Raw genomic sequence first — 110,015 nt, 5'->3', positions numbered from 1 at the left:
GAAAAAAATAATGCAACCATTTTTGGGATTTTCTTAATCACAGTTAGTTACTTTAACACAATTATTCCATGTTAGCAGGGCAGAACATAAAACGACTGTGTTAAAGTAAATAAATATCATTAAGTAAATACCAAAAGTGGTTGCATTATTTTTTTGTGTGTGTGCATGGAAGAAATTCAAATGATCACATCTCTTACATATATTGAACTTTTATTGATGAGAATTTCCATATCCATAAACTCATTTAAAAGTTGAAAAATTCGTTTCTTAATTTAAAATGAAATCCTTTTTTTTTTTTGCAGATTAGAAAAGATCACTTTTACCTATGCAGGACTATAGACACCTGGTTTTAATGCAAACTCTGAGTCCGTTTTTAAAGACATTGGATACTGTTTATTATTGATGTGTGCTTTGTGTTTTAGCACTGGTTGCAGCTATAGAGTGTTCCTTATATACAACTGCACTTTCTCCCTCCCTCTACAAATCTATTCTTGGACTTCTACCTAAATATTTATGTCCACATAGGCGTAGAAACTTAAACCAATATGGGCTGCATCATCCTGAAGTCTGTAGAGTCACAACTGGGATCAGACAAAAAGGCTTTTCAATTTTCCATCCCATCAACCTGGAATGACAGGAGCTACGGAAGAGGATTAGGGCCACTGAAAAATAAAAAAAGTTAACTGATTTTTAAATTGTATTTCAGTTTAGTATGGGAAAAAAGTCAGCATTCTGACTTTAATCTCAGAATTCTGACTTTAATCTCAGAATTCTGACTTTAATCTCAGAATTCTGACTGAATTCCGACTTTTTTATTGTCAGAATTCTGAGATTAAAGTCAGAATTCTGAGATTAAAGTCAGAATTCTGAGATTAAAGTCAGAATTCTGACTTTTTTCTCAGAATTCTGACTTTTTTTATTCTCAGAATTCGTACGAATTTCCAGGTCATTTCAGGTTTCATTTAGCCGGAAATGAAACCTGAAATGAAAGCTGCATGATTTGAGGTAAAATTGGCAACATTCTGGATGAAACTTTAGCTCAAGCATTCATGAAGACACTACTTTAAAATGTTTTGCTCAATCAGATGATTTGATTCCATGTTTCCTTTCAGAGACTGATTTTTATCAGCTAATCTCATTTAAATCCAGTTAAACCCTTTTATTTTGATGGGTTTGTCTGTAATGACACCTAGTTCACCTAGTTCCTATTAATATGCACACATGTAAGCGGCTTCTAGAACCATGTGGACAATGTGGACCAAATAGGGAAATAATGTAATCACTGAAACCTTAATCAACTTTAATATGGATCATTACAGATGCTGTGTGAGTTTAGAAGCTGCATCTCATTTATTATGTTTGTAATTTTCCATCTTATGTATCTGATGTTTATATTTTGGTTCTGGGGTCTTTCTGCATGGAGTTTGCATGTTCTCCCTGAGCATGTGTGGGTTCTCTCCAGGTACTCCAGCTTCCTCCCACAGTCCAAAAACATGATTGCTGGGTTAATTGGCTTTTCTAAATTCTCCTTATGTGTGAGTGAATGGTGTTTGTCTCTGTGTTGCCCTGCGATGGACTGGCAACCTGTCCGGGGTGGACCCCGCCTCTCACCCGTAGACAGCTGCAGATAGACCCCAGAAGGGATAAAGTGTCATGAAAAATGAATGTATCTTATTTTAACTGTGACAAAACATTCTGTGAAATGTGTTTTTTCTTTGCATAATGAGTAAATATTTATCTAGTAGCCATGGCCCAAGCCCCATGGGGCCCTGAGTGAAATTGGACCCTTATGTCAATCCCACAAACAATGCAATGATCAAATCATTTGCAGAGCTACTATAGCCTCATTGCTGTTCACAGACTTATTTGCATCCGAAAAACAATAAAATAATTAGTATTTATTGTAAAACTATGTGGTATATACTTTTTTTTTTGTTTTAAGCTTCAAAATCAACCTGCAAAACTAGCCTGTAGGCCAATAAAAACAAATAAAACATCTTCGTTTTAAAGATCTTAAATTCGCCTTTTGCAGCTGCTTTTTGCTGGAGGTTTCTTCTTATTCAAAGGGAGTTTTTCCTCTCCACTGTCGCTACAAGCATGCTTAGAGTGAGGGATTGCCTTTGAGTCAATGAGTCGATGCAATCAACTGGTTTTCCTTAGAGGGAAAACTTTTAATCAATGTGATTAGATGATCTGGTTGAACTGTAAAGTGCCTTGAGATGATATGTGTTGTGAATTAGCACTATAGAAATAAACTAATCATGTAAAAATTATTTATCCTTTTATTTCTTGTTACTCTAGTTTATTTTTTATATCCTTTACTCCTGCAGTAACATGGAACCAGTAAAACAGGATTTGCTCCTTATTGATTGGATGCTCCTAATGTTGTCTTTCATCATCTTTAAGGAATGCAGACATACAAAACATAAAATGTTTATATTTGTTTTGATCGGTGAAGAAGATAAAATGTTAGCTTGTATTGCATAAAGAGCTGAGCTGAGAGCAGAATGAAGCGTTTCTGTCGGTACCTCCTACACATCTGAGCTGGGTTTCACACTCCTCTTCATCGGCCAGCAGGTACGATCGCCGTCATGTTCTCTGTCTCAGTTATTCTGGGTCTCTAATCTAAAATAATCTAAAATGTCACAAGAGGAAGTTTGTGCCTCAGGAGAAATCTCTGTTCCAGAGTTCAGACTCAAAGGTTCAGAGGAGGGAACCATCTGGCTGGATTGTCCTACAGCCGTTAGCTCTGAATCCATTAGAAGCTTCTGTCAGTGAGTCAGTCTAGACTGGCTTCACTTTCCACCCTGTGATCAAGATGCTGTATTTTACTCTCTGACTGAATGTAGGTTAAACGCTGAAGGTGTGTCCTCAACTGATAAGCTGCGGAGAGACGTCTGGTTTAATGTTTTCCTCGTAGAGGTACGGTAGCATGTTGGATCAGTTCCTGGTTATCAGAACAAAAGCTGAGAGATAAATCCAAAGGAATAGAAAAAAAGGTTCTCAGTAAATAACAAGATTATCCAAAAAGGTTTCATTCATTACCTTATTCATTTTATGCATTAACCATTTCTGAAACTACATCAATCTAGCAAAGATTTATAATCTCTGCTTTTGTTTATTTTGATTATAGTTTCTTACACAGGGTTCCTACAGCATAAGGAGAGTTAAATTCTAGACTTTTTAATGCCACTTAAAATAAAAATTTAAGACCAAATTCACAAGAAACACAAGAAAAACCTGCTTGCAACAACTTAACCCAAAGGTTTATTTTAACATAAACCACTGCACTAATGTTTCAAATATTGAAAAGCTTCCCATACAGGAAGAAAGCTACAAACACACAAATGACAGATATATTTTAACAATTATTTAACTGAATTCACAAACTTTGTTTTAGCAGGGAACAAAACAAATCAGTTTTAAAGCCCCAACATAACCAGTGCTAAGTCTTTTTTGCAGCTATTTTTCTTTGTATGGTTTTCTTAGTATGTTTGATTTGGTGATAAGTGGAGGCGTTGCAGAGACAAGGGTGGAACTAAACTGAGAAATACCGGCTGTTTCTCTGTAACTCCATTTTGACGCTTTGTGTTTCGCGCTTCGTATGTGACGCCACTGTCTTAATTCCCATCGTTCGGAGCTTGAATGACTTGGAGAAAATGAAGAATGCCATGGAGAAAACTCTTGGCTGGATAGCTAACTTTGGTAACATTTACACTTGCTCATATTTTCCAGACAAAATGTTAATGGTGCAGCTCCCAAATGTCCCGGCCGCAACAACGCTTTTATTGGTTCCGCTGTCGGGACGGAACCAATAATGGCGAGCCGTTATTTAAAAAAACAAAATGTCAATTTTTTCGTTTTATTTAGATTGCAAAAATAAATCGTAATAAAAATAATCCTATTTATGATGTTTTAAAAATTAAGACCTACGAAGGATTGATTTAAGACGTTTTAATACCAATTAAGGCCTTAGTTTTATTTTGAAGAATTCAATGCCTTTTATGACTTTTTAAGGACCCGCGGGAACCCTGTTACAGCTAATAGAACAAATCAATAAAATGATTTTAATGCAGAAATGTTCTGGTCGATGCATTCATGTGGAAGAGTTTGGGCTCTGTTGGGTTTTTTTCAAGCATTTTAATCGAGGATTTAGGGGAAGAAAAAAAGGTAAACGAGGAACAGGCAGAACAGGTTTGTAGGTCAATCAGGAGTTTGGTGGAAGACTGTTGTCTGGTAACTCCTGAGCTCAGGAGAATCAGAACCGGACTGATGTTTGGTCCAAAGTGCTCTTGTCAGGTTATAGTAACGTTTTTATTTGGAAATCAAGGTCCCAGAGTCTAGAAGAAGAGTATAGAAGCTAAGTTCCTTAGTGGTGGCCCACATTGCCTTCAGTAACAGCACCTAAATGGCATGGAGAGAGATTCTATGGACTGTTGTCTGAAGAAGACGAAAACTGCAATACAGACAAGCTTAAGGCACCCTGGACTTCCCAAACATCTAAGCAGAACCACAGGCTGATCTCCTCCATGTTGCATTCATGCAGGAACGTATGCATTAAGTTAATGCATTAACTTAAACCACTAGTGACTACAGAAACTGAACAGCAGACGGACATCCAGCTCAACAGGAGCACATATCTGGCTTAGATTCTCTCATGACTGATATATTAGGAAAATAATTCACTCTGTGAATCTGTGGCTATGGTTTGTCCTTAATGCTTGTGAGGATTCTCAGTCGTCATGGTCATACCAAAAATTTTTTTTTAAACTATCCGCTGGACTTTGTTTCCAAGTTTGAAAACATTTCGCTTCGCATCCAGGAAGCTTTTTCAATTCAAAATGTCAGAAAAAGTTTTGGGTTCGAGGCTTTATACAGCAGCCCAACAAAGCCTTGCTTCAATTTGCATGTTTTATAAGCCAAAACAAGGCTTAGTTGGGCTTAATGTGGACAAAATCATGGACATCTGCTGATTAACTAACTGTTCATGATTGCTGTATCCAATCAAATTAAAGTAAATGTGAATAGAAGGACACAGTGTGGAAAAGGTGCAGCCCTTCACTGTGAGTCTCTCTACTGAGGCTGACTGAGCATTCAAGGAGAGAAAAGCAGACAGAAAAGGAACAAGTATTGATCTGTACATACTTTCTATGTTAGAAAAAGTAATGGTAAACTTGCTCCACATGTGGTTGTCTAGGAAACAAACTGTTAAGCAGAAAAGCTCTTGTTTCCATTTAAAAAAGGAACAAGGAGACTACAAACAGTTGGTTATAGTAGAAGCTGAGCCTATAGCTATGTCCCGGAGAGATACAAGACTAATCAGGATGATGTAAAGTGGTCCCTATGTCCTCCAGCAGCCTAACCCTATAACAGCATAACTATAGACATAAGTATAGTCAGGATAACCTGAGCCACTCTAACTTAAAGGAATAGTACACCCAAAACATGATTACCGGTAGCCTTCATTTTCTACTCACCCCCATGCTGAACAACACTCTGGAGTACTTTTTTGATATCTCAAATGCATCTGGAGATCTGGGAGGCTTCTTGCTGTCTGCTGACATTCAAATAATGGAGGTCTATGGCGCCCGAGGCAGAAAGGTCCATAAAAGTCCACAAAAAACGTGTCAATATTCCTCCATACTGCTTGTCCAATGTATTCCAAGTGTCCTGAGTGGGTAGCGTCCAGAATTTACTCGAAACTAAGTCATTTAGAATGTTTTTAGAGCATAAACAGTAGTGTATAGGATTTCCTGAAAGCGCGTTCACGACGCTACGGAAACCGCGGCAGACCAAACCAGACGAAAGTGCGCATTCAGCTCGGCAAAGAACTCATGCTCTTCCTCAACACTGAAGTCCTCAGACATTTTTCTTTCGTTGTTTCTTTCTTTGCACAGGTAAACAGCACATTTCTTCTTCTACGCTTGCATTATTGGCAGAGCAGACGCTGAATGCGCACTTTCATCTGGTTTGGTCTGCCGGCTTCCGTAGCGTCGTGAACTCGCAGGCGCGCGCCTTCAGGAAATCCTATACACTACTGTTTATGCTCTAAAAACATTCTAAATGACTTCGTTTCGAGTAAATTATGGACGCTACCCACTCAGGACACTTGGAATACATTGGACGAGCAGTATGGAGGAATATTGACACGTTTTTTTGTGGACTTTTATGGACCTTTCTGCCTCGGGCGCCATAGACCTCCATTATTTGAATGTCAGCAGACAGCAAGAAGCCTCCCAGATCTCCAGATGCATTTGAGATATCAAAAAAGTACTCCAGAGTGTTGTTCAGCATGGGGGTGAGTAGAAAATGAAGGCTAATCATGTTTTGGGTGTACTATTCCTTTAAAGCTTTATCAAAAAGGAAAGTTTCCAGCCTAATGGACTAGAAGTGGTTGGTTCCACGAGAGAGGAGAAGATAACTAAAAGATCTGCCTCCCATTCTACTTTTAGAAATTCTAGGATCCATATTAAACCTGCAGAATGTGATTGAGTGAACATAAGGAACAATCAGGTCTCTGATTAGAAATGAATAGGACTTTAAAGACTATTTTGATTTGTATTCCTTAAAATTTTTTCATTATTATGTAGATAGAGCCCAAGATAAACCGCAACGCAAACATTTTATCTTCATAATTTTGTTTTTGTTTTTCCCACACATTATCCCATATTGCATACTTAATCCTATGAAGCGGGGGATTGAGATAAGGTCAGAAGCAACAGAAATGGAGAACCTGTGGATCCTATTGAGAACCTTCATGGTTCTTCTCCTCTGCAGCACCTGAGCGACTTTAGTCGGACTCTGCAGCACCTGATCATTGGATTTTCTCTCAGTTTTTCCACCAGCCTGAGGCTTCGATCGAGGACAAAGAATGCCCATCCTCCACAGCAGCCCCTCACTGTGTCGATCACTCCGCCTGCGCGCGCCCTCATTGGCTGCGTGGAAGTGTTCACGTGAAGTCTGCGTGGGTCTTTGACCGCGAGACAGAAAAGTGCAGCGGCTCTTAGTTCCCCTGTGACAGGAGAGGGGCGGCGGACAGTCTCAGGTGTGTCGGTGAGGACGGAACCACGACCCGGCAGATGTTTCTCAGAACCTGCTCCAGGTAAAATGCCGCACCGGGGCCCTGCGGCCTTGTGCAAACTCTGCGGATTATTGGGCTCCGTGGAGCGGGTTGTTTGTGTGCAAAGCTCTGGTCAATTAAAGACGGTAGAAATAAAAGCAGTGCAGATTTTCAACATCAATTCCGCGCAAAATTAGAGAAAAAAAAAAAGGCCAGAAAACGAAAATTGCTGAGCTGCGGAGTTAATCTTAATTTGAAAACCTAATCAGACGAAACCAATTATCCAATCATTGTCGTTCTTTATTTTATTTATTTTTTATTAAGTTTGATTAAGTTTAATATTAAAACCAGCAATTGCTTCCATATGTTTTACGCAGAATTACATGTATTCTTTTCTCTTTTTAAACACAATCGGTGTCGGCGCGTTTCGACTTAAATCCGGATTCATTTGGAGTCAGTGAAAGGAACCAAAGCTCTTCTAGGCTGCAAAAGTCATTCAGACTGATTGGAATTTGGTTTGGGTTTTTAATTTTATTTTTTAAGACACATTTGGTATTAAAAGCATGAATGTTAACTGGTGTTTGAGCGCAAACATGGAAGAAAAAGCCAAATGTGTTGGAAAGCGCAGCTATGGCGGAGGCCTGTGCGCAGCGGGGGGAGGTGGGCGTGCGCAAACCGAGCAGCTTTGTTTGGGCCTCACAGAGAGCAGAAGAGCTTCTTCTGGACCCAGGAGGCTGGAATGGTCCCGGTACCATGTGATCCAACGAGTCTGGAGAGCGTTCGGCGTCTGTAATCCGGATTATTCTCCGTTTCATGGAGGTTCAGCGGGGCTGTTCTGCAGGGAAACCAGATCTGGGTCACGGTGAGGAAGTCACCGTTTGCTCCACTGACCTGAAACTTTCAAATGCGTTTTTTAATCCAGTTTGCAACTCAATCGGTTTTAATCCCAAAATTTCCGTTTATTCTTTATAGATTCGACGTTTAAGACGCGTTACCTGCAAAAAAGGCCGAATTTGTTGTTCGGAAAAATTTGAATAATGACAAATTTGGGGGTTTTAGTTTTATTCTGGCTCCGACTTTTACGGTGGCTGAGAAGTGCAAAACACATTTACAATTCAAAAACACATTAACAAATTAAAAACAAAATAACATTTGAAGAAACAAAATTATATTTTATGAAACAAATGTATTTTTGAAAAAAAAAGTTTAAATTTTTAAAAACACATTTGCAATTCAAAAACACATTAACAAATAAAAAACAAAATAACATTTGAAGAAACAAAATTATATTTTATGAAACAATTTATTTTTGGAAAAAAAAGTTTAAATTTTTAAAAACATATTTACATTTAAGGAAAAATTCACATTTTAAATAAGTTAGATTTTAGGTGAGAGAAAGTTTCATTTTAGAGAAAAAAAATACATTATAGGGAAACAAATTTACATCTAAAAAAAAATCGACCGTTCGGAAACACTTGTACAAGTGCAAAGACAAAACTGCAAGTGGCAAAACACAGTTACATAGCCAAAAACAAATTAACAAAAGACGGCTACACGGAAAGGGAATGTCCCAGTGGCCGGATGTGACGTCACGATTACCCTGACTTGTAGTACAAACAGCTCAATCTGTAGTCCTCCTGCTTCACGTGAAAAGTCAGCGGCGATTTTAGATGGAAAGAATTGCACTGAAGCTGTTTTTCTTAAGTTTACGCTAACCGAACAATGTTTTCAGCCAATTTACACCATTTTGTTCTTCGTGCGGACGGTCTCTGGAACTTTTACGGGACACGGTACAAGGTGGCAGGACCAAGCAGGAGGGCCGAGCTCAATTCGTGGCAGTGGCTGCGGCAGAGCCTGCCATCGGAGAGGCCGATGGTGGCCGCTGCCGGCAGAGCTTGCCATCGGAGAGGCCGATGGTGGCCGCTGCCGGCAGAGCCTGCCATCGGAGAGGCCGATGGTGGCCGCTGCCGGCAGAGCCTGCCATCGGAGAGGCCGATGGTGGCCGCTGCCGGCAGAGCCTGCCATCGGAGAGGCCGATGGTGGCCGCTGCCGGCAGAGCCTGCCATCGGAGAGGCCGATGGTGGCCGCTGCCGGCAGAGCCTGCCATCGGAGAGGCCGATGGTGGCCGCTGCCGGCAGAGCCTGCCATCGGAGAGGCCGATGGTGGCCGCTGCCGGCAGAGCCTGCCATCGGAGAGGCCGATGGTGGCTGCTGCCGGCCGAGGCCACTTATTCGCAGATAAAGTACTCCGTTCCATCAAGTAAATGTGACATTATAAGTTTTAATGCAGTTTATTAAGCAATAACATCACAATAAAAAGAAACCCATAAAGAATACATTTTAATACAGGTTATTAAGCGATAACATCACAATATATAGCCTATATATATATATATATATATCTATATAAAACAATCTAGTTAGAAGTACTATAAATAAGGCATTTGCCGAAAAACGGGAGGAAAAATACCCAAAAAATAATTAAATACCAAAGAAAAGTAATTAAAAAACTACATGACAAAATAATAGTGGCTCCGGCCAGTAATACGCCCGGCCCTGCTGCTTGGTCCTGCCACCTTGTACCGTGTCCCGTAAAAGTTCCAGAGACCGTCCGCACGAAGAACAAAATGGTGTAAATTGGCTGAAAACATTGTTCGGTTAGCGTAAACTTAAGAAAAACAGCTTCAGTGCAATTCTTTCCATCTAAAATCGCCGCTGACTTTTCACGTGAAGCAGGAGGACTACAGCTTGAGCTGTTTGTACTACAAGTCAGGGTAATCGTGACGTCACATCCGGCCACTGGGACATTCCCTTTCCGTGTAGCCGTCTTTTGTTAATTTGCTTTTGGCTATGTAAATGTGTTTTGCCACTTGCAGTTTTGTCTTTGCACTTGTACAAGTGTTTCCGAACGGTCAATTTTTTTTTAGATGTAAATTTGTTTCCCTATGATGTATTTTTTTTCTCTAAAATGAAACTTTCTCTCACCTAAAATCTAACTGATTTAAAATGTGAATTTGTTTCCTTAAATGTAAATGTGTTTTTGAAAATTTAAACTTTTTTTTTTCAAAAATTGTTTCATAAAATATAATTTTGTTTCTTCAAATGTTATTTTGTTTTTTATTTGTTAATGTGTTTTTGAATTGTAAATGTGTTTTTAAAAATTAAAACTTTTTTTTTCAAAAATACATTTGTTTCATAAAATATAATTTTGTTTCTTCAAATGTTATTTTGTTTATTTGTTAATGTAAATTTGTTTGCTAAAATGTACATTTGTTTTTAAAAATTTAAACTTTTTTTTCAAAAATACATTTGTTTCACAAAATATAATTTTGTTTCTTCAAATGTTATTTTGTTTTTTATTTGTTAATGTGTTTTTGAATTGTAAATGTGTTTTGCACTTCTCAGCCACCGTAGACTTTGTTTGGAAAATAAATAATAATCCCAGTTTGGGAGGAAACTATTAAAGAGGCGATCAAAAGGCTTGAATATAAACCAAAACAATTTCACACGTGGTTATAAATCCTGTTTGATCATTCAGATTAATCTTTTTAAGTATTTGTTTTGGGACCAAATGTGTTTTTAGTTTTAGTTTAAAACATAATTTTAAACTTTTTCCCTCTGGTCACAACTTGAAAACCTCCACAAACTTTTTGAAAATAAATAAAGAGAGAAAACTAATTGAATTGGATCTTAAAACTCTGTGGAGTCTTAATTGGATTCTGGGTCTAATCTTTTATTTTTTTATCATTTTCTGGTGAAAGGCCTGAATCGGGGGGACTAGTTGTGACATCTTACAAAAAATATATGTATTTTAATATTAATGAATATTTTATATACATTATTGTGCTAGTTTGTTTTTATTAAAAATAGTATTACAGTGTTAGTTTTGGCTGCAGAACAATTAAAGATCGACTGATTATATTTTGGCAGCTTTTTTTCCCCTACTGAAGTTACAATTACTTCTCAATACTCGAGTACTGAGTATTTGTTGGCTCTAGGGCGGAAACAATGAATTGGATAAATCAATTATTGAAATAATTGTTGAAAGTTAACAACTGATTTTGAAATTAAGTGACAATTATTTTAATAATCGATTGATGATGATTAATTGTTTCTGCCATGCCGAGCACTTTTGAAGGATTTGCACTATCAACTTGTAAATACATTTGGTTATTGTGGCAACCATGTGACCGTCTTCTTTTAGAGCCTTGTTCCAAATTATTGCTTAAATATTCTTTAAATAGAGAAGAGAAATGGTTAATAGCAAGATGATTACTGTAAACAACTTTTTTTCTGCCTCCAAGCATTTCATGTAATGTTTCTAAATACATACCTCATTTGCTGAAAGCATAAATTAGAGATTTAAAAGATAATTTGGAAAAAAGAACTGTTTATATAAACATGTCTGGTATACTGCAAATATTGAAATTCAAGTACTTTAGATTTTTCTTGGGGAACATTTTTTATTTGATTTGAGTAGATGAGACAATGTTCTAAAGGAATAAGATGATTTTTATCTTAAATAAGAAAAAAAACACAAGTCATTATCTGATATTAATATCCATCTGATTTTGTTTTTATGTATTTTAAGAGTAAAAATACGAATATCATTTGCAGATAATCATAATTACCTTCTGAAATTAAGGGTGAATACACCTGAGAATTATTTCACTATTTTTTTTTCTTTATTCGATCTTGCAGTATGCATCAATATATAAATATGGCCGCATATTTTAAAGTCATAATCTAATATTTTATATTGAAATTATCTTTAAATTCGTTTTTACTCATTTTTAGGAGAGGGAAAAAATAAGTGGAGCTCATTTAGACCCTTAGGAACTTTTTTTTCTTTTTACTTCCTATGATGTGCATGAGAGCTTAATTTGTGCTAATGTAGCATTAGCAATCACACAGGGTTCATTCACCATCCTTTCCGGCTCTCTTATACAAGAGATAACAAGTTGCAACACTTACAGACTGGAGGAGGGTCCCTTAATGTTAGAATCGCCCCTTTTGGTTGAACAGAGACGGCAGTGGAGATAGCAAGGCCGGTGTTATGTCAGATGAGTATACCCAGTCAGACCAGCGTACCCATAGTCAATAACAGTTCATCCCTTTAGTTTTGTATGAAAAATAGACTTTAAACTACCTCTACAGGCGTGTATCCCTTTAGTCATGTACCAAAAAAACAAATTTAGTTACTTACTTTTTTGTGTATCTTGAAATGTATGGTGATCTGACCTTAAATTGTTTTTTTTATTTGTACTAAAGAGATGCACGTCCGTCGAGGTTGATTAAAGTCTATTTTTTTATACAAAACTAATGGATAAACGTAAATCTGACGTCTCGTGCATGCGTATTGGCTGTAGGTATGCTGGTCTGAGAGAACATCTGCTAATGATGGCATCCTTTGATGAAAGACGTTGATCTAGGAGGAGGACCAAAATCACGCTTTAGTGGAATTTCTGGTTTGAACTCAGAGCCAACGTGAAAATGCCAGGGCGCCATCACACTAGCCTCGTGAGACCATCCTGATCTCGCGAGCTTTCAAGGTTTCACTCGCAGATCAGTCTGGAGACTCTCCGTTAAAGAAAATTTGGAGCCGTTCACCAAACGAACGTCCAATCAGCGTTGGCTTTGAGGCGGGTTGGGGTGTGACGCAACGAGAAGCGCGACAGTTCAGTCTAAAGAACATGGCCTCAGCCGATGAAACTAGCGTTAGCGTGGCTATCGAGCAAGTTTTATCAGAATTACAGAGTATTTCTTCACTGAAAGAAGAGCAAAACACTGCTCTGGAGGCTTTTCTCAGAGGAAAAGATGTTTTTGCTCTTCTCCCGACTGGTTTCGACAAGAGTTTGATCTATCAATCGGCTCCTCTTCGTCGTCGCTCTGTTAGTACGTCATATGCTTCATTGATCTGATTGGTTTATTTGGCCCGTCTATCACCAACATAGGCCAATCAGCTAACCAGTATTTTCGCCCCTTCCCAAAATTACTTCAACGGAAGGTTTCCAGATGGATATGCGGAGCAAATCCATCTGGCGGAGTCAGGTTAAACAATATTGCCTTTAAACAGAAGATAAAGGTGAATTCATCATTACCTTTAGGAGCTTAACAACTTGTTTTCATCGTGGAGGAGTTGCTGCAATTAAAAAGTTTAGGCCACTAACTGAAGCTCAACACCAAAACGCAAATTCTAACATGAAAAAGTCTGATTTCTTAATGAGTACTTTAATAAAAACATAAATATATACTAACTCTAGAAATGAAGCAGAACGTTTTTCCTTCAACTGATGTCAGAAATCTATTTTTAGTCAAAACTAATTGTGTATAAATGATCTACAGCAGTGAGTGGCACCACTATCTGAGATTGATTGTTTCTAGTTGGTAAGTACAGGATGAATAATACTTTGTTTAGTTAGTATCGACCAGACGGCATTGATTAACTTTGTGGACTTTTGAGATTTCAAAGTCTGCAAACTCAAATGTCCCATATTAAGTTTTTCCCACATGAAGTCAATTTGAGTGACCCAAAATAAACAGTCCTGGCCTCCCTGACTGTCCTTGAACTTTTCCCAGAGTCATTAGAACCTTCAGGTTCTGAACTCGCAGTCATCTTGGCCTAATGAGGGTGGAAAGGTCCCACAGGAAACATGTGGTTGGTTTAATCAGCGGACCTGGTAATGGTGGTGACCTTGTCGAGGGAGCAAGGTCAGGACTGTGCTACGTGGGTGTCCACCTCTATTTGTGTCCTGATTGTGTATTCGAAGGATCCAGTGCTAGGTAGTGTCCTTGACCCAGTCCTTGGATCCATGCATGCAGGTGGGGTGAGTCTGGACCTACCTCTGGTTGGTGGAGTGGATTTGGGCTTAGGGTCGAAATTCTGATTCCGAATCCTTCAAGTGGGAGGGATTTAGACTCTCGTTGACTTGCGGTCAGAATATGCATGGATGTAATTGGGAACATAACCCAAGTTCTAAATAACGGTGATTCCGGAGAGTTCTTGCATCGGTACCATTTTGTTCCCCGATGGTGAGCCGAGTAACTAAATGCAGAGACTTTTGGAAGATGGATTTCTTCAGATTAAGTGAAGCTTCCTCTAGGGCTAGAAGATTTAGTAAAGACTTGCACTTCTTTGTTATATGTCAATGCAAATTAATACTGATCTAAACAAAGGCCTCAGAACGCCCACCTTTGGTGCTTCTACAGAGTCTGGATTATTTTTTAGAGTTTTATAGAACGATCTACAATAACAGCTTAGAAATATTTGGGTTGAAAAACAAAAAATTTGAATTTGTGACAAATGCTTTAATGATCAACTTCAATGTATACTTGGATATCATAGTTCCCATATCACCTTTGTTGTATATTTCTTTCTAATGGATTTTTTTTCTTTTTTTTTCTATTTTACCCATTTCCAAACTGTATTCATTTTGGTTAAGACTGGGTATGAATCTAATGTAAAGTTTTATTAAAACATTTCTTAAAATTATGCTAGACTAAGGTAAAATGAGGCCAAATAACTTGTATTTTCTCATCAGAAAGTAAGGAATGGACAAATTTTGGTTTAAATATTTAATAATAATCTGATCCCTATAAGATCCTATAGGTCTATGGCTACTGCAGCTCCACCTCTCTGCAGTTTTTATTTTTTATTCTGCAGTGCTCCACTAATCCTGCACTTCACTGAGGCTATGGGTTTGTTAGTGGTTTAGGGGTTTTATGTAAATTTGTAATGAACACATTCTGATACAAACCTCTGGTGCTAATTGGCCTCTATTTATGGATGAAATGTTGATTTCTTAAAAGATTTGATCATCTATTACCACATGTTGTTGTTCCAAACAAGAAAGATGAGTTTTTTTTTGTGTGCAATTTCTGCTGTTAAAGATCAGGCCACGTTACAGATCGGTTCTGCTGAGACTGCATTAACGGATCAGCTGTTTTTGGACTGTACAGGTCTTTACTGTGAGGTCTTGTCGGGTCTGAAGTTCATTGGGAATGTTTACTGAAAGTTTGTCCACCTCATGTTTGGTTGGGGGCGTTCCCCTCCAGCGGCGTTTGGGCCCCTCTCTGTTTGTGTTGCAGTGGGTGGTGCGGGTCCACAGCAGGGCTTTATTCTGAGGGCAGATTTCTGTTAACCTTAATGCAGAGACTGCATTGTCTGCTGTTTGCAGAGAGGTGTCCAAACAATGCAGCTTGTTTTCTCTGACATCGTCCCTTCTTAGCTCAGTTTTCTGTTGAATCTTAGTTGGGGGGTTTTTCAGAATGTTGAACTCAAAATGGTAGAAGAAACTCTTGAGCAAAAACAGTTTTTACTGTACTTTATTGTAGGGTTGGGCAATAAACCATATTTTTACTGTTGCCGTCATTCACTACGATAACTGGTGACAAATTTCTGTTAAATAAGTAAACTTAATTCTGCCATTTTTCCTGTGTGCGCTCGTGGCTGGTATTTCCTTTCCCTTTAAGACACCGTAGCATGTGTGTAATCATATGACTCCACCGATCCAGTCGGAGGCGTAAACAGAATGGCGGATAAACCCAGTTAAAAAGCATCAAACACTGCTGTGAACAAAATAACATCAGTTAATCCTGTGGAGCCCAGAGAGAGCAGAGAAGAGGCAGAGAGCGCGTTGTCAGGGTCGAGCGCACGGCAGACCGGTTCTGAGTGAGGATGTGCGAGTTTAAACGATGCACATTGTTCTCACTGCCACTCAGCACCCAAATTACGCCATAGATGTTGAGCGAAAAAACACGAAATGCAAAGTTTGTCTGAGGCCCCGTCATCACGAAGTCAAACCCTGGCCTAAACGCACAAATTTTTCACCAAACCAGCCTCTCATCCATACGAAGCCGGCGTTTCGGGGGTCTGTAAACGATATTTTTTTTTTTTTATTAAGCCTTAAGAGTGGGAAGATTTTGAAACGCCGTTTTCGCATTTCCATCTTTAAGCTCTAACCGCATTTTTTTTTTTTACACGCATGCGTCATAGCGTCGCCTCTAAACACGCATGCGCGACACAGTATCACAACAACAATGGCGCCGTACTGTGTTGAATGGTTGCTGCTAATGCTACTCACCCTGCTGTCGGGCTTACAACAGAATCTTCTTCTTCTGGAATATCTCCAGGAAGAACAGAGCAATATCAACGACATAGTTCAGCACCTGAATTTGACTGAACCACGAAAATGGACCCGCAGGGCCATTTTCCGGTTTGGTTGTTGTATAAATATTACTGCGCATGCCCAACATTTCGTTGCCTGTTTTCGCCTATTTTTGCTTTGGCACCACAGCGCCACTTACAGGCCTGGCATACATTTTGCAGCGTTTTCATGCATTCGTGTGGACGATCACATTTATTTTACGTCTCCGTCTTTAAGACAAACGTTCTGGAAAATATTAGCGTTTCTTGTTCGTTTTGACTTCATGTGGACGGGGCCTGAAAACTTTCAGGACTACCCAAAGTAACACATCCAACCTCCACCACCTAAAGCAAAACCATGCTGTGGAGTTCAAAGATGTGCAAAAGGCTCAATTTCCTTTGTGCAAAAATGTTTGCAAGAGAGGAAACACTCCTGAATGTGTGCAAGACTTTAATATGTAATTGAAAGTAATATATAATTTATTCAATACATTATTTTTTTTTAAATGATCAGTTTCATTTCCTGCACATGCCTTTATTTCTGAGAGGAGTCGGTGCCATTGTTTATTTATCGTTATCGAGTTAAAACTGCCCAATTTATCGGGATATTGATTTGGGGTAATATTGTGCAGCCCTACTTAATTGTTGACCGTATAAGGTACAGCAATAAGGGTACCTGATGGAATCTGTTTTGGCTCTGGGAAGAGCAAGTTTATGTAGCTTATTTCAGTAGCAAGACAACTTTTGGGCATAACGGCAACTTAAATGGTTGGAGAGAACAAAATGAATAAGCTGGAGTAAGATTAGTATTTTAAAAAATGAGAAATATTTAGATTTAAATCTATTGAGAGTTTCAGTGTTTTGTCTGTCTAGGAGTTTACTCCAGGTTAGTGGATCATAAGAACTAAAAGCTGCTTTTTCCATGTTCAGTTCTGGGTCTCATAGTTGACTTGATCTGTAAGACCAGAGTAGCTGTGGTGGTTGATCCAACGGCAAGACGTCTGTAATGCAACTTGGTCTAAGCTTTTCAGTGATTTATAGACTAACATGATTTTTTCAAAGTCTTTTCTCTGAGATAAAGGGAGCCAGTGTAACCATTTTACAACTTAGTGTCAGTGAGGAGGAAGGCAGCAGCATTAGGAAGACCTAATCCATTGCATAAATCACTACTTCTAATGTTCAATGCATGAATTAGCTTTTAAAGGTCCTGCTGAGACATTATTGTGGAGATGTCCTTTGACTTTGTTACAGTGCATATGTTCTTTTGCAGGTTCAGGTCTAAATCAATCACTATACCTAGATTTCTAGCTGTATTAACTGAAACTGTGTCCTAACTTTACGGCCAACTTTCGCCCCAAAAGCTATTACTTCAGTTCTGTTTTGATTAAGCAGAATAAAAATGTTGAAACGCCCATGCCTTGGATTTCTAAACTCTGTGTCGTCTGCATATATTTGGGACATAAATTAAGATCTGAGTTAGAGGACGCATGTAGATATTGAATAAGAGATGGATCTAAGATAGATCACAACACATGTGATTTCTGTGCCCTTTTATGTAAAGTAACTTAATGAGGCATAAAAGTCTGTGTCGTTCATTTAAAACTAGTCCAGGGCTTTACCAGAAAGACTGACCCAGTTTTAAGCGCTCTAATAAATGGAAGGATCAACAGTGTTGATATCTGCGCTAAGGTTCAATAATACCAGCACTGGGGTTCTTCCACAATCTGCATTTATTCAAGTTTTATTAAAGGCCCTGACAAGTGTGCTGTCTGCACAGTGATGGTTTAGGATCCCTGATTGAAAGACCTGGAAGCGGCTGGTTATTATTTGAAAGCAAAATTTGTTTGGAAAATTGTTGTTAGAGCATGATTTACTAATCAATTAATCGTCAACTTGAGTTCGGAGAGTTAGAAACGTGCCTTTAGTTGAAAAAGCAACCCACTCAAAACACTCACTATACCAAAATGGTAAAAAAATATCCAAACATTTTGTATTTAAAATAAAAAGCCTTTTTTGTCCATTAATATGCTCTATCTAGAGAGCACTTGGTTTAAATTATATGTACAATCTTCTTTAAGAAACATTTGCCATCCGATTATGACGTGGAAAAAAAGAATCAACAGATTATTTATTAAAGAAATAGCCATTAGTTACAACCTTATTTTATAACACACCAAAGTGGTGACAATTGAACATTTTAATCAAAAAGCCTTATCTGAATTATTAAACCAATACTATAAGCACATCAAAATGCATATATTGTTTCAAATCCAAATATCTAGGCTATTCAAGCAATTGATTGGTTTAAAATTGTTTATGATATTTTATTAATTTCTTTAAAAACTTCTATAGATGTCTTAACAGTAGATGACCATTAATTCAATTGCACAATTCCTTGCACTAAAGCAAACAATATTTAGCCTCGTGAGACCATCCTGATCTCGCGAGCTTTCAAGGTTTCACTCGCAGATCAGTCTAGAGACTCTCCTTTAAAGAAAATTTGGAGCCGTTCACCAAACGAACGTCCAATCAGCGTTGGCTTTGAGGCGGGTTGAGGTGTGACGCAACGAGAAGCGCGACAGTTCAGTCTAAAGAACATGGCGGCTTCAGCCGATGAAACTAGCGTTAGCGTGGCTATCGAGCAAGTTTTATCGGAATTACAGAGTATTTCTTCACTGAAAGAAGAGCAAAACACTGCTCTGGAGGCTTTTCTCAGAGGAAAAGATGTTTTTGCTCTTCTCCCGACTGGTTTCAGCAAGAGTAGCCTGGCTTGTGGTTGTGTTTTCATCGTCGCTCTGTTAGTACGTCATATGCTTCGTTGATCTGATTGGTTTATTTGGCCCGTCTATCACCAACATAGGCCAATCAGCTAACCAGTATTTTTGCCCCTTCCCAAAATTACTTCAACGGAAGGTTTCCAGATGGATATACGGAGCAAATCCAATCGGGCGGAGTCAGGTTAAACAATATTGCCTTTAAACAGAAGATAAAGGTGAATTCATCATTACCTTTAGGAGCTTAACAACTTGTTTTCATTGTGGAGGAGTTGCTGCAATTAAAAAGTTTAGGCCACTGCGGCTACTGTGATTCGTTAAGCCAGTTATTCAAGATTCTTATTTTATGCCCGCAGATTCACGTCTGCTGCAGCTTATCTGTCCATACTAATGTAAGGTACTTGGTTCCAGCAGTATTTAATAGAAATTATCATGTTGAATTCATGACTCTTATGTTTCCACAGGTTTATTATAGTGGGTTTTCTGTAGATGATATACCAAATGTGTTATTTATGGGCTTGTGTGTTTAAGCTTATATATCCAATCTCTCGATGCATGCATTGCCTATCTCATGAAGCTAATGATGAAGTAGGTTCTGAGTGGTTGATCTTTACACACTGCAGTTCTAAAGAATTGCAACCTTCTGATTACTGAGTCCTAACGGTCTGGCTTCTCTTTTTCAGTGCTCTGTGCATGTTTCCTCCTGAGCCCGACATGCCGATGGACATCACCATACCCCTCTACCTGTCAAAGGAGGAGTTCGTCTTCACCACCACCTCTGCAGTGCAGAAGTCTGTCCGCAGCTCCTGCCTGAGGTTCCAGCACTCAAACTGCGTCAACAAAACTGAGCCTGAAGATGGCGCTGTCACCACTAAAGAGAAGAAGAAAAAGAAACGCGTCACGTTCGCCGACCACAAAGGTCTGTCCCTCACCAAGGTGAAGGTCTTCTCCAAGTTCACGGACCCCATTGAAATCCCTGTGAACATCCAGGAGATGTTGAGCTCCAAGCTCACCCTGTCATCCACTGAGGAGGACAAACTGGTGCTGGACTTCACTCAGCCCTCCTCAGACTACCTTCTGTTCCGCCAGAACCTGGAACAGAACCTGGTGAGTCTGGAGCACTGCGTGCTGAAAGAGAAGGCCTTTGCTGGAACCGTCAAAGTAAAAAACCTCTCGTTCGAAAAGTCTGTGCTTCTCCGGGTGACCTTTGACTCGTGGAAAAGCCACACCGATGTCGGCTGCGAATACGTGAAGGACACGTACCCCACCTCATACAGCGACACCTTCTCCTTCGAGGTGTCTCTGCCTGCGGAGATGCGGCCGAACGAGCGGGTCGAATTTGCCGTGTGTTACAAAGTGAACGGGAAAGAGCACTGGGACAGCAACCAGGGTAAGAACTACCACATCGTCTGGTCCTACATGAAGAAAAACCGCCACTCTGAATCGTCGCACTTTGGGATGCACTTCGACCGCTACGGCAGCCCAACCTGTTCACACGGGCTCTTCCCCGATTGGCCGAGTTACGCCGGCTACGAGAACATCGGCCCGTACTACTGAACATCTGTCACCGTTTTTAAATTGCACGTTGTCAGTGATGACTTGCCTGTTTTAAAATTGTTTCTGTGATGTTGGGTTGCATGTGAAGTCGGTTTCGTAGTTGATGTTGGATCAAACTACAGACCCGAGGCAGACCGTGACCCGGGCCGGGTGTTCTTTACCTCATCATTCCAGATCAGATTTTAAACTTTGCCTCGTCACAAGAACTGTAACCAACCGACCAAACCTCCACAAATAACGATTTCAAGTTCTCAGGTTTTAGCTTTCAATGTGATCCGAACAAACTGAAGCTGCTAACAGGAAATCCAGTTTTTTTTTTTCTTTTTTAACTACACCTGTTGAAATCTATTTTCACCAAGTCACAGATCACCTGTGGTGTCCTGCTGCCTCGTTTCCCAGAAGGGACTGTTTTCTTTTTTTTTGTTTTTTTAAGCAAGGCGACTTTTATTCTCAGAATTTTTTAGGTTTAGGAAGATTTTTTGTTGGGCAGCAGAAAGGGAGCAGTAGAAGCTGAACAACATTCCTCATCAGTTGTTTCACTGCAGGAAGTCTGTGAAACAATCTAAAAAAATATCCAAGTTTCTGGTCTAACAAACCCAGATCAGAATGAATTCACTTTTTTTAACCTGGGATAGTTTATGAACACAGAATGAAACCATCACAGGTCATTACCAGCAATCGATGCACCACAGATTTCCTCGAGCTTTAATAGTTTTGTTGCAGAGCAGATTGTTCAAGTGTTTTTTTTGTTTTGTTTTTTTTGGCTTCTGAGGTTACTTTGACTGTTTGAAAAAGGTTGCTGGGGGACGGCCTGTAAAGTTTAGTAATGTGACATTTAAAGTTCTGTGATTGAACCTGTTGGCAGCCGAAATGAACGGAAAGTCCTACCTTACGCCGATGGTCGGTTTCCTTAATGGTAACCCTGAGAAGCTGCTTTATTTCACCTTAATCTGTGCAGTTATTGTGAAAGCAATCAGAAAATAAGAAGCTGAACACTTTTCCTTGAAAGTTGACTGCGAGGAGTTTGAAGTCAAGACTATCAGCTGCTCGTCTGCTCGATCGTTTAGTTTTATAGAAGTTCTCAGAACAACAGTTTCACAGCTACGCATGAATTTGCACATCAGGATGAGGATTGTGTTGACCTATGGTTTTAAAAGGGGAATGAGGGAAGTTGAGGCTGTAATCTTTTCAACCTGAGTGACTGCAGAAGTTTGACACAAACTAATCTTCCTCAACTTTCAGAGAATCTGTCTGCGCACAATACCACAAAAACAAATAAGCTATATGTCATTTAGTTGTTCGATGAGTGATTTATGTGTGGGGTTTTTTTTGGGGTGTTGGCACTGAGTTTGTTTTTAAAATGTCTGCGTGTGTGTGCCAGAGCTCGGCCTCGAGGCCCGGGCTCTCAGACTGAATGATTCGGTAGTGAAAGGTGGTTTTTAGTTTTAAAAAGTTAATAAAGTTCTGCCATGTTTTACTCAAAGATGAAATTCTGTCTGTGACAACAATCTGCTGTCATCAAAATGATTTAAGGAACAATAAAAAGTATATTTTTATCCTGATTTGTTGGTTGGGTCTTCTTTCAGAGAAAAGCTGTTTATTTACATTATTAAGATGATATTTATGGATTTAGTGGCAGAGAATTGGACACCAGAAAACTAGATTATAGCTCATGAATCTAGTTTAACATTGGAACTCCAGTCAGGCTCATGCCCCCCCGATCTCTGACAGTTATTCCCATAATAATGGGATGCATGTTGCAAAATATCCAAACTCTGAATAACATGAAAAGGTGTTGGAAGTTTTTACATCCTAATAATAATGAATTTTATTTGTAACGCACTTTACATTTGACTTAAAATCTCAGTGCTACATTTAAAAAAAAAAGAAAAGAAAAAAGAAGGGAAAATAAAAACAATGTTAAAAAAACCACAACATTAAAAACAGAGAAAAAGACAACCGTTAAAATCAGTACATTCAAAGGCATATGTAGCCTATAAAAAAAAAAAAATCTAAAATACTGAGTAAATATAAGATAAAAAGACAGAAGATAATGACAAACTGCAGAATTTAACTTTCTGACCCACAGCAGGGCTGTAGGCGGAGTAGATGACCTCCATCGAGGAGGAAACGTTTCATTAACCCAGAGCTCTGGTCTGTAGAAAGAATGCCGTTTGACTGGGTGAAATGATCTGGTTGCTCCTGCAAAGAAATGCATGACGTCCCATTAGAATCATTTTGACATGTTGAAATGATTAATTCTGACCAACTGAGGACTGCAGGATGTGGCTGTGGTTGTCGAGCAATCACACCCAAAAAAAAAAAAAAAAAATTGGAGGACAGGTGTTTTTCATCACTGCTGAAATAATTTTCCTTTTATTTCCATGTGAACAACACAGCAAATCTGACAGCATCTCTGCACCTATTCCACTAAAAAACACTTATTTTTTAATCCGGTTGATGAAAATATCCCCAACTGATGACAATCATGTAGAATTACTGCAGAATGTTAAACAGATCTTCTAGTAATTGGTGCGATGAGGCTGTTTAAATGTTCAGGGTTTTGTAGAGAAATTTGGACACTTGAATGTTCTTATTTCCACGTTTCCCTGTTTGTCTGGCCTGTGAGTGATTCACAGATGTCTGTGTTCCTCAACTTTAGAAGAGTAGAAGCAGAGCATCGGATTCCTTTGTGAATGGGATTCTTCTTATGATCTGAAACTAAAACGTATTATTTTGAAGAGGTCTGAAATGTAATTCCACTAATGGCAGCTAGATGGTGCTCTGCGACTCCAGAAGACTCATTGGAAAAGTGTTAAACAATGGCTCTGTTCGAAAACCTAGGACGTGTCCTCCAAGGACGCGGTCTACCTAGACTGGATCTTTCGAAGTCCTTGAAAATGAGGAGACCGGAAGAGTTTAGGCTGTGAATTCGACCAGGTCTACCCTTCGGCGGGTTTTACCGCCGTATGCTCTGTTGCTTAGCAACCGTGAACGTTGACACACAAAGCAGGAAAAGAATGATTACAGAAGTTTTCAAAACTGTTTATTTCTTTTTTATTGTGAAGTGAACAAAGACTACACTCACAAGAATCCAGAGTGGAATAAAGGTTCCAACAGCCGGGAGCAGGAACAAATCAAATCAAATGTAGGCTAATGATAGAAACCTTAGTCAGTTAAATAACCTGCTGCTGTCATTCTGCACATCTCTGATGTTGCTGCTATTTTCGAATATCCATTACTGTAAAAATGTCCATAGCTGCATATTGGTTATTTATTCCCCAGTTTTATATTGTTAAAACACTTTACAGTATTTTATTGTTTATATTTTAACTCTTCCCTATTATGTTATTCTTATACATTTTTCTAAGATCCACATTTGTGTGACCATTTTTAATAATCTTTCTGCTGCTGTAAATTTGCCCATTGTGGGACAATAAAGGGATTTTCTATTCTATAAAAGGGGTAGAAAGATATAAGTAAATCTAAACAATGTATTTATAAAAAAAATATATCTGCAAAATCTCTAAAATTCAACAACAAAAAATACGTAGTTAAGCATATTGTGCAAAACAGCAATAAAAAGATAAAAATCCTATCAGATTTATAGTCCCCACCCTGCAGATATATTAGAATCTGTCCTTTAATTCCAGCCAAACCCATTTATACAGTACCAGATAAAAACCTTTAGATAAATCAAACATTACCGCCACATATCTGACTCAATAACCATTAAAACAACTATTTTTCATTAATCTCAGACAGAACTATTCACATACTTGTATTATATTAAACTGAACTTCCAATTTTCACCACTGTTCGGCGCCAAGTAACCTTTACTGGGCAAAAAGAAGGACGCATTTTAAGGCCGCATAACGAGGACTCTTGGAATCTGACCAGACCTCGGCGCCGCGCTATGACTTAATCGGCCTTCGAATCCGGTCTTCTAAGGATGCGTCCTAGGTTTTCGAACAGAGCCAATGGCTCTGAATCCTTCCAAGTCCTTGAAAATAAGGAGACCGGAAGTGTTTTGGCTGTGAATTCAAACAGGTCTGTCCTTCGGCGGGTAGGCTATGTTGCTTAGCAACCGAGATAGTTGACACTCAAAGTGGGAAAAGAATGAATACAGAAGTTTTCAAAACTGTTTATTTTTTATTGAGTGGAATAAAGGGTCCAACCACCGGGAGCATGAACAAATAAAATCAAATGTAATGATAGAAACTTTAGTCAGTTAAATAACCTGCTGCTGTCATTCTGCACATCTCTGATGTTGCTATTTTCAAATATCCATTACTGTTAAAATGTCCATAGCTGCATATTGATTATTTATTCTCCAGGTTTACAGCTTTATATTGTTAAAACACTTTACAGTATTTTATTGTTTATATGTTATTCTTATACATTTTTCTAAGGTCCACATTTGTGTGATCGTTTTCAATCTTTCTGCTGCTGTAAATTTGCCCATTGTGGAACAATAAAGGGATTTTTTATTCTATTCTATAAAAGGGGTAGAAAGATTTAAGTAAATCTAAACAATGTATGTATAAAAATATATCTGCAAAATCTCTAATATTCAACAAAAAAAATTTCTTGGTTAAGCATATTGTGCAAAATAGCAATGAAAAATAAAAATCCTATCAGGTTTATAGTCCCCACACTGCAGATATATTAGAATCTGTCCTTAAATTACAGCCAAACTCATTTAATCAGTAACAGATAAAAACCTTTAGATAAAACAAACATTACCGCCACATATCTGACTCAATAACCATTAAAACAACTATTTTCATTAATTTTCGATGGAACTATTCACTGACTGGATTATATTAAGCTGAACTTCCAATTTTCACCAATGTTTGGCACCAAGTCTTGCAATGAATCCTGGGAAAACCAAGGATACTGAGGATACATCGGACCCGTCCTTCGAATCGGGCAAAAAGAAGGACGCATTTTAAGGCCGCATAATGAGGAGTCTTGGAATCCAACCAGACCTCGGCGCTGCACTATGACGTAATCGTCTTTGGAATCTGGCCTTCTAAGGACACAGCCCATGAATTCGAACAGGGCCATGTTTTTATATCATGATTTTTGAAAAAGTTCTTTTTAATTAGTTTTTCCCCTTTATATATATTTTTTAATCTAGTTATGTTCACTACCCTAGCAACTTCTGTCTCTAATGACTGACTGATCTTTGTGCTCTTTCTCTTTCAGCTCATAAAAATTGTTTTAAAGAAAAAATATCTTATTTTATTGCATCTAAACCACAAAACTGACAGAAATATTATCAAAGTCTCATAGATCAGTTGCATTTAATTCAGAAAATATTAGGAACTGAAATGTTAAAGATTTTTTGTTTGTTTTTTGTTTTTATGAGAAACACTTTCAGATATCAGAATTGCAGGTTTAACTTTCTGTTTTCAAACAGATTTGTTCCTGATCTGAAGGAGTCTATAGTCTCAGTCTATCTTTTTCCTTCAATGAGAAAGTTTTCAGTAAGTGTAAACTAAAACACAAAGAAGAAGCAGGTATGACAAAATGTTATGTTTTATATAAATATATAGACAAGTTTTTAGTAAAGATTTTGCCAAAACCAGTTTTACTTTGAGGATAAATCACCTTTCTTGCAGATTAACATCTGGCTTTAGATAAAATACAGATGATCCCTTATCTAAAATAAAGGATGGTCTGTATTTTACACCTCAGGCAGAATTGACAGATTTACTGACATTTACTGTGACATGTTATTGTAGCATCCCTTTAGTTTCTGCTTCTGTTCCTGTGATGGACATATATGAGTTCAGCATCACATCTTCCCACATTAACTGGAATCTCATGCAGCACTGCCACCTGGTGTCTATAGGAAGGGATGCTTCACAAAGGTAAAAAAATAAAATAAAAATTGGATAAGATATATTTAATGTATTTGATACTTAAAATGTTGAACAACTACAATTTTTGTTTAGATCTCTTAAATACACAAACGATGGTTAAAAATAATATATTAATGCTAGCATGGTACAGAACGCTAATGTCATGGTCATATCTGTGAGTCAAAGTGATAATAGCTGTCCATTTTAACAGAGCAGGTATGAAATATGGGGCAATAGAGCAGGCTTTTGAAAATATTTAGAAAACTACATTACAAACTAAAACTGAGACAAAATCTTACTAAACTATAATTTAAAATTTCCCAGTCAAAAATCTACCCAAAGTACTGAAATAATCACTTAAAATACTTAAGTATTCGAAAGTACAAATTAAATTTTTAATATCCGTAACTTTCATATATATATATATATATATATATATATATATATATATATACATATATATATATATATATATATATATATATATATATATATATATATACATATATATATATATATATATATGTATATGTATATATATACATATACATATATATATATATATATATATATACATATACATATATATATATATATATATACATATACATATATATATATATATATATATATATATATACATATACATATATATATATATATATATATATATATATATATATATGTATATATATATATATATATATATATATATATATATATATATATATATATATATATATATATATATATACAACTTTAAATATCTTTTTAAATTTTTTGTTGCATTATTGTTCCTTATTTCTCTCAGATACCCCTTGAAACTAGTTCATTTTTGAGAGCAGGTAAAAAGGCAGTTATTTAACAAATCAATAGTTATGTATGTAGTATTTTACTGATATAATTATATCATTGCCCATTAATTCCAAATCATTAATTTTGAGGAATAAGCTGAACTGGAAAATGACCAAAAAAAATAAATAACACTGGCTGGACCTGGCTGGCGTCAGCTTCGGAGCTCCGCTGGTTGCCACGGTCCTCTCAAGTTCGTCACATTTTCTTTTAAATTACGCATTAAATCTGTGAATGGGCCATATGGTGATGCTTAAAAGTATAATATTCTCGCCTCAAATTATCTTAAAACGTACTTTTATTGAACAACAGCAACAGAAAAGAGAACATTTAACTTAGTACTCTGAGCTCTGTGAGTTAAGAAGATGGACAGCCAAGCCAACCAATGAGCAGAAGTTGACTCTCTAGGACACACCCCCTCCTCATTTGCATAATGAGGCAGAAATGCATAGAGAAATGTAAAAAGGGCAGAGAGAAGTAAACAGCGGCGAAGAAATAACTAAGGTAAAAAAATACAATGGAAGAATAAAACAGACAAAAATATTATAACATGCACATAAATAAACACTTAAAAATATAAGTAATTAAAAAATAAAGTTGAAGATTATAAAGGACAGAAAAATAAATAAGGTAAATATTACAAAGGCAAATAAATAAAGAAGCTAATTAAGAGTTATATACATTTATGTCTCACTTTTTTGTTGGCAATTAATTGTATGCTTATACATTTATTGAGCATTTATTTATTTCTGTATTTATTTTTAAATATGGCAGAGTTGGTCCTTCATAGTTTAAAGTAACTGATCATAATCAAAAATGTCTGATTTTTAATTAGTGACCCCTGGTCTAGTTCTTACCTGATGTAACAGAATTTGTGGTCACCTGATTTCATATAAAGTCTGACATTTCTTATCACTGCTGAATGAAAGTGAAATAAAAGAAGAGGGCAGACTTCTTTGCCAGAAAAAAAGGGATGGGTCCAGTTTATGCCTGATAAAAAAAAAAAAAGATAAAAGAACATGTGTGAATAGTCACATGATTTCATGGAAACTCTTCACTCGCACAGCGCTCGTTTAAAGCCTATTGTGGCCATTTTCTTGCTGCACATTTAAAGGTCATGTGCAAACTCACAAATTGCTAAAATTTCTACAGTCATTCTGGCCACAAAGGAGGCATCAGAACAATGACAGCAGAGGATGGAGAGAGAACGTGTGCGCATGTGAACATATTTGGAATAAAGGAGTAGAATTAGCATTAATAAGGAAAAAGTCGTGTTTGTGGGACGGATGTTTTAAATATTTAACCAAATCAAGAAAGACAATCACTGAATTTAACTATGGTTGCATGCTTATATACTACAAAAACTTTATATTAACAGTCAACAGAAAACAACCATTGTGGAGCCTGTGTAGGCTGTAGAGATATTCTGCCCCATACCCATTAACACAGTAAAGCTCTACTACTGTATACTGCCCTGCGATGGACTGGCGACCTGTCCAGAGTGGGTCCCGCCTCTCACCCGTAGACAGCACCCCTTACGACCCCACTCGGGATAAGCATGACTGAAAATGGATGGATGGATGGAAGTTCTACCATACAATATGCTTACATTTTTATATCCCTTATATGTTATTTTTATCAGATCATGGGGATCTAGCATAAAACTCTGGCTAATCAATTGTACAGCGTAATAGAAGATAGGGGCCATTCAGAATTAGCTTCTACTCTTGATAAATTCACAGCCTGACCCAAGTATATACATATACCAGGCTGCAGTATGCATTATCTACTTGAATAATGGAAACCATTAGGTTGCAGGTTTTCTTTTACAATCTGTTTAAGAACCTTTCTCCACTTGTTACCCTGCTAATTACCCACAAGCTGGTTTTGAGAACAGCAGCCATTTAGTTAACCTGACTCCGCCAGATGGATTTGCTCCGCATATCCATCTGGAAACCTTCCGTTGAAGTAATTTTGGGAAGGGGCAAAAATACTGGTTAGTTGATTGGCCTATGTTGGTGATAGACGGGCCAAATAAACCAATCAGATCAACAAAGCATATGACGTACTAACAGAGCGACCACGAAAACACAACCACAAGCCAGGCTACTCTTGCCGAAACCAGTCCGGAGAACAGCAAAAACATCTTTTCCTCTGAGAAAAGCCTCCAGAGCAGTGTTTTGCTCTTCTTTCAGTGAAGAAATACTCTGTAATTCCGATAAAACTTGCTGGATAGCCACGCTAACGCTAGTTTCATCGGCTGAAGCCGCCATGTTCTTTAGACTGAACTGTCGCGCTTCTCGTTGCGTCACACCACAACCCGCCTCAAAGCCAACGCTGATTGGACGTTCGTTTGGTGAACGGCTCCAAATTTTCTTTAACAGAGAGTCTCCAGACTGATCTGCGAGTGAAACCTTGAAAGCTCGCAAGATCAGGATGGTCTCACAAGGCTACCATTTAGTTCCTGTTTCTAAAAATATCATTTAGCTTTTTTTCTGGAATCTGTTGCCCAGTCTTATCCATTAAAACATTTGATTTGTTTATAGAAAACATTTTCAAAGATAGTGTTAAATAGGGAAATCTCATCCATCAATAAGACTTTTTGCACTGCAATTAGGAAATCAGTTAGTAAGAGACCAAATGTGAGTTATTTGAAGATATTTTAACTTCAAAATATCAATCTTAACAAAAAGTCTAGCTGCAGACTGGCTATATAAATTGAAATCTTATACTTTCCATTGCTGAATGTCAAAATAATAATTATTTTCTGTGGTTCAGGCACTTACAGAAAGCAAAGATTTCAACAGACTACAAAGACATCATATCAGCAAGTGAACGTCTTCAGCCAGGTCCTCCTGCTGTCTACCAGCTTAAATCAGAGGCACAACTTATTGGAACTCTCAAAAGAATGACAATTGGAAAAAGAAATCCCCGGAAAGTAAATAAAACAATCTTACTTGTTGGTGAAACAGGAACAGGAAAATCTACTTTGATCAATACTCTGGTAAATTGTGCCATGGGGGTGAAGTTTGAGGATGATGTATGGTTTCAGATTGTGGAAGAAGAAGACAGAAGTGAGGCAGAAAGTCAGACATCAGATGTGATCGTGTACCAGATCTTTGGTTACGAAGGTAAAACTTTGCCTTTCTCTCTGACCATCATTGATACTCCAGGATATGGAGACACCATAGGGCTGGAAAATGACGTCATTGTCCGTCAAAGATTGTTTGATTAATTTCGGTTGAAAGATGGAGTAGAAGAAATCAACATGGTTGGTCTGGTAGTGAAGGCGAGTGTGAATCGAGTCAGTTCTCGTTTGAGATACATCTTTGATTCAGTGATGTCTCTGTTTGGAAAAGACCTGGAAAAGAGCATTGTAGCTCTGATGACTTTCTCAGATGCGAGGTCACCTAGAGATGCTCTACAGGCTCTTGAGGCAGCAGATATTAAATGTGCCAAAAATGAGAAAGGGCAACCTCTTCACTTCCTGTTCAATAACTGTCAGGCGGAGACAAGAGATGAAGAAGAAGATTCCATAGAATATGCATGGCGGCAAACAGCAAAAGGATTGGAAAAGTTTGTCAACTTCCTGGTAAAAACTGGAACCAAAAAGCTGAAAACAAGCAAAGAGGTTCTCAATTTCCAAATTTGCCTAACAGCCTCCATCCACAACCTGCAAGAGCGAATCAAATCTGCTGAAGAGATGAAGGAAGCGATTATTTAAAAAAAAAGAGGATGCTGGAAAGGAACGAAAAAGACCTGAATAATGCTAAACATTTACCATAGATGTAACAGCATAACAAGGTGCTGGAATCCTACAGTGCACCGCGGTCGTGAGGATATGATGGTGTCACTTGTTGCAAAGTCTGCACGGAAAACTGCCATTATCCAGGATGCACTGTGGCTTGGAGTGCAAGCTTGTGTAAGATCATGAGAAATGTCCACTGCACAGTTTGAAAAGGAAGATGCCATGTGGACAATCACATGAAGACAGACAGAGGTATGTGGATAAGACCAGAATAGTGAACAAGGCTTTAGATCAGAGGTCACCGATTAGCAGACCGCGGTCCGGATCCAGACTCACCTGCTGGCTGATTTAAAACATTTATAAATTACCTCATGTTGTCATGGCAGTATCTAATTTCACTTGCCCCACTTCTCTTGTTTGTACGGTAAGGCCCTCCGGCTCCAGGCTGCACGTGATCAGAATTAGCCAATGAGCTGTCAGTCTGGGTTGCTGCTGCTGCTACTTTTAGACACAGCAGGCAAAGGTCTGTTCAGCGGTTTTATAAAATAGGTGAATCAGGAAATTGTCTATTTACAAAAATGAATGATTGTTGTTCTCTACAACAAAAAACTAAGGAAGAGGATTAGAGCCACTGAAAAAAAAAAAAGTTAACTGATTTTTAAATTTTATTTCTGATTAACATGAATTCTGACTTTGATCTCAGAATTCTGACTAAATTCTGATAATAAAAAAAGTCAGAATTCTGAGAAAAAAGTCAGAATTCTGTTTTTTTTCTCAGAATTCTGACTTTTTTCCCATACTAAACTGAAATAAAATTTAAAAATCAGTTAACTTTTTTTTTATTTTTTTTCCACTGGCCCTTATCCTCTTCCGTAAAAAACACTTTAGATTTTAAAATGTTCTTTTTTTATACATTTTTTTATTTAAAAAGTGAATGTATGACATGGATGCATAAACACCTGATTTTATTTCAGTTTTAAATTCTGTTTAAAGTGACAGATTATAATTTAAAATGTCTCTGGACCTTTACTGGTTGTTGATTATCTTTATTCGGATCCTGCTGATTTTTAATTGGTTACTCCTGGTGTGGGTCCAGTTAATACCTGGTGTAGAAAATTGCATAACTTGTGTAGTCACAATGAAAGTGAAATAAAAAGATGAGATAAAGTGCCTTGCTACAAAAAAGGGAGGGGTCCAGTTCATTGCTTATAGAAAAAAATAAAAGAACGTGGGTGAATAGTCACGTGATTTCGTGGAAACTCTGAGATTTCTGATCACTGTGTGGTGACAGTTGATTGAAAGATGAGGGGCAGACTGCTGGGCTGTAAAAAAGGTTGGTTCAGTTGATAACAATCTGTGGCATTCCTTGCCAGATGTTTCTTCTTTCTTATCTCTGTATGAAAGTGAAAGGAAAGTTGAACATCAGACTGTTGGGGTATAAAAACATCGGAACCCAGCAGCAGAACCCAGACACTGCTTCCTGCTGCCAGACCAGTAAGTAAACCATCACTTCTACTTTTCCTGCTTAATTACATTGTTGTTGATTTGATGCTTCTTCTTTTAAGGGGGAGTTTGATAGCACTTAGTTTTGTTTGTTTTTTTCATTGCAGATTTTCCCATATTTACTGGTTGATGCGTTGTATTATTTAACGATAAAAATGTATTTTCTTGTCATTTCTCATGATCATTGTAATTGCTTTCATGAAGTTATTTTAGTTTTATGAAAATCTATGGAGTGTGCTTATTTTTGAGGGTAATTCATATGAACCTACCTTCAGGGCCCCACCTGATACTGGTATCAGCATCGGTGCAGCACTAGTATTTAATACTAGCTATACCTGACAAAAGAGCGGCTCACCTGTAAAACTAACAAACAGCATTAATGATAATTGTTAGAGAGCCAGCTTTGGTGATAAAGGGTTTCAGCGTATAATTTTTCCCTTTTTGAAGTAAAAATAAAAAACACCATATATTTTAAACTACATCTATGATTGTAATAAAAACACTATTAATAGTAACTGATGTTCTTCCGGACATGACTCTGTAACTTTTCATTGTTTCAACAGCTTTTTTCCTTTATTCTGCAGAGTACATCTGTATCATCTGAAACAACCACCTGTTGCTATGGCCACGTGAGTCTATATTTCTTGACATTAATTATTTTCCCCCTTTGCTTTGAAAGTATTTTTGACTTTTGAGTAGCTTTCAACCTTTAAATCTGGTACTTTTGATCTAAGAGTCCATATTGGACCTTCAGCTGCATGTGAGCTTTTCTAGAAACATAAACACCCAGGTTTCTGTCATGGGCGTAGGTTTGCATAGCGACCATAGGGACATGTCCCTACCAAACTTTTAGACCGACCTACCTGTCCCTACCAACAATTAGATGTGAATACCATGTTTATAATTTACAATACAGCGTTGTTGCAGCAGTAGAGGAGTTCAGGAATGGGGAATATTGACAGACGAAAACATGTTTTATCTCAAATGGAAAATGTCAGTTCCTCTTCTAGTTCCAGTGCTCATGAAAATACAATACATTTATTTGGCGTCCCTTGAATCTATTATTCTGCTTTGTTTTAATGATACAAAGAGAACATTAAAAGTTAAGAGAGGGTTTTACCTCTGTTTACCTCTGCACAATTCTATATCTTCAAAAAAAGTATAAATCCACATATAGCAGAAATATTTAGACTATATTCTGTTAAATAGTCACAGATTTACCCACTGTCTTAGGTAATTTCAAATGCAAACCTTTTCAAAGTGGAAGAAAGTCCTATTTCCTCATTCATCAGAGCCAGTAAAGCGCCAGTCATTGATAAACAGCACCTAGTGTGTGAAGTGCTTATAAAATGTGTATAAATGTAGTAAGAAATACTGCTTTTCTCTTTAAACGAAATACACCCTGATTTTTACGTCAAGCATAAAAAAACGAGCATGCATATTTTTGCATTGGACCAATGACCAACAGTGTCCCTACCAAAGTTGAAATCAAACCTACGCCCTTGGTTTCTGTGTAGCTGCAACTTATCACTGCACAAGTTCCACAGTTTTTGCAGAAGTTTGTCCCCACCTGTTAGAAATGCTATGCCCTGATATTGGAGTAAGGGAGAAGAAAACATCCGCTGTAACTACATAGGCATTTTGTTTAGAAGCAAAACAAAACTGAACCTTTACCACAGGTGTCAAAACTACACACAATTATTACTTCAGTAGAAGTATTTTTTATTTATTTTTTTTTAATAGGGACAATGCACATTAATGAACATCAGTATAAAAACAAATGTAAATATGCCGGATTATAGCTACAAAGCTAGTTTTCATCCGTAGACCCTAGGCAGGCAGAATAGATACTGCAGTTTAAAAAAACTCTGGTAAAAGTTGAAGTATCAACTTGACCTCTTTACTCAAGTAAAAGTGAAAAAGTATGTTCTCCAAAAACTACTTAAAGTATAAAATAACCTTTAAAAAAAAACAGCCAGATGCCACTATATCAATTGAAAGCTCAATTTTTTGACCATTTCGAAAAGTTCTTTGTGATAGGGCTAAGGATGAGGGAGGTCATATTTATTTTTGATTCTGTTCATGGTGGAGAATCCTGCTTCACAGCAGCAGGTTGAGCCAAAAATCCTCTAAATGTTCAGGCTCCGCTCCGGTCCGGCCAGGTCAAGATCCGCTATGGCAATCGCACCAAACAGGAAAAAGAACGGCAAGAAGATCCGGTTTGTCAAATTAAAATAGAGTAACAAGAGATTGGTAACTACAATTCAGAGAATAATTCTTATATATTTCAAAAAACTAACAACGTTTATTTAAAAGAATGAATGAAAACTATTGGTACTTCAACAGACCAGGAAGCAGATTTCTCATCTGCATGTTGTGCTCCTACGAATTTAATGATAATATTGCGCATGCTCTTGTCGAGTTTCGAGGAAAAGTCGGAGCTCAGCAATACCGGTGGAACAGTGGAGGCTGTAGGCTTTGCTTGGCGCAGTCAGTCTGGAGCACAGCGGGGCGGAGCGGAGGATGTGGGATTTCGCGGTAACAGGAGAAGCGGCGCAAGTGACGTTTAGACACTGTTATCCGACAACATGTGGTAATTTATAAATGTTTTGAATCAGGTCTGGTCTGGATTAGCCAGCAGGTGAGTCCGGATCCGGACCGCAGTCCTCTAATTCATGACCTCTGCATTAAACCGAAGCCGAGAGTAACGAGTAACGTTTGTTTAAAAAATGTAAGGAATAGAAAGTACAGATACTTGTGTGTAAATGTAATAAATACAAGTCAGAAGTAGGAAGAAAAATAAGTAATGGAGTATAGTATAGATACTTAAAAAGTGTACTTAAGTACAGTAACGAAATATTTGTATTTTGTTACTTGACACCTCTGACCTTTATACCTGCACAGCCCTTTTTTTAAATGATCGTGGCCACAGTTTTTGAATCTATATTCATTTGTTCTATCTGTAAGGACATTTGTAAATCAGGTGCAAACGTGCAACCAAATATTTCTGCAGCCGCTGTGGCCACAAAGGAGGCAGTGGTGCAATGACAAAGGAGAGTCTGTGTGTGTAACAACATATTACCACCGGCAAAAAGTAGCAGATTTAGCATTAGTTAACAAAATTTAAGCCAAAATGAAAAACACCATGAATTAACTGAACTATTGTAAAACTGAATATTAACAGTTAACAGAAAACAATCATCATGGAGCCTGTGAAGGCTTTGGAGGCAACACCCTCACATACCAACAAACGCAGTCAATTTCTACTTAAAATATCAAATGCTAACATTTCATGTGTCCATTATTTTTCTAAAACCCTTTCACTAATGAATGGGCTATATGCCCAACTCCACTACTTCCTGAACTTCAGACAGCTCCTTTGCTTCCTGTTTTTCATTAATGGACAGACCGATTATTCCAGGTGTGTCTGGCCATCGTTGTCATGGTTACTGAAGTAATGAAGCCGGGCATGTACTCCAATGTACCACAGATGGGATGTTGGGCCCCTTTAGAATTAGAATCTACTCTTGATAACATCCCAACCTGACCAAACTAGAACCAAATGGGTTTCTGTACCTGGCAGCCCTTTGCTTTTCAATTCAATTTTAATTTAGTTAATTCATATAGCGCCAATTCCCAACACATATAACCTGAGGGCAGTTTAAAAGGACAATACATTCAGTCTGGTTAAAAGTTTCTTTCAAGGAAAACCAGTTGATTGCATCCAGTCATTGATTTGTGAGACATGCTCCTCCTGGGTGAGCTTGCAGTGTTGATTTTTGCTTGCATTTTGCCGTTGACTTGTCAGCAATCCTTCACACCGAGCATGCATGTGGTAACATTGGGGAGGAAAACTCCCTTTTAACAAAGAGAAACCTCCAGCAGAACTAGGCTCAGTGTGAGCGGCCATCTGCCGAGGCCGACTGAGGTTTAAGATATAAAAAGTAACTCTTAACCAGCTCCACACATGGATCTGTACAGGAAAGACACAGCCAAGCAGACGAGCTCCAAGCCAATTCTCTTGTCAGAGTACAGAAGAGAGCACATACAGTTAGTTACAGTAAGAGGAACATGCCAAGCTCCAACATCTATAAACAGAGAAATCGATGGCAGCAGCACAGCTGATATTTCAATCTAGGATGGAGTCACAGCCGAGCAGGAATAGAACCAGATTAAGCAGAAAAAAAAGAAAGCTATGAATGGAACTTAACAAATACTGTAGATTGGGAGAACAGATATATAATGAAGCAGAATAAGTTAAAGTGGTCTCTATGTCATGTAGCAGCCTAAACACAGAGCAGCACAAATGCAGAAAATAGCTCAGGATAACTAAACATTTTGGATGAGGTAGAGCCACAGTAGAGCCCAGGTAGAGCAAATGTCTGTCTGGACTGACATTCTGCCCTGCTGTCAATGCTCTACCCCATCCTACCTCTCTACCTACTCAGGGATCAGGCAAAAATCACCCGATTTTTAACTATAAGCTTTATCAAAAAGGAAAGTTTTAAGCCTAGCCTTAAAGGTGGTAGTTGTTCCACAAAATAATTGCCGGATAGCTAAAGATCTGCCTCCCATTCTACTCTTACAAATTCTAGGAACCACTAGTAAGCCTGCTGATTGAGTGCTCTGTTAGGAACACAAGTAACAATCAGATCTCCGATATAAGATGGAGCTTGATAACTTAGAGCTTCATATTACACCTTTCCCACTGACCGAAACCACAGTGAAAGTGAAATAAAAAGATAAAAAAGGCCTGGGTCTAGTTCAAAGCTGATAGAAAAGATAAAAGAACATGGGCAAAAAACAGCTTGGCTCCAATGAGCATACAGTGGTAACATTAGACCATTGAACGCAACATGCGGACGTCAAAACACTACACTACGTGCATCTGATCTAACAAGTCTAAACAAATCTGCTTACCTTCGATAAACATGCTGCCGCAGTGGAGGGAGGCATTCGAAGATTGCTAGCAGGTCGATTGTTAGCAGGTCGACCCATGGGAGTAGAGGGGCAGGATAACATCTTATTCATAAGATTTCCTGTTAACAAGAGACCCACAATTCAGACACTTTGAATATAATTCACCTTTAAAATATCTATAAATACCTTTTTCGTAACAAAGCTTTAAGTAGGATATTTTGATATTTAATTATTATCCATTGCTGAGTCTAAAACTTATAATTATTTTTGTCATTCAGGAACTCAAAGATCTCAACAGACTACGAGGACATCATATCAGCAAGTGAACTTCTACAGTCAGGTCCTCCTGCTGTCTACCAGCTTAAATCAGAGAAAGAACTTATTGGAACTCTCAAGAGAATGACAGTTGGGAAGAGAAATCCAACTAAAGTAAATAAAACAATCTTACTTGTTGGTGAAACAGGAACAGGAAAATCTACTTTGATCAATACTCTGGTAAATCATGCCATAGGGGTGAAGTTTAGGGATGATGTATGGTTTCAGATTGTGGAAGAAGAAGACAGAAGTCAGGCAGAAAGTCAGACATCAGATGTGATCGTGTACCAGATCTTTGGTTTTGAGGGTAAAACTTTGCCTTTCTCTCTGACCATCATTGATACTCCAGGATATGGAGACACCAGAGGGCTGGAAAAGGACGCCATTGTCCGTCAAAGATTGTTGGATTTGTTTAGCTCTGAAGGTGGAGTTGAAGAAATCAACATGGTTGGTCTGGTAGTGAAGGCGAGTGTGAATCGAGTCAGTTCTCGTTTGAGATACATCTTTGATTCAGTGATGTCTCTGTTTGCAAAAGACCTGGAAAACAGCATTGTAGCTCTGATGACTTTCTCAGATGGGAGGTTACCAAGAGATGCTCTACAGGCTCTTGAGGCAGCAGATATTAAAATGGCCAAAAATGAGAAAGGGCAACCTCTTCACTTCCTGTTCAATAACTGTCAGGCAGAGACAAGAGATGAAGAAGAAGAAGATTCCATAGAATATGCATGGCGGCAAACAGCAAAAGGATTGGAAAAGTTTGTCAACTTCCTGGAAAAAACTGGACCCAAAAAGCTGAAAACAACCAAAGAGGTTCTTAATTCCCAAATTCGCCTAACAGCCTCCATCCACAACCTGCAAGAGCGAATCAAATCTGCTGAAAAGATGAAGGATGAGATAGAAAAAACAAAGATAATGCTGGAAAGGTTCGAAAAAGATCTGATTGATGACAAAAACTTTACAATAGAGGTGATAGAGAATTACAAGAGCCTTGAGTCCTACAATCCAGAAAGTTCATGGTCATGGCTTATTTTGGGCTATGATGGAGTCACTCGTTGCGAAATCTGTGAGGAAAACTGCCATTATCCAGGATGCACTATGGCTTGGGTTGCAAGCCACTGTGTGGTCATGAGTAATGGTCGCTGCAATGTTTGTACACAAAGCTGTTCTGCAGAGAAACACGTTAAAGACACACAGAGGTATGTCAACAAGACCAGAACAGTGAAGAAAACTTTAGATGATGTCAAGAAAAAATATACAGCATCAGTGAGGGATACATCAAGCGTGCTTAGAGCCCTGGATCAGAAGATGGAGGAGGTGGAAAAAGAAATAACACAATGGCTAGATGAAGCCTTCAGGCATGTCCTGAAGATAAAAGAGAATGCGCTGAGCGTGAGAACAGTTTCCACTGAGGCTTACTTAGGTGTTCTCATCAGAAGGATGAAGCAGGAAGGGGATGTTTCGAAAATCAAAATACTGGAAGAGATGGCCGGTCAGGTCGATGAAGGAACCAGCAATTTGCTGAGGAGGATCTTTAATGAAGCATAAACCAAGATTTCCTGCATGAATTAATTATAGTACCTTATATCTCCTAGACAACCAGGGGAGGTAACATCACTTAAATAGACTTTCACTTGATTAATTTTCCCTGGACATTACAGCTTACAGGAAAGCAGCCAATGTTTTATTCATTCAAAGCAGAAGTTCTTCTGGGAAGCTATTAGGCTGAATCCAACACTGCACAGTTCTACCACACCTCCTACTGGTTGTATTCATCGTAGTTCTGCTCATCTTGCAATTGAATACCAAAAGAATATAAGCAGGGATCCTCCTTGCCAAGGACAATGGTGTAATTAATCGTCCATCCCGCTGGGGAAGGTCTGGATAGGTCCCAGGTCCCTGCTAGCAGATATTCAATTAAGTCCCCAAATCGGACTCCGCCCCGTCCTACAATATCAGTCATGACAATCGTCTAATTATACATTGTTCCCTTTAAGAGAGTGTTATTTTTATGCAGGTCCATTTAAGTGATGTGATCTCATGCATTAGTTACTATTAATTTATTTATTCACTAAAATAAAAAGGTAGCCTGATAAAACTGCAGTGGATGGACCTGAAAGATAGTTTATTTCGGCCCATACTGATTCTAAGAGCAAAAACAAGAGTATCCTAAATATTAATTTAAAACCATGGAATAGTGGTCAGTGGTAAAGATGACCGCTGTGGTTGGAAAATTTAGATTTCTCTTATTTCATATATTGATTTATGCTATTTACTCACCATGAAAGTTTTCACTCAGTTTCACCTGCAAGGCAACACAATGCCTGAGTGAGGGGTGTTTGTAGACAAGGCATACTTCTTCCCATAATAAACCAGATTCTTTCTCAAGGTTTCTTAACATGTTACTGTTTAACCAAAGTGTCTGTAATTTGTTTTGACTCTGACAGCTTTACATTATTGTAATTAAGGTTGAACGAATGCTACCCAGGCAGAACAGGGCTGATTACCATGCATATGAACTTTCCTTTCTTTGCAAAGATAAAATAAAGTGCAAACTGAGTGAAATCCATCGATCTCCATTTATTTGACTGGGCTGTATAGTTTAATACTTTTTTCCTACTACATCGCACAGACCGGTGTGTCAGGTGCCTTCCAGCAGGACCGAACGATCATTAAACTGGGGTCTGGATAAGAACACCATTTTTACTACAACACCTTCTCTCAAAAACTCATCAGCTGACTTCAAGGTAGCTTTAAATGTGGATAAAGTATGTCTTTCTAACAGGTCTCAGTCTAGATAAATTATGAGATCTTTTTTCCCCCTTTAAATAGAAAATACTTCCCAAAACAAGGCATGAGTTCAGTTTCCAACTTTAGATCAAAAGACAACAAAAAAGTCCACTTGGTCACTCAAACTCATTTCGTGTCTCGTATAATAATTTCAGGCTGATTTAAACTTAAATAACAGGTGAAGAAGAGATAACGGTACATTTTATGTACTGTTACAATCATTCAGGACTTTGTCATGATTTGGTTGTAGTTTGAGGACCCAAATGCAGAGGCAGGGAGGCAGAGGTGAGTTTCTTGTAGATTTTATGAAAGGTTAACAGACAACTGAGGCAGAAATCCAAAAGCAAACATGACAAAAGTAAAACAAACCAGAATCCATGGAGACATCAGGGGAAAACAGTAAGAGTTGGAGGAAGTTAGACAAGGAACCAGCACTGAGGAACTGCACAAGGAGAGTATTTATGGCTAACTGAACAAAGACAGGACTAATGAGCTGATTGGGAGCAGGTGTGAAGAGAGCAGTCTAATGAGCCAGGGAAAAAGGAGACCAATACATGAGGGCAACAGATAAAAACCTGAGAACTGAAATATAACCAGAAAACACAACAAAATAAGAATTAAACCAATAAAACTAGAAAACATGGAGCAAAGTTAAACTGAATACTCAAAAGAAAACATAACAGAACCAAGACTGTGACAGACTTGTGCTGCTTTTGTTTCCTGTTGTTCATTATATGTGAGGTTTCTTAACATAAATCAACTTCCTGTCCAGATAACTATCTCCTCCTGCCATTCTACATCCTTTTGGGATAGCAGCAAGATGAGGGTCTGTCCTGCCTGGAGAACTAGCGAGGCTCCAAATGAAAATCATAATTCTAAACACTCTTCTATTGGTTGCCACCATGGACATAAAGCAGAATGAACTTCCATATACACATATGAAAAGTATTACACCTACTATACTGAAAACCTTGCAGAAATACCAGTCTCACATAAACTAGTGAATACATTTACCTCCTATATAACCAACTCAAAAGCTCTTATGCAAAGAAATGAGAACTGTTTTTATAAGCTCTAACATAAGCTCTAATACACGCCACTCAAATATTTGTTGAGGTCTTGTGTAAAATTCTGTGTCACACTGCATCTAGATGGACAGTTTGTACAGCATGTTTGATGTATTTGTCTTCAAAAATAACGACAGATCATCACGTCAAGATAGTTACTTTAATTTAAATCTATAGCTCATGGTAAAAATAACTCATAAATAAATAAAAAATAGACCTAAACCTTGTCTTATAGGCTTTTTTTTAAATGCAGTTTGGTGTTTGCTTTGTAAACTATTGCCAATAAAACTGTTTTCCAGCTTTATATGTCTTGTTTACTTGTTCACTAACAGCCTGAGAAATATGAGTGAGTCATAAAACACTTTTCCAACACAGTGTTCACCTTCAGACATTTCCTCCTAATTGACTTTGAAAACATCTTATCTAACAGGATCTGACCAAAACGTCTGCATTGATTCGGTATAATGAACATTCTGTTGATTTGTTCTGTTCTGTCACAGCACAAAGACTAAGATAATATCACTTCATAGATAAACCAATTAACAAACTAGATCCCCCGTCTGCTATTAATGCAAAAAGCAATTTATATTCAGCACTATTATGACATACACATTATTAAAAATGAAAAGAAAAAGTTTCTCTGTGAAAAAAATCAATGGCTTTGAAGGTCTTTCTAACAAATGTGACCGCTAGAGGGCAGTAGATACAAGCATTCTCTCTGGTTATCCAGAAGAAAATCACTGTCCCAACAGTGAGAAGGAAAGACTGAATTCCTGATAAAAATTTGCCTCTGAGTCATTTTTTGTATGTTGAAAAATATATATTGTAAACCTTATAGATGCAACAGCATTAACTAAAAAAAAAAAAAAAAGATAAATTAAATAGTAATTGAACAATAAAATCATAACTAAAGGCTGTTGCTGTCCTCTTTCTGAGGGAACAAACACATTTTAGGAGAGCTGGTCCAGCAAGTTAGACAGGATCTATGTTTACCATTTAGTTTGGATTCTCATGTTCAGGTTTAGAGTCAAGAAAAATAAAACGTATATACCCATGTACTATAACAACAGTATATAAACAAACTATTTAAAATAGTAGTCAGTCATCAAACAATGCAGAACAAATAACTGCAAAAAAAATTGATTAAAGAATAATAATTACTTAAACAAACATGTGTTTATGTACTTGTTTAAGTGACAATTTAGGAACCAATTTTACAGTCACTGAATCCCTAAGCACCAATAAGCATAAAAGGCTTTTTGGACCTGAAGCTTATTCCTAAATTGGCCCCATTTAAGGAGCCAAGGTTTGGGTTTAGAGTTATGATGCAAACTAAGTTTAAGTAAAATTTTGGATTAGAAAAAAATACAGGAGCTGAAATGGATGAGTTAAAAACAGAAGTACAAACTTGAGTGTGTGTCTTGGTGTGCTCTAGCATAGTTGTGCACATTTTTTACAACATGTAAAGACAAACCGCTCATTCCGTGCAGAACAAGGTTTAGAGACAAGAAAACTGCTCCTTTAGGGAAAGGAAGTAGATCTAAGACTAGGGTGGGAAGGGAGCGGTAAATAGATCAGGTCCTTCTTCATCATTACCAAGATGGTACTTTAAATATAGTTTAATCAGATTCACTAACAGGCAAATAAAGAGGCAAAGCTGCATAAAAACATTAAATATATTCAAATTTTCAGCCAAACCACCACAAATTGCTGTTTTTTTAGATAAACACCACAGTTCAGTATATTTCTCTTTAAACTTATAATTTTCACACTAAAGAATTTCCCTTAAATCAGTGGTTATATAAGAATTGCCATTGCAATTAGTTTTTCCCTCAGTGAAAGCAAAGCATGTTTGTTTCCGTGAAACCATGTGACGTGTAACTCCTCCTCTAATGGCATTATAAGCTGTTAACCCAGCCCAACTTTAGTTTTCCTGAATAATGCTCAACCCAGGTAAGAAAACCATAGATGTTTAGCTTTTCTGAGATATCAGGTGTAACAAAGGTTTTCCTGAAAGATTTAACATGTAAACGGTTCAAGATTTAAAAGTTTATTTCTAATATTTGCTTTCTTGTCAAAGATAACTTTATTATAAATTAATATTAACCCTGATTTCCGCCTCTCTTTCTCTAAAAGTTCTCAAACAGAACTTTTTTTTTTTTTTCTATATGTTAGATTACATGTTTTATGTTAAACCGTGAATATTTTATTTAAAATATAAATGTTGGTTTCTTCAGCACCTCGGATGAGAAATTGGAGTTCCTGGTGCTACTTGCAGCTCACAAACAAACTTGGCTTATTTATATTTGACACGATGGAATGAGACGTATGAACAATAAAAAGTAAGAATTTAGTTTAAAGATAAATCAACTCAGTTAAACAAAAAAGTAAAATGAAATAGGATGTTTAAAGATGTTTTAAGCTTCAGTACAGAGAAAAATGTATGTCTGTAAATACTCTTTTCAACATTGCTCTAAGATTAAACAGAGTTTCTCAAGAATTTAAACCCCCTAAATGTTTCTTTTCACTTGTCCTGCAGGTGGAAGTTTTAGCCCTGTGCCTTGTGGTGTGCAATGATAATCTAAACATATCTTTTTCATATTTTGACTGAAATGACACTGTAATCACAAAGGAAATCGGGTTGTTTTCACCAGGCAATGTACTTTCAGTTTATTTTTTAATGAGGAATAATGTTATTTTTTACATATTTTCCAAACTTACACAAAACAAACATTCAGTAGATGCAAATTTGGTTATGAGCTTTAAATATGCAGTCCTGATTTTAATAATTGGAAACCTATTGTCAAGTAAGACACATATGGTTAGCTACTCATAGTCTTAGCTTAAAGCTATATTTAGTCACCTACAGGATGAGCCTTCAAACATTTGATTTGCTACAATTTTTATTTCAAAATCTACAAAGGTTTTAAAAGTAATACTCAGACCCATCCCTCCACAGGCTCCAGTCTCATGACTATACTCAACTATAAATACTATACTAAACATATTGTGTGCAAAAAACAAGTGAAATGTTATATGAGCAGTGATATACCATCCCCGCTGGTCATTCCTTCTGCATGTCAGAAAGAGTGTACAGCTACTGAGCTGAAAGCCCAAGAAGGGTCCTTAGAGGAAAGCCAAGAAGAACCAGCAGACACTGACTGCAGAAAAGCATTAAATACAAATTTCCTCCGATGTTTTGCACTTTAAACAGACCACCCGAATTCTTGGGATCATTCTTGATATACTCTGCAGACTGATGGGATCACATGTGCAGCAAAAAAACAACACACCTTAAGCTATCTGAAATGACTAGTGGGTGTAGCTTCTTTTATCACCTGCATTTAAAAAAGAATGTGACTTTACAAGTTTTTTTCTCCTATATTCAATGGATGTCCTTCAATACATGTCTCCTCCACCCAGTCTGAAGCTGCTTGATTGTCCTACTGATGAAAACCTTACTTACACGCATCGCATTTTCTGCCCATGTCGAGGTGCTACACGTAGAAAAGAGTAACATTTTCTAGCTTTAATTAAAGTTTAAGAAGTTATGTAGTTAATCTTTATTTTCAAAAACACATTTGCACTTTCAAGTGTTGCCCAGAGCTATTCTTTCATTTGACTTCATCAATAAACAGATTGTTCTTATCACACGGTTCCCTGCAGGCAGTGAGGGAGAAGGAACATGCTGTGAAACTCAGATCTGTCTAAGATGTGTGTCTGTCTAAGATGATTTAAAAACTACTCCATTTGTGTATATTTTAACAATCCACGTGCAATGGAAGTAGTTTTTTCTTGTTTAATGACACTTTGACTAACATTTTAAGATGTGTTAGTTTTAAATAATGAATGTCAATTAGGGGTAATCATTTCTTGAATGAATAAACCCCATAATACCTCAACTCCATCTGATTGTTTGACTTTAAGGATAATATGTAGGATAATATATATAATATATATATATATATATATATATATATATATATATATATATATATATATATATATATATATATATATATATATATATATATATATATATATATATATATATATATATATATATAATATAATATATATATATATATATATATATATATATATATATATATATATATATATATATATATATATATATATATATATATATAGCATCATCTCTCATATATATGCAATATATATGAGAGATGATGCTTCTCCTGACAGAAAGAATATTTCAGTACAAAGATTGATTTTAAAAAGGAATTATAGGGGACCAGTCAAGGGCCCATCAAACTGGGGAAATTCTGAATGGCTACTACTGTATATATTACATTCAGTTTTCTTGAATTTACAGGTGCCATCATCTGAAAGACTTTCATTGATTTCCAATTACAGTCTACACAATGGACACAGAGTAAGTAGAATTGACAAATACAACTATATTATTTGAGACATTACAGAAATATTCCGTAAAAATTCAAAAAATATCCACTGGACTTGGTTTCCAAGATTTGAAGATGTTTCGCCACCCCTCCAGGAAGCTTTCTCAATTCAGATGTCTGGATCCGAATTGAGAAAGCTTCCTGGAGAGGTGGGGAAACGTCTTCAAATCTTGGAAACCAAGTCCAGTGGATATTTTTTGAATTTTTACGGAATGACTATGACCTGGATGACTAAGAACCTTCATCGGCATTAAAGAAATATCTGAATATCTGTATAGTTTAAATATTTTTTTTTGTTTGTTTTTACGGCACTAGTGGCTCGTTTTTATGGACAGTAGGCTGACAGGAAAGGGGTTATGAAAGAGGGGGAGACACATGTGGGAAAGGATCACAGGCCAGATTCAAACCCGGGTCCCCCGCGTTGAGGACCAAGGCCTCCATACATGGGTTGTGTGCGCTAACCACACCCCATAGCTTTAACTTTACATCAAAAAACCATAAGTATTTTTTTATCATGATTTTAGACAAGATAACTCCTCCAATTACGCTGGCATTCACAGGCAAACCAAAAGACATAGTCTCTCTTTCATCATGTCCGTCAAGTGTTATCCGAAACAGATGTCCGAGCCACTTTGTCTTACTCCTCTTGATGTGGAGGAGAAGCGGCTGTACTCAGGGACCCTGCCAAATAACGAAGTTCCTCTCACTATCTATAGAATCACAATCAGAAATACTTTAATAATACCAGAGGGAAATTACTTAATATATAGGGGAGCGCCCAGCCACCCTCTTGAGAAAACTTGTTTCAGCTGCTCGTATCCGTGATCTCTTTCTTTTCGATTTGATCCTGGTATTATGACAATAGGAGAGGGTGGGAATGTAGAATGACCCGTATAACAAGATGCTTCCTTTGGCTCAGCTCTCTCTTCACCACAACAGACTGGTGCCGCATCCATATTATAGAGGCAACAGCACTGATCTGTCTCTCCTGCTCCATTCTACCCTCACTTATGAACAGGACCACAAGAGAACTTCTCCACTTGAGACAGGAACTTCCCTTTGACCCATAGGGGGCAAGCCACCCTTTTCTGGTTGAGAATATGCACACAGACTTGGAGGACCTGATCATCATTCCAGCCATTTTGCACTCGTCTATGAACCACCCCAGTGCATGCTCTAGGTCTTGGCAACAGGGAGACACCAAAACCACATCATCCACAAAAATCTGGGGCAAAATCTGCTGGTTCTGCTCATAAAGATTATACTCAGAACTAGTGACAGGGAGCAGCACTGGCAAAGTCTAATTTGCACTGGGGACATGTCTAACTTAATGCCGGCAATTCTGACCAAGCCTGCTACTTTGCTTGCAAAGCAAACAAATAGTACTTAAAGAGCCCTCCCACTCCATTCTCATGGTTCGCGCTGCACAGTGCATAATGCCTTCCCCAGTTTCACAAAACACACGTGGGCTGGTTTGGAAAACTCCCATGAAATCTCAAGCCACCTGCAGAGGCTGTAGACTGTTCCAGAGGCCGGAACAAAAATCACACTACTCCTCTTGAAGACGAGCTTTTCAGCCAAACTCTCCTCTCTAGCACCCTAAAATAGGCCCTCCTGGGGATACTAAGAAGTGTGATCTCACTGAAGTTGGAACCACAAGATGGCTAAGCTTGGGGGAGACAAGCAGACTCACCCTGGGTCTCTGCTTCTGCCAGTGGGGCTTCCAGAGTGGGAGGTAATCCAGTCTCTCTAAAGGAGCTGGGTTCCAGAGGACAAGCTATGTGTGCAGATGAGCCTGACTATTTCTAACCAGTAACACTTTACCTTCCACACAAGCTAGGGCTCTTTCCCCCACAAGAGGCGAGATTTCACATCTCCAGAACCAGCGTAAGTGTCTGTATATCAGGTTGCCAAGGTCCCTGTCTTTGACAGCTGTCCAATCCTCCCTATTGGGTACCCCTGCAAGTGGCAGTATATTTAGTTTTATAAATAGGGAATTAGCTCAAAACAGGTTTAAATTGGAGGGCAACCAGACTCTCGCTCACTTTTTTGGATACATTCTGACCCCTATCCAGTAGTCTTTGTCAATTCTGTTGTTAAATAGGAAGTTGTCTATAAGTATTTGTTTTCTCTAGGGGGGGTTGTGGCAATGTCTAAACTAACATTTATTATCTTCCACAGTGTACTGGTCCAGCCAGGATGTCCAGCCATCTACCAAAAGAAAACAAAAAAAGGGAACCTAGGGACTGTGACCAAAGTCACTTTTGGTAAAAAGAAACTGAACAAACCAAATAAAACCATCTTGCTTGTTGGGGAGACTGGAGCAGGAAAATCTACTCTGGTCAATGCGCTGTTCAATTATGCCATGGGAGTTAAGTGGGAGGATAAGGTTTGGTATAAGATTGTGGAGGAAGGGAATGAAACGTCAACATCAGATGTGGTGGTGTACGAGATCTTTGATTCCGAATACAAAACTCTGCCCTACTCTCTGACCATCATCGATACTCCTGGTTACAGAGATACAGACGGACTTAAATATGATGCTATCATCAATCAAAGATTGTTTGACTTGTTTCGGTCAGAAGAAGGGATCCATGAAGTTCATGCTGTTGGTGTGGTGATGAAAGCAAATGAAAACGAAAAGCGCGGCCAGCTGACAAATGTCTCAGATTCAGTTATGTGTCTGTTTGGTAAAGGCTTAGAAAAAAAAACTGTAGGTCTTATCACACACTCTGATGGGACGAAACCTGATGGGACGAAAGGGAGAGGCCCTCTTTACTTAACATTTAATAACCGTCAAACTGAGGCACGCACAAAGGAAACTAGCTCAGATCTAGAAGAAGCATGGAGATTGGCAGAGAGGGGAATGAGCCAATTCTCAAATTTTCTTCAAAAGATCTCAGCAGAGCAGCTGCAGGTAAATGTTACATTTGACTCATTCATCAGATCGACAGCCTCCATCCACAGCATGCAAGAGAGAATCAAACTAACTGAATTGAAACAGAAAGAAATCAAACAGATTCAAGAGGCTCTGAAGAAACACGAAGAAGAGATGAGTGAAAACTTCTCTATAGAGGTAGAGGAAGTCTACAAAGATAAAGAACCCATTGATGGTAAGAAGTCATTCTTTAAAGCAGCTGTCTGCTGCACCGTCTGTGAGGAAAACTGCCACTTCCCTGGATGCACGATGGCCCCAAACCCTGAAAAGTGTGAGGTCATGAAATCAAACTCTTGCACTGTTTGTAGCAAGAAATGTCCCGTTTCAAAACATGTCAGAGTAGACTGGAAATATGTCACCAAGACTAGGAAAGTGCAGATAACCAAAGAGGAATGTAAAAAGAAGTACTCAAGGAGCATTTCGGATACAAAACAACAGGAAAATCTTAAAGAGTCTCTTGAAAAAACAATGGAGATATTAAACATAGAGAAGGGTCGTTTGATAGAAAAGTCTTACAAAATTGCCATTAAACTGGATCCAACCCTCCTGAAAGTCAACTCAGTTTCCACGTACATCAATTTGGACTACCTGATTAAGACGATAAAGGAAAACGGAGACACAAAGAAGGTGCATGAACTTGAATGGATAGATGGACAGATGGATGAAGGAGCCAAATCAGTCATTGATTGCAAGTAGGTCCACTCAAGTATTTATGGTTTTATATTAAAAGTACTACATTAAATGAACAGACTTTGTTTATAACAAATTTCTTGAGGACTGATATAAAAGATACTTTGACTCAGATTACCCTCACTTTTTAGCTTTTTAATGGTGTTTTTTTTTAAAGAAGAAAGCCATGCTGCTATGTTTTCTGATACCTTGCTATTGAAATGGAATATATACCCTTATTGATCTATTTAATTGGTACGGTAATAGAAGTAATCGTGCTTAATTTAAAGAAAATTATTTATACCCCATCAGTCCTTTACCTGCCATCAGAATTAAACAGGTTTTTAAATCCCCCTACCTTGTTGACATGAGAACTATCCCAGAGTTTGGCAGCATTCAGAGCTTATAATTAAGATTGTTAAGACTGATGTTCCGTAAAAATTCAAAAACTATCCACTGGACTTGGTTTCCAAGATTTGAAGACGTTTCGCCACCTCTCCAGGAAGCTTTCAATTGAGAAATCTTGGAAACCATGTCCAGTAGATATTTTTTGAATTTTTACGGAATGACTATGACCTGGATGACTGAGAACCTTCATCAGCATGTTAAGACTGATGGTGTATTCCTGAAGCATTTTCTAATTAACCTTTAAAGGCATTTACCTAAAGTGCAATCTCTTTGCTCTTTGTACAGGTTTGACAACACTTCCTTACAACATATTGTCTCAAACAGTGTTGCCCACAGCTCAGGGCCTCCTGCAGTCTACCAACTTAAAACAAGAAAAGAAAATATCGGGACTATGACCAGAGTGACATTTGGTAGAAGAAAACAGAACAAGCCAAATAAAACCATCTTACTTGTTGGTGAAACAGGAGCAGGAAAATCTACTCTGATCAACGCTATGGTCAACCACGTAATGGGAGTGAAGTTTGAGGATGAAATCTGCTTTCAGATCGTAGAAGACGAGAAGAGAAGTCAGGTAGAGAGTCAGACATCAGATGTGATAGTGTACGAGATCTTTGGTTTTGAAGGTAAAACTCTGCCGTACTCTCTCACCATCATTGATACTCCTGGATATGGAGACACCAGAGGCTATGAGCATGATATCATAGTCATTGAAAGATTGTTTGAGTTGTTCAGATCAGACGATGGCATTCATGAGCTTGATGCAGTGGGTTTGGTGCTGAAGTCAAGTGTTAACCGTCTCAGTGACCGACTGAAGTATATCTTTGATTCAGTGATGTCTCTGTTTGGAAAAGACATAGAGAAGAACATTGTAGCGCTTGTTACTCATTCCACTGGAAAAAAACCGAAAGATGTGCTTAAGGCTCTTGAAGCTGCAGATATTAAGTGTGCAAAAGATGAAAAGAAACAGCCAGTTTACTTCCTGTTTAACAACTGCCAAAATGAGGAGAGAACAGAGGAGCCAGAATACCTTGAAAATGCCGATAGAGTAGCAACGAGAGGGCTGAGTGGCTTTACTGCCTTTCTGGGTAAAACTGAGCCTCAGAAACTAGAAACTACCCTGGATGTTCTCAATGAACGTATCAGACTGTCTGCCTGCATCCAAAACCTGCAGGAAAGGATCACACTGTCTGAGCTGAAACAAAGAGAGATTAAACAGATCCAAGAATCTCTGAAGAGCTATGAAGAAAACAAAGACAAGAATAAGAAGTTCACTGTAGAATTTGATGAAGCCTACAAAGACAAGGAGAACATTCAAGGAGATATGTGGTTGATGACTTTAATTAAAGGAGCAGTCTGCTGTACTATCTGTGAGGAAAACTGTCACGTTTCTGGATGCACAAGTTCTAAAAACCCTATAGACTGTGAGGTGATGAAAGATGGCATATGCACTGTGTGTTCTTCAAAATGTCCTGCCTCTGCTCATATTAAAGGACAGTGGAGATATGTGACAAAAACTAGGAAAGTCCAGAAGGATATAGACAACATAAAGACAAAAATTAAAACAGAAAGGCGTTTGAACTTTTTAGAAAATCTGGAGGCTGAAGTAAAAGATCTTTCAGCACAGAAATCTAAATTGCTTGATGAGTCCTACGAACATGTTGTCCATCTGGAGCAGATTGCTCTCAAAGTGAATTGTTTTTCCACATTTGTTCACTTAGACTTTCTGATTGACAAGATGAAAGACGATGGAGATCCAAAAAAGCTCCAGAAACTAGGGGAGATAAAGAAAAGGGAGGATGAAGGAGCCATGTCCAAAGTGCAGTATGTGTTTGGCAAATTGGCATTAGCTGGAAAGAAAATGAAAGAAGCAGCAAATACTAAGTTCGGTATCTGACTCTGACTTAAGTTGTGTATTCTAAGTCAACCACAACACGAACACAGTTATACAAAAGCCTATCTAGCATCATTCATTTTCTGAGCAGTCAACAACAGTACTCGGTAATAACTGAAATCACTGCACTGTCTGTATAATTCACCCTGTATGGGTTTTCAAATAGTAGTTGTTCATGTTCTTTAACCTTAAAATGTGGGTATTTTGTTGGTAAACATAAACGCTTGTATTACTGGCCTTATAAGTAGTTTTCCCCCCATTATGTAATCTAATAACTGAGTGTTGCCTAACCTTAAGTTATAACTCTGGGATGAAACAGAGCATTGGGGGCACTTTCTTCTGAAATAAGGATCTCTCTATGCCTAACAGTAATCCCATTAAAATATATGTTGAATGTAAAATGAAAAAACATGAAGTGTATTTGTTTTGTTTTTTTAATCTAAGTTGCATATTGTTTGATTGAATACATAAACCTATTCCCTACCATTTAACCGGAGCACAAATATTTGACTTGTCATATGTTAAAATTACATTGTATTGCATCCTCTTTCTGGTAGAGTTTTCTGTATGAAGTAATAAAGTTCTTCTCTTGAATTTAGTGAGCTTCTTTTTCTAGATCAAACACTGTTACTACAGACAGAACATAACTGTAAGGTGATAAGTATATTTTTGAAAGAAACATTAAAAAACAAATTGCTCTCAATCAAATATATTTCAAAAAATCCAAACCAAATTGAGATAACAGCTTCATCTAAAAGAAAAACATATTGTCCAACAGGCAATGTGACTAAGATAATAAAATATACTGTAATTAAATTGTTATTTATAGACAAGTTTGATTATACACCACATTTTACTAGCAAGATCATTCAAAGGGCTGTACATTGAAAAGAAAATAGCAAAAAACTAATGTAAATTGCATTGATACAAAGCTAATCAAATATTTAATGGTCATTTAAACAATCTATTAAAAGATAATAAGGTAATTGAGGGATATTTTAATAAAATCATTGATAATAAAATTAAAGAAAGTTGGTCTACAGGCTTGAACTAATATTGTTTAAATATTATTGCTAAAGGACACTGTACATGTATAAACGGTGCTTTAACAGTGTTCTGGGACACTGTTCCAGATAAGTACGTCATAAAAGCCAAAAGTTGCTTCACTAGAATTAGTTTTGCTTTTAGTTATGCAAAGTAGACTAGTTCCAGATGACCTGAGAGGTCTGTAAGGTTGACAACAAGTCCAGTTTATCTTTAATCTAAGCCATTCATTGATATCTAGACTAATAGCAGTATTTTAAAATCTATTCTCTTACATACATGAACCCAGTGCTTTAAAACTGGGGTGATAGTTTAACAATGACACAGGCAGAGGCATTTCTATGGAGAGCCGTTTCATGAAAATTTTATAAATATTGGTAAATTGTCAATAAATATTCTATTAAATAAATAAATATCCCTATGAAATAAAACAAAACAAATACGTTAACATAATTTTTATTTTATTATATTTCAACATTTTTTATCTATTCCAAGATTTGTTAACTGCATAAGTTATTTATCTTTTATTTATTTATTTATTTCATAATGGAGTATTATTTTGTGACACTTTTATTTTGAAAAGCTCTACGGAGAGCTGTTTCATAAAAATTTAATAAATATTGACAAAATGTCAATAAATATTCTATTAAATAAATAAATATCACTATGATACAAAAATAGACTAAATATGTTAAAATAATTTTTATTTTATAATATTTCAACATTTTTATTTATTCCAAGATTTGTGAACTGCATAAGTTATTTATCTTTTCTTTCTTTCTTTCTTTATTTATTTCATAATGGAGTATCATTTTGTGACACTTTTATTTTGAAAAGCTACTTTACCTATTCAGTGACTTTTATTTTTTCACTCCGTTTTTTTCATGTTAAGCTCCTTATTATTTTATGTTCTTATATTTAAATGAGGTGTCAGGGTTTTATCTGTTGGGTGGCGCTGGCAGCTTCTCATGAGTGAAACAGAAGCTAGTTTGCAAAATATCGAACACGACAAGAAGAAAAGCATTGATGCTGATTTTTTGGCAGCATTTTGCAGAATGCTCCTGATCTTTCTAGATATCTTCAGCTGATTTAAATGTCTGAAAACAGAAGCCTTGGAGATTTATTGAGAGAATAATATCACTGTCAGAGAAGTCATTAAATATTTTTTAAATACGTAGTGAAATATTTTTTGTGATTTAAGGACAGAAATAAGTAGTTTTAATACCATAATTACATCATTTATAGCGACCTGGAAGAATATCTGCCTGCACATGTGTAAAGGAGTTGATAGAGATCGTGCTTCCCGAACAGATCGGGTAGCAACAGGACCAAACAGAGCTCAGCAAGAGGAATTACTCTGATTTGATTGGTCATCATGAATGGAGTACTTGAGTTTCTGCAAAGCAGATGCACTTCCCCTGACAGTTAAAACTCTGCCTCCTTATGTAAATGCAAGAACATGAAATAAAACGAGCTTAAAATGAAAAACTAAGTTAAAAAAAGACACTGAATACGTAAAAAAGTTTTACAAAATAACACTCCATTATGAAATATACAATATGATAAATCAATAATGAAATAAATGTATTCAGTAATTAATACATGAAAATAATGAAATAAAATAGGATAAAACACATCTAACATATTTTTGTTTCATGGGGATTGTTATATATTTATCAAAATATTTATTGACAAGTTATCAATATCAGTATTTATTTATTTATTCAATTCTTAAGGAAACGTCTCTCTGTAAATCCTGGATCAACTGCAGCTGTCTGAATAATTTTTTTAGGGCTGACCTGTGATGACACCTGTGCAATAATTAATTCTGCTGAAGCTATGTATTTAGTTTTCAAAATCCTCATTTAATCCTGGAGACAAAAGAAGACTATCCAGGTATCTTCTCCTTGGTCTATCAACACTCTTTTTTTTTTTTTTTTCATGAATTGATTGTTTTAAGAACCTCGATTTTAAAGCATTTTTATCTAAAAGCTCTCAAATACTGTGCTCAAACAGCTCGGAAAGATGAGAAGTTGGTAGGGTTAACGAGTGTAGCACTGACGTGGGACCACTGGAGAGCCCTCAATAATGATAACTACCTCGGCATTACTGTACACCTCATTGATGCCATGTGGGAACTTCACTCCTTCACTTTAGGTAAGCTATGTTAAGCAATTTTACATTTAATTTTGCTACTACACCACAAATGATCACCACAATATTATGTTTGTTACTTGACAATTGCTTGGGTGAATGTGGGTAAAGTGTCACAATTCCATAGAAAAGTTCCGCTCGTTTGAACTTCAGTGATCACCACTTCGCTCTCTCCATGAGGTGCTGCTGTTTGACACCTCAGCTCTATCTAGGAGCACGACGTGAGAGTAGAGTAGTCACTGTGTGGGATTCACTGCTGGCTGCCTCCCCGCGTGTTTGCATAGGAATTCTATGTGAATCCACCCACTCATCACTGACGCCTCATCAGATCTGAACACACTGAAACCAAACCAGATTCTTAACACAAGTATACACCCAGTTACTGTTCTATTTAAATTATGTCAATAATTATGAACACGTACCAAACACAGACTCTGTTTGGGAGTGGTGGCCTAGTGCTTAGGGCATTGCGCTGGGATCCCAGTGGTTCTGAGTTCAAGCCCCACTCCCAAAGACTGCCAATATGGGTGCCTGAGCTAGACCCCTAACCCCACACTGCTTCCCCGAGGCGGCACAATGGCAGCCCACTGCTCCCCAAGGGAACGTGTTAATTGCACAGAGTGAGTTTTGTTGCTTTGTACTTGTGACAATGTAATGACAATAAAGTTGAATTCTATTCTATTCTATATTTAAACGCTAGCTCTTCCATAGAGCATTTCAGTGCAAGTCGTCATAACATGCATGGGACCCTTCAGGTTTATACATTCGGAAATAATTTTTTAACACACTGAATAGAACAGATTATCGTAACTAAAATTAGCCATATGCTTTTGTACATGCAGCAACATGTAGGGCAAATAAACATAATTATGGTAAACACAAATTTGTGATAAAACATTGAAATAAATAAGACATTTTTTTTTCTTTAAGACTAAAAGTTACCACTGTATTTAAATACGTCTAGAGTTTCTGTGTTTGCATAACAAAGATTATGTTTTTTCGTGCTTGTTTTTCAATTTTTTTCAAACTTCAATGATGCTTTAGATACTGGGTTGGTATGTGCATGATTTCTGTCAAGACGTGCAGTCTATTCCTCGTATATATCTCAGATTTCCAGGCTCTCTCTGTGTAGTGATTTCAATCCAAACCACAAAAAACTTTAATTTTAGTAAAGACCTAACCTGTGCACTGCATCAGTTCATGGAGCATTTAACTGGATTGTTTTTGGATTTTTTTTTTCTATTTTTGCTTGTTTGTTTGTTTGTTTCACTAAGTGGTTTTGTTAAAAACTATTTATTTGAACTTATTTCATAGAAGTCGAAGCTGTATTTCATGGAAATCCAATTGACTTTAAAAATGTTGTTCAGCTTGAAATGAATCCATATTTATACATTAACAGTCTAAAAGAGAAACCAAAACCTCATTTCAGCGCACGTATACACCCAGTTATTGTTCAACTTAAATCAAGTATGAACACATACCAACATAGAGCCAAACCCATATTCTATTCAAAAAGCCATTGTTCCCAGGGACATTTAAAGAAGTACCTTTTTTTTTTAAACACCCTCCTTTTTTCTGCAGGCACTATACCCTTGATTGACAGTGGGTGTTTCCTTTTATATGAAATTGTGTTATAATAGGAAAAAACCTTACAATCAATCAAAAATCTTCAATATTAGTTATAAGGTTTGTGCAGATGTCAAACTTTAACAGATAGACACCAAAGGAAAAAATAAAAGAAAACAATTATAAAGAGGATAAAATCCTCTTTGCACCTTCTAAAATAAAAGTACAAAACCACCTTTATGAAGTGCACATTAACTGGATATGAATGAGCTTAGTTAGGAGGGACTGACCTGAAAGAATTCAGGTAGTGAAAGTGGGTTTACCTCCAGAGAAAACACACTCTGCTCTTTTTTTCCTCAAAAGGGGACTAAAAATACAGCGAGGAAAAAAAAATTGGAGTGAGAGTGGAGCAAAACATTTTAGCATACACTCAGGATCTCAGCTAATTTCTACATCATGCCATTTGACCCCTGCAGGCTCTTCCTCTTTATCTCTAGTGCCTTTGTGTGATTTTGGTAACTACACCATTGTGAAAAGTCGTGAAGAATTTAGCCTAAATTTAATGGATATTATTCTGCAGTTCTAGCTCATAAAAATATTTTAATTGAAGGCAGTTGCCGATGTTTCAATGTGAAAAGCTAATAGTGAAGGGGTGGTGGGTGCGCTAATCCTGTCTGATGCCTCTTAAAATGGGAGCTCTGAAGAACTTCTAAACTTTGCAAAAAGAAAAAAAAAGGAATTCTTAAAAAACAACAAAATCAACTTCATTAAAAAAAATTAAAAAAAATTAAATAAGTTAAAGCAATGCATTAAAAATATAAAAATACATACAACATGCATAACTTGCAATAGTATTTAGATACATTAAGGTAACCTGCCCCACGCTGCCTCCTAGGGAATTAAACTTAATGAGATTCTTTCTGGTGGATTATTCTATTTTCTCCCTAATATAATTGTAAATGAATTCACTACAGTCAACATTACAATTAATAAAACAGAGAATGTAATGTATTTATTCTGCTGCTTAATTATCAGAAGATAATTAAGCATTAAATAGCAACAAAACACCTACAGTATAGTTTTATTTTACATGGTTTTGGTCCCTGTCCCTCTGCAATCTGTTGTTTTTTTAATTAGGTGAAATGTTGTGAGGCATGTTGTAGCTTTCCTCTTAAAGATTTCACTGCATGATACAATTTCAGGTTTAGCTTGAAACCACGTGATCAGTGTTTTCCTCCTCCCCTTAGAGTCGCTATAAAACCTTGAAAAGGTGAGTCCTGTCAGATCGTTCTGCCTTCTCCGCCTCACTAAGCCTCGCTGAGTCTTACAAGGAAGCAGCACGGTAATTGTTTGTTTTGATAAAATACAGACTAATTAGATAACATTGGTGTTGGGAAATTTTGTTTTCCTTTTTGATTATTCATTTGTTATTACATTTTTGGCTATAATTTGTTTTAATCAAAGAGCAACTTCTGTATTTAATAACAAACACATCTTTGTTCACATTTATTCAACTTTTACATAAAGTACAGAATCTGTTGGATGAAAATTATAAAGAAATTAATATGTGAAATGTACCATATAAGATCAGCAGTAACACTTGTTTGATTTTGTTTCATTAGACACTCAGACGTGTTTTGACATCTTTCCTGTGAAGATCTTTGAACCACCTCCTCACAATGAAAAGAGCGTGAGTAAAACTGTTAACTTTTCACACCAATAGCAATGTAATCTGCAATCACCTCTTTTAATGACTCAGAAAAAACATTTAATAATAAAGCATTGACTTTATTCATTATGTGAGATGAAAGCTCTCATGCAGTGTACAGTATCTACCCTGGTCTTGTTTTAGACATTGTTCTCTTAATCATTTCAGGGTGCTGCACCTTTGTATACTGCAGCCTTTAGATAAGCTCCAGGTTATGACGTATAGCTCCCCCTCCTGCCTCCTTGGGTGCATGTCTTTTTTTTTTCTTTTTACATATCTATTCAACTGCACAATGTCACCAAAAGGAAACAAACAAACAAACACACGTCTCCTTTAAATGACCTGGATGTCAAAATGCTGACTTTAGTATAATCTAAGCACTAATACTTTTTTATACAAAAATCCAGTTTTGTTTTATGACTGTTTTCGTACAGATGAGTGGAATTCTAATTTCTGTGTAGAAAAACTTAATGGATATTAGTGGTGGAACAAGGTCAAGTTGTTTCTCCCAGTGTTTTCAGTCAGGTGAAGGCATACAACTCCTCAAGTCAAACTAAAGTCCTAAACTTTTATTTTTGAGTCTTAGAAACGTTATCTGTCCAAATATGTAATTTAATCTTGATATTGTTTAATGATTTTAAATGGTAGAACCGACCAGCAAGAAGACTCAAACATTTAACAAGTCTGTTATTAGTGTTACTTAGTGTTACAAAACAGACAGTATTTCTATGTTAACCAGCTATAACAGCAAAACTGCATATTACAATAATGCATTGTAATCTAATGTAATATTTTTACACATATAAATTAATTTAGCTATAATGTTCATTTTATAAGACATGATTATCGAGCTGCTACTGTTTCTCCCAACTTGGTACTACCGAAGGCCCTGTCACACCTTGACGATTTAGCCAGCGTGTTCCTGACGTAAGGCAAATATACTGACATACGTTGGATAAGTTATGGGTACGTTTTGCGTAAGTTATGAGCACGCTAAAGAATGCTGAAACACACTGGCACACATGGACATACGGCAAGTAAGACGAGAATTTTGAGCATGCGCAAAATTTCCCTGCATATGCCAGCGTATGTTCATACGCGGGCCATATGTTACAGGTAAGTTAGCTGATCGTTGACATAAGTGAAGTGTAAGTAACTCAGTAGTAATTGTGTCCAGCTTATCCAAAACCTATGAGTAACTTGTGCATAACTTAGAAAAAAGAACTTATTTCCAATGCATATCAGCGTATTTAGAATAGAAAAAACTTTATTATCTACCATACATAAAGATGGCAGAAATTTGCCTATGGCTTGCTCACACACAACAATATAAAAGTACATTAAAGTACAATTATAAAAGAGTTCATTGCAGACACAGCAGCAGTAGCAGATTCACTTAATCAAGGGAAAGGGATTTGACGTGTTCCAGATGATCAGTGAAGGTGTTTCTAACTTCCAGCTACTGTTTAATGGCGTATTGGCAGCGTTTTGGTATGAAGGGGGTTCACAGGAGGAAAACATCAGTTCTCCTCTAGTTTTCATCCCCATCATAGGGTGAGCCAGAAGGTGAGTGAGATGGATCCTCTCTGCGTTCACACCCACGGATACGATCAACAAACTTGCTAGCAGACGTGACGCTGAATCTGCTGCAACAGCAAGCCTTCTTTCTTTCTTTCTTTTTTTTTATTTTTATTTATTCTAGGTTAGTTAATACCTATCTAGGTTAATAAAGCGATCAAAAACATATTTTTATGCAGGCCAGGTTCCTCTGGGCGCATCGCTGCCCCCCTCAGGATACTGTGGTTTCTATCTCTGGCAGTCTATGGGCGAGGGGCGGGGTACACCCTGAACAAATTGCCAGTCTGTCGCACCACAGCACAGAGACACTCAAAGTCACACAACCATGCACACACAATTTATAGAAGACCTAACAGTCATGCTTTTGCAGTGTTGTATAAAGTACTGAAATCTCGGAGTCAAGTAAAAGTATAACTACCTCTCCAAAATGTGACTTTTGTAAAAGTCCAAGTCACTGACTGAAATGTTACTTGAGTAAAAGTCTTAAAGTATCTAAAATGGCTTGTACTTAAGTATAAGAATTACTATAAAAATAGATGTACTGAAGTAATGTAGTGAAAAGTACAAGTAAAAAGTTAGTGCAGTTTGAATTATATTTGTTTACATTTTGGTAAACTTTGAAGGTCAAATTCACTTAAAATAATATAAACAACCAAGTGTAGGATCAATTTTGACCAACTTTTATTACTGCTACTGTTATTGACAACATTAGAAAAAAAAGAAAAAAACGGAAGCTTATCTGGCATCTGAAGAGGGAGTCCAGTTTGAAGCCCCTTTTGTAAACGCAGCCAACATGAAGAAAAAAAAAGCTGTAAATTACTGTACTTCACAAGCAAAAGGGGCACACATAACAGGTCATTTTACAAAAGAAAAAGAAATGGGAGGGAACTGCAGCTTATTTGGCATCTGAAGAGGAAGACAGTTTTTTGTAAAACTACCTTAAAACGTAAAAAAAAAAAAAAGCAGTGCTGAAATTAAGTGTACATCACACCAGAGGAAAAAAAAATGCGCTTTAGGCCAATTAACTAAATCTTAAACATTTTGTAAACACAAGCCCCTCATCCCCTCCACACTTTTGCCCTTGACTTTTTTCTTCTCTTCCAAATCTTAACCCACCCTTGTGGTCATCCTCGCGCATAACCCCATTATTACTTGAAACTGTAAAATCTTCTGTTCATCTTTAAAAGCCTGCTACAGTCAACATTTAGCTTAAGCTAAATAAACCACGTGTGGAACTGAAAACAATGCCAAACAAAGTTCATTTATACAGATAATGTTATGCTCAAGATTTCACAATAGTACCTCGTGACCAATCTATATCCTATTGGTGTTGATGAACAAGCCCAGGCAAGACCTGACTTTGCAGGCAGTAGTTGAGGTCAAAACACTTGCGTTTCTCTCGCTCTCTTGCTCGTTTTTATTTTATTTTTTTACATAGTAATTAAACCAAACATTGAAAATGTATCGGAGTAAAGGTATGCAATTAAGTTCACAAATGTAGTAAAATAAAAGTGAAAGTTCTCAAAAAAATGTATACTCTTAGAAAGTATAAAGTACTCCAAAATATACTTAAGTACAGTAGTGAAGTATTTTTACTTCGTTACTACACAACACTGTGCTTTTGAACTGCTGGAGGAAGCTGGAGTACCTGGAGAGAACCCACTCATGCACAGGGAGAGTATGCAAATTCCAACAGAAAGGAATTGGACCCCAAACCTTCTGGCTGCAAGGGAACAGCGCCACCCAATGCGACACCATGCATGCGAGGTTAAAGCTATGGTTGGTTATGTTGGAGAGCCAGAAAGATTTGAAAGCAGCACTTCCCCCTTAGTTCAGAGCTTCGCCCTCCCGCGCAAACTTTAACGCACACCTCACAGCAGAACTCAGCAGGACATTTTGGAGTTCAACCTAACCTCTGTAAGTAAATTATAATATAATTTAAAGCTTTAAAAGTAGCATGTTATTTTTAGCAATACTAATCTCACAAGTTTATTGAGGAGATAATGAAGAATCTTGTGTTGCTCTGAACACTGCTCAACCGGAACTGGAAAGTGAGGGGGAGACACTGCGGTTAGTTCAGGCTCAGTGGGAAATTTGATTCTTGAACTTGAAGAGAAGAATAAGGTTGCTGACTCACGTTTCCAGAAAAGTGGTTTACTCTTTGACTCCAGTCTGTGTGCGGTAGTTCCAGTGCGTGTCTCATTCGGGGGAGGGCAGAACAGGGTTTTGTTTGTAGGTGAACGGAGAAACTGACTGCCACTTGGATTTCCTGCGGTACATGAACGGGTCATAGTGGAGATGAATCCCTTGCTCAGTGTGAAGCTCAAATGATCCCTTGGAGGAAAGTAGATCCAAACCTCCAGTTTGAATCCCCTGCTCAGTTTGAAGCTCAGATGATCCTTCCAGGGAGAGAAGGTCCGAAAACATCCAGTTTGCAGGATGACTTCCTGCCGAGAGGCAAAGACAAAATAAATCGGTTAGGACTCAGGTTGACAAAACTCAGTTTGACTCAGTGAAAACTCAGCTTAGCTAGAGTACCCAAAACTGGCAAAGACTCTGGCGTTGAAATAGTGGCAGTCAGCAGCTTAAGAGCACTCCATTAACGAGGTAACTCCGCAGGTGTGTGAGGAGGCGGACCAGAACCAGGCGCCTCCTGGTGGAGGAAGGGAGACAAACACAAAAACACATACCACAAAGACAGGAATCCTAACAGAGGGGGGGGGGTTGGGAACATTTCAATGCAATGGCCAAACCTGATGAGGAGGGACAGAAATGTATGCATCTAATGTTTTTTTGTTGTTTTTGCCGTTCGGACCAAATAGTAGGGATTGGGCAGGGTTTTTACTGGCTTGCAGCTCTCACGGATGTCTGAATTTTTTGTTCCTCTTCCTGAACACACAAGGTATTGACTACTCTCAGGATGGAAGGACCATTTCACTCAATATAAGAAAAAGTGTTGCTGAACAGGATTACCAACCCTATTTTAAGGCTCTCTGACCACTGTCTGGATTATCTTGTATCCATTATCTTGCATCTGACAAGAATTTCCCAATTTCTCCCTTAACACGTTAACTGTCTGCACCACCTATAACAATTATTGCTAATGCTCCATTTTTATTACCCAATATCAGCTCTAAGACAATATAGACACATTTCATTTTAAAAAAATCATCATCGACCCAGCTTCTGAGACATTTAGCAGCGTAAATTTTAACCATGCTAACTCCCTGTCTCTGTCTGCTGCCTCACAGGTTTAACACTCAGAAAACTTTGTTTTATTATTTTAATAAGATCAGGAGTAATGATAGGGCAACTTCTACCAACAGGTATCATGACAAGCCACAATAAATTATACCATTACATTGAAAAAAAAAAGGTATTGATGCAAATAGCAAATACTGATTTAAATTAGATTTCCTTTGAGCAAGGAGTTTGTCCTTTGTTATAATAAGACACAACAGAAGCATCTTTTAAAAGAGAAATTTTGTTTTTTCTTTTTGTACAGTCTGTTTAAACATCGTGATATTTCTTAGTTGTGAATACCTGGATGCTTATATTTGCCTATGTGCTTTGGTGCCAATAAATTTCTCCAAAGTGGGGCAATTAAAATATTTGTGTACTATTCTAACTTATTCAAAAACAATATTACATGACTCATACTCTTCTTATAATTGTCATGATTATTTTGGTATTTTATCTTTGACTAGAAATGTATCATTGCCATTACCCTAACCTTATAACACAATCACTCAATCAAAAGTTTAATTTTTAAGTTTTAATCATGTTTCAGTATATATTCATATTTTTTTCAGTAATACAATTTAGTTCTTAGCACTGGGGAAAAATACATTTAAACTAGTAAAATCTAATTGTTTTTTCTACAGGGTTGCCCAGTCTAAATTCAAGGACATCATCTCCAAAAGTCTCCTCATCCAATCAGGGCCCCCAGCTGTCTACCAACTACAGCCAAAACAAGAGGACTTTGGACCTCTGACTAGAATGACCCTAGGAAAGAGAAACTTGAACAAGGCAAATAGAACCGTGTTGTTGGTTGGTGAAACAGGGGCAGGAAAGTCTACCATTATTAACTCTCTGGTCAACCACGCCATTGGAGTCAAATTTAGCGATGAAATATGGTTTCACATCGTAAAAGACGAACCGAGAGGGCAGACTGAGAGTCAAACATCAGATGTGATTGTCTACGAGATCTTTGGGTTTGAGGATCACACTCTTCCTTTCTCTCTTACCATCATTGACACGCCTGGATTTGGAGACACCAGAGGGATAGAAAAAGATATTATTGTCAGTCAAAGATTGTTTGACTTGTTTCGATCTGATGACGGGATCAACGAGATTCACGCTGTTGGTCTGGTGGTTAAGTCCACGGACAATCGAGTGAATGATCGCCTGTCATACGTCTTCAATTCAGTCATGTCTCTGTTTGGGAAGAACCTTGAGAAAAGCATTGTGGCTCTCATTACTCATTCTGATGGAAGAACACCCAAGAATGTTCTTCAAGCGCTGGAAGCTACACATATAAAATGTGCCAAAAATGAAAAGAATCAACCAATTTACTTCCTTTTTGATAACTCCCAAGCTGAAGACCGATCAGAAGACGAGGAATTCCTTAAAGTTTCTGATGAAATTTCACAGAAAGGAATGAAAGCCTTTACAGGCTTCTTGGAGAAGAAAAGAGCCCAAAAACTGTTGATGACCACGGATGTCCTGAACGAACGCATCAGCCTGAAAGCCTGCATCCAAAACCTGCAGGAGAGAATCCTGTTAACTGAGCAGAAGGAAAAGGAACTCGTTCAAACCCACGATGCTCTGGTAAAACAAGTAGAAGACATGAAGAAATCTGACGTGGTCACTGTTGAGGTTGATGTTGTCTGCAAAGAAAAAGTGCCAATTAAAAGTAAAGGTTTTTTGAAGTACAGTTTGTTTGAGAAAGCAATGGTTTGCACTGTCTGTCAGGAGAACTGCCACTATCCCGGCTGTACATTCAGTCTAAGCCCTCAACATTGTGAGGTCTTCAAAAAAGGCCACTGCACTGTCTGCACTGGAAAATGTCCTGCGTCGGGTCATGTGAAAGAAAACTGGAGATATGTAATAAAGATAAAAAAGGAAAAGAAGACCATAGAGGTTAAGAAAAGGCTGAAGGCAGGCGAGGTTGACCCTGAAACCAGGTTCAATATCGTAAAAAGTCTCGCTAACGACATACAGAAACTCAAAGCAGAGAGGATCCAGCTTGTCTTAGAATCTTACCAACATGTCATCAGACTAGAGGAGATCGCTCTTAAAGCGAATTGTGTAGCCACTTATATTCACTTGGATTTTTTGATTGACAAGTTGAAGGAAATAAGGGACACAAAGAAGGTTGAGAAGCTGGAGGAGATGAGAAGCCAGATGGATGAAGGAACTAAATTAGCGCTGCAGTATATGTGGAGCAAAACATCAGGAAATGAGTAAAAACAAAGAAAAATCACAACCCCACCATGGCAGGGCAAACAATAAAGCTTCAACAGCCTCCTGTCCTATGGAGAGCTCCTTATAAATTAAACTATCTTTATAATGTGATCACATATTCACTTTTAAATATTACCTCTTTACTCGTAATTTTCCTCAAATGTTACATTTTACTGTCGGGATATATTTTTCTTCAGCTGTTGTCTTTATTCGTATATTTTCTAATGATCAAACATTAATTAACCCACTGCAATAAAAGTGGCTTCTACTGCAGAAGAACGGAACATTTTGCCTTTACTTTAACTAGAAAATGGTGGCTTTGTTTATCTCATTATTTGAAACTTTTAAGCATTTTGATTTATTGAAAAATATAGTTGTGAGGTTCTATTGTTTTCCTAAGTATGCTGAATTTAGAATGTAAGACTATGGTTTATTTCTTATATCAATGATTAAACTCTTTCCTCAACATAATTCCTATATTTTTCCAAACTATTCTGTATTAATCGTCAGTTTTCTGTACATAATGGTAGCTCAATAAAATTGGTTTGCTTGAAATATGTCTTCACTGTCTTTGCTTTTGTCTGAACTAAGTGCTGCTTCACAGACAGAATTTCCATCTTATCTCACTTCTAACAGTAAATATCATTCTCTGCAAACATATGATCGGATAATTTAATTTTAACGTCAAGTACTTGCATTTAATATCTCTAAACATCAATCAGAACCACAATAATGAGAAAGAATTTGTGTTATTTCCTTTATCTTGTTAAATGTTATCATGTTAACACTAAATAATGATAAATATTTCTCCTAATTTCTGACTGCTTAACTTTACAAATGGCACCCCATACTTCCGCCTCTATAATAAATAAAACAAGCAGGACAATAAAGTGAACTTCAAAGCATGGAACCCTGATCAGGAGGAGATGGTCTTTATTTCTCTTTGTTCCAGTAAAACTCCAATCAAGGTTAGCCGATCCCGATGTCCGCCTTCATCTTCTACTCCCCTGATTCCCTCTCCTGCTCCTTTACCTCAATGTAACCTAGCAGTTGGTTGTTCCTCTCTACCGTCCTCAGCGGTGAGGTATGTAAGCAAAAATTTGAACCTTAAACCTAATAATATCTATTTAAACAAATCCCAGGTCCAATACTGGCATTATTACTAATCACAATGTTTAATATGACCTTGATGATTTTGTGACGTTTTTGAAGGCAATCCAAGAGCGCTAATAAATTTGGCCTCAGAATCAGAGCCTGCTTGAATTCAGCTTCAATGTAGAGTTTAATTTAGAGCGGTTATAACTGCAATTGTTCTTATCTGTGAAGATTCTCCATCATCCAGGTCATGGTAAAGCATGAAAGGTTCAATTTAGGCAACTGTACGGGAAATTTTCTAGAACGGAGGTCTTTAACAGGGGGTCCGCTACCCCTAGGGGCTTCCACGGAGGTACTGCATGGGGGGTCGCGAACATTTTGGTTGATTTAACCTTTTTTTATATTCCCCCCTGCAATTTTTTCCACTAATTGAAATGTCTTTAAATCCACATTAACATGAATTCAACCCACTAAACAGATAAATGGAGGCAGAAGATGTCTTTCAGTCATCAATGCACACATTCAGCGACACACAGGAGCTCTTTTAAGCAGGGCAGCGTTTCATTCATAACACCTGTCCCATCAACCAGGAATCAGAAATACTTTAATAATCCCAGGGAGAAATTACTTTCATTACATGACTCATCTGTAATAGAGTGATTATAGGACCAGTTTGATAGAACACAGTTTCATATAATATATATAATTAGGGGGTCCCCGCTCCATCTCGAAATCAGTTTGGGGATCCTTGGCCTGAAAAATGTTAAAGACCCCTGCTCTAGAAGACGTGGTATTGTACTCAAACTGAGATATATACACTATATTGCCAAAAGTATTTGCTCACCCATCCAAATTATTGGAATCAGGTGTTCCAATCACTTCCATGGCCACAGGTGTATAAATTCAAGCACCTAGGCATGCAGACTGTTTTTACAAACATTTGTGAAAGAATGGGTCGCTCTCAGGAGCTCAGTGAATTCCAGCGTGGAACTGTGATAGGATGCCACCTGTGCAACAAATCCAGTCGTGAAATTTCCTCGCTCCTAAATATTCCACAGTCAACTGTCAGCTGTATTATAAGAAAATGGAAGTGTTTGGGAACGACAGCAACTCAGCCACGAAGTGGTAGGCCACGTAAACTGACGGAGCGGGGTCAGCGGATGCTGACGCGCATAGTGCGAAGAGGTCGCCAACTTTCTGCAGAGTCAATCACTACAGACCTCCAAACTTCATGTGGCCTTCAGATTAGCTCAAGAACAGTGCGCAGAGAGCTTCACGGAATGGGTTTCCATGGTCGAGCAGCTGCATCCAAGCCATACATCACCAAGTGCAATGCAAAGCGTCGGATGCGGTGGTGTAAAGCACGCCGCCACTGGACTCTAGAGCAGTGGAGACGCGTTCTCTGGAGTGACGAATCGCGCTTCTCCATCTGGCAATCTGATGGACGGGTCTGGGTTTGGCGGTTGCCAGGAGAACGGTACTTGTCTGACTGCATTGTGCCAAGTGTAAAGTTTGGTGGAGGGGGGATTATGGTGTGGGGTTGTTTTTCAGGAGCTGGGCTTGGCCCCTTAGTTCCAGTGAAAGGAACTCTGAATGCTTCAGCATACCAAGACATTTTGGACAATTCCATGCTCCCAACTTTGTGGGAACAGTTTGGAGCTGACCCCTTCCTCTTCCAACATGACTGTGCACCAGTGCACAAAGCAAGGTCCATAAAGACATGGATGACAGAGTCTGGTGTGGATGAACTTGACTGGCCTGCACAGAGTCCTGACCTCAACCCGATAGAACACCTTTGGGATGAATTAGAGCGGAGACTGAGAGCCAGGCCTTCTCGTCCAACATCAGTGTGCGACCTCACAAATGCGCTTCTGGAAGAATGGTCAAAAATTCCCATAAACACACTCCTAAACCTTGTGGACAGCCTTCCCAGAAGAGTTGAAGCTGTTCTAGCTGCAAAGGGTGGACCGACGTCATATTGAACCCTATGGATTAGGAACGGGATGTCACTTAAGCTCATATGTGAGTCAAGGCAGGTGAGCAAATACTTTTGGCAATATAGTGTAGATAATAATATTTAATAATAGAAAATTTCACGCTTGCAATTGCACTATAAAATTATCCTGAGTTGAATCGAGTCAAATGTGCCACATCGTAACTTCCTCAAGGGTTGAGAAATAAAGACCTTTTAGCAATGCAGTCTTTGTTCTCCCTAATGCCACAGGGTAAGAGGATGGAGGATCTGTAGGTGCGTTATTATCAGCTTTTTCTAATGCTAGGAATGCTTTGCTGAGAAACGCTTGATGGAAACAGAAAGATTCTGGAAAAAAAACAAACAAACTGAATTGACAAAGTTATGCTAGTTTGAGTTTTTTTTTGGCTTTGGCAAAAAAGGGTTAATGTGCAAAATGGCAGATGGAAACACTTTTTTGAATCAGCTCTGATGTAGCAAACCTCATATGACTGATCACCTGTTTCTACTTTGGCGTCTTCCTGGATGTGAAACTTCCTCCACCAATGTTCAAAGAAAAACCAGCATGGATAATAGTCCACAATGTCCAATGTGATACGTGACTCTTGAGATAAGGGATGGAATTAGTTTCTTTTTTTTTAAATTAGGTAATTATTTCTTATTAAATATGAAAAATTATGTTTTGGAAATGTAGACATGTTAAGGTACAGGTTCCCGGCTACATTACATTTTACTGGACTTGAGTTACAACTTATATAAATATCTTAAATAAATTAATATAGCTTTTTGATTAAACATATTACTGATATTTTTACTCTCTGTTTTTTATTTCTTCTAATTTTCTAAATTACTTAGAAAATGTCATACCACCCTTTGGAAATGCTGGAAATCTATTTCATTACTTCATTCCAATGGATAAAGTTCTCTGGACTCTCGTACTGTTTTAGCCTGAAATACCATTCTGTAATCAGTACAGTTTGTCATGTGATAAACTTAAACTTCCTTCAAGAAATTAACCATATTGTCTAATTAAAATGCCAGAAAAAAAAAAAAAATCAAATTTAAACCATAAAACTATTCAACAAGTTGCTGAAAATTGAAAATAAAAGATTCATAAAGAAAATATTGAATCAAGTGATGCAAAACTAAAGAGATTACTGTCTCTCAATGCTTTTTTAACTTTACATATTTGACTTTACTGTACAGTAGCAATTTTAGTTCATTTATTTCAGCACCTTTTATGTGTATCTGAGTGCTTTTTATTCATTTAACACTTATTCCAATATTTCTATACTTTAAGTCAACATTGTAAGTCTGTTCTTCTTTTAGGGAATCTGCACTGGACCAGTTGATCTCTGAAAGTACACTGATCCAGGAAGGAGATCCATCTGTTTATCAACTGAGAGGAAAAAAAGAAAAATCTTCTACAATGACCAGAGTTACTGTTGGTCAAAGAGATTCACATAAGAGAAATAAAACTATCTTACTGGTTGGGGAAACAGGAGCAGGAAAATCCACTTTCATCAACGCATTGGTGAACTTCACCATTGGCGTGAAGTTTCAGGATAAAGTCTGTTTCCAGATTGCAGAGGAGGCGGGCCAGGAGACCTCTGAAGTGACTGTGTATGAAGTTTTAGGTTTTGAAGGTAGAGTGATCCCCTTCTCTCTGACCATCATCGATACTCCAGGATTTGGAGGCATCAGAGGGATAGAATATGATGACAGCATCAGTAGGAGTTTATTGTATTTGTTTCGGTCAGGAGGCATAGAAGAACTACATGGAGTGGGTCTGGTGATGAAGGCGAGTGATAATCGATTGAGTGACAGACTGATGTACATCTTGAATTCAGTCATGTCTTTGTTTGGGAAAAACATAGAAGACAACATCATAACTCTGATCACCCACTCAAAGGGAAGAACACCAAAGAATGTTCTTCAAACTCTTGAAGTTTCCACCATTAAATGTGCCAAAGATGAGAATCAGAAGCCTGTCTACTTCCTGTTTAATAACTGCCAGAGCGAAGACCGTACAGAAGAAGAAGAATACCTGGAAGCAGCCTATAAGGTAATGGAGAAAGGACTGAAAGAGTTCACTGCTTTTCTGGAAAAATCTCAGCCTCAAAAACTGAAGACAACTGTTGATGTTATCAATGAACGCATTAAACTGACAGCCTGCATCCAAAACCTGCAGCAACGATTCATTGAAGCTGAAGAAAAGCAGAACCAGATCAGACAAATCCAACATAACCTGATGAAACATAAAGAAGAGATGGAAAAGAATGAACATTTTTCTTTTGAAGTAGAAGAGTCCTACAAAGTCAAAGAACCCATCAAAACCAATGCTTCTTTTGGAAAACCTTTGTGTTGTAAACGCTGTGAGGAAAACTGTCACTATCCTGGATGCACTATGGCCCCTGCCTTATGTGAAGTCATCAAAGAAGGTCACTGCATCGTCTGCACTGGGAAGTGTCCCACATCTGATCATGTGAAAGAGAACTGGAGATATGTGACCAAGACAAGAAAAGTTCAGACTACTGCGAATGAAATGAAGCGCAATTATGAAAAGAATAAAACCGAAAAAGAGAACAACTCTAGTTATTTAGAAAGTCTGGAGACTAAAATGAAAAATCTTACAGCAGAGAAATCTCAGCTGCTGGAAGAGTCCTACAAACACATCACTAGGCTGGAAAAGATTGCCCTCAAAGTTGATTCAGCAGCTACCCTGGTCCACCTGGACTTCCTGATTGAGAAGATGAGAGAAATTGGAATGAAAGATAAAGCAGAGAAGCTGGAGAGAATTAAAACGAATGTTGATGAAGGAAGCCAAGCAGCCGTGAAATACCAGCATAATTCTTTGGACCGACGGAAAATCCAACAACAACATCATTATTTTGATCCATCAGCTGAAACCTGGGTTTAAAATCAAATTTCTAATAAAAACATGTAAACTCCTTAAACATAATAGATCACTATGTTGCCAAGAGTATTGGGCAACGTCACCAAATCAATAAATTCATATTTTCCGGTCACTTCTATGGCGGTGTGTGTATATTACCTCTGGTGTGGGAAAAAAAAATAGTCCTGACCTCAACCTGATAGAACCTTTGGGATGATTAAGACACTGTGGGACAGGTTTTCCACTAACAAACTCAATGGGGGGGGGGGGGGGGGGGGGGTCCATCAACGAATTTGACTCATATGGTGTCTTTAAAGTTTATGTACATGTCAAGTAGACAGAATAAAACAAAAAGTTGACAAATATTCAACATAAAAGCATAGAAATACACTATTAACAATCTAAATATTGTGTTTTAACTAATTTAATAACTGAATGATCAATAACAAATAACAAATAATGTTTATAAGGGTTCAGGATGGACGTTTTGTCTTGCATTTGATGTAATTAATGATAACTAGTCTGTACTTATATAGCAATTTATAAAGTGCTTCACACAAAAATCAATCAATCACACGCTGATGGTGGCAAGTTGCATCATAGCTTCGCTGGAGGAGGCTGCCATACATCTGCACCACTGGGCTCTCTGACCAGCAGCCAGGCGAGGCGGGAAACAAACGATGGAGAGAGACTGAGCAGGGGCTCAAACCGACAGCTGGTTAGAAGAATAACACATCCTGTGATAGGTTGAATTGAAGCACAGACAGGTAGAGGGTAATCAAGAATAGTATTTTATGTTACAAATAGACAATTTATCTGTTATAATTGGTTTCTCAAAATTTGTGCAAGAAACATTAGAAATACATGGAAACGTAACACTATGTTCAAAACATGATTGATGCATTTACAGAACATTTGTTCTTTCGAAAAATTGCTCAATAAAAACATTCATCAGTAAAAAGGTTTTCATCTCATTTTGTCTACAGCACATACTCATAACCCATATGGTACAGAAGAGGATTAGGGCCACTGGAAAAAAAAAAAAAAGTTAACTGATTTTTTTTATTTTATTTCAGTATAGTATGGGAAAAAAGTCAGAATTCTGACTTTTTTCTCACAATTCTGACTTTATTCTCAGAATTCTGACTGAATTCTGACAATAAAAAAAAGTCAGAATTATGAGAAAAAAGTCAGAATTCTGAGAAAAAAGTCAGAATTCTGACTTTAATCTCAGAATTCTGAGAAAAAAGTCAGAATTCTGAGATTCAAGTCAGAATTCGGAGAAAAAAGTCAGAATTCTGAGAATAAAGTCAGAATTATGAGAAAAATGTCAGAATTCTGAGATTAAAGTCAGAATTTGAGAAAAAAGTCAGAATTCTGACTTTAATCTCAGAATTATGAGAAAAAAGTCAGAATTCTGAGATTAAAGTCAGAATTATGAGAAAAAAGTCAGAATTCTGACTTTAATCTCAGAATTATGAGAAAAAAGTCAGAATTCTGAGATTAAAGTCAGAATTTGAGAAAAAAGTCAGAATTCTGACTTTAATCTCAGAATTATGAGAAAAAAGTCAGAATTCTGACTTTAATCTCAGAATTCTGACTTTTTTCCCATGTTAAACTGAAATGAAATTTAAAAATCAGTTTACTTTTTTTTTTTCAGTGGCCCTAATCCTCTTCCGTAATATGGAGAGGATACTTGCTATAGATTTCTTATATATTTTATATTTTACTGTCTAACCTGACAGGTTAAGCTTAACATTTGTGTTTCTTCATAGATGATAAACATTTGATGATCTGTTATTCTCAACAGCTTCTATTTTTTTCAGCTGCAATGAACTAACTGCTATCAACAGACATTTCTAGAAACACTCAGAACTTAAAGTATATTCTATATTCAAAGACTAATATGCTGAGGTTCATAGATAAATATATTGACAAACTGTATCTTAATGACAAAGGGATTCATATTCAACATTATCCTACAATTTCTATTTAAAAAAATATATCTCTTTTGACTTTTGCTACTGGAAAACAGTAGATTAATGTGGCTGTCAAGGAGAACATCACTGTCCGAGATTGAGAGTAAACAGCAGATTTGCTTACAATCTTTAAAAAGAGATTTGTCTTGTTTATCAGACATTGTAAACCGAAAGCATGAAGTGATGTAAATTCAAGAAAGCCGTCTGAATAACAGTGTAAAAGCTGGAGTTTAAATCAACCATCTCATGACATGAACCAAAAAAAATAAAATAAAAGAAAACCACACCTAATAAAAAAAAAAAAAAAACAGTTTATATTAGTCTTTAAACAATCCAAGAACCCAAAAGCACCTGAGATGTTTGGTTTTTAGGATCTGACTCCAGCTGGGATCAAATGGATGACTGATTTTCAACTACCCACATGATTAAATAATGAAATCATAACTGAAGGCACTGCTTTGTTCTACTTTACAGGGTACAAACAAGCATAAGGAAAACTGGCCCAACAAGTTAGTCCGAAACTTTGCCATGTATATAGTTTGCATTCATCAGAAGTCATCATTCAGGTTTAGAGTCAAGAAAACCATAAAGATCTGTGGGTTTAGAATATATGAAAGATAAATTTGGAAAATTGATCACCCACGCAAAGGGAAGAACACCAAACAATGTCCTTCAAAATCTTAAATGTGTGAGAATCAGAAGCCTGTCTACTTCCTGTTTAATAACTGCCAGAGCAAAGACCGTGAAGAAGAAGAAGAAATCAGCCTATAAGGTAATGGAGAAAGGAATGAAAAGAGTTCACTGCTTTTCTGGAAAAATCTCCGCCTCAAAAACTGAAGACAACTGTTGATTTTATCCAAGAACGGAACGGGAAATAGCTCTATCATATATATTTTTACTCTCAAATATTTTTATTTTTTTTTGCAAAGTGAAAACATAAACATTTTCTCTTGAAAATAGATTTCTCTCTCAAAACTAAGTATTTGCTCTCGATTCGGGCTTTTTGTCTTAATGTGAACAATGCGTCATGAGCGGTTCTGTGTTCCTATTGGCCAGTCTCTACAGATTGGAAAGCTGAGCGGTGATATTAGGTTCATTCATGTTGAACAGCACCTGAGGTTTAGCATTTGTGTGTTGAACATTTCAAGGAGGATTACTTTCACAATTGGTGCCACCAAAGCAGTTAACTCCTCCTCCAGTGCATATAAGCTTTAACTCAACCTGTCTTTGCTCTTCATGAATCCTCCTCATCACAGGTAAGAACAACATAGATATTTAAGTTGGAAGATTAAAATACTGAATTATTATAATTTTTCCTGAGATATTTATTTTAAAAGTCAAATGCCAGGATAATCATTTACAAAAGGCTTATAATTATTTCTTTTGGAAATACAATTTTAATTCATTGTTCAATGGCAAAACTGTCTTCTGTTTGGAGCCTTTAGTTTCAAATATTTCTAATAGTATTTATTGTCTAAACAAATCCCATTTTTATTTGAATACATTTTTTTTTTCTGTTTTTACTGTACATTTGTAAAAGTTCAGTATTTCTCTCACTGGAAAAAAAATTATATCTAGATAAGTCAATTTTTCTTAAAATAAGTGCATTTGTTCTTGGATTGAGGAGGTAAAAGAGACATTTTGCCAATGGAACAAGACAGTTTACACTTAAAATAAGAAATATAAATTGCATTGTCTTATTTCAAGTGCATATTATCTATTTATCTTATTTTAAGAGTAAAAATACTCATTCCATTGGCAAACATCTAGTTTACCTACTCAAATTAAGAGTAAAAAGACTTTATTAAGGAATTTTTACTTATTTCTAGATAGTTTTTCCAGAAAAGATAGAGTTGAGAAATTATACTTTTATTAACGTATTTGATTTAAACTTTTTATTTTTCCTTTATAAAAGCCCAGTGTGGTAAACACCCAGGGGGAGAAGTATGCACAATGTCATGAGGTGAAAAATAGATTCTTGATAATCCTGATAATTCATGTCAGAAAGTAATAATTGGCTGACCTAAGAGCCAAAAGGGGGTCCTGAGAGTAAACAACATGTTTCACTAAATGATGAGACACTCTGTGGTTTACTTTTTTAAAATAAATATGTTTGAGGACACTCCGCCCCCTATGAAAATACATAATTTTTTTGATCACAAGTTAACTGTAAAAATGCTGTTTCATATTTTCCTAAATTCCCAGGTTCCTAATCATCTGAGAGACCTTCACTGGTTTCCGTTTCAGACTTCATGATGAACACAGAGTGAGTACAACTATGAAATTATAATCTCTGAAACAGAATAGGAAAGTCAAAGCATTTGTTCATACACATTTATATTGACATATTTGCATTTTATTTCTCAGCTATTGCTTAAAATGAGAAAATAAATCACATCTGCTGTCATTGTTAAAATATTAATGAAATATTTGACAAGGATTTCTAATTCATTGCCAATAACCATTACCTGCCAACCTGTGGGCATTAGGGGCCACTAGGTTTTAGACTCTTAGGAGTTGGAACCTCATATTGCTCACAGTAGAACTGAACGTATCTGTTCCATATATCTGACAACAGCTTAACAGAAGCAGGTATGAACATAGTCCTCCTATAATGCATTTTGTAGGAGAAATGACATAACAATGCCCCCCAGTCAAATTATACCTTGCGAACTGTGCACAATGAGACAGAAAACAAAGGTGGAGACAATGATAAATCATCTTTGGTCCAGATTTCAGAACAGTTGTTTGAGAATAAAAGCATACATGAGTGGAATTTGATATCTATTTTTAAGCGCGTCTGTCAGAGGGCACAAACTTTGTTTTTTTTTTGCTCCCTCACCCATGATGGGGCAGTTTCAGATGGGCTGTGCCACACATACGAGGGAATAAACAACACTTGTGTTAAATATGCGTTGTTTGATGCTTCGTCTGTATTGACTTGTTTGCTTTGCGTAGGTGCGCAGCGCCACAGTGATTTCTTTTATTTAGACTGAATAAGCTGAAGCATGCGATTTTGGCACAGTGCCAAAAGTGGCCAAATTATGCGAAAATGATCATTTTGATCATTTTCAGGGATAATGTAATGAAAATTCTTCAGTGAACAATACAGGAATGAAGATTTAATAAAGTAATCTAAAGATTTCTCTTAAGACTCTACTGGTTTATCTGCTGCCTTGTTAACCCTCATTATTACGGCTACTATCACACATATGATGGATCTATTTGTTCTGCTTTATTTATGCATTTTTATTCGTTCTTTGGGAAATTATCCTCAAGATGTTTTCCTTTTTTACCTTGTTCTGCTGCTGTTAGAATTCAGCTTATCGAGTCTTTATTCAAAACAGTGGAAGATCTGATAAGAATCAGTGTCTTTAGGTCAGACTTGATTTTTCTACTAGAGGAACTGGGGCAGCTGGTTTAGCCAACGCCAAAGATCTAGATGATCAAACTGAGGATCAGAGACTTTAGTGGACGATAGTTCATGAGACATTGAGCCTTGAGATGTCAGTCTGAAGCCCTTGTAATTTACTGTACATTTAGACCTTTTTTGATCTGGAACTATTAAAGCTACTGTGGGTAATAACCCCAGGCATTTACTGTTATAACATTATATCATACATATACAAAAAGAGCTTTGTTTTGTTTATAACACTTTTGTTTTTGTGAGGGATTGGGGGTGCATCATCCTGGCTGGGAGAGTTAGCTAAAGCGCTAAGGTTTGATGTGGGGGATGGACCCCACATTTAAAGGTATAGTGGACGATTCTCGTGAATTTTTTAAAAGACCCATCCTCTCCACTTTGAAAAAGATGCACATGCACAACTTTGTACCCTCTCCTGAGAGGGAATGCCTACTTAATGCATAAGCCCGTTCTCCTCATGCACACTCTGTTTAAAAGTTACTGTTCTTGTCATGATTTTATCGAGAGCTCGGACCCATCCATCCATCAACCCATCCATCTTCCTCCACTTATCTGGGGTCGGGTCGCGGGGGCAGCAGCCTAAAAAGGGAGGCCCAGACTTCCCTCTCCCCAGCCACTTCTTCTAGCCCCTCAGGAGGAACCCCAAGGCGTTCCCAGGCCAGCCAAGAAACATAGTCTCTCCAGCGTGTCCTGGGTCTTCCCCGGGGCCTCCTCCCGGTGGGACGTGCCTGGAACACCTCACCAGGGAGGCGTCCAGGAGGCATCCTAACCAGATGCCCGAGCCACCTCAACTGGCTCCTCTTGACGTGGAGGAGCAGCGGCTCTACTCCGAGTCCCTCCCGGATGACCGAGCTTCTCACCCTATCTCTAAGGGAGAGCCCAGCCACCCTACGGAGGAAACCCATTTCGGCCGCTTGTATCCGCGATCTCGTTCTTTCGGTCATGACCCAGAGTTCATGACCATAGATGAGGGTAGGAACGTAGATCGACCGGTAAATCGAGAGCTTCGCTTTTGACTCAGCTCTCTCTTCACCACGACGGACTGGTACAGCGCCCGCTTAACGGCAGACGCTGCGCCAATCCGCCTGTCGATCTCCCGCTTCCCTCTTCCCTCATTCGTGAACAAGATCCCGAGATACTTAAACTCCTCCACTTGGGGCAGGACACCCCCCCTGACCCGGAGAAGACCATGGCCCCGGATTTGGAGGCACTGATCCCCATCCCGGCCGCTTCACACTCGGCTGCGAACCGATCCAGCGAGAGTTGCAGATCACGACCTGTTGAAGCCAGTAGGACCACATCATGTGCAAAAAGCAGAGATGCAATCCTAAGGCCACCAAAACGGATCCCCTCAACACCTTGGCTGCGCCTAGAAATTCTGTCCATGAAGGTAATGAACAGAATCGGTGACAAAGGGCAGCCTTGGCGGAGTCCAACTCTCACCGGAAACGAGCCCGACTTACTGCCGGCAATGCGGACCAGACTCTGACACCGGTCATACAGGGACCTGACAGCCCGTATCAAAGGGCCCGGCACCCCGTACTCCCGGAGAACCTCCCACAGGGCTCCCCGAGGGACACGGTTGAACGCCTTCTCCAAGTCCACAAAGCACATGTAGACTGGTTGGGCGAACTCCCATGCACCCTCCAGGACCCTGCTGAGGGTGTAGAGCTGGTCCAGCGTTCCACGACCAGGGAGCTCGGACCCACATGCAGAGAAACCAATTCAGAGAGACCAGGGGAAAAGGTTTAACAGGTTTATTGAAGAGATAATGCAGAATGAAGTGTTGCTCTGAGCTCTGCTCAACCGGAACGGAAAAGTGAGGGGAAGACACAGCGGTTAGTTCAGGTTTCAAGTTCACAAATTTGATTTGTGAACTTGAAGAGGAGAATTTGGTCACGTTTCCAGAGAAGTTGTTGACTCTTTGACACCAGTCTGTGTGCTGTTGTTCCAGTGTTTGTCTGATTCGGTGGAGGGCCGAACAGGGTTTACCCAGAATGCGGTTGTATGTAGGTGAACGGAGAAGCTGACTGCCACTCAGATTTCTTGCGGTACTTGAACAGGTCATAGTGGAGATGAATCCCTTGCTCAGTGTGAGGCTCAAACGATCTCTTGGGGAAAAGTAGATTCAAACCTCCAGTTTAAATCCTTAGCATAGTTTGAAGCTCAGATGGTCCTTCCAGGGAGAGAAGGTCTGAAACATCCAGTTTGCAGGATGACTTCACAAAACTGGCAAACACTCTGGCGTCGAGGTAGTGGCAGTCAGCAGCTTTAGAGCGCTCCGTTAACAAGGTAACCATCTACAGGTGTGTGAGGAGGCCGACCAGAACCAGGCGCCTCCTGGTGGAGGAAGGGAGACAAACACAGAAACACACAGACAGGAATCCTGACAGTTCTAATAGCTCATACAAGCTTACTGTGCCCGAACGTCCACCCTAACCCCTAAATCCCTCAATCGCTATATACTGTAGAAGGGACTATGTAGTGGAATTCATAGCATAATAATAATAATAATACATTTTATTTAAAAAGGCGCCTTTCTGGACACTCAAGGTCACCGTACAAAACATAAAAAGTGTCAGAAAAAATAAAAATTATAATTATAAAAACATTTAAAAACATTTAAAAATACAGAGGCTGTGACAGTGAAATTGATATTTTTAAAGAGAATAAGCAATCTTGAACAGATGGGTTTTGAGTTGTATTTTAAAATGGAGAATTGAGTCCGTATTTCGAAGTTGGGGTGGTAGAGAGTTCCAGAGGCGGGGGGCAGAGCAACTGAATGCTCTGCTCCCCATGGTGGTGAGACGGGCGGAGGGGACAGACAGGTGCAAAGCAGATGAGGATCTAAGAGCACGGGAGGGGGTGGGAACATGCAGGAGGTCTGACAGATATGGGGGGGCAAGATGGTGAAGTGCCTTGAAAGTCATCATGATAATTTTATATTGAATGCGGAACTGTATGGGGAGCCAGTGGAGCTGTCGGAGGACCGGAGTGATGTGGTGGATAGAGGGAGTTCTTGTTATGATGCGAGCAGCTGAGTTCTGGACCAGTTGTAGTTTGTGGAGTGATTTCTGAGGAAGTCCAAAGAGGAGGGAGTTGCAGTAATCTAGTCGGGAGGTGACAAGGCTGTGCACAAGTATGGCAGTAGTGTGTGGGGTAAGGGAGGGACGGAGGCGGTTGATGTTTCTTAAGTGGAAGTAGGCAGACCGGGTAATGTTATTTATATGGGATTGGAAAGATAGTGTGCTATCGAGGATGACACCCAGACTCTTAACCTGGGGGGAGGGGGAGATGGAGGAGCTATCAATAGTGACTTGGAAACTGTCGGTTTTGGAAAGAGTTGATTTGGTACCAATGAGGAGAACCTCGGTTTTACTACTGTTTAATTGAAGGAAGTTGTTGGTGAACCAGGCCTTTAATTCACAGATGCAATTTCTGAGGGAGGTGGGCGGAAGAGAGGACGATGGCTGCGTGGTGAGGTAGAGCTGGGTGTCATCAGCATAGCAATGGAAGTGGATGTTGAATTTACGGAAGATATTGCCAAGGGGAAGGAGGTAGATGATGAAGAGCAGAGGCCCCAGAACAGAGCCCTGGGGCACACCTGAGGTGACGGGGGAGGGGGTGGATTTGAGGGTCTTCAGTTGAATGAACTGAGTGCGATCAGAAAAATAAGAAATAAACCAGTCCAACGGAGTGCTCGTGATGCCAATGGAAGAAAGCCTACTGAGGAGGGTGGTGTGACAGATGGTGTCGAAGGCTGCACTCAGGTCGAGGAGGATGAGGATGGTGAGTAGTCCAGAATCAGATGCCATGAGGAGGTCATTGGTGATTTTGATGAGTGCTGTTTCAGTGCTATGGAGTGGCCGGAAACCAGACTGAAATTCTTCATACAGGCTGTTGGCACATAGGTGAGAATGGAGTTGGGAGGCAACTGTTTTTTCAAGAATTTTGGAGATGAAGGGTAAATTGGAGATAGGACGGAGGTTGTTGAAGTTGGTGGGGTCGGCACCAGGTTTTTTTACAATCGGGGTGATGGCAGCAGTTTTGAGAGGTGTAGGGACAGTTCCAGTGGTGAGGGAGGAGTGGATGATAGCGGAGATGAGGGGAGCCAGAGAGGGAAGGCAGGTTTTGACAAGTTGTGTTGGGAGGGGGTCCAATTGACAGGTGGATGATTTGGATTTCCGGATGAGCTCTGTGATTTCCGAGACAGTGGGAGGATGGAAGGAGGAGAATAAATGTGTAGGCGGGGGGAGATCTGCTGAGTTGTTGAGATGAGCCGTTGATCCAAGGTTCTGGTGAATGTTCTTGATTTTTTCTGTGAAGTATGACATGATGTCATTGCAGAAGGAGGTTGTGTAAAGGTGCAGGGGGAAAGGGTCCTGGGGTTTGATGGTATTGTTAAGTATAGAGAAAAGTGACTTAGAGCTCTGTTGATTGGCAGTGATTAAGTTGGAGTAGTACTGTGATTTGGTGCTGGCAATGGAGTCCTTATAGTGCATAATGTGATTATTGTACATTTCTTTGTGTATAGTAAGACCAGTTTTTCTGTAAAGTCTTTCAAGTTGCCGTCCTTTGGTTTTCATGTTTCTGAGATTTGGGGTGTACCAGGGGGAGGAGACAGAGAAAGAAACAAATCTATTTTTTAGAGGAGCAAGTGAGTCAAGAATATTATGGAGACCAGTGTTGTAATGAAAAACCAGATCATCAGGGGTTAGTAGATTATTGAAGTCAAGGAGGCAGGATGAGTGGATACTTGAAATAAGGGTGTAGGGATCAATTTTCTTTATGTTCCGGAAGGATATGAGGCGGGATGTTTTAGAGACTGAGAGAGTAAGATTAACTGCAAATGAGAGGAGAAAATGGTCACTTATGGGGAGTTCATCAGATGTTATGTTGTGGGGGATGACACCAGAGCAACAGATTAAATCCAGAATATGTCCTTTGGTGTGTGTGGGGGTAGTGGTGTATTGCTGACATCCAAAACTCTCTAGGCAGGAAGTAAAGTCTTTGGTAAGAGGCGAATTGGTGTTGTCCATGTGGATATTGAAATCACCCAGCAGAATTAAGTTTGGTGAGAGAGAGGATAGGTGGGTGAGAAAATCAGCAAACTCAGTTAAAAAGGCACTATTCGGTTTTGGGGGGCGGTAGACAGCAGCAATGATGGTTGGAGTTGGACCAGATAGCTTGCAGACTGTGGATTCAAACGTGCTTGAAACTGGAGCTGATACCGGCGAGACTTTCCAATTCTCGCGATGAATTATCGCGAGACCTCCTCCGCGACCGGAACCACGGGGTTGAGAGATGTAAACAAACCCACTAGGAGTGGAATCGTTGAGCTGAGAGTAATCTTGGGGCTGTTGCCAGGTCTCGGTTAAGCAGAGAAAGTCCAGTTTACGGTCAGTGATGAGATCCTGAATGAGATGTCCCTTGCTTGTCAGTGAACGGATGTTGAGCAGAGCAAAGTTGAGTGCGTTGTTGTCGCAGCTGGTGGTGGTGCTAGCCGACCGAGCTAGGCGGGCTAACACGCTGTGGTCGACAGCCCGGCTGGTGGAGCATGGAGGGCGACGAATCCACCGTCGGGAGCTGGACCAGATGGATTTTATTGCTGTTGAACCGTTGCGGTGGACAATCCGACGGGAACCTCGGTGGATGTATCTCCGACGTGGCTGGAAGGTGATGTCCGGGTGAAGGTGGAGAGCCTCGGGCGCAGGTCCAAGGGAGTGACAGCGGAGCCGGAGCAGGTCAGCGGGTGAATACTGCAGCAAACCCGCCACTTGCAGGTGAGCGGGCAGTAGGAATATCCAGATACAGACAAGCAGGGTGTATTTCCTGCCGGTCCACATTATTAAAAACGCCAGGTGAGGCTGAAAACGAGGCAGGACAGGTGAGCTACTGGTAGTAGCCTAGTTGGGACTCACACAGTCCTGTAGTGCTGACGAATCGTGGTCGTATTCCCAGTAAAAACAATCCCAGTAAAAACAATTAGACTGTCCGTTAGAAAGTAAAAAAGTTTAAAAGTTACCGGTGAGCGAAGGCAGTGAGCAACGAATACAAAAATACCGGCGAGCAGCGGCAGCAAGTCGTGCCAGCGTTCACTCCCCCAGCGTATCCTCAAAGTATCCTCAGAGTTAACTTTGCAGGAGTTAATGGGACTGGCAGTACCTGGCATAACTGGCCATTTGGACAGATGATCACTGGTGTTTGCTCACCGTTGGTCATGTGACTCCTCCTCCACTGTGTGGTACCTGCGGCATTTTGCTACTGGTCGCCGCTCTCTGGTAGAGACTGCCTATGGCGACAACAGGCCACTGTGACAGCTAATCCCATAATACTACTAGGAGAGCACAAAGCATTCCGGGATTTAGCTGCCTCTTCCGAGGCTTTTCTTTTCTTCTCATACATTTCTCAGACATACGACCCTCAGCCATTTTCAAAGAACTGTGGTGAGAAAGGTGAACTTCAATGACTGTCAGAAACCATAGCTCACCACAGATATACGCTTGAAAGTGCACCTGCGCAGAAAAAGATACCTAACTGGGGACGAGCACGTAGGACGGCCTTACGTAAACATATCACCTCAATGATTGACAATTAGGACGACCACTTAATTAGATGATGCACCCAGAAATAAAAGATTGTGCTCTATACCTTTAATGGGGACCCTAGATCAGGGTTCGGCAACTCACGGCGCTGCAGCTGCATCCGGCACTTTAGCTCTTCCCAGAGGGCAGCAGGGAAAACAGTCCATGGTGGGGATGTGAGCGGTAATTTTTCCCAGTGGATCATCTAAATAAGGGGTCCTACTAACTGTCAATCATTCTGGTGATATGTCTACGTAACGCCAGCCTACGTGCTCATCCCGTTAGCTATCTGTTTGTCATTTAAGCTGATCTTTCTCAGCGTGGTTCTTTGAAAATAGCCGAGGGTCATAAGAGAAAAAATATCTACAAAGTGAATGAGAAGAATAGAGAGGTCTCAGAGGAGAGAAACAAGACCAGAGTGTTTTGGGGAGATTCTTTCATGTGATGGCGTACACAGAAAGCACAGCTCTGGCTTCCCACTGATACTTCATTTGCAAATTTTCTTCTTGACAGGCAAAATTTGACATGCTATTTGGAGAAATCCATTTCTCCAGTGATTCTTCATCACTGCTTGTAAAACGAGGAGAAATGGGCTTGTCAGTGGTCTCATGTACGTTTAATATGTGTTCCTGCTCAAGAGCGGGTACTGTGTTGTGCATGTGCATTTTTTTTTTAATGGAGAGTGGTTTTTTTAATGGTGGGTCTTTTAAAAAATTCACTAAAATCATCCAGTATACCTTAATAATTGTGATTGATTGTGCAGCATTTAGGTCAATTAAAACAAACACAACTGAGGCCACTGTTTCTCATTTAGCAAGATGCTAACACAAATAATACATTTTCCTGGTCTTGGTGCCTTCCTAACTTCCAACACAATTCAGATAGCATTTATTATGGCACTCCTTAGATGTCCATACAGATTTGAGGTATTCGAATCAAGCTTGAATACTACCAGTTGACAAACTCCTGTGATGCAGCTTGTGTGTCAAATTTTGAGGTGCACAAAGTTTCCTGCTTGGGACTTTAGTATGTATACAGGAAAATGCAATTCATTGCATTTTTTTAACATGTTAGAATGTGTCTAATGAATTTATCAAAATAAATGTGTTAAAGTCCACACCCTACTTTTAAATTATAGCCTATTGTGACTCAAACTCATCTAAAGGTAATGTTTTGTTATGGATGGCAATGTCTAAATTCTCTTTATTTCCACAGTGTACTGGTCCAGCCAGGATGTCCAGCCATCTACCAAAAGAAAACAAAAAAAGGGAACTTTGGCACTGTGACCAGAGTCACTATTGGTGAAAAAATACTGAACAGACCAAATAAAACCATCTTGCTTGTTGGGGAGACTGGAGCAGGAAAATCTACTCTAGTCAATGCGCTGTTCAATTATGCCATGGGACTTAAGTGGGAGGATAAGGTTTGGTATAAGATTGTTGAGGAAGGGAATGAAACTTCAACATCGGATGTGATGGTGTACGAGATCTTTGAGTATAAAACTCTGCCCTACTCTCTGACCATCATCGATACTCCTGGTTATAGAGATACAGTAGGACTTAAATATGATGCTATCATCAATCAAAGATTGTTTGACTTGTTTCGGTCAGAGGAAAGGATCCATGAAGTTCATGCTGTCGGTGTGGTGATGAAAGCAACAGAAAACAAAAAGAAAAACCAGCTGTCATATGTCTCAGATTCAGTGATGTGTCTGTTTGGTAAAGACTTGGATAAAAAAACTGTAGGTCTTATTACATACTCTGATGGGACGAAACCTGAAACATCTTTTCAGGGTTTAGGAAGAGGCCCTTTTTACTTAACATTTAATAACCGTCAAACTGAGGCACGCACAAAGGAAACTAGCTCAGATCTAGAAGAAGCATGGAGATTGGGAGAGAGGGGAATGAGCCAATTCTCAGATTTTCTTCAAAAGATCTCAGCAGAGCAGCTGCAAGTAAATGTTACATTTGACTCGTTCATCAGATCAACAGCCTCCATCCACAACATGCAAGAGAGAATCAGACTAACTGAATTGAAACAGAAAGAAATCAAACAGATTCAAGAGGCTCTGAAGAAACACAAACAAGAGATTAAGATGAACAAGAAGTTCACTATTGAGGTAGAGGAAGTCTACAAAGTTAAAGAACCCCTTGATGGTGAGAATGCATTCTTTAAAGCAGCTGTCTGCTGCACCGTCTGTGAGGAAAACTGTCACTATCCTGGATGTACGATTGCCCCAAACCCTGAAAAGTGTGAGGTCATGAAATCAAACTCTTGCACTGTTTGTAGCGAGAAATGTCCCGTTTCAAAACATGTTAGAGTAGACTGGAAGTATGTCACCAAGACTAGGAAAGCGCAGATAACCAAAGAGGAATGTAAAAAGAAGTACTTAAAGCATATTACAGATACAAAGAAGCAGGAAAAATTTAAAGAAACTCTTGCAAAGAAAATAGAAAGCTTGAACTGGGAAAAGGGACGTTTGATAGACAAATCTTATGATCTTGCGGTCAAACTGGATCCAACTCTCCTTAAAGTGAACTCGGTTTCCACGTACATCAATTTGGACTACCTGATTAAGAAGATTAAGGAAAGGGGAGATAAAGAGAAGCTGCATGCACTAGAAATGATAGATGCCCAAATGGATGGAGGAGCCAAATCAGTCATTGAGTGCAAGTAAGTCCAATCAATATTTAAGGTTTTATGTTACAAGGATTTCTTTATATGGACACATAGTGAAAACCAGATCCTTACTAATTGATAAATAACTTGGCTCAGATAACTACTCTCTATTTAACATGTTTATTGGTGTTTTAAACAAAAGAGAAAACTGTATTATGATTATGATTAATAATAAAATATTTACAATAAGAAAGTAGGGGTGTAAATAATAATCTTTTTGTATCGATGCATCGATCCAACAGCCGACGATCCGATGAATCGATACGTCCGCAAGAGTATCGATTCATGTTTTTTTCCTCCGGTCTATTTTTATCCATTTGCTCCTGGGCGTAATTCTCCCTCCCGTGCTGCGGTAGCGCTAAACCTGTTTTGCCCTCCTACCTACATTTTTGATTTATGCTCAGTATTGAAGCGTGGTCTGTGCTACACGCTGTGGGTCTAGATTCGGCCAAGGCGGAGAGGAAGAGGGGGCGAGTTTAGTCCGATGACGGAGGAACATGAGGGCAAAAAAAAAACTGGGATCCAGGAGGGAAAAGGCAGTATTTTTTGATGCAAGGCCTTTAAGAATCTATAATGCAGGGGTATTATTATTTTTCAGTGAATAAGGTTTTAATTGGAATAGGTGGAGTGCAACTCTTCTACTTCTTTTATTTGCTGTAGTACTAAAAAAAAAGCGAAAATAACGATATTACAGCTGTCATTGAATAATTTCAAATTTGAAACATTGTCTAGCCTGTAAGGTGAAGGAAAAAAACAACCAATTAATCGAATCGAATCACATCGTGATGTATTCTTGAGTATTGAAAATAATCGAATCGGTAGGTAAGGAAATCGATACTGAATCGAATTGCCATGATGGATGTGATTTACACCCCTATAAGAAAGGCATATTCTCGTTTCAATGGGCCACATGTTTATAATTGATGAAATCATTGCGTTTATTTTAAAGGAAATATTCTAGAATTCACCAACCCTTTACTCGCTGTCAGAGATAAAATAGATCTTGGGTCCAACTACCTTGTTAACATAAGAATTGTTGTTCTGTAACCAGGTGATGTTCTATATAAATATTATTAGCTCACTCCACAGTTGGGCAGCATAAAGAACAGTAAAATAAAAAATGTTAAGACTGGGGGTATATTCTTACTGCAGTTTCTGACTAAACTTTAAATGTTTATCTTATTTAAATAAACCCAAATTTCTCTGCTCTTTGTACAGGTTTGACAACACTTCTCTACAATATATAAAATCCAACAGTGTTGCCCTCAAACCAGGACCCCCTGCTGTCTACCAGCTTAAAACAAGAAAAATAACCTCGGGGACTGTGTCTAGAATGACTTTTGGCAAAAAGAAACAAAACAAACCAAATAAAAACATCTTACTTGTTGGTGAAACAGGAGCTGGAAAATCTACTCTGATCAATGCTATGGTCAACTATGCCATGGGAGTGAAGTTTGAGGATAAAGTTTGCTTTCAGATTGTAGAAGACGAGAATAGAAATCAGGTAGAGAGTCAGACATCAGATGTTACTGTATATGAGGTCTTTGGTTTTGAAGGTAAAAACCTTCCCTTCTCTCTGACCATCATCGATACGCCTGGCTTTGGAGACACCAGAGGTTATGATCGTGATGTCATTGTCTGTGAGAGATTATTTGACTTGTTTCGATCAAGCGATGGCATTCACAAGCTTGATGCCGTGGGTTTGGTGCTGAAGTCAAGTGTTAACCGTCTCAGTGACCGACTGAAGTACATCTTCAATTCAGTGATGTCTCTGTTTGGAAGAGACATAGAGAAAAACATTGTAGCCCTGGTTACCCACTCCACTGGAAGAAAACCAAATGATGTGCTTAAGGCTCTTGAAGCTGCAAATATTAAGTGTGCAAAAGATGAAAAGAAACAGCCAGTTTACTTCCTGTTTAACAACTGCCAACATGAGGAGAGAACAGGGGAACCAAAAGTCTATGAAAACGCTGACAAAATAGCAATAAGAGGACTGAGTGGCTTTACTGCCTTTCTGCGTAACACTGAGCCTCAAAAACTAGAAATGACCTTGGAAGTTCTCAATGAACGTATCAGACTGTCCGCCTGCATCCAAAACCTGGAAGAAAAGATCAAACTGTCTGAGCTGAAACAAAAAGAGATTAAACAGATCCAAGACGCTCTGAAGAACTATGACGAAAACATGACAAAAGATGACACGGTCACTGTAGAATATAATGAGGCCTACAAAGACAAAGAAGATATTGAAGGAGAGATGTGGCTGATGGTTTTAGTCAAAGGAGCAGTTTGCTGTACCATCTGTGAGGAGAACTGCCACTATCCTGGATGTTCAAGTTCTAAAAGCCCTGAGGACTGTGAGGTGATGAAAGATGGCTACTGCACTGTTTGTACTTTAAAGTGCCCAGTGTCGGCTCATGTGAAAGGGAAGTGGAGATATGTGAACAAGACAAAGAAAGTTCGGAAAAGTCTGGATGAGATTAGAAGAAGATCAATACGAGAACAAGGTTTGAATTTTTTAGGACACCTTGACAAAGACATGAAAAAGCTTCGCACAGAGAAGTCACAGCTGCTGGATGAGTGCTATCAACATGTCAAAAAACTGGAAAGGATTGCCTTGAATGTTACTTCTGTCTCCACATTTGTTAACTATGAGTTTCTCATTGAAAAACTAAAGGAAATAGGAGAGGCAAACAAGATTCAAAAACTGGAGGAGATGAAAAACAAAGGTGATGAACGGACCAGAATCAAGATCCAGTATGTGTGGGGAAAAGTCAAATCAGCCGGCAAAAAAATTCAAACGGTGTTACAGTGTTAAAAGCCAGGTTTCTTCAAATCCAGTCTTTGCAGTCTAATGTCCTGTACTTTTTAGATGTGTCTCTGTTTCAACACATCCAAATCAAATGGCTCAACTGCCTGATCAGTAGTAGGAGTTTTATTAAGGACTTGATTATTTGAATATACAGTGTTTTGAAGTAAAGATATTTCTAAAAGGGATAGAATGCCACACCTCCAGGGCTGATATTGAAAAACTGCTTTAGACTGTTTTTGATATGCATGATGGTGCCGGATCCCAAGGGGAATGGCTTAATCTTTGAGAGTGTTTTAACAATTAATAAAGACAAAGTACTGCTAGAAAAAAGAAAAGACTATTTGATAATAGTAGGTAGCGGACAATGAGCACTATGGCAGGTTTTGAAGGACTAATCAACTAACTCATACCCTATTTATATTGCAAACATAAATCTTGTCTACACAAGAAAAAAGTAACTTTTGTGTTTTGAAAGTGGAAGAAAACAATGTTGATTTCAGTATATTTAGGTTTTGATTTATCCAAAATATTAAGAAGGAAATGTGCAAATGTAAAATACTAATGCCAACTATTTTATTACATCATTTGAGCACAGTATGCTGCTGGATTATTGTGCTAATTAAAGGACATCCCTAATAATTACATTTAGTTTTAGTTTTGTTTTAGTAGCAGCACCTCTACTAATGGTATAGCTTATGGTTTTGGGGGGTTTTATACGGCATATATCTATGTTGATAAAGAAATTGAGTTTGTGCATTAATATTTACTGTACTTTAAAAGTTAAACTGCTTATATCAATGTATGGAAAGGGGAAAGTTTAATGGGAGAAATTAATGTTTTTCTTCACTATCAACCAGTAAATCTTTGGAATAAATTATATCTTAATTTTGTTTCTTCTATATTTGATACTGCACATCTCTAGAACACTAATATTCCTAAAACTTGTTAAAATCTGACTAAACTGAAGGAGCTTTGTATTTTTATCTTATGTTGTTATTTTTTACATTCTTCTACATGTAATCCTGTGGATATATTTGTTTGAATCATTAAATTAATTAAATTAATCCATAAACACTTGGACTACTTTTTAATTTTTCTGGCTGAAGGTTTAGATTAAAACACATTCCAGAGAAATATGTATAGATACATGTTAGAAGTGTGACATCATGAAGCATTCTAACTTACCAGAGGAGACCAGATTCTGCTGCAATAAAGAGGTCATTTGTAATTTTTAAGAGTGCAGATTCAGTGGTGTGGCCAGGGCAGACACCAGACTGGAATTTTTCATGTAGTCTATAGTGGGTTAGGTTAAAGTAAAGTTGTGAGGCAGCTACTTTCTCCAGAATTTTAGGAATACAGGACAGATTGAAGATGGGACCATCCAGAAAGTTTTGTAAATGCAGATTGTCTGCCATGCCACAACCTGGTTTCTGAGTATTAACCACATTAACATTAAATTCATTAAATAACTGCTAACATATTAGTCTTAGATATAAAAAATATTTATTGATTATTCCTTGCTGACCAGACTTTTCCTTTTAAATTTTTCACTGTCTCCAGGAAAATGAAAAACCTAATAAAACTACAATTAAAATTTTACTTGTACAAGTAGAACATTATTGTCTGCAAGTGTGCTGATATTCCTCAAAACTCTGTTCAGTGAGATTAGTGGGAGCATACTTTATTTAACTGGATCATTCTTCTTCTACTTTAACTTATTGCAGCTACTTTGATTAATATGAAGTGGTCCAGTTTGCTTGGCTAAAATATAAACTTAAACAACTCTTCTGGCTGTTCCTCATACTGTTATAATGCATAGATGTGAAAATTAAAACTCATTCACCAACAAGGAGGCATTGACTGCTCCTCTGCAGATGCAGTACAGTTTTCCCCAGTATCTGGAAAATATTTGTCCTGGGTGTTAGGTTTACTCAATTATGATTATAAAATTAATGTATGTATGCTTATGAAACATTTGAGCAAGGGGATGCTCTACTGTGTCTTGTGATTCAGTCAGGAGACCATCCTGCCTTGTGATTCTGGTGGAGCATCTTGTCTTTATGAACTGATCAATTGTTCTGTCACAACAATACTGTTTTGTAACCATGTGTTATATTCTGTTAATAAAAGACGGCTGCAGGAGGAGATTTGGAGGAAAAAAGCCTGAAGTTGAGTTGGGCTTTTTTTCCACTACTGCAGAAGTTGCTAGAATCTCTTTCCTGTGTAGACTCAGTTTCTCTTTTACAAACCTACATTTTTGTAACCTAACACTGAGAAACAAATACTTTTGGTTTTGTTGTATTTGCAAGGATAATTGCTACAGACCAATGCACACTTAGGTGAAGAACAGTGAACAGTTTTTTCTATGAGATGTAAACTGGTTTAATCAGGGCCCTTCATGGACAGGCGCCTGGCTACATGACAGGTCTGATCCAGCCGTATACGTCGGTCCGTAGCCTACGGTCTTCAGGTCAAAACCTGCTTATGGTTCCTCGGACCCGTTTTAAAACCCGAGGAGACCGGTGCTTTAAAGCGGTGGCACCCCGTCTTTGGAATGAACTCCCCCTGTCCCTGCGCTCTCTGGACTTGGTGGACATCTTTAAAAAGCAGCTAAAAACACACCTGTTTTCACTAGCCTTCCAAAGCACATAGCCTGTTGTTTTATTCCCTTATTTATTATAGCTTTTATTGCATTTTATCTGTTTTTACTTGTGTTGTTTTTATGTTATCATGTGAAGCACTTTGTGACTTTGTCTGTGAAAAGTGCTATACAAATAAAGTTTACTTACTTACTTACTTAATCACCCATTAAATCCAATAATCCAGTAAATGAAATTGAATAGAAATATGACAAAATTGTACTTTTACAACTACAAAAGTAAATACACATTACAACACAAGCAGAAAACCATCTCACATAATGTAAACAAGTCCTTGTTCTACAAATTGTCATAAATGAGTGAGTTTTAGATTGATGGAGGAGTCATGGTATGTAACCTAAATAGCTGGAATAGAACAAACAGTTGACACCAACCAGAACAGCCTGTTTCAGTACACTGGCTCTGAATGAAAGCACCAGCCTCTGACCCTGCATACAAACCAGATAATGCAGTCACGTAAAGCATATTTAAATACTTTTAGTTTCTCTTTGCTAAAATGAAAATATGTTGTTCCAATGAAACAACAGATTATAGCAACAAAGATCCGTGAAGCAGAAGCAGGCTTGACATCTATTGTAAAGTCATATAAATAAGTGACGGTTACTCTTTGGTGAAACTGTCACCCTAACAAGGCATCTAAAGTTACTGAATGGATAGGATTTGTCATTTAAATTACATATTACCGGTATAAAGTTTTCTTAAACTCTTGCTTTCATGTCAGTATGGTAAAGTAATGGTAATGGTAAAGTATGGTCAGTATGGAATTCCATGGATTTCCTATTTCAAGGCTGGACTATTGTACTACTTACTATAAGGAAGTGTCCTAAAGGTAGATACCAGTCTTTGGCTAATAGAGTACACTTCAGCCTGAATTCTGATTAAATTTAAAGAGATCATATTACTCCTATTTTAACTTCCTTTCAGTCTATTAGGATTATTGTTATTGATGGTGTGTGAGTCTGTTAAACCCTAATATTGAATAGCTGTGACATGTCTAAACTCATCTTTTCTCAAGTAGTTTATCTAATTAGAACAGTTCCTATGTCAGGATATACAGTTACCATTTTCTTTATGTACATGACAGAGATTTAGTAATGTGGATATTTCTTAGCAGCGAGTTCTTTGATCTGTGACACTGAATAATATGCTTAGTCCGTGTGGCAGACACCCTGTCTACTTTTAAGGCTAGGCTTAAAACTTTCCTTTGCGATCAAGCTTATAGTTAGAGTGGCTCAGGTTATCCTGAGCTATCTCTATAGTTATGCTGCTATAGGCTTAGACTTCTGGAGGACATAGGGACCCTTTTTCATCAGTCTGCTTCATTCTGTCTCTATTCTCCCAATCTGCAGAATCTGTTTGTTCAATCTCTAACGTTCTGCTCTCTGCTTTTTCTCATAGCAGCTTCATCTGGTCTGTTCCTATTTGGCTGTGACTCCATCCTGGAGAGAAATATCAGCTGTGCTGCTGCCATCAACACCTTTGTTTATAGATGTTGGAGATCTGCCTGTTTTCCAGTGTGGTCCTGTTTCTCTGACCGTGACTGGCTGGATGTGCTCTCTTCATCTTCTGACATGGGAGCTGGCTCGGAGCTCGTCTGCCTGGCTGTGTGTTTCCTGGATGGGGCTGCCTTTTACAGCTGCTTTTCTATGTCTGCTTCTTTCTCCTTGAACCCCAGTCAGCCTCTGCCACACTGAGCCTGGTTCTGCTGGAGGTTTCTTCCTGTTAAAAGGAAGTTTTTCCTCTCCGCTGTCGGTACATGCTTAGTGTGAGGGATTGCCTTTGAGTCAATGCAATCAACAGTTTTTTCTTAGATAGAAAACTTTGATTCAATTTGACTGTATGATCTGGTTGAACTATTAAGTGCCTTAAGATGACTTGTGTTGTGAATTGGTGCTATATAAATAAACTGAATGGAATTGAATTGAATATCTTTATATGGCTGGAACAACGGATGACTCCTCATTTACAAACGTATGATGTGATGATGGAGGCATTATCGAGTTGCATAAATCAGCTGTGATTCGGGGAGAACTTCATGGAGAAGCGAGCCCGTTTGTTAAGCGCTGCTGTCTGTAATCCTGTTTCCGGTTCACTCGTGGAGAGCCTCTGATAGACCAACCCCACAGCCGCGGCTGCAATGAGGGGCCGAGATTCCTTCTTAACAAAATATCTCCAGTGCTTTTTGAGGGGTTGTTTTCTGGGTTCGGTGCACTTTATGTTCACAGATTGCCAAAGAGTATACCACAAAAAAACCATCCTTAGATTGTTTTATATTTAAACCTGCAGTGGAAAAAGTATTTTCTTGAAAAGCTCTTAAAGTTACTAAAATTCTTCCAGCCGCCTTTTAATTACATATTCCCTGTGTAAAAGAACTCATCGTAAGTTTATGTTTGTATATGATTCAAAGTTATAATGTTTTACTGACAAGAAGATTGTGGTAACTTATTATACTAGCTGAAAGTACAATTTAATATTAGATAATGATTTTAATCTTTTATACTTGTCTAGGACCAGAACATTAGTCTAATATGTGCTATTTTAAACAAAAAGTAAAATGGTGTAGCGAAAAAAAAGGTTGAATGTTGAATAACAATCTGTCTAACTGTTTGTATAACGCAGTTAAACTACAGATGGACAATATTTGTGTCAAACAGCCTGAACTATGGACTTTTAGAGAGACAGTGGACTAATTTATGTTGACCCACAGAAAAGATTACACTGCAGAGGGGACAGACTAATTTTTACATCCAGACTTCATTAGGAGGGATGAAGTGCAGCTGCTAATATGGAGATATTAAGGAGAAAGACAGGATGCCCTCTGCCTCAGACAACATGGGGAGAATATGCCACGGGCAATGATGGGGTGATGGAAAATCATCAATAATCGGACAAGACCTCGATGCAAAAGATAAGTGAACTGACATCAGATTTCTTATACATTATACAAAATTAAAAAAAAAAGTGAAAGAGTGAATAATCAAAAACAGGTTGATTAATATACATCATGAAAAATGTATTAAATTTACAAGGCATAACAAAGACATGTAATAACTTTTTAAACTATACGCCAGCAGCCTTGTTTGTTAAGTTTAGAAATATCAGTAGTGATGATATTAATATAGAGGTAATTTGCTCCTATCAACCTAAAAGTTGGACCTGGCACAGCGACAGCATCTGATGTAAGTTATGACAATTTGGTGACCACGAGATGTTACTGTTAGGTTCAAAAATGTAGGTTCGTAAAAGAGAAAGTGAGTCCACACAGGAAAGAGATACAAACAGCTCCTGCAGGAGTGGAAAGAGCCCAACCCAACTTTCAACTCTTTCTCCGAACCCTCTCATGCAGTCGTCTTTTATCAAAAGAACACATGGTTACAAAACAGTATTGTTCTGACAGAACAATTGATCAGGTCATAAGACAGGATGCTCCATCGACTGAATCACAAGGCAGGGTGGTCTTCTGACTGAATCACAAGACAGAGTGGAGCATCTCCTTGCTCCAATGTTTCATAAGCCCACACACATTAATTTTATAATCATTATTGAATAAACCTAACAGTTATCAACCCAGGAACTGAAATGTGAACATGTTGTGGGGGAGGTAGTCTCAGCAGAAACTCCAATACTTCCCTCTCCCCAGATTTCTTCAGCTCCTCAGGCTCTGCTAGGGAAAGCCTTAGGGGCTTCCAGGCCAGCCATGAGACATAGTCCCACCAGCGTGTCCTGAGCTGTGTCCTGGGATTCCTCCTGGTGGGACATGCCTGGAACACCTCCTGAGGGAGGCATCCAGGCATGCAAAAAAAGATGTCCAAACCACCTCAGCTGACCCAGCTGAGGTGGTTCTATTTTGAGCCCCTCCCATATGACCGAGCTCCTAACAGTATCTTTAAAGCAGAGCAGATTTTTTTTACATCCAATTGTTTTATTTCTTTAGTAATTTGGCTCAAAAATATATATATATATTTTACATCTACAACTAAGGTAATCCATATATTGAGCCACACAGAAACCAGACAGCATTCTTGTTGTTTGTTTTCACTTGAAAACATTAATAAAACCTTTTAAACATCAAACATTTATCACAGTATAGCAAAATACATTCCATTATATTACATTATATTCCAATGTGATAAAATACATTAGTCATTCTTATAATGTATTTTATGACAAATACACAATGCGTCCAAAGACACTGTTTATCTTAAAATGTCCTGTCTAAACACAGCAACCATGTCAAGGTTGGTATGAGATGTGAAGATAGTAGTGATGTTGTTTAAGTGATGACATTGCTTTTTGTCTAAGACATCTTTCCTTTTCATACCTAGCATATCTGTGAGAAGGATTTCTTTCAGTTACTTATCAATGTTGAATGTTGCATATTTTTAAACAATTGAAAAAAAAAACATCTTGCATTTGTACAACTTCAGCCTGAATACGTCCACTAACTACAGTTTAGGTCGCTGTACTGATCTTTGTTTGGCCAAGGAATCCTCCAGCCATCTCCATTGCTTGTATGTTGGTGATTCTAAGAGAAAGAACCATTAAGAACTTTGATTCAAGCTTCTCTAAGTTGGAGGTCTACTGTTGTCTTGCTTATTTTGCTTTTCCGTTAAAACTTCATCATTAGGACACATGATCACCTTGATCATCATCACTATCAACATCTCCACCAAGTCCTACAGAGAAGCCTTAATTAGCCGAACCCTTGGGTATTTTTTACATTATACGTTAAGAGCCAATCTCTGAAGGTACAAAACATCTTTTCAAAGAGGTGTGTTTTGATAAATATCTTAAACTCGCAGAGAGGTGAGGCCTGTCTGACATATGATGGCAGCTTTTTACACATCTTCTCAGTAGCTACAGAGAAAATGCGGGGCAGGTTGTCAGCGTTCAGATGTAAGCGGATGGCAATCTATTGAGACATTTTAAAATGAATAAAAGACCTTTCAAATGGATCCTGTAATGCATATGTAAACAATGGAGTGACAATAAGATAGACGAGATGTACTTAGACTTTTCTGCTCCAGTTAACACCAGTGTTGTAGAATTTTGGACACAATGTCGATGTATTACTAATCCCTAGATATAAGGTTTTACAATGTTGAAGTCTGGATGAAACAAAACCATTGACTGCAGCTTCAAAATGCTGCCTTGTCAGTGATATTTGGGCTAACTGCCTAAGCTGGAAAATGCTGGATTTCACTACTCCCCTACTCCACTACTTGTCTGCATCGATCTAATCTTCTAGGTTTGTGATGATTGTCAGTTTTCAAGATTTATTGAGGAAGCCTCTAATGTATTACAAAAACCCATCTCTTCTCTTTTATGTTAATTAAGATGCAGTGGTCTGCAATTCCACTTCCCAAGGGCTATTAACCTGCAAATTTAAGAGTCCTCCTCGGTCCCACACACCTGAATCAAATGATTGGATTACCTCTTCCATGTGGAGTTGTGATCTTAGTCATCTAATTTCTTGATTCAAGCATGTTGGAACAAGGACGCATCTAAACATTTAAGGATACCAGCCCTAGGGGGCTGGAATTGCCCACCCCTGGTTCAGGACCATCCATGCCTTTGTAAAATTATGGCATTTAACACAAATCTTTTGAGCAACCCTTTAACCTTTTAAGGTAGAGATACATTTGGGATTCATTTTCATGACAGTGAAAGGGCTCCATCTTTCCAGAAAATAAAGCCAAGTGGTAGGATATAGTCAGGCGGGGGAGAACTCAGAGTAGAACCGCTGCTCCTCCACATCGAGAGGAGCTAGTTGAGGTGGCTGATTCGGATGCCTCCTGGACGTCTCCCTGGTGAAGTGTTCCAGGCACCTCCCACCGGGAGGAGGCCCACGGGGAGACCCAGGACACGCTGGAGGGACTATGTTTCTCGGCTGGCCTGGGAGCGGTTTGGGATTCCCCCAGAGGAGCTGGCCCAAGTGGCTGGGGAGAGGGACGTCTGGGCCTCCCTACTGAAGCTGCTACCCCCGCAACCATACCGTCAGTAGGGAAACTGGAATGGGTCGAATGTTTGTGGCAGACCGGCAACGATGTGTTCTTTAACCAGTCTTTTGAAGCACTTCATCAGTGCAACAGGCAGGTAATCATTTAGGCAGGTGACCTGAGGCTTTTTTGGGACCGGAATGATGGTGGTAGATTTGGAGCATGGATTATGGACGATGGATTCTTCCAGTGAGGTGTTAAAAATGTCTGTGAGGACACAAGCCATCTGATCTGCACACTGCTTGTACACCCGCCCAGGCATGTTATCTGGGCCTGGGGCCTTTTGGGGTTGACTCTCCTCAGAGTTTTCCTCACTTCAGCTACGTCAAGATTGAGTGCCTTCTCCCCCTGGTGTGGAACGGCTTTCACTACTGGAGTGCTATTTAGTGCCTCAAACCTTCCAAAGAAGTTGGTCAGTTCATTTAGGAAGTCAGTGTTTGGTGCATCTACTGGGGGGGAGGGTGTGTTGTAGTCTGTGATTGCCAGTTTGCCTTGCCCCATCCTACTGGTGTGTCATTTTTAATATGTCATCTATGATTGTATCAGTTGCTAACCAAAATTAAATACGTGAAATTGTCAGTGATATGACAAACATTGATATGAACATAGTTCAGAACACAATTCTCTAATTGTACAATCACATTTGTTTTTAACCTACCATTCAAATTGTTATGTTTCCAAATTAAATAAAATTGCTAAATTATTCCCATATATAATTTTTGCAGGTCCTTAAAAGACATGAACTCAGTTTGTCAATACTTGAGTATGGATTTAGGAAAGTATGTATTTCTGAGTAAAACGGTACCAGAAGCAGCATGTCTAAAAATACATCAGTATCTAGCAATTTCAGAATAATAACATTCACATAAACATTTAAAAAAGATTGGCTTGCATTCTGACAAAACTACATCACTGAACTCTGGGTTAACAGTTCTTTAACCATAAGTTAATACAATATCTAATGTACGCCCACATTTTTGTGTAGACATTGACATAGTTTGTGTCAGCTTAAACGACTTTTGCTAAATTCTGGCCAACAAATCAGAAAACTAATTTAAGACACCCTTATTGTATTTTTGGGCATGTAGATCCCAGCACAGACGGCTGTTTAAGAGCAACTCAGCTCAAACACAGACAATTGAAAGGTGCTGTTTGTAAAGTTAGTGGTTTACAGGGATTTTTAAAAATAGCCGCTAGTCATCCTCCCCTGCCTGACATTTGTGGAACGTTTAAGAACAAGATATCATCTATAAAGGTTTTCTAAAAGCACAGGTCTAGCCTGGTCTCCAACAAACTTGGCAAAGTTAGGTAGCACTTCATGTCCATTGTAGTCTGTGGAGCCCAACACAACAGGAGTATTGGGTTTTTCCCATGCCAACGGTGATGAGGAAATTGTGGTCAGAACCACCGTCAGGCAACAGCAATGGATTTGTGTGATGCATAGAGCACAAGGAATTGTGAAACTACATATACTCTCTCTCTCTCTCTCTCTCTCTCTCTATATATATATATATATATATATATATATATATATATATATATATATATATATATATATATATATATATATATATATATATATATATACTCCTGCCTCCTAGTGACGATCTGCGGTATTACTGCCAGTATTGAAGGAGGAAATCAAGCAATTGGTGGCGGTAATGCACCAAAAGTTGTTTGCCAACCGCCATAAAACACAAGAAGAAGAAGACGAAGAAGGAGGGAATCAAGCAAATCAAAATGGCGGCGCCCGTCAAATTCAGAAAGTATTGCTTGATTATTATAGCTGTACTTCGGTGTTTGCGGAGTTGTCAGGTGAAGACGGCAACCTTTTGTGGATGTTTATAGTTGTTCTTCTTCTTCTGTTTTGTGTTGGTTGGCAAGCAACTACCGGAGGGGCATTACCGCCACCTTCTGCAATGGAGTGTGAATCGGGACGTGCAGCCAGATGGAGATGACGCGTTCTGCTCATGCGCTCTTGTTATCAGAGAACCGAGCCAGGGAAAAACCGAGCCGAGCCCACCTCTGGAACTGGTCTGCAGTTATCTCGGTTCGGTTGTGTCTAGCTCGGTTCAGTTCAGTTTGCTTTCCATTTACACACGATCAGTTACTGAGCTCGGACCGGTCTTGGCACGGTTTTTCAAGGGTAGTGTAAATGGGGTAATAGTTTCACGAGCAAAACGCTGCTTTAGCCTTTGCATCTGAAGCCTTTTCATCTGAGGACTTGGGCTCAGGTATAACAAAGGTAAACTGGAATCACAGATAAAAACGAAAGTACAGTTTTGTGTTGGGTGTAATTTACGTTTGTAAAATCGAAGTTCCAGTAGGGTGTGATGCTAATATGCCCATTGTTCTTTGTTCTGCAGAAGGTCAGTGGTTTTTTGATTGATAGAGGAGTGGCATGGGTTGCGTGCAATGCTGTACATTTTAACTAGCTTATCTGAACAAACAGTTGAAACCAACCAGAACAGCCTGTTTCACTGTAGTGGTTCTGAATAAAAGCATCACCCTTTGACTGAAAACAATGCAGATAATGTAGACATGGTACAGCTAAGAGGACAACTTTAAATTCTTTCACTTTCTCTTCAATGAAAGAGAAAAATGTTCTTAAGATAAAACAATACATAAAAACAAAAGAGCTTCATGGAGCCGGACAATGTTTTTTAATAGGTGTGTCCAACTCTTTGGCAAAACATTCAACCCGAACAAGATAGCTCAAGATAGAAGCAATACAATGAGACTAAAATCCTGGAGATGAGGGTGAATATTCTTACTTTCATTCAAGGCCTGTCTTATTTTTCCTAAAGTCTTGCAGATTTAAGAACACAAACCTAAACATTACTCATCTATCTATATTTCTTAAATGGCCCTGCCACAGACTGGCGACTTGTACAGGGTGTAACCCGCCTCTCACTTACAGACTGCCAGAGATAGGCACTGCGACCCTGATAAGGACTAAGAGGGAGAAGATGGATGGATGGATGGATGGATGGATGGATGGATGGATGGATGGATGGATGGATGGATGGATGGATGGATGGATGGATGGATGGATGGATGGACGGACTGACGGACGGATGGATGGATAGATGGACGGATGTTAAATGTTTTTGACAATATATTTGTCTTTCTTTAGATAATCTGGCTGTTTTACGCTTAAATAAATCCAGAAATACCAATATATCTGAGTTTATAAGTAACAGGCATTCATAAAATGCCTGTGTTATTGTTTTTTTTCTAAAGTGTCTATATCGATTGCAGAGTCCTTTAGTAGCAATTTTCCCGATTGTCTGCACAATAGAATAAGTATGATCAAAACACTGTTGAGCGCAGACGAATAATACAAGAATTTCAGAGTAAGATTATGTCTCATTCTTGTAGTAATTGCTTTGCATTTTGTACACTGGAAAAATTATCTAGAAATAAGATAAAATTTCTTAAATTAAGTGTATTTAACCTTATTTTGAGCAGGTAAATGAGACAGTTGCCAATGGAATGAGTGTTTTTACTCTTAAAATAAGATAATTAGATAAAATGCACCTGAAATAAGATGATACAATTGTGATTTCTTATTTTAAGTGTTAATTGTCCTGTTCCTTTGGCAAAATGTCTATTTTTCCACCTCAGTTCAAGAACAGATGCATTTATTTTAAGAAGAAATGACTTAGCTAGATTTAGATTTTTTTCCAGTGTAAGTTTTGCTCACAATTGATAATTGACATGATTTTAGCAGATTTTGCGATCCAGGCTAAAAGGGATTTAATTTAATTTAATGATCTATTTATGTATTTCTATATATATCTTAAATTTTAACATTAGGGTTCTATTTTATGTCCTCCAAAGAGCTTTGTTTTACTCAAGTTTAATGATTATTTATTTCCCTTAAGATTGCTTTTTTATTGGTTTATTTCTGTTGTGATAACTTCCAAAATCTGCTGGAGATCTTACAAAATATTTGTATCATCTACAATTGATATCAGCTATTGTGATACTTTAGATATATCATCAAATTGTATTACAATAAACTTTCCTAATTCTGACCCTTGTTCAATTCAATTCAATTCAGTTTATTTATATAGCGCCAAATTTACAACACATGTCATCTCAAGGCACTTTACAGTTCAACCAGATCATCCAGTCAAATTGATACAAAGTTTTCTATCTAAGGAAAACCAGTTGATTGCATTGACTCAAATACAATCCCTCACATTAAGCATGCTTGTAGCGACAGTGGAGAGGAAACACTCCCTTTTAACAGGAAGAAACCTCCAGCAGAACCAGGCTGTTGTATTCTACATGTGATTGCCTTTTTCTACAAACTTCTACCTGTTCATTAAGTTGCTTTTAGGATTAATCCAACCATCCACAATGCTTTCACCTGTTTTCTTGTTGTTGATCTTGACTGCGACACAAAGGCCTGCAGACCTCTAAATGAATACCTCCTGGTTGTGTGGTTCATCAGCTTTGTAATTCTGGGAGGCCAGCGTCTGCTGGATTAGAACGTTTTGCTCTAATCTATGTTCTCTGCTGGAGTGGAAGTGCTTCTCATTGTGGCTCTCTTAAGACCTCAAACCTTAGAAATCACTTCGTAATGCTTTTTCAGACCGATAGATGTCAGAAACTGTTTCTTCTCTTTCACACAAATGGTAAAGTAAGAAACCAGCTGTTTTAAGTTGTTAAAAATTAGGGACGAGGATTTACCTTTAATTGGACTTTAATCATAATCACTTGGGATGTCTTTAATGAGAGAAAGACATGGATGTTTCTATCTTTCACTCTGTTGTTTTATTTCTCTGAATTGTTTCTTACAGCTTGGTGGGATTTTCTCTCCTTCTAATCAAAGAGCGACTTACTTAAATAACTTCCAGCGAGTGATTCAGTATTCGGGACACCTATCACGGCAACTCATCTAAATTCCTTAGCTTATTTAACTGGTACATGTTTAAAGAAATATTTTTCTACCCTCATTTCAGTTTCAGATATGAACATTTGTTTAAAAGGATCAACTGAAGAGATCAGTGTTTACTACAATGGTATTCATTTCTAGAGCAGGAATGTTGATAGAAAAGAACAACAATAAGAAAGCAGACCAAGTGATGAAGTATTGAGGCTCTGAAAAGGGTTGATGATTTAGTTGATTGACATGATTATTTTTCTGTGTTGAAACAAAAACCTTACATTTCCAGCTGAGCAACATTGCTTTGAGTAGGAGAGTAAAACGTTCTTATATGCATGTGACAAAATTGCACAATGAATTGAAAAGTACTTAAAGTGTAGGTTATTATAAGGTGAGTGTTTAGCTCATTTGTAATTTAAAGTGATGTATGTCTGACCTGAGTTGTTAAAGCAAACCTGATTGAAACTATAAAATGTACATAAGATAAAATACAAATGAGTCATGACTTAAAAAGATTCCAATGACAAGTGAACTGTAGGTCCAAAAACAGGGAGTCATATTGCTCATACGATCAGTATTAGGCATATTTTGATCATAAATATTTCTGTCTGTATCTGTTAGAATAATTGTATATAAATGTATCTGTGTAGTGTTCACATGCATAACGCTGTGTGCTATGTGCATGTGTTTATAGCCGTCTTTTCTGAAGTTTACTGTGATTTGTAAGATTTGCTTTTGGGGAGGTTGTGGTTGACCTACGGGCAGCACTCGACCTGCTGAACTTTGGTGAACAGCTTCAACCGCTTAAACTTTGACTGAACCCTGAAATTTATAGGATGTTTACTGAGACTGCAAGTCTGAATTTTTCATGTTGTTTCTGATCTCTAGAGCAGTCTCAGCTGTTGTAACAAGGGACCCCTGATTTCTAATAAATAGCGAGCAGAACGCTGGGACTGCAGAGTGAGGTGGAGATTGTAAACTCTTCAGTCTTTTCCTACTCTCCTCACGAGTAAAACTAAATTACTTGTCTCTGTGCCTTCTTTCTTTCCCTGTATGTATGCATGTATGATGTTTTAGGTGCTTAGACCTGACAGTATCCAATAATCAAACTCTGGATACCATCTTGAAGATTTTAAGAATGCTTTATCTGGAAACACCCGAAACCAATCAAGCTGCTGATCCAGATCAACAGTTGTGAATACAATGACTCTAAACAAGGTAAAGCTATGAGGGTAAAGAATGTAAAGCTACTTAAAAAACATCCACTTTCTGTTTACTGAGGTCAAACCATCGTATCCAATGGAAAAAAACAAACCTGTATTTCCCGCTGAGTGACACGGTTAAAGTAGATTCTATCATGCTACATTATTCACAAATAAGAACATTACAAATCTATTAAAATAAATGAAATATTTTGCTTCGATATTTGAAACACATTTGTTGACATAGCAGCTGTCAAACTACTATAACTGGGATGGAGAAAAATTTAACTAGCAACATTTATAGCTCTGCAAAGACCGAGGAGGGTAATTGTGTAACAAGAGTAACAAAGGAAAGTGAACCATTGCTTTTTTGTTTTATTTAAACAACACTAATGCAGATTTAAAAGGCATTTTTTGTGAAATGCTATTAAAAAAAATTCAGTAATGCTTATTCAAATGTTTTGTGTTATAGTAGAGTTCAAGAAACCTGAAATTAATTAATATGTTTATTTATTTTATTGATAATCACACAAGTTTACTGCCTAAAAAACTTAAACAGTGAGTAATAAGATACTGAGTAAACATAATTAGAAGCAACAGAGTTTAAGAAAGTCTTCATCAAACAGACCAGGAGAGAAAGAAAAAAGAAAATGATGCAGCATCGCTTAGAAGGCAATGAAATAAAGCCTTCGTTATACCATGTGACCAAATGTTTACTCCTCCTCTTTACAATATAAACTCTAAATTCTTCCCTCTCTTCACTCCTCCTCAGCCTCTCTGAGCATTAAGCAGACTGACAACACAGGTAGGGAAAGTTTCTCATATCACTATCTGGATTTGTTGTTTACTGTAGATTATAAACTGAGATGTCAAACTGGTGCGCATGTTTACTTTGTTAAAGTATCCCTTCAATTAAATAGCATTGCTGCAAAAAAGTTGAGTTTTTTTCAATTGTAACTCTGTATACTAATAGTATACAGCGCACTCTAGTGTATGACTTTAACTACACCTTCAAACATAAAAACAAAAATTAAAGACATAAAACTGTTACTTCCTTTTTGTTTTTAGAAACCCGTTTCAATCTCACAGCAGTGAAACCTCATAACTTCAACATCATGCATAGAAGGTAAGTATAAAAAAATATAAATTATTTATAAAATAAATAACATTAAACTATTTTTCGCTTTAAACTGGTTTCCAAAGATACCTTACCATCTGCATTTGGTTGCCTTTCATTAGTGATGTGCATGAATTGTAAATTTAAATTGAATCTGATCATTTATATGAAGTAAACTTGATTAAACAAGAGGAAATAAAAAACATCAAAGGAATAAACAAATTAACTGAACATCAAATATCAAGACTTACAATTTAAAATTGTGCAACATTTAAATTAAACTAGGAGGAACTAATTCCGAACAAGATAAGAACTGCTGTGTGTTTCTCAGACAAAAATAAATAAATTCTTGTGTTGAAATATTGTTTAGCAAGCTGTTAACAGTAAGAAGTAATTTATAATTTAGTGCATTACATTTAAGATACTTTTTTGATTAGATTTCATCTTTTTTATATATGTCGCTGGAAGGATATCACACATTGAGTGCCTTTAAACTGCATCAGATCTGTGAAAAAAAAACTAATAACACATTAAGAAACATTAAAAACTATAACAATAATACTAATGGATCAAACGGAGATTTGTTTAATTTCTTTTTATCCGGCATAATATATCCAAACTTTTTAACAGGACGGCATATGGGGTTCATAAACCAATATACTCTATTGCTAACTGAGAACGTTTCTTTATTAACCTATAAGTTCTGCTATTCCTAAGAGAATAGAATATGAAATATTTTAAAAGTAAAGCTCAGTAGATATTGTTTATTAAAATTTAATAAACAATGTCTGATGAGAATGTTATCTTAGAAACTGGACTTTCACTCTGAAAACAGATCGTGTTCAGTTTTTAAACTGAAAACAGCTTATACCATGATGTTTCCACCTTCACACTTTAGTGTGATATTGTGTTGCTGTATAAAGACTTTCCAAAGACAGCATCTTTCGTTCCATTCAGGCAGAAAATGCACACTCAGAATTGCATTGCTTTTCCTAACAGCCTGCAGCAATTTTTAAACTGTAACTGCTGGTGTTTCTTAAGCAATCTTCAAAATACTTTCATTTCTCCTTTCAAAAATCTTGAAAGAATATCTACACAATGTTAGAGTTAAGCAATATTTTACACACTGACTGATTCTGGCTGCACCATTAAGATGAGAAACACACCTATTGTCAATGCCCTTTTTACATTATGTAAAACATAGGTAAAAAGCTTAAAGACCTAAGAAAACCTCTTTACTTTGACAGTTTCAAGTATGTTTTAAATGTTAATATTTTTTGTTATCATTATCTAGGCTAAATATTATGTCAAAAGTTGCATTAGCACAAGGATTTCATGGAAAACACCTTACAGTATATGTCCAAAGGTATTTACTGTAGCAATGTGCAAAAAAATTTACAAACCCTTTGATGTTAAAGGTTCTAAATGTTACATTTTAAAACCTTATCAACTCAACTATGGTATACTATTGCCTAGTTGTTATGAAATATTAGATGTTTCCAATTTTTTCTTTTTTTTCCAACTTGGAATATGCCACCTCTCCACATGTAGGAGCCACCCATGTTATTGCATTAGCCCTAAAGTGGCTTTAGCATGGTAATATGCCCCTTTTTTTAAGAAGGCTGGACAAATTCAGAGACTTCTAGGAGGTTAAAATTATATTTGCACGACTTATGGAATTGACTAAACAAAGAAAAAAAGAATAGCTGTCATCACTGTGAGGACGTGGAGGAAATCAGAGTCCTGGACCTCCAATGGGCCCCTGAAGAGTGCCCAAGGAGGGCCAACAGAGGGATAGCAATACCCCCCAAAAGAAGAGCAGAAGAGTGCCTTGGGGAATCCCCAGCAAATCCCAAGGGGGGCTACAGTAAAGAGCCTGCAGGCTCCACTAGCTGCCAGCAAAGTAGTGGTACATTCAGCTATGAAGGTCCAGAAAGACACAATGTCCGCCAGCAGAGACCACACAGAACCAGAGGTCCAGGCACTACAAAGCAGCTTCCAGGAGTAACACGCAAATAAATTTATGCTCATAACTTTATCAGTAAAGTAATGACATGAATGTATGCTGTCCGCACACTTTCAATTCTTGACAAACACAGAATACTTCCAGGTCCTGTTACTGATACCACTGAGGGGCAAAAACAGTCTTTAGACAGGGGAAGTGATACCTTTCAGTCCATGATGTGAAAAGGGAGACTGCACAAGCCAACAGCCAAGACCAGGGATTGTGCACATTAACCTGAGTAAATTTGGCCCAGAACCTGATGACCCCAGATCGTATTAATTCCAATGGTTTAGCCAAGACAATGCAAAACAGTCTGGCCATCCCAATAAATCCAGGCCCCGACCCCTTGAATCTCCTACCCCTGACAAACTCTAGCAAGAGGGCCACCATCTCCAAGACAAATGGTCTAATCCCCCCCAAGACGCATATATAGACATAACATCACTACCTCTATAATGTCAAATGAGGGAACATTGCCTGACTATTCAAAAAATCTGTGACCCTGCCACTGGAGAGGGAACCACACTCTCCCACTCCACAACACAGTAGAGACCCCCCAACTACCTGGCCAATGCCAGATACTCCATCTCATGTTTCCCCAAGAAGAAATGCCCTACCTGAAACTGTATAGTAATAGAGATGTAGGACCAAACCAATAAAAATAAGTTGATAGTTTTCCTTTTTGGCACTTTTGGACACTCATACTATGTGTTGGCTGCAAATGGCCACTATGCCAATTGTTGCCACTACGACAATTACAAAAACACTGCTCTTTGTGACGAGTTAGGACCTAGCTAGCATTGATCCATACCTTTTTTTCAGTTTTGCATTTTATTACCTCCTCTTCATCATAATGTTTTAATTCAGGTGCTTAGTATTAATTATTCATACCAAACTGTCACTGTCACTTTCCCTTTCATTGACCACAGCCATGTTTAACCAGCTCCACCTATTGCCAAACCAGGCTGTGTCCATTAGTGTCTCCTGGTACTGTCAACTTTTATGGCATTTTTCTAAATTGATATAGGAGTGTGGTGTTACTTTTACAACTTTGTCTGCACTTTAAAAAAATACCATCTAAAAATGTTCAATAACCTTGAACGTTACTGTTATGATGGGTCATTAATGGTCAACTATGTCCAGTCTGTAATAATGTAAACATTGCACAGTCGGGATGCTAATGCTCAGTTATGCCCAGTCAGTACATGGGCAATCAAGGCTCAATGATGGCATCAATAATTGGCCATAAATGGTCAGGATGTAATGATCAACCATGTCCAGTTAGTCCAAATGGGACAATAATGCTCAACTACGTAAAGCCAGTAAAAATGGTAGTGATTTTGTCAGCTATGCTTCTCAATATAGGTAGGTTATTAACGATCAGGTACCATTGGTCTATAATGAGGGGTCAATGATGATCAACTATGCCTAGTGAGTAATGATGGATCAACACTCTTTGATGGGAAATGATCATAAATGGTCAACTATGTCCGATCGAAAATGAGGGTTTGTCAAGGATTACCAATTCCAATCAGTAATGATGAGTCCCTATTGGTCAGCTATACCTGTCAATAATGGTGAGTCATTAATGCTGAATTCTGCCTTGAAGGTAACAATAGACCATCATCAATCAACAACGCTTTGTCAGTAGTAATGGATCATTAAATATGGTTCATTAGTAGTCAACTATGTTAAATCAATAATAAAGGGTGATTAAGCTTTAACTATTATGTTTATTTAGTAATGATTAACCATCAATGGTCCCTTTTGATCTGTCAGTAATAATTGATCATTAATAGTCAGCTATATACAGGCAGTAATGATGAGTCTTTATATGTCATTGATCTTTTGTTGGTAATAACAGGAATTAGTGTTCAAGTATGTCAGATAAATAATGATGGTTTAGCAATTCAAGTCAGTAATGATCAGTCAATATTTATCTGATATACTTAGTCTGAAATAAGGAGTCATTATTGGTCAACTATCATTAGTCGGTAATAACAGGTGAATAATGGTGAACTATGGTCAGTAGTGGTGGCTCTTTCACTTAAAATAATCTATGATGTTCTTATGATTATTTCGGGTTATTAAAGACCAAATATGTTAGTTTGAAAATGAAGGTTTATTAAGGGTAAGCAAAGCCAGTCATTTAAAATCATTATTTGTCAGAGTACCAGGTCAGTAATGATGGGTCATTAATTCTCAACTACGCCTGGTCAGTAACAATGGCATAACAATGACATAATAGTCAACTATGCCCAGTAGGTAATACTGGGTGAATAGTGGTTAACTGTGCTCAGTAAGTAACAATGAGTCATTAATGGTAAACTGTCAGCTCAGTAATGCTTCATTACTGATTCTAAACTATAACTGGCCAGTATGTAATCATGGGTCATTATTAGTCAACAATCCCCAATCAGTAATCACCGGTTAATAATGGTCAACTATAGCCAGTCAGTGTTGATGAGTCTTTCATTTTCAACTATTTTCAATTCAGTTCATTTAACTTAGTTTGAATTTCGTTTTTTTTACATAGCACCATTTCAAAACACGTCATCTCAAGGCACTTTACACAGAAAATTCAATCAGAACATTCAGTCAGATTGATTTGAAGTTTTCTATCTAAGGCACACCAGATGATTGCATCGATTATTGACTCAAAGGCAATCCCTCACGCTAAGCATGCTTGTAGCGATAGTGGAGGGGAAAAACTCCCTTTTAACAGGAAGAAATCTCCAGTAGAACCAGGCTCAGTGTGAGCGGCCATCTGCCGAAGCCGACTGGGGTTTAAGGAGACAGAACCACAAATACAGAAAGAAGCAGAGTTATGAAAGGCAACTGTTGACCAGCTCCACAGGGGGCCCCATCCACGAAACACACAGCCAGGCCAGGCAGACAAGACAACCATGCTCTGATGATGATGACAGGTCGTTAATGATTAAGGATATCACATTTATAATGATGATTTATCAAGGGTCAGCAATGCCAGTTAGTAGTAATGGGTCATTATTTGCTATACCTGACCAGTACCAATGGGTCATTATGTGCAGCTCTGCATTGATTAGGTGTTAATAGTTGACAATCGCCTGTTAGTAATAATGGGTCATTCATGGTCAACAATGTCAGGTCAGTAATGGCTGATTATACCAACTATGTAACCATCAGCGATTAATGGTCAACCAATGTCCAGTCAGTAATGATGGTTCAATAATTGTCAGCAATGTCAATGGGAGGTTTTTAATTGTTAAAAATGC

At 38.1% G+C, this 110,015-nt stretch overlaps 6 protein-coding genes and 1 pseudogene across 8 annotated transcripts in view; all 7 read left to right on the top strand.

Annotated features, from left to right (window-relative positions):
- Window positions 1–6,939: 6,939 nt before the first annotated feature.
- On the top strand, window positions 6,940–22,097 carry ppp1r3b (protein phosphatase 1, regulatory subunit 3B). Its single transcript, XM_038280650.1, has 2 exons — window positions 6,940–7,102; window positions 19,662–22,097. Exons 1-2 carry the CDS (start codon window positions 7,080–7,082, stop codon window positions 20,533–20,535), a joined length of 897 nt encoding a protein of 298 aa, XP_038136578.1. The 5' UTR covers window positions 6,940–7,079; the 3' UTR covers window positions 20,536–22,097.
- A 4,219-nt stretch (window positions 22,098–26,316) lies between these two features.
- LOC119780582 lies at window positions 26,317–30,981 on the top strand (annotated as a pseudogene).
- A 169-nt stretch (window positions 30,982–31,150) lies between these two features.
- On the top strand, window positions 31,151–39,288 carry LOC119780581. The gene is made up of 2 exons (XM_038280662.1): window positions 31,151–31,179; window positions 37,707–39,288. The coding sequence occupies exons 1-2, from the start codon at window positions 31,151–31,153 to the stop codon at window positions 39,286–39,288; spliced, it is 1,611 nt and encodes a 536-aa protein (XP_038136590.1).
- Window positions 39,289–43,503: 4,215 nt separating this feature from the next.
- On the top strand, window positions 43,504–52,329 carry LOC119780587. Its single transcript, XM_038280669.1, has 4 exons — window positions 43,504–43,550; window positions 45,934–45,993; window positions 48,203–49,651; window positions 50,322–52,329. Exons 2-4 carry the CDS (start codon window positions 45,983–45,985, stop codon window positions 51,928–51,930), a joined length of 3,069 nt encoding a protein of 1,022 aa, XP_038136597.1. The 5' UTR covers window positions 43,504–43,550; window positions 45,934–45,982; the 3' UTR covers window positions 51,931–52,329.
- A 5,645-nt stretch (window positions 52,330–57,974) lies between these two features.
- On the top strand, window positions 57,975–71,657 carry LOC119780590. Of its 2 annotated transcripts, XM_038280672.1 has the most exons (4): window positions 57,975–58,033; window positions 58,314–58,381; window positions 66,396–66,527; window positions 69,840–71,657. In XM_038280672.1, the coding sequence occupies exons 2-4, from the start codon at window positions 58,371–58,373 to the stop codon at window positions 71,428–71,430; spliced, it is 1,734 nt and encodes a 577-aa protein (XP_038136600.1). In that variant the 5' UTR covers window positions 57,975–58,033; window positions 58,314–58,370; the 3' UTR covers window positions 71,431–71,657. The 2 variants fall into 2 exon arrangements, with proteins under 2 accessions (XP_038136600.1, XP_038136601.1); XM_038280673.1 differs by lacking the exons at window positions 66,396–66,527; window positions 69,840–71,657 and adding an exon at window positions 63,862–66,002 and having other exon boundaries at window positions 57,978–58,033.
- Window positions 71,658–85,192: 13,535 nt separating this feature from the next.
- Window positions 85,193–89,666, top strand: LOC119780549. Its single transcript, XM_038280615.1, has 2 exons — window positions 85,193–86,066; window positions 87,291–89,666. Exons 1-2 carry the CDS (start codon window positions 85,297–85,299, stop codon window positions 88,885–88,887), a joined length of 2,367 nt encoding a protein of 788 aa, XP_038136543.1. The 5' UTR covers window positions 85,193–85,296; the 3' UTR covers window positions 88,888–89,666.
- Window positions 89,667–104,372: 14,706 nt separating this feature from the next.
- LOC119780588 overlaps window positions 104,373–110,015 on the top strand; it is a 15,291-nt gene continuing 9,648 nt past the window's right edge. Inside the window, exons 1-2 of one of the 2 annotated variants that reach the window (XM_038280670.1) lie at window positions 104,373–104,444; window positions 104,708–104,765. In XM_038280670.1, the coding sequence (XP_038136598.1) occupies window positions 104,755–104,765 (11 nt within the window). In that variant the 5' untranslated portion in view covers window positions 104,373–104,444; window positions 104,708–104,754. The remainder of the gene's footprint in view (window positions 104,445–104,707; window positions 104,766–110,015) is intronic. The other variant, XM_038280671.1, reaches the window with a different exon arrangement.

Source organism: Cyprinodon tularosa, unplaced genomic scaffold (assembly GCF_016077235.1).
Source record: "Cyprinodon tularosa strain WSP-4 unplaced genomic scaffold, ASM1607723v1 ctg162, whole genome shotgun sequence".
NCBI classification, from domain to species: domain Eukaryota; kingdom Metazoa; phylum Chordata; class Actinopteri; order Cyprinodontiformes; family Cyprinodontidae; genus Cyprinodon; species Cyprinodon tularosa.
Note: the sequence above shows the minus strand (reverse complement) of the source record. Positions and strands in the feature narration are given on the sequence as shown.

Coding starts and splice junctions, on each gene's coding strand:
- LOC119780590 (XM_038280672.1), top strand. Junction 66,528..69,839: donor CTACCGTCCTCAGCGGTGAG/GTATGTAAGCAA, acceptor TTCTTCTTTTAG/GGAATCTGCACTGGACCAGT.
- LOC119780581 (XM_038280662.1), top strand. CDS start 31,151: ATGCACTGTGGCTTGGAGTGCAAGCTTGT. Junction 31,180..37,706: donor GGCTTGGAGTGCAAGCTTGT/GTAAGATCATGA, acceptor TTTGTCATTCAG/GAACTCAAAGATCTCAACAG.
- ppp1r3b (XM_038280650.1), top strand. CDS start 7,080: ATGTTTCTCAGAACCTGCTCCAG. Junction 7,103..19,661: donor TTTCTCAGAACCTGCTCCAG/GTAAAATGCCGC, acceptor TCTCTTTTTCAG/TGCTCTGTGCATGTTTCCTC.
- LOC119780549 (XM_038280615.1), top strand. CDS start 85,297: ATGAGCCAATTCTCAGATTTTCTTCAAAAGATCTCAGCAGAGCAGCTG. Junction 86,067..87,290: donor AAATCAGTCATTGAGTGCAA/GTAAGTCCAATC, acceptor CTCTTTGTACAG/GTTTGACAACACTTCTCTAC.
- LOC119780587 (XM_038280669.1), top strand. Junction 49,652..50,321: donor AAATCAGTCATTGATTGCAA/GTAGGTCCACTC, acceptor CTCTTTGTACAG/GTTTGACAACACTTCCTTAC.